The sequence below is a fragment of the Strongylocentrotus purpuratus genome, unplaced genomic scaffold, assembly GCF_000002235.5.
Source record: "Strongylocentrotus purpuratus isolate Spur 01 unplaced genomic scaffold, Spur_5.0 spur5_scaffold_6, whole genome shotgun sequence".
NCBI classification, from domain to species: domain Eukaryota; kingdom Metazoa; phylum Echinodermata; class Echinoidea; order Camarodonta; family Strongylocentrotidae; genus Strongylocentrotus; species Strongylocentrotus purpuratus.
The window spans coordinates 13,316,303-13,438,198 of NW_022145612.1; the positions used below are offsets into that span (position 1 = coordinate 13,316,303).

General features: G+C 36.3%; 4 protein-coding genes and 1 long non-coding RNA gene across 5 annotated transcripts; 3 read left to right on the forward strand and 2 right to left on the reverse strand.

Annotated features, from left to right (window-relative positions):
- Positions 1 to 34,541: 34,541 nt before the first annotated feature.
- Positions 34,542 to 56,460, forward strand: LOC585204 (sodium- and chloride-dependent GABA transporter 2). The gene is made up of 12 exons (XM_785039.5): positions 34,542 to 35,034; positions 46,673 to 46,804; positions 47,706 to 47,979; positions 48,356 to 48,488; positions 49,089 to 49,223; positions 49,853 to 49,956; positions 50,431 to 50,555; positions 51,059 to 51,171; positions 51,731 to 51,865; positions 52,502 to 52,705; positions 53,107 to 53,277; positions 53,807 to 56,460. The coding sequence occupies exons 1-12, from the start codon at positions 34,812 to 34,814 to the stop codon at positions 54,038 to 54,040; spliced, it is 1,983 nt and encodes a 660-aa protein (XP_790132.4). The 5' UTR covers positions 34,542 to 34,811; the 3' UTR covers positions 54,041 to 56,460.
- A 9,034-nt stretch (positions 56,461 to 65,494) lies between these two features.
- On the forward strand, positions 65,495 to 100,017 carry LOC578952 (sodium- and chloride-dependent GABA transporter 1). Its single transcript, XM_779088.5, has 12 exons — positions 65,495 to 65,976; positions 82,499 to 82,630; positions 83,912 to 84,173; positions 84,849 to 84,981; positions 86,596 to 86,730; positions 87,406 to 87,509; positions 87,836 to 87,960; positions 90,286 to 90,398; positions 94,564 to 94,698; positions 95,210 to 95,413; positions 96,208 to 96,378; positions 97,263 to 100,017. Exons 1-12 carry the CDS (start codon positions 65,784 to 65,786, stop codon positions 97,458 to 97,460), a joined length of 1,905 nt encoding a protein of 634 aa, XP_784181.3. The 5' UTR covers positions 65,495 to 65,783; the 3' UTR covers positions 97,461 to 100,017.
- Positions 99,975 to 100,668, reverse strand: LOC105439252. Its single transcript, XR_971234.2, has 2 exons — positions 100,581 to 100,668; positions 99,975 to 100,074 (listed from the first exon to the last, which is right to left on the reverse strand). It is a non-coding gene; the product is annotated as an uncharacterized LOC105439252 (long non-coding RNA).
- Positions 100,669 to 101,211: 543 nt separating this feature from the next.
- LOC578258 (methionine aminopeptidase 2) lies at positions 101,212 to 117,157 on the reverse strand. The gene is made up of 11 exons (XM_775404.5): positions 116,962 to 117,157; positions 116,036 to 116,128; positions 115,435 to 115,596; positions 114,917 to 115,022; positions 111,659 to 111,820; positions 110,060 to 110,241; positions 109,390 to 109,484; positions 107,271 to 107,471; positions 106,420 to 106,535; positions 105,666 to 105,796; positions 101,212 to 105,166 (listed from the first exon to the last, which is right to left on the reverse strand). Exons 1-11 carry the CDS (start codon positions 117,116 to 117,118, stop codon positions 105,045 to 105,047), a joined length of 1,527 nt encoding a protein of 508 aa, XP_780497.3. The 5' UTR covers positions 117,119 to 117,157; the 3' UTR covers positions 101,212 to 105,044.
- On the forward strand, positions 112,036 to 114,534 carry LOC588755. The gene has a single exon (XM_011668042.2). It carries the CDS (start codon positions 112,486 to 112,488, stop codon positions 114,094 to 114,096), a length of 1,611 nt encoding a protein of 536 aa, XP_011666344.2. The 5' UTR covers positions 112,036 to 112,485; the 3' UTR covers positions 114,097 to 114,534.
- Positions 117,158 to 121,896: the final 4,739 nt, after the last annotated feature.

Below are 121,896 nucleotides of genomic sequence, written 5' to 3' on the forward strand. Positions count from 1 at the left end.
TGAGAAAAGAGCAGTTACTGTTTCTATTAGAACACAAGAGGTCGCTTCGTAGTACATGATTAATAACGTCAGACTATGACTTCGCAGAACTTTGGATGTTTCGAACTTTGGGTTAAATAAGCATTGTTAAAATTGATAATGTAAAGACGTCATTTTGTGCATTGTCATAAATATATCATTTGCTTATTTTCTCTCATTTATTAAAGTGCTCCCCATTCTTCAAGCTTATACTAAAAGAATTATGCATCGATCCCTGAAAACTCCTTCTGTACAGTACTAGAATTGGCAATTAACTTACCGTTCTTTCATGAGCTAGTCACTATGAACATGATAGACAAAGAAAGAGGACAAAATATACAGTTCCTCAGGTAGACAAAGGAACATCCATGTCACATGCATATTCACCTGTTCTACACATTTTTACATAATAGCAGTGAAGGGATGTTTGTTTGTCTACCTGAGGAACTGTATATTTTGTCCTCTTTCTTTGTCCGTGTATCGACTACTATTTATCCATTTAAATCCACTTTGCATAAAAGGTTACATTGCTACTATCTGGTTCAAAAATCAGTATTACTATATTTTAGTGAGCATGTGGTATTGCATCAGCTCTTGACGGGTGTGGTTGTCATGGTTGTTACCTTTAACTCCACTCAGCGATAAGCCCAGATCAAATAAGATACATGTCATTCTGTTTGCCTTTGTTTCAGATAATTACTGTTCTCTACACCCAACCACTTTTGCTGTGATTATTGTAATTATATATATTATTTCATATATTACCATAAATGTCCTGTTGAACAGAAACTTGTCATGCATGATAATTCATCAATAATGAAGCAAATGAATTTCACTCTACTTCATTTTAGATTCCTTTTTCATTTTATATAAAATGTCCCATCATAAGCAATATTGAAACAAAAACTATAATTACAAAAGAAGTCTGGGGTGTAAATACACCAACGCATATTTGATGAAGTAAAAGCTATGCTTATTTGTGACAAATATCGAAGAGTAACATTATTTCACAAAAAATACACCTCATATACTTGAACCTCTTTCTTATATTTATATTTTCTTGTAAATAACATCCAGCCTTGTTCTCAGGGAAGAACATTGATCATACCATCCAGAAAATAAATACATAATATTCTTGACTCAGATAATAAATGTAAAAGGCCGTGAAAGTGGTTTCTTTAATCGTTTCGACAGATACATACACTAATTTTTTTTCATTCTTTAACCGGTAACAATATTATTGTGAATAAATCAGATTAAAAGAATTTGTCAAACAAGCAAAAATGTTTGATGAAACATGTTCTTATCAACCATAATCAATCATAAACGCGGTGCTTCAATTTTTGTTGTGAGTATGTTTTTGCTTCTGTTTAATTTGTTGGTTGTATATAAGCTGTTGTTTTGTATACATTTAAAAAAAAAAATGTTTTCGACTGATACTTTGTAATTAACTATTCTGTTTTCATTTATAATATTAAGTGTATTATTATTTGTGTACATTGTATGAACTTGCCCCATGGAGGACCAACAGCAAAAATTTAGTTGCAGCTGAAAATGGGCTACCAGCCGTATTTTTCTTTTCTCTGTATGATTATAATACTTTCTATGTATTTTATCTGATTTTACTATAGATAGATAGATAACTGGTTTATTGATGAATAAACATCATTGCGGCATAGGCGAATTGCGATGATTTTACAAATATTCCTTTTTAAAAATGACATAAATACATTTGTACAAACGGAAATTAAAATTTAAAAAACAACAGATGTTGTTGTTTTTGTTTTTGTTTTATGAGAAAGACATGACCTATAATTATCAGCTGCATGTGTATGCGTGAAAATATATTTTGAGAAGAGAATTTATCCATAAAATGTACCAACGGAACTTTCAACAAGGTATTGTAATGAGATGCAAGATTGATCAAATTGGTATTTTAACCTTTTTGTATAATGATAATACACTTCCATATATTGAGATCAGTGACCGGTCGTTCACATCAGGTCAGAAACCTTCGATGTCTACATCATTATCTCACCCTTAAGCAAAGCATTATGTCGGATTACTCTACATTGGAGAGAGATAGTTCAGACTGGGATTTAACTACACTAGGGCGTGTTTTATCAATTCTTTCCTCTGTCAAGGTCAGACAAGGTGATGTAGTTAGATTTTTTAATTTCTTTAATTTTTTTCTTTTTTCTTTTTTCTTTTTCTTTTTCTGAACGCTAGAAAAAAAAATCAAATTGTATGGTACAATATTGTCGGTTTTAGGGGTCATGAGAGTATTCCACTTCCTACGAATTGCAGTTGATACAAAACAAAAGCTAAAACATAAAACACCCTCTTTTCAGCTTGTCTTTCTAGCGATACAACGCCTCATAAAAACTGTTATTCATTTGTTTAACCTTTGTTTGTTATCTGCTTGTCGGCTCTTTCTGATACCCTTTTCCCTATTACAAAATACATCGGTGCCGCCCTAGGTACTGTATGATAAACAACTGGTTCAACGCCCATGGTTCCACCCACAGACCGGCCTCTATGTTAGTGCAAACCAGAAGATTGGAGCTTGCCCCTTGGTCCAAACCCCAGAGGGCGTGACAGCACGTTGTATCATTTATCGGGCGCGGTCGTGTTTGTCGTGTCATGGTATCTTTGCCTACATGTGTTATCACGCAACTGAAGTGTTTGATAATTAATTATGAAATAATGATTAAGTCTGCAAGATTACTAACTTCTTACGACCACCTCTTCGAAATGAGAACTTATAAACTATCATTGCCATTTTTTGTTGTTAAATAAATGAGCACCACATTTGTAACATTACTTATCTTATCACATCTCTTTTCTTAGCACTTTTCCTATTCACAATCATTATGATTGTCATCCTCGTTATCGTCATCATCATCATTGTCATCATGAACCTCATTATCGTGATGAAGATCATCATCACCTCTTTATTTTACCATTACTAGATCAATTTAATAATTGATGAAGTGATATTTTTTATAGACAAGAGTTACGTCATCATCATTTTTCTCTCCTGTAATCAATATATTGGCTTTTATAAATCTTCTAGGACTGAAAAGAGGAATAGCCTTGGCGAGACAATATGCAGGCGCCAGCAAATGGCCACATGACAGCTTTAATACTTATGTAAAACTTCTAATGACAGGTAATAAAATCGTTGGTTCTAATTTCAGTTTGAGGTCACTTTACGACTTATTCAAAACGTCAGTATACGATTGCCAAGATACACATTGTTATCATTTGATTGCGTGGTAAAGAATGATAAGTTTGAGTTCAAAGTTTGTCGAGATTGGATAACTAACTAAATCAAACAAGTGAGTGGTACTAAATTCCAGGCAGCTGTGTCCTCGCTTGATGCGTCTCATAATGGGTCAGAGTGAATTAGAAGGAAAAGAAAATATGAAGTAACCAATTTAAGTAAAATAAAACAAGAATCACGATAGTATGAAATTTAAGTTTTTGAAGGATCAAGATTCATTAAGTACCCAAAAGGAAATGGTTACTCAACCAACTTTATATTAAGACGTACTTTAGGAGCTTACCATTACACGCCATGTTTTTCAATAAGCCTCTCATTTTCAAATGTCACATATAGAAATAGTCTTACCTTCAATAATGTTCAAACTGTCAAATTTGTTTTATTGTCAATGATGTAACTACACTACTGCAATGTTTATAACATTGTTTTCCAGATGTAATATCCTCCGTTTAATTATATTGTTTGTTTATTGTATACATTCAAGCATGTAAAAATAAATTCAAATTCAATTCAATTCAAAATTCAATTGTCTTTAAGAGTGACCACCAACTCAATAAACCGACGGCCCACGAAACGGACATGTCTGTCCCGCGGGCCCTTTGAAATTTTTATTAGACCAACTCGTGAGCTGTCGTCTAGTTTGAGAATACTGTATGAAACGAACATTGAATTAATATCGTGTTTCTAGTTTATTTTTTGTTAAATCGATTATTTAGAAACTATATAATAATGCAAAAGAATTTCATATTTCGAAAATTTGTTCAATGGTTCAATAGTTCAAATTTATTTTCACTTTCTCCTATAACATATACATTGTACATGTATATTAAATATATAAACAAAACAAAGCAGTACAAAATCGGTACAATAATAATGTTGCAATTATTAAATGATGTACATACTTAGTGAGCATTATATACATTGCATCATTAAAAAAAAGAATTGTAGAAAATATAACCATTCTTAATTACATTATAATTTGAGAAAAAGTGGAGGAATCTGCAAAAGAAGCATAGCCTGTTGAGCTACAGGTCCCCTTTTAGGAACAATTCAAACTCGTATTCAAAAATGAAAAGGGGGGAATTACGAGTTTAGTGCAAAAACACAGAGGGGAAAAGGAAAAGAATAGGATTTACAAGGAAGAAGAAAAAGAAAAATGAAAGAACACAATAAGCTCGATAGTTATGAAATCTTGCCTTCAGAGACTGCCCGTCACGCTCATTTATACTTTTTATTTCAAAGTATGGTATTTTTGGCCTTCCGTTCCCAAATGATCAGGGAGGGAAGTGGCTGTAAGAGTCATAAAGGCACATCAATCAGGGTTCAAATGAAAATAATTTATGAAACATAAACAAATCTTAGTTTTTACAGCCTTTATAATAGAGCACAATATGGCATTGAACAAAAACATATTGAATAATTATAAATTTACCCCGTCATAAATCATAAAAATAATTATCCGTACTTAATCAATTCTTTTTTTTTTCTATTTAGTGAATCTTCTGAAATTATTGTTGTAAAACAAAACTACATTCGTTCGGATGGTAAAAGAGTCGCTTAATGTTGCTCTTCTTTTTTTCCCAAGCGGAAAGATATTTTCCTTTAATTATCTCGAAGCTTTTAATCTTGTTGATAAATATGCACTCCGCGTTGTTCTTCTTGGTTATCATGTCACGTTTTACACTTTGAACTCATTTTGCGTCACATAACACACACACAAGTTTGGTTATACCTTTAACATGTTTAAGTATATACGTTATGTGCATATATAATTACACATTTGATCTGAAAGACATCTTAAGCATCAATACGCTTTAATATTTTGTATACAAAATTTCTATAAATTGCTTCCGGTATGTTTTCTTCAATCATTTCACTTTGATTAAGGTATATGTCACTCGTCATTTCTTTTCAATTCATATTCATCGTAAACTTAACACTAATAAAGTAATATACACTCCTAATTATCTCTACCGCCCCATTTTCCGTTAGCATATTAAAAGCATCGGTTAAGGTTTTATAATACATGCTCAGGCGACACTTGTTCCACCGTTAATATCAATTCACTAACCGAATTTCTAACTTCAATCCTCAACCGAACACTATACACAACCTTTACCCAAAACCTAACCGTACTACAAACGGAATACAGAAGGGAGTAGTTGTCACTGGAGGTGACACGACATTTGCTCCTGCGACAATTGCTCCGGGCTTTATTTCGTCTAAGATGTAGGGTTAGGGTTAGGGTTTCAATAGGGTTTTATGTTAGGTTTAGGGTTAGGTTTAGGGTAGGGTATAGTGTTGAATCCAGGGTTGAAGTTAGCCATTCGATTAGTGTATGAAATTTACAGCGGAGCAATTGTCGCCGGAGCAAATGTCATGGAATCGTCACTGGAGCATTATAAGGCCTTAACAAAAGATGTTGTATTGCCCTCCATGTGCCAACACATGGGTTGGTCGGTCGGAAATTTCCTCTCTTTTTTTTGTTAATTTTGTTTTCCCTCTTTGGGCTGATATTTCTTAGTTTTGAATGCTTTAATATATTTTTTCTCTTAAAAACGGTAACTAAACATTTTTTTTTTAAAGCCAACCGTAGATGTCAAGATTTTTGGGTCGGTCGCTAAGGGCAATACAACATCTTTTTTTTAAGGCCTCAAATTGGAGCACTTAAGTGGTTCCATGAGTAGCGAGTCATATTCAGCGTTATCAGTACTATCTTGTGTTTTCACCTTTAGCACACAAACGAAAAATTCATCGTCGTCTTCGTACAAAGCAATACCCGGCCATGACTCTACATTAATTATTACTATACAAATAGGCATATTCGAGGACCTATCGATGAGATGTCATCAGGCTAGATGTCTAACAATATCGATATTGTAAGCCCGATATTAAAAAAAAAGAGTTGCATATCTACATGTGAATGTATCAATGAACGGTCACAAAGACGTAATTTAATGCTTCCATAGTTATTCTTAATGTGGTGTTAGAAGGCCTACACCTCCCACCATTTTGATTATATAATGTGAGGGCACATAGGATATACGATTAGAATAACGATATAAGTTACAATGTACTTCACCGGCGTTCATACAATTCGCATTTAATTATGTTTTTGTAAATTTTCGATATTTTCTTCATATTTTGATTGCTTTAAGCCTGTCTGCACTAGTTTGGTCAGGAGGGATTAGAACTCCCCGCGTGACCACTGGCGGGTGGTTATCTCATCAAATCAGCTCTCACTTAACATGATAAATGGGGGATCATGGGGACCAACGGGTACCGCTTAGGCATTGTTTGCTATATAGAGGGCGCAAATAGCTATAAGTAGTGCAGTCCCGCTTTAAGTATACCTTCTTTAACCATTTAATGTGTAGAATATAATTATACAATGTATAAAGCGCTTAGAAGCATTGTTGTTATTATTGTTTTATTATTAAATGGCCCCATCAACTTGGTGTCTTGGTCAAATTGCCATTTCGATGACATTTGTGGTTCTGATTGTGTATGTGGATGGGGGTCACTGTATACACGCCGAGTTGTTGATTTTTAAAACTCAAGACGTTTGTCTGCTGATGGGGAAGACATTAAGAGAAATCTTAGAACTCAAGACGACAGAGGATATCCAGAAAGGGCAAACACAAGTCGAGGAGGTGACAAAATGGCCAACAAACCTTGGGAAAGCACAGTGAAACTTTAAGGACTTGACTTCGTTTTAGACATGAACTGAAAACGTGCTCACCTATCAGACATAATATTATGACATGTATCATATGATTATTTTGACTGACCATGGACTCTACTACATCAAAATAAAAGAAAGAACTGCCGGTGTGCTTATTGGTCTCCTCTTCGGATCCTTGCACCTCAGTTACACCGACAAACCGACTCTAAACCGATTTCAGACCGAAAATTGAGGCCATTCGGGTTGTTGTTATATCTGTCCGGTCTGTTGTTGGTCTGGTTTCGGTCTCGTCGGTGTGAATGGGGTTCCAGACTACAATTTGTTCGTCCATCAATCTTCCAGTGACGCGACGATCTAAGGAGAATCTAGATTATATTAACTATTTTAAAGTATTACGTAAGTCGTTGTTGACAATGGTTAAATGTGGGAACGATTCGTTGCCACTGCTTATGAAACGGATGAAAAGAAGATATGCAAATATTACTTCGGACTTTAAACAGTAAATCTTCATACCTTTTTTATGTATTGTATCGCTGCAAAGTATGCTATCTAACTCTTGAATAGAGAAACTATTTATTGGTCATTAGTGGGAAAAGGCAGACCTTAGTTAGTGTACTGTTGATAAGGATGAATCTTCCGTCCATCCGCTGTCATTCAATAATGACTGACCTCACTTTGAAGAGAGCTGATTAAATGAATTTACATACCAGTAAAACATAGTGATTCTACGACATTTTTGTGTGCAAACCTAAAATGAAACAAAATATGCAATCAAAAGGTTAGGTTATACAATACATCAATTATATAATTGGTTTAACAAGTGAGGAGTGTATTTTTAGTAGCTACATATGCGTAAGACGCGCTGAGCGCGGGGGGGGGGGGGGGGGGGGTTGGCTGGGTCCGTCCCCTATCGAGATGTTTAAAACTAATAACGGTCGGGCAAGCTCATCTCAAACTTTGGCAGCAAGATGGTCACCTGTCCTTATGATTATTGCTTTATTTAATGTTATATGTTTTGGTTTCTTGCATATTTGTTTGATTTTTTCTGTTGTTGTTGTTGTTGTTTTCCTTGTTGCTCGGATCGATGCCTTTATTGTTTGTTGTTTTATGTTGTTGTTGTTAGGGATCTTTGTGTTCGAGGATTTGAAAAGTTGATATGTTGGCCAGAGCCCTAATCAGGCCCCTGGCGAAGTTTTGCCAATACGCCTACTTTCACTTTATTGAAAGGGAAATTATACTAAAAAGAGGGAAATCGAATTATCTCGTAGGATTCTCATCATAAGTTGACATGAAGCCAACAAATCAACCGGGGTACTTCTTCCTTTAGACTGTGAGATAGATATTGATGGGATCTCACACGTGGATGACCCTTTCTTCTATTGCTTCCGTATAATTACCAAAACATACCCGTCATTTGTTATTTCAACGCAAGATGTTTCCTCTTTTACTTATATGTTGAAACTGATATGTTTTGTTTATCTTCCAACATCTTTACGTAAGTCGTACCAGATAGTCTGGAAGGTCGTCAAGTTCCTTACAAACGTCAACTAGGAATTAAACGTCTGACTGCATGCTGTCTCGAACTCATTCCAAAATGTGGAGTTTTCTATGTTTTATTAAGAAACATTATAAGCATTTGGTACACTCTAAAAACTGAAATGTTAAATCACCATTTAAAAGGGCCGAGGAGTGACCACTCTTTCAAAGTGGTACAGATTAACACTTTGAACATGCTGGATCCAACACTATAAAGGTTGAATCTAGCAGGTTAAAGGAAACAATCTGACATTTTGAAAGAGTGGTCACTCCTCGGCCCTTTTAAATTGACATTTAACATTTCAGTTTTTAGAGTGTTTTATCTTAGTTTTTGGTGCACAATGTTCATAAAAGTCAAGTTTTGAAATAGGTATAACTTATGAAGATATATAGACATAAGTATTACCATTTAGTTTAGAATGTCTTTTCGATAAATCTCATTATTATCCTTTTTCTTTTATTTTCTTGATTTTGACAGTATATCACGGTCAAATACTTATTCTTACTTATTACTCGCTTGATAATGAATACATAACAGATACACTGTGTAAAGCTCACATGTTACGCAAAAGCTCACGTAGATGAACGTGATGAGTAACTTGGAGTTCTTATCAAGAGATAACTGTAGCTTAAAGGGGGGTGGAATTGTCTGGCTGGACACTTTGAATGTTCTAATACTAAAGAAATGAATCGTCGTCTTTATATCGAACCCTTTAAAGTGCAATAAGAGAGTGATTATTGCCAAAATAACTTGGCTTTGACCTGGGCATTACTTTTTTTTTATTTTCCTCTTGTCAGAGGTACTTTATTCATTTACAAAAATAACCAACACACAAATCATTACATCATAACAAAATTTTACATTCACTTTAAGTATTTTCTTAAACTATTAAGAGAAAATCTTCAGTGATATAAAATATCCCCGAAGATTTTCCTTAGTTCCCAGATGCTATTTCAAAAGCTCTCAAAAACTCTCCAAAAAAAAAAAAAAAAAAAAAAAAAAAAATACTATGTCCCGAGAGCCCCTGAAACAACATCCGAGATGTTATCCAAGAGTAACTCGTATTTAAAAACATGCCATATGAAAAAGCTGTTGTATGGTTTACCTTGAAAATAATTTAACATATACATCAAATAGATTGCGTATTGAGCATATGCAACGATTGTATTTATATCTGCTCCATTTGCATGTTTGAAATCAAAACCAGCAATTAATAATTCTTCGTTTAATATAATTTTTTCTTTAAAGTTCAATTCAATCAATTCCACAATACGTTTCCAGAAAAGCTTTACGCTCGGGCACTCTAAAAGAACATGAACGAAAGATTCTGCTGTTTTACAAAAAATGCAAAGGTTTTCATTTACAATTTTCCATTTGCACAGATTGTATCTAAAGGGTAAAATCCTATGAAATGTCTTAAAGTTGAGTTGTTTTATTTTATTGTTTTTCAATGTCTTAAACTTAAATTTTAATGTATCTCTCCAATCAAAATCAATGACAAGGTTCAGTTTACCTTCCCAAAATGTTAATACAGCTGGTTCTCTTTTCTTAAAGTCACACAATAGGCTATAGAAATGGCTAGATTTCATTGAAGATAGTCTTATAAAATCAAGTGTTCTTATTTCGTATAAGTCGCCTTCGAATTGTGAATTTGTTTTATCGTCATGTGCGTAATTAACATCTTGAATTCTTTCGATCCACATTTTTGGGATCGCATTTTTAAGCTTCGTATACATAAAATCAACTAGCAAAGAATTTGAGCCAAGCACTCTACAAATATGTTCTCTTGGCCGAAAACGTCCATTTTCTACAATGTCATTCATTGTTATAATGCCTTTTCTAAACCATTCTTTAAAAAAGAGAGGTTTGCTCTCATGTGTAATATTACTATTGTACCACAATACTTGATTTTCAACATTCATAACTTGTGGAAATTGAATATATTTAAGTTCGCTCCAAGTTACGAGACAGTTAACATAAAAATTAGGTATTTTTTGTTTTAAGCATAACTTTAACATGTCTTTACTGGAACAATTTGTTTTCAAAATTACTAACAACGGACATATTTTTTCAATCCAGTATCTAAACATAAACTTCCACGGTATATCATAATTATTTTCAAAGAAATTGTTAAACCATGATAAATGTAGCGATTGAAATTTAGAGTTTAAGTCGACCATGCCCAATCCTCCCTTTTCAATATCATTAATTAAGACTGTTCTCTTGACTTTTTCTCTTTTTGAATTCCATAGAAAATTATACATCAGTTTATTCAAATCAACAACTAGTTTCTGAGGGATAGGTAATACCGAAGCAACATACACAAATTGTGAGATTACAAGTGATTTAAGAATTACAACTTTACCATAGTAAGTTAAGTTTCTCATTTTCCAAAAAGTCAAGATTGATTTTACTTTTTCTAGTTTCACAAACCAGTTCAATCGATCAGACTCCTTTTTATCCCTTGTTAGATACATTCCCAAATACTTGACAGGTTCATCGTTCCATTTAATACCTTCGATAAATGCTTGTTGCTGTTGTATAGTAACAGCATTTGTTTTCATCACATTTAAGCTCGGCCCAGCGAAGTGTCCGAAATGTTTTACTTCTTCGAGAGATATGTTGGCAGATTGAATGTTGTTTAAAAAGAGAACAGTGTCATCTGCCAGTTGGGATATCTTAAATTCTTTTGAAATACCAGTGTCAGTAGTTACGACTGTGATACCATCTATATTATTATTTTGCTTTATTTTTAATGCCATAATTTCAACAACTAGAATAAATAATAGAGCAGAAAGCGGACAGCCCTGCCTAATGCCCCTTTTTATTTCAAATTTTTGCGAGACCCAACCATTATTTATGACACTCCCTACAGCATTTGCATAAATGACTTTGATCCATGTAATAAAGGATTCTTTGAACTTTAACTTATATAATAGTTGAAATAAGAACTCATGAGTAACCGTATCAAAAGCTTTTCTAAAATCAAGAAAAAGAAGGATACCTGAGTAATTATTTGATTCACAGTATTCAATTATATCTTTAACTAAACGTAGATTTTGCATAGCGGAACGCTGTTTTAAATAACCTGATTGATCAAAAGAAATCAATTTATCTATGACATTTTTTAATCTTTTACATAACACCTTTGCTACAATCTTATAATCTGTGTTAAGCAATGATATAGGTCTCCAATTATCTAGGCATTGTTTATCCCCTTTCTTGTACAGCAAAGTTAGTATAGCTAACTTTTGAGTTTCGGACAACTGTTTTTGATTAAAACCTTCATTTATACTATTTATTACAAGGGATTTAACATCCTCCCAAAAACATTTTAAAAATTCAGCAGATAAACCGTCACTGCCTGGTGACTTGTTGTTTTTCATAGAAAATATAGCATTTCGACATTCTTCCTCGGTAAGTATTCCTTCACACGACATTGCTTCTTCTTCCGTTAATGCAGGAAGCATAGTTGAAGCTAAATAATTATCAATATCAGACGATTCAACTCCATTGATTGTTTTAGAGTACAAACATTTATAATATTCAACAATTTCACTAAGAATAGTTTCCTGGTTTGTAACAACCCTTCCATTCTTTTTAATACAATTTATTTCTTTTCTTTTTCCGTTTCTTTTTTCGCATTGAAAAAAATATTTCGTTGATTTTTCACCATGTTCTATCCACTTTTGTCTGGACCTGACAAAAGCTCCTTTACATTTATATGTTAACCATTGGTCTAATTTAATTTTTGTTCGTTCTAGTTCTTCCTTATTTTCTTTAGACGGATTTTCATCAGTCTTACAGCTCATTGACATAAATTCAGTTTGTAATTTGTTAAAAGCTTCGTTCTTTTCTTTATGCTTTTGTTTCGAATACCTGATTGTGTATTCTTTAATCTTTATTTTGCACATGTCCCATTTCATTTGCGGGTTCATATAAGCGTTTTCCATTTTAAATTTTCTAATCAAATGTTTTATGTTTACTGTATAGTCATCATCTTTTAACAATGAATTATTCATTTTCCATAAACCACACCCCTTTCGGGGACTATTAGTTGCCAATTTTAGAGTAATTGCACAATGATCGCATTTTGGAGCAGGCTTAATTTCAGTCGTCTGCACACAACACCACATTGAATCTGTTAATAGCCAATAGTCAAGTCGAGAAAATATATTTAATGACAATTGTCGCCAAGTGTATTGTTTTTTGAAAGGAAACATTTTCCTCCACACATCAATCATATGAAAGTGTTTAAGCAATTTCTTAAACCCCTGAATCTCTTTATAAGCATAACACATACCCCGAGTATCCAGCTGGGCATTTTGAACACAATTCCAATCTCCACCTAACACTAATGAATCGTTTACTTGTTTCACCTTTTTTAACCATTTTAATAAGTTGTTATAAAATCTTTCTTTTTCATTGTATTTTGTCGGTGCGTAAACATTTAAAATAAAATTATTTTCTTGATTTTGACAGTATATCACGGTCAAATACTTATTCTTACTTATTACTCGCTTGATAATGAATACATAACAGATACACTGTGTAAAGCTCACATGTTACGCAAAAGCTCACGTAGATGAACGTGATGAGTAACTTGGAGTTCTTATCAAGAGATAACTGTAGCTTAAAGGGGGGTGGAATTGTCTGGCTGGACACTTTGAATGTTCTAATACTAAAGAAATGAATCGTCGTCTATATATCGAACCCTTTAAAGTGCAATAAGAGAGTGATTATTGCCAAAATAACTTGGCTTTGACCTGGGCATTACCTTTCCTATCAGGGTGTCTTCGGGCAATACTATTTTGTTTTTCATTCTTAAAGGGACTTGGTAACATTGTTCAGATGATAGAGAATGGTGCTAAAGTAGTGACTTCAATGCTAGATATACAATTAAATGTAATCTGAAGTTTTGAGTGAAAACAAACCATTATTAATGATACAAATTGGGAAAAATTGATCTGATCGATTCCTTAATTCTCCCAACTATATTATTACAATTTAATTATATTTTAGGTGAATGTAAATCGTCACAAAGCAATGAATTGGCTCCGTATACCATTCCAGACATTTATGTGTTGGCATATTTTTAAAAGCTTGTTTTGTGTCTTATTTTCATGGAAACAGTTGGGAAATTCAAAAATTGGTTGAGATAATTAGGTGTTAGAGGGTGTTACACAGTGGCGCCTTTAAAAAAAAACATAAATATCTTTGTGGTTTGGAAAATTGTCCAGGATCTGTTGCATGTTAGAGGATTAGTACAGTAGAAGGAATATAATAAGTAACATTTCATACAAAAATTACGCAGTTTTTCATTAACATTCAACAATGTTACCGAGTCTCTTTAAAATATGTGTAATATAGCTCTTGTAGACAGTGGAGTGGTTTTGGTCCATACATTGAGGGGTGCATGCATTTTGGGGGCATGAGTCTTAATACTCTGTAGATAAAATGCAATTTAACAAGGTCATTATTAGGTAGTGATGTGGCAGGGAGTTATGGTGTCTTCTTTGTCTGTCCCCTTTCTCCTATTTCCACCTCTCCTTTTTATTTTGTTGCCATTTGATAATCGCACCCCCCCCCCCTCTTCGAGCGCCAGGGGAGGGGGGGGGGTGGCATCTCCAAAAAAAGGGTAAAATTAACGTGTTTTTACACGTTTTTTCATAAAGGGCGGGCCCCCGCCCCCCCCCCCCCCTGGATCCGCCACTGATTGATGTAGACAAATGCTCATGTACCCTTTACAGCTCATTTATGTATGTTTTTACCAAAGGAAAAAAGAAGTCTGTTACTCACTCAATAGTATCTGACAGTGAAGTCTAGAAATTAAACGGGTTTCCTTGCATAATTTGAATACTAGGACACGGCTAACGTTTAAATTTCACAGAAAGCACATACGTGACATATTCATAATTTCTGCAAAGTTCCACAGAAATTTGATGTTGGCTGCAAAAGGGATACTCAATCTTTAAGCGTGTAATTTAATTGGTATTCTGTCCTAGCCAAAGTTTTTTTTATTCCTACTCTTTTTTTCAAAGGAATAATGTCGTCCTGAAAGAAACGTCAAATTGATTTCCGACACTACACTTCCCTTCATTGCATAATGGTTTAGACTTAACTCATTTAGAAAGATGCGGATCTAGGATTGTGTGGAAGTGGCCAGTGGGAGGGCATAACAGTCAGAGTATTTTTTGAGAAGCAAAACAAAACAATGTTTTTAAAAGATTCTCTGACAAGCTATATGAAAAAAGGTTCTCAAATTTCAATTTATTTTATTTTCTTGACGACCCCAAATAATGAAAAAGGGAGAGCGCGCCTTTTGTTACTCTTAAAGAATGATGTTTAAAAGATTTTCGTTTTTTACTATCAGAAGGAGGGGCGGCCCCCTCGCCCCATCACCCAGGTCCAACATGAGTCGAGAATTTTTGCGGAAACACGAAACGTAAACCAAGGGTGGGAAAGCAAAATAAAAGGCTTCCCAACAAAGCTTTCCTTTATTTTGGTTTGTTGTAATAAGTTGTTGTTTTTTTCGTTTTCATTCGTCCTTCGCTATTTGCTAAATTATTGATTTTCGTGTCTTTTTTAATTCAGCAAATGCTCCGAAATGTCAGAGAGAAGAGGGCGCAATCGGTTATAAATGATAAGAATGTGAAGAAAAGAAATATGGAAAACGTATTAATTTTTAAAAGAGAATCTGTTTATTGACATTTGCTTAAAACCATTTTATTCTTCCTCATGATTATAACTGAACTATATTTAAATCAATATGACTCTCATCGAAAATGGATTTTTTTTTTCTTTCTGAAAACTATTTTACGAATAATCCTGAGGGAAAACTACTGTCAAATAAACATGTGTTTGAATGAGTCCTCAGAAAAACTATTATTCATATATTCATAATCATGTCTCGACTTGAAATAATCTTGCAAAAGCTAATGGGATTGTCTTTCCAATCCACAGCAGACATTCACACAAGATTTATATGATATGGATCCTTCCAATTACCAATATTTTGCTGCATTCACACGGCAGGCAAAAATCGTTCTCTGCTCATTCTTGTTTTTGTCCTTGTTTGTTTCAAGTTTCAAGTTTTCAAGTTTTATTTGTTCCACATTTTACAGAAAATATAAACATACATATAAAATAAAAAAGTATACAATATAATTGTAGTATAAATGAGCACATATCAATGATTCTCAATTCATATAATAGATTAAGTAGAATGTGAGGAACCTATTAAAAAGCAATGCTTGTATAATATAGGTCCCTGAAAGAAAAAAATAATGTAGATTTAAAAAAAGTAATAACAATGTTAGTTACTGACGAACAACAAAATTAAAGATTATATTGATGATGATGATGATGATGATGATGATGATGATGATGCTTATGATGATGATGATGCTGATGATGATGATGCTGATGATGTGATGCTGATGATGATGATAATGATGATCGTGATAATGATGTTCATTTTGCTAATGATGTGATAACAAGTAAATACTGACGATGAAGAGTATTGGTTGTAATATTAGTGATGAGGAAAAATAATAAAACTAGCAAACTCATATTAATCATGTTATCTCCCCCAACCCCTCTCTCCCCATCCCTCTCTCTCTCTCTCTCTCTCCCTCTCTCTCTCTCTCTCTCTCTCTCTCTCACTCTCACTCTATCTGATCAGAAATATTTGCTCTTACGATTGATTTAGCACATTATAGTGTGGGAAAGAAATTTCTTTTTCCGATTACCATGATTAGCGGATTTTCTTGTTCCGTTTTGACCCCTTGGATAGTTCACAAAACTACTTGAAAATGCTTTTAGCATGAACATTTATTTATCTGGGAAACTTTTACATGGGTTTCACGCATCAAATAAATTTAGTATTAAAATCTGCACCAAAACCTGAAGTTATTATATTAAAAAAAAGTATTGCCCGTTATTGAGCGAAATGTGGATGTTGAAAGTTCATGTACATGACTTTGTATTGAAATGTCATTTCCAATATTTAGAACAGAAATTTTCCCTTCGCAGGCTCAGTGTTCTCTTAAGAATGCTGGAAATAAAAGAAATGTGTGTTGATTAAATAATCATAATTGTACAGTTTTTATCAAAATACATGTCAGTGTATAAAACAATTACTTTGCTACCTCAACGTAGATGTGTGTTTTTTTTAGATGTATTAATATTGGCATTCTAAATAATGCGACGACAACATGTTTTTTATTTTAATTTATGTATATATTTCCACGATACCTTCAGTCAACAGGGAGGTGCATGTATTAAACTTTGTGTAACCTATCGCAACTGAAATCATACTGCACAAATGCAATAATGATTAGCGATAACAAAACGTTCAGGGCTTTATCTTAAAGATTCAAAGTACAAAGATTTCTTTGTTTTAAGGTCCATGTGGCTTTGTTCTCATCTGTAATTTTCCATTCTCTAATGAATTATTAATACTCAACGAGTTGCTCGTTAATAGTAATTACAACATGTCGAGGGATCGTGCAAGCTCACCTGTAAATCTAATTGGTGATGTGTGTGTTTATGTGGGGGGGGGGGGTAGCTGGGACTGTATATAGTTATCCGACACATTATTGTATGGTAATTTGTTTGGTCAGAGGCAGGCCCGTAGCCAGAGTTTGATGTTTGGGGGGGGGGGCACATACATGTACATGTAATTGATCGACGTCCTGGGGAGGGGTCTAAAAAAGTTCAATCGATCTTGGAAATTTTTGGGGACACATGCCCCCCCCCCCCGCCCCCCGAGGCTACGTGCCTGGTCAGAGGTAGTGTTCTGAGTTAGTTTCCCTCGGGTATAGTTGTCCTAGAGGTAGTTTTCTTAAATATAGTTGTCCTAAAGGTGGATGTAGGTCTGCTGGTGGTTAATTCTCAGAGTGGCAAGTTGTCCAAGACGTAGTTAGCTTATAGATAGTTATCATAGAGGAAGTCTTTTTAGAGTAAGTTATTCTGGTGGTTATTGTCCCAGTGGTTAGTTGTCCCAGAGATATTTGTCATGAAGGGTATACTCCAAGAGGATGTTTTCCTAGGGTAAGCAATGCTAGTAGTTAATGGACCCTTTATTATTTTTCCCATAGAGGGAAGTTGTCTGTGGAGTGACTGTTCGACTAATTGCTTGGGACATCGCGGGCTTGATCTTTTTAAGGGTTAATCGCCCTGATTTAATGTACATGTATTAAGATTTAAAAATTTGAATAATCCTCAATATGAATAACATTGAATGTTATAAACAAGTCAACTAGACTTACTTTGTTTTAGCTTCCGACGTTCCACGTCCACTCCGATACACTTAATTTGTTTATTTTCATTTGTTTATAAGATTTGATGTTATTAGTCTACCGTCTGGATAATAGAGAACATCCGTAGACAAAATATGCTCATTATGATAAGTAGTGTTATTTATTAGTTGTAATGATGGCATTATGTTTTGTTCTCTCTCTCTCTCTCTCTCTCTCTCTCTCTCTCTCTCTCTCTCTCTCTCTCTCTCTTCATGCTCTCGTTTCGATATAAATTGTAATTCACTTTGTCCCCGAATCTGTGACACGAAGCGTGTTTGCCGATAAATATTACAAATATGGTAAAGATTTGTTCAAAAAATTCCATAGCAACAGTGGAATCTGGGTACAGTATCGAGGGGGGCATGATGGGCAAGGTCCAAAGTCGAATTCCTAGCGATGGGAAGACGAACTTTTTATGATGATTAAGCATTTTTTTTTTACAGAAAAGGGGATAAAGATATCTTTCTTTTTGTACACATAAAACAAGCAAGCAAACTTTAGGAATCCCTGTTTCTCCAAAGGGGTATCAATGTAGTAGCACATAACACCTCAAATTATTCCATAAAACACCCCATAAAATATTGTAAAGCTGAAGAAAGGGGTCCTTCTGTCATTGGTAAACTCATTTACGAATGATAAATTTACATTGAGCCGGCCATAGGATTTTCCATCATAAAGCGATCAAACCAACCGAAGCTGTGTTTACCTTTTGCACAATTTGTCAACTTCCAAAATTGTACTTTGTCGCTTGTCTGAGATCTTGTTTGACCTTAATGTGTCATTCAAGAGCACGAGTGACCCAAAGAGGTACCGAGAAAGAAGAGGGTTTCTTGTTTGGCTGCTATTGTCTTCTCTCTCTCTCTCTCTCTCTCTCTCTCTCACACACACACTCCCTCTCCCTCTCTCTCTTTCGCTCTCTCTCTCTCACACCCACCCAGCCACAAACATATTATTTTTTGTATTAATTATCGCCTAATTTTCCTTAATGTTGTTTACCGTCATATTTATCCAATTCTTTTCAATTATTATGATACCATCTCTCTCTCTCTCTCTACATTGTCCTTAGAGTAGTAAAAAGAGTTGTATACAAAACGTTGTATATATACAATTACAGTATGACAAAATTATATCAGATCTTTGGGGGACGCTATTCCAGGGGCGGATCCAGCCGGCGGCGAGGGAGGGCGCCTAAGAAGCCGCCCAATTCGTGAGAAAATATTTAGTGACGACCGCAGCCGGCCGACCGAGGAAGCGCGAGGGGGGTGAGGGGGCGGGGGTAGTGAGCACTAATAGAGGTCCTTTTTTTTTTTTTTTACTCAACACCCCCCCCCCCCCCTTTAAGCAGGGGGCCGTCTTCTTCCTTCTTTTAAAGGTAAAATTAAAATTACAATTTATTTGTTTAAACCTATTTTTGGGGCCAGGGGAGGGGACCCGCCTCCGCCCCGCCCTCCCCCGAGCTACCCTGGCTACCCTCCCCCTCCCCTGGATACGCCACTGCGCTATTCAATAATATAGTGTACTCGTATTACCCCTACTTAAACTCTTCAGCACACATTATAAGCATATTTCATGTTTTTAACATAGATTTAGTTAAAATTACGAAAAATCCTATAGCATATTTTATATTCAAAGGGTAGCCCATATTTATAGGGATTTACATTCCAATCCCCTTTAAAAATAGGAGACCGATTGGAAGTTAGTTAAAGAAGAGGTTCAATGACTTCATTCGGCACATTTTAAAACAAGAAAACCTTATCTTTTTAGCAAGAGGTGTAGTAATACCGTGGATATTATTTCAATTATTTGTTGTCATGGAATCAGTGCTTGTTGTCCTAAAGTTCTGAAGGAAAAAATGCTAGAGGTTGACCTTCTATAGGACCCCTGTTTGTTCCAATTTGTAATTGAGACTTTTGTTCTTTGTGCATTAATGTACTGTCCAAAGTTTAAGAAAGCTAACCTGTTTTCAATTATATTACATTTCCAGTCAGTGGATTGTTGATATGTCTCCCTTGAAGTTCAGTAGGAAGAGCTACAAATTCAATTTAGTACGTTTCACTCATTTTCCCTACAATATTCTAATAGCATAATTTCATATTTTTACATTAACGTTTACTAATCCAGTGTAAGTCATTCTTAAATTAGGCTATTATGATGGGATTGCTTTCCAATTCCTACATCTCCTACACAATAATGTATCTTAATCATGTGAATTCAGCACTTTCAGACTGGCTAGGTTTAGTGCAATTTTTTCTCACAATTCCTCTGAAAATTCGTGCAAATTTGCTAGAGATTATTTGTAATGATTGGTGTGATGCAATGCTCTTTGATCTCATAATCGTGTCAATAGTGAGCCTCGTGCCTTGACTGAAAATATTGGGGTAGCACCAATATACTCTTAAAAATACTGGTGAAGCAACCATCAATCATTTCACGAGGCGTCAAATAGTGATCAAAGGGGAAAGAACAAAAGGGCCCATGTCGAACAAATAATTCGATAAAAACCTCCCCCAAATCGGTAAATCGGTACAAGTACGACATAGAAGCTATAACAAAGAGTAAAAAAAATCGCCAAATCAAACATGGAGTCAAAGGTTATTGCTTATTTTCGTCACCAAATACGTTAGATAGCGTGCGATGTAATTGCACCAATATTTCAAGGAAGCAATACACTATGTTTTTTTTTGTTTCCAGAAGAATATTTAGAAATATCACTGGCGGCTTATAATAGAAATTTAACAGGGTATACAATGTGTTGTATGAAATTGGCAATGGCGTACCATGACCCCATGCACTCAGTGACGGAGAACTGGACAGATTGGGGGCACAGGTCTTATTCAAAAAAATAATGCGAATTTACAAGGCTACCAATTAGGGGAGGGTGCAGGAGGGGTAAATTGCCGTTTGGTCTACAGTCAGTTCGTCTACTTTCCACATGGTCTATTAATCATTTCGTCTACTTATCATTTGGTTTCATGACAAATTAGGCTAGTAGTCACTTGGTCTTACTTCCATATGGTATAATCTCCAATTAGTATACTACCCAGCTGATCTATTGTTCAATTAATCTAACAACCAGTTAATAGTCTGATTCCCAGTTTGTCGAATGCCCATTTCGTCTACCATCCGCAAGGTCTAATAATCATGTGATGATCTTTAATATTTGTATGGTTAAACTATTATTAAACCAAACAAATCGATTGTAGACAAAATGGGCATTATAGGCAAACTGGGAATTGAACCGACTGGAAATTAGACGAAATGAACAATAGACCAATTGGGTAGTAGACCTATGACTATAAGACTAAATGGTCACTAAAACTTTGTTTTCCACCACTCGATTGGGAGGTGCATCTGGCCAAGGGGTATTTAGGGGGTGTTTTAGGTGTTCATACACCCCTCCCCCTCCTGGATATGCCCTTGCACCTGGCTATAACTATCATTTAATTAATATTCACAATAATTAATTCCAGTAAAGAATCGTATCTCATGTCACCAATTACAATAACACTCATTGCTGAAAAAAAGTATACAAATTGGTTCTCTCGCGGTCTATCTTCTTATTTCTAACATATGATTTTGAGCTTTAACCCCTCAATACATCCCCCCCCCCCACCCGACACAAAAACGAACGGAACAATGTTTTTCTAACTCTAATCCCATTTGTTTTTCTGAGCAGTTATATATTTCCTACCTTTAATGAACCATAAATACTGTTATTCGTATCTCATCATCCTTGTTACAGTGTGACTCGTGATCGTGGTGAATAGTGTATTATGAATTTTGTTTATTTCTGTTTCTATATTATCAGAGCTCGATACTCCCTTGAACTGTATGGCTATTGTTCCATAAATTATAGACTTTGCTATCTTGTGTTTGATCAAGAGGAACTCCTTGGTTTGATTACAGTCATTTATTCCTTCTTTATTGATTATAGCCCATTTTTGACAATATGAAATGCTGGGTAGGCTTAATATACGTATGATACGTCCTGGAAAATCATGAGAAAATGGAGGTTTCGGAAAGCTTCAACAATTATGCCTTCGGAATTAGTTCGACTACAGGGGAGTTACACTCAACCTGGCACCAATGTGTTTCCTATGGATCGATAAAGACGTCTGACGTCCCTGTTTCAGGTAAGCTGACTGTTTAGTGACACGATGATGTTACAAGCAAGAACATTTTCAATGCTGCAAGTGGTGTTTATTGATAAATGATTATCACAATGTAATGCAAAATAGATGTCTATAACTGTATTTGTTTCCTGCACTATTTTACTCGGCAAATTATCTCTTTATTTATAGGCATGTTACCATATTATTATGCAGATGTGTTGTGGTCTAGTGGTAAATACGTTTACGAACTGTGGATCACAATTTTGGTTTGTGGTTCGAGTCCCGCCGCGACACTAATGTCCTTTGGCAAGACATTAACCTACATTTGCCACTCTCCACCTACATTGAAGGTGGTAAATGGGTACCAGGTATAGGGTGCGAACGTTAATGTGGTTGGATTGTCACGTGAGCGCTTAGTAAATTGGCGCATGGTCGGATTACTCCCCTGGGAGTAGAGCATGTGCACTATCATGTGCTTATTAACAATTGAATACAGTGACCGGGATAATCCTGATAATAATGATGACAATGTAAAGCGCTTAGAAACGAAGTAACAAGTGATACACAAAATGTGACTATGATTATGTTATCAAACAGGCATACTGGTAAATACTTAATGATATAAGATATATTTTAAATCGTTTAACCTTTCATGATATAGTTGGTGATACCAACCAGATGCATATACAGTGGTTTGATATTTTCTGGTTCTACGTAATGATCATGACTATTTTTGTTCGTTATTTCCGGTTATTTGTGTGTGGCTGTTTTTAATGGGATCACTGGGGAAGCAAATGATGACAACAGACTTCCAACCCTCCCACACGCACACCACACCACAACCACCACTATCATCATCATCATCATCACGACCACCATCACTAACACCACAACTACCATCTATATATTCCATCATCATCATTTCTCATATTTTTCTCATAGATTTGATTATAATTTTCATTTCTTTATTGATGGAAACATATGTACTGACATAGAACAAAATGAATATTGTAGTGGTCAAAATGTGTGCCAATACAAACACATGATGTGGCAGTAGTGTAGGCCTAGGTCATTTTCACAAGAGGTCTGGCAACTCGGCGCAGAAAAGGGGGTATTACTAAGTTGGCCATTTTCTTTGAACATGTTAGACGGGGCCGCGCATCATTACTTGTGTCTCTACATTTGATCTCTAAATAGTGGAAATGTCATAGGCGTGTGAGATAGGGCAGGGTGTAGCAGCCCCCCCCCCCCCCCCACCCCCACGAAAAAGCAACCTTCACCTCATAATTCCGGCAGCAAGATGGTACATTTGTAATGTTTATCATTTTCTTTTATTTCTACATAAATATATATTATTTCACTGCATAAACTTCATTTACTGACTCGAAAAGTGTAGAAAGCCTTATAAAGTGGGTAAGAGACGTCAATCACACCCGCCCCTTGGCTAAATTGTGCAGGAAGCCTAAGGTTAACATGAGTGTGTCAGAATTTTCAGGAAGATTCCACGGCTCAAAATAATGAAAGGTATCATATACTCATTGACAAAGACTCAAGACAAATGGGTCAACTGAAGGAAAAGAATGTCAAGTCTTTAACAAATAATAATGTTTGGCCGGATCCTGATCCTTCATCATGTTCATCTCAAACGTGCTAAACGAACATTTCGAAATTACCTATATTCAGGCAACCATCACCTCATAATTCTGACAGCAAGATATTATATTTGTAATGTTGATCGCTTTGTATATTTCTACATAAATATCTACACTTTCACTGCATAAACCTTTGACTGACTCGCAAAATTAAGAAAATCGTAGATGACTATTAGGGTATGAGACGTCAATCACCCCCCCCCCCCCCCCCCCCCCCGCCCCTTGACTAAATTGTGCAGGAATCCTAAGGTAAATATGAGTTTGTCAAATGAAAGGTGTCATATACTCATTGACACAAAGACAAATAGGTCAATGAACGAAGAGAATGTCAAGTCTTTTCAAAATAATAATGTTTGGCCGGATTTTGATCCTTCATCACCGTCATCTCAAACGTACTTGATTTTTTCTAAACTGCATGATGTACATGTGTAACTAAGCACATAAGAAATCCTCCTTATAATCGAATTGCATAATTGCGTAGGTGAAATTGATTTTACCTTTTACTCAATACTCACCCCATCATAATAATAATAATTATGATAAAAGGCATTTCTATAGCGCCGTCTATCTAGAAATTCTATTCCGAGGCGCATTTATTATTACCCCGGCCTTAGCCTAGCTGCCATTACAGCGCTCCAACATTTCAAGGAATTAATTCCTGCCATGTACCCATTTACCTCACCTGGGTCGAGTGTGACAAATGAAGAGTAATGCCTTGCCAAAGGACATTAGTGCCGTGTCGTGGATCGAACCACGACCTCTAAATATCAAGTCAAGTGTTTAAACCACTCGACTACGACTACGACATTTCACAAAAACATGTCTCTCTCTCTCTCTCTCTCTCTCTCTCTCCATCCTTCCTTTCTCTTCCTTCTCTCTCTCTCTCTCTCTTTCTCTCTCTCTCTCTCTCTTCTATCATTCTCTCCTTCCTTTTTCCACCCTCTCTCTCCCCTCCTCATTCTCTCTCTTTCTCCCTCTCTCCAGCTTCCATCTACTGCTGTCTTCAACCAAGGACAGGGATACTTTCTATCTCTCTTTCCGTCAAATCGTACTACTTTACCACCTATCCATTTATGAATACGACAGGGCTGATGAATATTTTCTAGGTTTAATGGGTCACTTTAAATGATGAGATTCTTTGAAACTGTTGATGTTAGTTCAGACATGTTTTTGTTGGATTAATATAACGGAAAACCATGTAGGCCACTTATTACTTCTCTTTGAATTACCAGGAAACTATCAGTGAAGGTTCAATATGTAAAGAGTCCCGTGTCCCCGATGTGATAACATTATAAAAAGGAAATTGAATTATTGAATTTCTGCTACAAGATAAGAGAGAGATACTTAATTGTATAACTGAAATGATAAGAGAAAGAGACATTTAACCAAAGTTTAGAACAAGTTCACTTGTCATCCAGATTGCAACACTCAAGTTTTCAACTGATTTGGACAATGCATTTTCCTACTGATACTTTCTACATGTAGATTATCTACGATCAGTATACTGTTATCACAATCATGGTAATTATTGGGGAGAAATGTGTTAAGATAATCGTAATGACATTATATCAGCGTCATTTCTGTAACTATTACACATCATATAAAATCCATTAACCTCGGTCCCACAGCAGAAGTGGGTTTTTAGGTCACTTTATTTGGGTTAATGACTTCATTTCTAGCAATTCAGTCTGATTGTAAAGCTTTGAACGGAATTTGTTGTAATATCATGGGCACACAATGAGTCCTACATAATGTTGATAAAGAAAATGCTCGTATCCAGGCTTTATTTTCTTAGATCCGACTGATTAATTTTCGTTATCGCTTCATCACATGGTTCCGTCAAACATTTCCTGATTATCGCTATTACTTGAAAAGATTTTTTGAAAGCCAAAACTGCAACCTTACATTCCTTGGCATACCCAAATACATATACCCCCCCCCCCCCACCCCCAATGTTTTTGTTTCATGTCAAATGACATGGTTTACACTAACTTTTCAGAACTTGAAATTACAATACCTTTGGCGCCTTGGAATGTTTTTACGAAAAATATAGCGCCATTTAAATGCTGTGAATCTCCCCTTCCTCCTCCTCCTCCTCCTCCTCCTCATCCTCCTCCTCCTCCCCACCCTCCTCCTCCTCTTCCTTCTTCTTCCTCTTATTCTTCTTCTTCTTCTTCTTCTTCGTCTTCTTCTTCTTCGTCTTCTTCTTCTTCTTCTTCTTCTTCTTCTTCTTCTTCTTCTTCTTCTTCTTCTTCTTCTTCTTCTTCTTCTTCTTCTTCTTCTTCTCCTTCTTCCTATTCATCCTATTCACCCTTTTCTTCCTTCTCCTTGTCTTATTTCCCCCTCCTTATTTAGATATATCTACCTCCCTTCTTAAAGAATCCATAATCCGACCAACTCTTGAACGTATGTGAAAATAAAGATTATTACGTTATTGTCAGATAATACAAATTAAAAATGTATCTTAATTTTGTTAATGGAGTAACATTACTGCCTCGTCACGCGTCTTCACTTAACCGCAACCAATCGACTGTTTGTATTTTCAAAATGAAATCCTTGCTCGAGTTAATGATTTCCTGCCCACAAAACTAGAATTATTGATACTAGAATGTAGATGAATCTGCTTCTCCAATTAGTAATTTAAAAAAGAAAGAGAAAAAAAGGCTATCATGCACAGACTCCGTGATCAAGATACAGCTTCCGTGGGAAGAAAACGTGGTCCCGTAGTACCCTAGATCAAAGTCGCCACATCACCACAAATCGATCAAAAAACTGTTCGAAAAGGTGGAAATGAATCAGTGTCTCCCCCCTAATCAACCAATATTAAACGAGGGTTGGACATCTAGCTCATTATTGACGCAATGATTTCTTTTTAAATGTAATGAAAAGAAGAGTAGGAACTGTCATATTTGATCAACAAAGCGAGTTTCCTCCACAACACGGGTGCTTCCGCAATCAGCCAGGATGCTAGCCAGGGGTAAACAAACTTAATGTTTGGTTTTTACTTTCGATTAGCGGGAAGCGTTCCCCTGGAAAAAGCCTTAATTACTCTGTATTTTGTTTAGTTTAATAGTATTGATGTGCTATTAGCACCTTGGATTCAAAACATCATACTCTTTCTTTCTCTCTCTCTCTCTCTCTCTCTCTCTCTCTAAATTTCTTTCTCTTTGTCTCTTTATGAAAGTACACACACACACATTCGTTCCCTCATCAAAATTCCACACACTCGCTCTCATTCTCGTCCCACTCACATCGATCTTTCACACATACCCCCACATTCTTCCCCATCCACTTTCTCTCTCTCTCTATATTTATTTATCTATCAGTCTATCATATCCCCCTTTCATTTTGATAAATCTTTCTCCTTTTTCACCCATCCCATTTGTTCTATATTACACGCTCTTTCTACATGCAACCCTCTTTCGTCATGCATTTCGCTCGTGGCGCTTCAAAATATATGTTTCAATCGATCAGTTGTGTATGGTCATGAATTAGCCCTTGCTTATTTCACTTATAATATGTTTATAATTATTTACGCCACCTTAGTTTGTTTCAAAAGGTTAAGGTCTATTCAATTGAAGAGATTTTCTTGTCATTTCATGCCCATAATAAACCTGACGCGAACCCATTTCTGCTCTTTCATTTGGGCGCCACGGCGGAATAAAATGGCGTCATGTTATATCGGTCTAAGATATTGTCATATTTGTCGACATAGGATTGCTTTTATGGGCTTTGTAATAACATTTTATTCCTCCTTTTTTCTTTATTCGGCCAATGTCGACGTTACGAATGTCTTATTCTAAAAACATATAATAAACAATAATAAACAATATTTATAAGGCGCTTAATACTGGTGTCTCTAAGCGCACCATATTCTGACTTAACAATTATTTACCAAAACTTATAATAAACACACAACTTATACATCTGTTCTTTATTCAATAAATCATGCATATATAATAATAAAAATAAGATAAGAGTGAGATCAAACAAACATACATACAAGAGGTCAAACATAGGATCAAACATAGGATCGAACAAACAAAAAATAAGACGGTGTGCACCTCCTTTGACCGACTCACAACTGCAGAATATTATTTATGAATTAAAAAGGTGCGTTTTCAGCAAGGACTTGAATTGGTCGAGAGAATGAATATTATGAAAGTGCGCTGGTAATTTGTTCCAAAGGATAGGGGCATTTACTGAGAAAGCTCGGTCGCCATATTTTGTAGCGGTACGAGGTCCGAGGGTTAACTGCAAGGTTGATGATGATCGAAGAGGTCTTAAAGAACTAGAAGAACGTATGGAAATCAAATCTGAAAGATATTTAGGGGCTTGGCCATGGAGAATTTTGTATGTAAGAAGAAGAACTTTGAATGTGATACGATGGTGTATGGGAAGCCAATGAAGAGAACGCAATATTGGGGTTATGTGCTCAAACTTTCTCGAGAGAGTAACAAGCCTTGCAGCAGTATTCTGAATTCTTTGAAGTGGAAGTAGGGACGATTGCGGAAGACCAGAAAAAATTGAATTACAATAATCAAGGTGGGAGGATACAAATGCATGGGTTAATTTTGCAGTTGTGGGCCGGTCAAGTAGTTTCCTAATTTTCCCAATTTTGAAGATTCCAAAAGATGCCGATTTACATACGTTTTTAATGTGCTGTTGAAAAGTAAGATTTTTGTCGATTAAAACACCCAGGTCTCGAACGTATTCACTACCCTTCAGTGAGCCATCTCTGGTAACCAAGTCGGGGAAGGAATCGGTGTTTCTGAATTTGGAAGTAATGTGGATCATTTCAGATTTTCGTTCATTAAGGCAAAGTCTATTGTTAGAAGACCAGAACCTAATGTCTTCAAGGCAACTGCTGAGTTTCCGAGTCGCATCATCCTTCCCGTTAGGCTTAAGAGTTATATAAATCTGAGTGTCGTCAGCGTACATCGCATGTTGAATCCCATGGTGAGAGTTAATGACCTTAGACAGTGGGCTGGTGTAGAGAACGAAGAGAAGTGGGCCGATTACGGAACCTTGAGGAACGCCGCAGATCAGTGGAAATGTTGCAGAAGGCGTGTCGTTGATGATCACACGTTGACTGCGATTGTGGAGATATGAGCGTATCCAATCAAGCACAGTTCCGGTGATGAAAAAGTCATTTTCCAGGCGATGAAGTAACAGGGTATGGTCGATGGTGTCAAATGCAGCCGTATAATCCAGGAGGATGAGCACGGCTTCATTACCCTTGTCTATGGCCAGGAGAAGATCGTTCAGGACTTTAACCGTAGCAGTTTCTGTTGAATGGTGGTTCCTGTAAGCAGATTGATGAACAGGAAGCATGCCAAATCTCTCGAGGTGGGCCTTCAGCTGAGCAGCCACAATCCTCTCCAAGACCTTATCTAGGAAAGGTAGATTTGCAATGGGCCTGTAGTTGTTCAGTCCATTTGGATCAAGGTTCGGCTTCTTGAGAAGAGGAAGGAGTAGGGATGTTTTAAATGATTCCGGGACATGACCAGAAGACAAGGAGAGATTAAACATCTTGGTGATAACAGGGAGGAGTTCGTCAAGGGTGTCCTTCAAGAGCCACGTGGGAATTGGATCCAATTTACAGTGTTTAGATGGTAGTGATTTGATGAGCTTCCTGACTTCCGAATCAGATACAAGACAGAATTGGGAAAGTTCATGATCAGACGACGGAGCGCAATATGTGACTGCTGGCACCGGAACTGAGTCAGTGAAGGAAGATACCAAATTGGATACCTTCTCGCTGAAGAACCTAGCAAACCTGTTGGCAAGTTCACTGTCAGATGAGTGATCCGGAATAATTGAAGATTGATTTGGTGATGAGAGTGACTTTACAATGCTGAACAGTTGTTTGGTGTCAGCATCTGCAATAAGATTCTTGAGATACGTTGACCTAGCATTGTAGATGCATTCGTAGTAAGAATCGCATTCTCGACGATACAGTTCCCTGTCAACACAAAGCCCTGACTTGATCATACAGCGTTCCGCCCGGCGCCTTCGTCTCTTTGCCTCCCGCACGTCTTCGGTAAACCAAGGCGCTTTAGGTCTAATTGTGACGGTTTTGACTTGAAGAGGAGCATGCCTATCAATCAAAGTACCCAAAAAGGAGTTGTATTGATCTGCAGATCTAGAGGGACATACAGGTTCAGAAAGTGGATGGAAGATCAGTTTAATGTCGTTGCGTAGAGAGTCCATATTGATGCTTCGAAATTTTCTGAAGCTCACTTCCTTCTTCGGGTTCTGGGGCCTGGTGAGGCTAAATGTAGCAACTAGTGCACAATGATCGGAAGGGAGTGAAGACAACAGCTTCACATGGTCGATGTCGTCTGAATCTCTGGTGAATAATAGGTCAAGGGTATGGCCTGCTCGATGCGTAGGTTCATGGACATGCTGCTTAAACCCAAGAGAATTAACTCCGCCCATGAAGGATTTTGCAAAATTATCATGGGGATCGTCAACATGTACGTTAAAATCACCTAAGAGTAGAGGGAAGTGATCGGTTACAGCAGCACCTTCAAGAAGAGTTAAAAATTCCTCCCGAAAGGTGCTGTTAGAGACATTGTTACTTGTGGAGGGAGGACGATAAATACAGTACAATCTAGCAGCAGAAGATGGGGTAAGGTTGATTATTAAATCAAGTAATTCAAAGGAAGAAAAATCATCATTGGAATTTACAGTACAACGAGCTGTGGATCTATAAAGTACAAAAATGCCACCACCCCTAGAAGACTTACGGGGTCGGTGAGTAAAATCATAATTAGGCAAGCATAACTTCATATCGGCCAAAGTGTGACCGTCCCTGTTATTATCCCCAGATAGCCATGACTCAGTTATGACTAATACATCAAGGTTATTGTCTACAACTAAATCAGTAACTGCATGTGTTTTATTGGTCAAGGATCGTGCATTCCATAGGCCAAGTTGGAGACCAGTGGATGGCACAGAAATAGGTGCAGAGTATTGTGACCTTGGGACCCTACGCTTACGGGGCTTACGTCCGCGGTGAGTTTGACGTCGGCGACCGATACCAAGCTCACAAACCCTGGTCCACATAGGCTGAGATAGCAGCTGGTAAGGCTGTCTGTTCAACTGATAGAGAGCATTTAAATCATAGCAAATACGACTTGACGGTGCATAATCAGTATATTGAGATGTATGAACATGATCATGATGTAAGTTAAGACCATCGAGGTTCTGTGGGCCTGGGTTAGGCTCAATATCGCCAGAGAGTAAGGTACTCAATTGGAAACTTGCTGTAGTATTACTATAATACAATATTGGTCTACTACAGAACTTCAAACTGCTTTTAACAGGAATGTGTGGATTCAACCACCATTTCCTTACAACAAAAGACAGGTCAGAACCACTGTGAGTTCTCAACACAGCTGTAACAAGTGTTACACACAAGAGCACTTTCAAAAGTCTAATACCCTCCATTGTAACAGGAAAATACCTTAAGAGGATTACACAAAAGGAGTATGTGTGCACAACAATTCATTCAGCTAGAATACAAAGATCACAGACTCAATGAAGTGTACAACAAGATATGCCAGAAAATGTACAGTAAAGTGAATGCAAATGGCAGAACATCAGAGTTCAAGTAATACAGAAACCAAGTACAAAAATGAAAACATAAAATACTCAACATTCAAACCAAATTACTCCTTGTAAGTTGACTAAGCTGATCCTTGACCAATAAGAACTCACTTAACAGCAACAAATAACAAAATCAAGCAATCTTTAAAGTGAAATTAGAGCAAAAACACAGAGCCTAAATGAGAGAGGCTACCCCTATGGAGGTGCACACCAAAAAAAAAAGAAAAAAAAAATATTTGACTAAAGATACTTTATACAAATGTTAATGTTGTTGTATATTCAATGTGTGAAAGTGGATGTTGTACATGTATATTTAAACTCCATCTCTCTAAATGCCTTTTTAATTACAGCATTTTATGGGAAGTATTTTTTGAAGAATAGTCTCAAGAAATTGATGATGTTCGTTGGTGTTAAAAAAAGCCAACAATGCATCATTATGTTCTGCATAGACTTTATTCTCCATCATGTCTCTATGATGCATCCATAATGTAATGTATTCTAATTGGGTTATGGCTTAGCCTAGCTTCGTATGAATCCCGCACCACGGGCCAAGTGATGCAGACATTGTATACATACAAGCTCACGATGACATTGAAGCCTCAGGAATTCCCGGCATGAGATCGGAGAACCCCTTCTTTATTTTGCTTCCGCTGCTTGCAAGTATCAGGAGAAGAGACGATCACTACCACAACACAGCCTCTACTAACCGCAGCACGCTGGGGTTGAACTTGGATGGATGTATGGAGAGGAACTTTTCATCCTGTCATCACTTACTCAGCACACATCGCGTCGGACTGCACATTCTGCAGTAGTTCAGACTCAGTTCAGCGGCTCAGTGTGACGTTGGTCGGGGGGCAAGTCCCGATTTAGCATGACGGAGGTTCTGGTCTAGGGGTAGGCAACCATATCGTATACAACATGTGAGGCCCCGGATGAGGCCAAGTCATCAGGTTTATAAACATTCCACTCAGTGCATGCGTAATATCATTGCGAGATTGCATTGCGTTTGTCTTGGCATTTAATAGTAGGCCTACTAATCTACTATACCATCCACGTGCCAGTGTTATTATTTTTATTTTCACTGTAGTGCGTAGGTTCAAATAAAAACATCTCTTGCGTCCAGTCATGCCGGTGGCTCAATGAAGGGTCACAGCATTCTGAAATACGAAACGCTAAGTGGAGACACTTGAAAAAATTACAGCTCAAATTCGACCTTACTCGCAACATATTGAACCTCGACAATTTCAAGATACAAGCAGCACAACTACCAAAACTGTGAAATTTAAGAAACTTATAAACGCAAAGACACCATCAATGACTGAGTATCAGACTAGAAAATTAATGTAGATATGTGCACACAAAGTGTGGAAACATCTTTCAAGCTGTTATACAACTAATGAAAAGCATTAAAGAAAGCAAATGTATATGTTGCTGCAATCTTTAAAGAATTTCTTGGAGATTTATCCACTCAATATTATCCAACGAATATCTCCTGATCGAATGTATGATAGACTCACTAGAGACGATAACGTTTATTTCAAGCTATCGTGAAATGATGTTTGGAGCAATATGTATCCTCTTTATCTTTAATCTCATCCCCGCCTCCTATAGGTTCTTCAATGTTTCATGAAACCCTGCCAGTTATCCAGATACTATGCCATTAATTAGGCCTGCTACACATTAAGCTATTACTCGTCTTCCGCTTCATACTGACACTTTTTTTTATATTCCTATTAAACTTAATACTAAGTTCAGTCAATCATCACTTTCAACAGTAAGACGAGTCATAATGAATCTTCACACCTCATAGTTTCGATAACACTCGGGGACTGCTGATTTTTAGGTCCCAGTGCAACTTCATGTTGTCAACGTCATATTACCAAACTGAAAATGGCATCTATTTGGGTCTTAATTTAGAGTCTGTTAATCCTTAAAGATTACATCCGATATTCGTCCTTTGGGAACCAAAAAGGGCATTCGTTGACCCATAAACTGTTGAGGTAACGCCCTTTTGGCGTTGCCGTTTTCTGGTTTCTTGCAATCGAAAGTTCAGTAGCCCCTTCTTCTTGATGCTTTATCGTTTAAATAGATGTCAATCTTGTTTTTATCATAACGTCACTCTTAAATATAGCGTTGGTCATTTTTTTTTATTACAAAGATCATTTTTGAAATATAAGTAGCAACGTTACAGTTTTCTAAAACCAAAATCCTTCAATTCATTGGCATCATGGATGTCATTTACAAGTGCTTATCGTTTTGACATTTCCATATCAGATGCGTGTGAAGCACCCGGCTGTTTTTGCTTGTGTATACATAATTACACAATCATATTAATACGATCTGGTTATGTGGTTGTGTGACGTCACAGGTCATATGACTGGAACAGGTAAGGGTATGTAAACAGTATTGAGAGTCGGGTCGCGATCGAGACCCTTCATGCTTTGCCTGGCTCGGTACCTGTACCACCAACCCAACCATCCACTGGGCATAAGGGGTGGGTGTAGCAGAGAATGGCCAGACTAAAGTTCAATCTCGAGCACCTTGTCACTGGACCAACAAAAGCCTCTTGATGCTCGGCCCGGGGGTGCCAAGCTATATAATGAACCCTTTGGAAGAAAAGAAAAATCAACTGCGTTGAACTGCATATGAAACTTTCTGGTTTATAAACCATTCTAGGCTATCTATAATATAGGCATATAAACAATCTTGACCATTATCATCTTTATTTATCATTATATTATCATGAATGATCAATCATATTCAATCGTGCATTATTCTATCGAATACGATTAAGTTTTTTTTAAAGGTTATATTATCTTTAGGTTGCATATTGTTGAATGATTAAAGTTGTGGCAGTTATTGATTTTTGTTGAAGACCTATACCATGTGTATAATATTATTCAAACCGAGTAACTGAATAACTCATTTTTCATTTACATCGAGATTAGTGTTAAAAATCTTATGTTTAAACAGTTTATAGGGCTACGAAACTATTAAACTTATATATTGCACATTCCTTGAAACATATCATCGGTTAGTCAATAATATGACGAAAGTTAATCGAGAATTTTCTGTTGGGGTACAAACAAGCCAAAATTCATTTTGTAGTATTCAGCCATTCACAAATACATGTATGTCTGATTGTCTCTTTTTGCCCCTGCAGTTTTTTGTTGCGAATGCGCACCATTTACGCATCATCATTTTTAACGCAGACTCAGTCCCACGCGTACTCTAGGTTTACAACCCCCGGTCACATGCACAACACACCAGCAAATGCCACAGGGTTTGTCGGGAGTTAGGTTATCAACAAAACTGAGGTGCCTCGCCAAGTTCATTCATATCAGCTCTTTCCGTGTGCAGCGATCACACGCAAATCCGTCTTACGTCTGAGACACATCAACAGTGGTCTCAACTCTGCTGCAATCTTCTTGCTTCAACTTATAAGCTTTTATTTCATGTAATACAGGCTAGGTCTAGATTAAAGCAAAGGAACGGGACACTGATAACTCCTCTCTAAAATAGAATCGCCTTTATCCTCTATTTCATCACAACTGCAGTAATCATATTGTTGCATTTCTTCAGATTCGAGCGGAAAACACATCGCCATGATGACGAGTACGGAGGACAAACAAACTTTAGAGATGGAGGAGCGGCAACAGGAGAATGGTGGTGACTTGGAGAAAAAGGGAGAAATTGAGGGAGAAAATGCAGAGGTGGAGAGAGAAGGATGGGATAACAAAATGGACTTTATCATGATCTGCATTGGTTTTGCCGTCGGTCTAGGAAATGTCTGGAGGTTTCCCTACCTTGTCTTCAAAAACGGTGGTGGTAGGTTTAATATTTTATTCTATTTTTGTTTTTTCATTCTTGACATGTATATTTAAATTGTGCCATTTGAGTATGCTGTACTAATTGATCTAGAACCATAATGATCGTAACCTAGGGTTTCCATAAAGAACATGGGTAACTACTAGGAGTGTAAAGATGATGTCAAAATGCTCAAGGCAATTTGAAAACAAAGTTATTAGCATGGTCCGTTTCCGAACAATTTGTAGCATGCTTTAATCCTGATTCATTATATTTTGATCGTTAATTTATCATTAAGATTAATATAGACAAAACACTTTTTTTTTTAGTTTCATGTTTACTGTGCAACCAAAATAATCCGAAGTTTCCGACACGTCACCAAAAAAAATCGAATCTTAATGCTCGATATTTTGTTGATATTGAATGGAGTTATTAAAGTAGCACAACAAAAGACATTTGATTGTGATTGTATTGTGTCAGAAGAAACCTGCTTTGGCTATGATACTATTGTGCTCTAAAGAGAAATATTAAAAGTTAATGACCACATGATTTTGTTGTCCAGGAATCATTAAATGGTAGTAACCCGATACCAAACCCACAATTAGTGGCTAAGGATTTAATTGTCCTGAATGAAGGATCTTTTAACCAACATTGTTTTATTTAGTCAGGGTTTAATGTGAATGAAATAATTCCATTACTCCAAGTTCTTGTTCGCTTTGGGACTGAATTTTTGTTAATGTAATTCACTTATTTGCGACCAGCGTTTATTGTGATAACTAATAATGTATAGCGATTCATAAATATGGGGGTAGTTAATGCGCAATGTGTTTGATCAGGCACTCAAAAGACGATGCAAATGATCCAACTGCCTGCATTATTTGTTTCGTTGAATATATAACAAGCTGTTTTATAACAACGTGCTCTGCATAAATGCTCTGTATAAATCAAATCAAATCTAAACAAGTGATATTTCAGACAAAAGTCAATGCCTTTTTCATGAAAGAATGTAATTTACAGTAGCACTTATTACATGAAACCTTAAGTCACTTTTCTTCTGTTTTCGCTTTTATGATGTTATTGATTTTATAGTGATATAGGTAAGGGATATTTTTCTTTTTCATTACATCGAAATAGGCCATTTTCGTAATGTAACCAAATATTATGCACAAGTCTTCGTGAAGTGCCTCAATACAAATTATTTCATTCACCTGATAAGAATAATAGTATTTCAGTAGACAGAATCCGAACTGCATAAATTAGTTGTTGCCAGGTAGGTCAGACATTATTGATTGACCTACCTAGCAACACTCAATATTATGCAGTTGCATTCTAACTATTGAAATACTATTATTCTTCTCAGGTGAATTAAATTATTTGTATTGAGGCACTTCACAAAGACTTATGTATTAAATTTGGTTACATTACGAAAATGGCCTATTCTTTATTGAACATTGTTTTCTTTTATGTCATATTACAATAAGCAAGTGACGGAACAAATTTTCGAAGAAGGAAGTAAGAGTGAACAATTTGAATGTAATTGAAAACGTGCCAATGAATTCAATCGAATTCGGTCGTGTTAGGAGAATTTCTAAACCATGTAAAACACGTGTATGTGGGAATGTTTGGCATCATAACAGAAGTAATATTACAAATCTCAATGGACGGAAGGTTATGTAAGAACGGTGGTTTCTGATGTCTATTATCGTTTTAGAGGGAAACTTTGGTTACACATCAACTAACTTCTTTGCACCCTGGCCCCATGGAAGACCAGCAGCAACAATATAGTTGCAGCTGAAAATGGGCTACCAGCCGTATACGGTCCCTATTCTCTGTATGATTACTTTATATGTATTTGTATCTGATTTTATTATACGGAAATAAAAAAACAACAACCCTTTCGGATGATCTGAGATATTCATTCGTGTTGGCCGAAACCCAGAAAACGACCATAAGCATGAATCATGGAATATTATCAGAAGCTTAGAAACTTAAAGACGCAATGACCAGAAAATAACAATTGTTTTATAAGAATATAGACAATCAGAAAATTAAAAAGCTTCTTTTTGTGCTGCATGCAAATTCTGATATTTATACTAAAAGATCGAGTACATTAAGACTTTCTTTTAAGGTCATCATAACTAAACGTAGCACAGCGGCGTCTCCAGAAATGTGGTGAACATTGAGGGCGGCAGCCCCTCATTCTGTATACCCTTGCAAGATATAGGAGGGGGTTTTCACCTCGGGCCTTGGAATGGATGGGGCCGGGGCGTGTGCTGGCTTTGCCTTTTGCTGGACACGTCACTTACTGTAAAATTGTCGTAAAAATTTGCATATAACTGATCACCGATACATCCTGTGATAACAGTTACTGGCATTAATAAAATTCGATGATGATGTCTTTCGTCTTTGTTTCCCAGAAAGAAAGTTCGGTAACTGGTTTATGTTTGAAGATATGAGGGCTGCATATCACACAATGTCATGTGACCATAATCATAATATTTTCAGTATACATTCTTAACAGTTAGACAAAACACATAAGAATTGCTTCGTTTCCATATTCAAAACAAAGATGTTTGTAAGAGGAAGACATGAGTGTATTCATTACATTCTTTCCGATGTGTAGACCAACAAGTTGTGTCACATTTCAACGTTGCACAGTAGCAGCGTAAATATTGTTTGATAGATGGGAAACTGCACATAGAGATTGACAAGAAATCAAACATAAGAAATAAGAAATGATATCGGATGTCTAATGCTTATATATCGGTGATGGATGTACATCGAGATCCTGAAAATTCTCTTTGCAATCATTTGTATTCCTACCAGTAATGAATCGGCTTAGAGCCCGGCATTTCAGTCAGACCTAGCGTAAATCCACTACAGAAAGATGGCTGGCTGCTCGCATACCTTCCTTCAGAAATTATGATTGGTGAGCCTGGTTAGGGGGGGGGGGTTAGGGCTCTGAAATACTTGGATTCCCGCCAAAAGGGTTAGACATTCACCGACCCAGTCACTTCTACACGGGATATCGTCTGCGCAATGTTTCTTCTCTAGTCTTGCCTCAATGCTCCGAGTCATGTAGGTTCAATATCAAGTTTAGAGCAACAAATATCCATGAATCCAAGACGGGAAACATTATGCAGCATGTCTTGTTTGTCTGGGTTTTTTCCATGGCAGTATACTTGTGAAGCAATGATCACTGACATTTTAGATTAGTTAATAGTTACTGGCAATGACGAATGATCTGATATTCTAAATCAATTTTATTCTTGAAATGAACAGAATACGCCTTTATTATTGAATACAACTGTACTGACACAAAACACACACTGACAATTCGATGAAAAGCAAAATATAAACTGCATCTCTAAATCCATAATCTTCGTCAACTTTGATTGACTCTTAGAACATCCACTCCAAAATAAGTCAAATTCTGTTTAAGCAAGTTATTTATTTAATGATGCCTCCCAAAGCAGAATTAATATCAATAATGACATTTGCGTCGAGCTTGTTGATAATTTGTATATCAGGGGGTTAGATATATCATCAACAATTCGATAATAAGGTATAGACGTCATGACGAAACGAATAAAGTTTTAAGCATAAAATTATGTGTAGATAGCCTACTTGCCTATCAATCGGTAGGAGGATCATTTACTCTTTACATCACAGGGGGAGGGTGGAGACAAAACAATGTTGTGTAAAATATTGCAGAAGAAAGAAAAAGATATAGAAAAGGTTGTCCAAGTTTAACTAATTCAAAAGGGAAAGGCTATATTAGAGGGGGCGGTCATCAGAAGTAAATTCTTATTAGTGTACGATTGATACATCGGAAAACTAGACAATGATTTAATTCCAGTCGTCTGCCAAATTTGACATAAATTCCTAAGAGGACAATGTCGATATGGATTTATTCAATTTATATGTGATTGTTCACATATGGACGTGTGTCACTATTCTTATAATTCTGTCAGGATATTACGTGCGTATGTATGACTGTATTATGAATGAAATGATGATTCTCAATTCCCAGAGGGAACGCAGTTAGAATTGATGATATCCAGTATTAATTATGACGTAAATCATGATAATGATTGAATGGTACATTTATTGTCTGTTGTTCCCTATGGGTTTCAGAAGCAGTTCGTTCCTTGTAAAATGAAGACATGAAATTACCAAAATATCGGGAAAATAAATGCATTTTCCATATTTCCTTTTCTTCTGTTTTACGAACAAAGTTGCGTCCGGTGACGTCATACCAAACGATGATAAATCGCCGAAGATATGGTTTGATTTGAAAATTAACTCTGGAATAGTGTCCCGGACCAGCACCTATTCTACTATTGTCCAGTCACGCTTATTCATCATGTTCGTACTTTTCTTATAGGTCTACTCATTCTGTAGTCCAGAAAGATTAGAAAAGTTGATATTAGATGCTCTCTCGAATCATTGAATGCACGTATAGGGGGATACGTTAGACGAATTAAGGTCAGCTTGTTATCATCCCCTATCTTATGTTTTGACTATCATGAGACACGTTTCATTACACATTAAAAATCACATTGTGGGAGGATGCTGTAAATTTTCCATCAAACAGAACATGACAATTAATTTTCCATTGAAGCCCAAGGTAGCGTAGTCATCTTCAATAATCTTCAAACTGTTTTTGAAAACATTTTAAATCATTTCGTGACGTAGTGAGACGAGTCTACCATGTATACCCTAAGGTCAAGAAACTATTTGTCAGTGTGTTCACGTATTCCTTGGCCTTGTAATATTGGTATACGAAAAAAAGTGAAAAAGCAATTGAATCCAAACATTCATGCTACGCTAGCCAATTTTGAATGAAGTATCATACTATAAAACACTGATTAACCAATTTGAGAGAGACGTACACTGTCTAGGTCATGCATTATATCGTGCATTTTGAAGGAATGTCTTGATTTTTGCAAATGTTATTTGATTTGATTGTATGTTTATCTAATAGTAAGTGAAAACAAAGGGAAGTACAGAATGTTCACGACGGTTGGACAAATGGGACTTCCAAGAATCACTAATTGTTACACATGTTTAATGGATCACTTTAAATAATGAAGGACTTTCATTTTTTGGAGCGCCGTTTGTACTTTTTGGAGGACCACTAATTTGTAAAAATCATCAAAAGCACTTTCTAATTTTCCTCATGGTCATTCGGGAACATGACTTGTTTCAACAAAATAGTAGAAAATTAATGAAAAATAAACTCAGTTACATACCGTCTGATTCATTTTTATAATTTTCAAAAGTACTCTCGATTGTCTTTACAAACAACATTTATTGAGAAAAAAGTGCATTGGATGTAGATTTTTAAAAAAGTCATTGTTCGGTCATCCAAATCATTGTTTTTTTCAAAATGTAGGCCACTCTCGATGAGTTCAACATTAACAAAATAATATCAGAGCTCTTGGCCTGTGGTAGCTGGTAGCTCTCGGTCTTTATCTTGGTAGTTCCAGTTTGGGGAGAGGGGCTTTTGTGCTCCATGTTATTTTGATATGAAGGGCGTGGTCAATTAATTGTTAGTAGTGTCAGGGGCGCTTGTGCCTTGTGCTTCGTGTTAATTTGATATTACTATAATTATGATGAGCATGGTATCTTTGAAGACGATGAATTGAGCAAAGCAATGCATTCTGTGAATGGATACTAACATAAAAACAGCGGTAATTATGACGATGAAGCCGACTAAAAAAACATTGAAAACATGATTATAATCTAAAATATGAATGGTGAGAAAATGGAACTAGATATCCTTGACAATGGTTACAACTTATTGTGTTCATTGGAATAAAAGGCACACTCAATTATAGATTTTCTATTTCTCAGTTGATAGAAATGGACCAAAAAGGGGTAAAATGTATTTGATTGGCCAACATGGTGTTCATCTTTGACAGATTTCCTATCGTAACATAAGCATTCAATTTTACTTGGGCGAATGGTATAAGACTTGAACTTGTGAATCATCTTCTATATACCCATTCACGTCATGTCAAAGAATTGGAGAGAGGGTAAAATCCCAAATGAATAATAAAAGCAAGAAAATGACACACTTATATGTTTGAACCTGAAATCCAACGCATGAAAGTAGCTAGAAAATGATGGTTGCAAATTTGGGTAGAAGTTTATTCTTGGTCTGAAGCGCCTTTGTGTCATAACCAGGTCAGCGAAACGAAACCTCGAAACATTTATCTCATCTTTCTAATCCTTAATTGGTAACTCATTACGTGTTTCCGCGTGTAATTAGTCTGCGAGGAGGATAAACGGGGATGATAAATATTGACAGTCGGGTTGTAAATGTCTCAGTTGTTATAATGTCTGAAAAAATAAGACAATGAACCTAGAAATAGGGTAAATATAACCAGTGCGAAATAAACTCTTCAAAAAGAGCAGATCGCCAACAAACATAAAACGATATATTAGGTAAAAAGGTATTTCAAAAGAATATAAAATAGGCAAATTGTCGATAGTATTTTATTTGCTCTTGTTGTATGGGAAGAAAAAACATAAACGTGCCTTGGCCTGTCACTTCCATCCGATTTTGATACCCAATAAAGAATATAAATATAGACACAAACTCTTCAATTTTGTAAAGTTTATCCTGAAAGGCAGAGGGGAAACGCTCTTCCAGGGACATTGAAACATTTTCCTGAATGATGTCACCGATATAGCCCAACCTCAAGCGTTGCCTAGTAATAAAGATGTTGGCTGTGATTCATAAAATGAGTGGAGATGTTCATTAAAGACAAGGAAACTACAAATCTCGGCACAGCAACGTACATCAGACGTCCAATTTCCGATAAACGCAAGATGAGGGGAACATTTCAAGTAACCTTTCTGAGAAGTTCGATCCCTGGCGTCGTAAAAGTGTCAGAAATTAGCGATTCGGATTTCCCGGAAACTTGTAAGGTTTAGATGATTTTGTCCAAATTGAAGATTTCCACAATCAACGAAGAGTTTTCAGTAGTTGGGTCCGTTGCGTAAGACCTGGGGGAGGTATATGTAATTATGGTCAGTACGTGAACCTTTGCTAGAAGAAGAAAAAGAAGCAACTATAACTTAAGAGCATGAAGTATTTGTGAACTACTATAGATTATATCGAAAACATGCAAATAGTTCGAGGTTGAAACAAGTCATGCAAGTTCATAGACAGAATGTAAAGAGATTGTTTTTTTTTCTTTTTTTAAAATGAATTATCTGCATCACCCCCACCATTGTACAAGCTGCAAATATGATAAAACACATTGCAATAATCTCAAAGAGCTCCTTTTTTTAAAGTAAATTCACTTTGTAGTATCCATACGTTCCTTTCGAGAAGTTTGCAGAGGCATTTAGAGAACACTATGGTATCTTGAAAAAAGTAACAGTTAGAGCTCCGGCTCCGCCATCCTCGCATTTGGATTTTTATTTTTTAAAGGATGTAGTCACAAACAACATAAACTTGTTGAATAGAAATTAACGAGAGGAGACAATGCTGTTTACATACTTTCTAGGTCGGATGCGTAACATCATTGAATGTATATCATGTATCTAGAAATATATTGTTTTTGACGAAATGTTCAAGTCTTGCTACAAATAGGAAATGTTATAAGGAAGTTTGTAGGCGGACATTCACATTTTTAAAATGGCGGCTCTGTTCTACAACATGATGTGTAAAGTGGAAATCGGTCTGAGGGAGGGTTTAAGAGAATGTGTATAATGAACATGACTGTACTCAGGACATCCTAGTAGAACAACTAATAACCAATATTATAACCAATCCTGGTTATAAACCATATCAAATGTTTCAGTTTACTAACCAACATTTCTTCAAGCTTACTACATCAAACCAGGAAGATGACACTCCTCTCCCTGATTAAACTACAACACTTCAGACAGATAGGCAAATATGGCGGATCAATTTGGACTTGACGTTGGACGATTATCAAGAAACGCGAGATTCTTAACACTAATCCATCGTGATCCCTCACCGAGGATAGGCGTTCGATATCCCGCTCGAAGACCAACTCGAAGAAATGTGGTTTTAAACACAGAGATTGCGCTGACATAAACCAATGACAATGCTTAATTATACAGGGATTTGTATTTCCATTATGATAAGTACCTGAGGGATGATCCGAGTGTCACTACGGGAATCACGACTCTTTCCTTGGAAAATTCCATCAGGTTCAAACCAGGGTATGTGCATTAAAATGCAGCAAGAAAGTATATACGGAGAGCGGTGAGTGATTTGTCTTTGGCAACCTCTTGAAGAGCTCTGAAAATTCAAACAAAAGATTTATTATTTTAAAAAGAGATCATTTTGTTAAGAAACTCTCCTATTATATAATTGTTACAAATTGATCATAAAAAAAGGGCAGAAAAAAAATTATCGAACAAACAAATTCTGAAGAAAAATCGGTCCGACGAATTCTTCTCGTCATTTCATCAGAAACTGCCCCAGGTACATGGATTTTAGAAAAGACCAACGTGAATACCAACAGTATATTGTGAATCAAGTTTAAGTGTTTTATGATATAACCTATTCAGTTCGGATTAGGTATGTCCCTTCTAGCTAAAAACAAAGCTGTTATAAAATGAGATAGATAAATCCAACTTTCTGCGAATTGGAAGTGTGAGTTGGTCGTTGATTGTTAGCGAGAAATAAAAACAAGACCATGGTATAACACTTTGTTTAAGAGCAAACAATACTTTAATCTTTATATTATATGAAAAGAAGCGAATTAACTTTGACCGTTGATTTCGCAACAAGACCCACGGATAGCGATATTGACAATAATCATTATCTGCATGGTATATTTCATTTTGCAAGTCATATGACAGAGCTGATAAGATAAAGAAGCCAAGTGCAAAAAACATGTGTTGCTTTTATCGTTTCACTTTGTTTTTATCAGCTATAGGTTAATAGTTCATCACGCGTTTCGACGTGTGCAAAATCCACTGCAACTTTTTTTTTATTTTTTATTTTTTATTTCTTCATGCGAAATTTAAGCATGCTGAATATTATCATATATTATTGGGCCTATCAATTTCAAAAATAATTTTTGTTATCATTATTAGTATTATCATTATTCAACGTGTCATTGAGTTTGGGGTAGAATATAATGTAGATTTACATGTATTATAACACGATCACAAAGACTTTTATAAATCAACTGAGGGAAAATTCAACACCGATTTCCACATGACACAGACATACTACATAATCCAAACACGATTTATATAGGCAACAAAATAGGGTATCGAAAGTGCAGTCGTGTTATATATCTCTAAAAAAAGCCCTCCCTCTTCCCCTCCTCATCCCCTATGAATTGAATAGGGTAAAATCTTATCATTTCATTGGGCAAAGGTTAGTTCTTTTATTAGTATTTACTTAATATAAATAATTAATTACCAAGCGTCCCGGGTGACATGTCCATTGTTTCTTTGCTTATATTGTTTGGTTATTTACCCATTTGATAGATAATCATCATTACGTGGCGAGTACGGTACAGAGTTCATGGGTGTTTCTCGAACTTATAAAAAACGAGGGCTAGACCTAGAAAAGTTTGATGGTTGCTTTTTTATCAGATATTCCGAACTATTTTTTAAAGCACGTCTGTACTAGTTTGGCCAGGAGGGATTAGATCACCAAGCGTGGTCCCTGATATGTGGTTATCTCATCAAATCAGCTCTTAATTAACATTAGGCAATGTTTGCGGGGACAAGTAGCCATAAGTAGTGCAGTGGGACTTTAAAGAAAATGTTACGTCCCCAAATCAAACATCATCGATCTTCAACAAAATGTGTTCTTTCCCGATATTACTTTTAACCTCTTGAAGGAGTAAAGCAGGTTTAGTCAAACATGTATGGTTGGGATTGGAGTTGCAATTGGGTTTTAGGTTAGGCTTAGGGTTAGGGTTAGGGTTAAATATTGTATTGGGTCTAATATTGAACATCGGCATTCGAATAGCGTAAGAGAGTGACTGCAGATCCATTATATCGGCAGAGCATCTGTTATACAATCGTTGATGGCTTCTACATCAAAATCTCTCTCCCCCTGCCCCTACTAGCTGTGTCACGTGATGAAGTCTGATCACTGAAGAACGCTATGCAGTGAGATCAATTACGTTTCACTCTCTGATGACGTAGACAGCTCACTTTCTTGGTGGGCAGGACTCTCTCCACGCCCACTTTATCCATATTTGAAGTGGATAGCTTACTATTCACCGAAATAGGATGCAAAAGGTTGCCTGTCAGCTACACGCTAAGTCGCCGTAGCTGGCGCTTATACACACAATATTGTTGCTAATCGTTGCATAACAAATAACGTTTCGATTTAGATCAGTTTATTTCAATCGCTTACTATTGGAAAGAATTGATAGTAACGTCTTGATTCAAGCTATTTAAAAGGATTACAGAATTATAATTATTGCATAAGAAAGAAAGATGCCTATCTTCATTTCAGTAATTTACATAACAGCAATCGAAACAGCTGTCCATTTTCTCACTGAATAATCTTATTGTGCTGCACAATATCTAACCAATGCCCTAAAAAAAACAATTCCGTTATCCCATATTGAGCCCAAAACTAACGATGTATTGGATTAAGGTTAAATGCCATACAAAATGATGAAATTGTTCGAAAGTTTAATTGGATTTTAAGAAAATGAGGGTTAGTTGTATCACCATAATTATATCACAGGTTTTTATCTTATTTTAAATATATTAATATGCCCGTGTCTTTATTCTTTCCCGTGACAGGATTTAAAAAAATCGTCAGAAATAAAAAAAAAATCTTTCGGTTTACAGACCAATTTGGGAACATCATTTACCTAGGGTATATTTTTATGTTTTATAGTGATATTATTTTAACATATCCTGTATATATGAACACACATAAAATGATTATCTGGTTGTGACATAATAACATTTCAGTCAATGATGTCTTAAATATGATGATAATAATTATGTGTATTATTTTAAATGTAAATACTTTACGTGGTATAAGTTTGGGTAAAATCTAATATTTATTGATATGTTAGTGCCAAATTACAAGTTGGAAGTAAACAACTGATTTGAAATTTAGATACGTAAGTACCACATTCATTTATTTGTTCTGTGGTAAACAACTCAAAGAGCAACTTGAAATGAACTTTGAATGTAAAGATGTTTTATCTGCAATTATTAACATGTATGTTTACATTACTAAAATAGCATATCATAAATTGTGATGTAGATGTTTGAATCTTTGCCACATCTTGCTTGAGTAACATATTAAAGATTTAATTATTCTGTTGTTTTTATTCGCCCCCCCCCCCCCCTAACACAGACACACACTCACACACATAACAATACCGCCTAATTTCTGTATGTACACAAACCATGCGGGCGCCTTCTGGTTTCGATGAAAATGTCACTTGAAATGTGAATACAATTATTACTGTCGAATGTAACAAAACTAATAGCAGTGATCTTTTTATCAATCAATGATTTCTTTTTTTTTAATAAGATAAAATGCATCTTAGATTACAGATTAGGGTTAATTGCTCCGACTTATACTTGTGATTATGTGACTTGTGTGAAGCCCGCCTATTATTGTTCACTCTTAAAGCTAACATTCAGTGTAATATTTTGTGTCTTTCTGCAGGTGCTTTCTTGATTCCATACTTCATCTCTCTCATCATCAGTGGTGTACCCATCTTCTTTCTCGAGATCTCCATCGGTCAGGCGCTGCAGGTCGGAGGTATCTCGGTATGGGAGGTCTATCCTATTCTAAAAGGTAAGGGAGTCGACCATTTACTATAGAAACTGTATAGACACAAGGGCGGCGGAGTGGGGTACACATGGGGTGGATCCAGGCGCGTACGCAGGATTTTTTCAAGGGGGGGGGGGTTTTAACATTTATAAATCGGGCCGAAAATTTCGCAACGACTCAGCCAGCCGCTGAATAAGCGGGGGGGGGGGGGTAAGAGGTCACTTTTTTTTAAATCGCAACGACTCAGCCGACCGCTGAATAAGCGGGGGGGGGGGGGGGGGGGTTAGAGAAATTTAGGGGGGGTTTACACACAAAAAAATACCAAAGGGGGTGTTTAACCCCCCCCCCCCCCCCCCCCCCCCCTGTGTACGCGCCTGGGTGGATCGACTTCTGTATCCCCAAATATTGATAGGGGGCTTTCTCACAAAGTGAAATACATCTGCATGAGGATAGTGCTATACAGAATTAAAGGCTTAGATAATAATGGACACGGGGCAAGTCCCCCCCCCCCCTCATCGAATGGCGACAAATTATAGAGGAAAGTGTATGTGAAAAGAAGAAGGGGAGGGAAACGGAACATGACAAGAACAAAAAATTATACCACCCGTAATCGCACCCTTCCCATAATCAGCGTCTTTGTTTATTCTTGTTGATTCACATTCATTCGCAGACTAATGCTCCTCTCCATCATTGATGTCATTGCCCCCCCCCCCCCCCCCCCCAGCCCTAAATTACTGGCCCAACGCTGTGGCACTGATGTTGGGCATTCATATATCTCATGATAATCTCATGGGAATCAGTTAGTTTAAAGTCACTTCCTCGTTTCATGTCAGCTGTTATTGTTATACTCTTCTTCTAAATGCCTTTTCGGAGGTGCTAAAACCAAGTCTCCATCTTTTGTCTCTCTTTTTTTTTTAATCTCAAGGTGTGGGTTTCGCCGGGGCAACGATAGCAGCGATTATGTGCACCTATTACATCGTCATCTGCGCCTGGTCATTCTTCTACCTCTTCTCCTCCTTCACCACCACCCTACCCTGGGGAGATTGTGACAACTCCTGGAATAATCTCTATTGCAATGACCCCGCCCTCCAGGGCGATGACGCCAACTGTTCCGCACCCACAGGGTTCTTCTGCACTACCAACAGCTCCATATACATAAATTTAACGGAGGGCGAATCCCCCGCTCAACAGTTCTGGGAGTAAGTTCGATTGTCAGTCATTTTTAAATCATCATTGATCTTTCTATTAATTTGTTTGTCTGTTTGTTTGTTTGTTCGCTGTTTGTTTCTCCCTTGGTCATGATACACGCCAAAAAATTCCCGTGCTTAATTTTTATTTTGGTATGTCTTGTCCACAAAGATGAAACATAAAATATAATGACATAGAACAAGACACGTACAATTTTAGATATTAGCTGATTAAATTGTTATGAATACATTTCCGCTTTAACGCCACTACATAGGTATTGCCATGTTGTTTTCACATAAGATTTCACCATTCATGTGCATTCATAACGTTTCATTAATCAGTTTGATTCTTATTAACCGGTGTTTTGATTTGATTTATTTTCTATAGGAAGCGCGCTCTTGGTATATCTGATGGTATTGATGAAGTTGGAAGTTTGCGATGGGATCTGGTAGGATGTCTGGCTCTTGCCTGGGTCGTCGTATATTTCTGTATATGGAAGGGTGTCAAACAAACTGGAAAGGTAAGCATTGTTTCGGAACTTCTTATACTTATAACTGAATATTAAGAACATCATTATTTAACTAATTTCAAGAACAGATAAAATTCATTGAATTCATCGTGTTCGTACCTACTTGATCGTACATGTCCATGCGTGCATGTTTTTCATGATCAACACTAACAAAGCCCTATATTGAATTTCCATTACTTTTCATCACGGTATTACACGTTGCGTCTTTTATCCCATTTTTAAAATCATATCGTAATGACAGCGTAATGATCGAAAACTTTGCTTGTGCTAATAATAATTTGATGTAATCATTTGATGGATTCTTCTGGCATAGCTTGCAATTATGGCAGAGTAAGCGTACATAAAATTTAAAACCCGGAAAATTTTCACTCCAAGAAACTAACATTAAATACTGCATGATATGATTCGGTTTTCCGCAAAAGTTTGACGGACGAGAGTGTTTTCTTATTTCATAGTAAAGGAATTAGTGTCCATGAGCAAATTATATCAAAAGCAACTTGAAAACGCACTTCTTGATATTTGTACCGAACATACATACATGTAAAACGCTGTGATATGTTTATTTATGATCATATTTTTGTCCTGCTACAGATCGTATGGTTCACTGCTCTGGTTCCCTACGTCATTCTGCTTGCGTTACTAATCCGTGGCCTGACACTACCGGGCGCTTCTGAAGGAATCAAGTTCTACGTCACACCAGACTGGGAGCGACTCAAGAGCCCCACCGTAAGTCTGCTGTGCTGTTTGAATATTTGGATGACGTCATAAAAGAGTCATGTTCATCTCGCCTCTGTGTTATTCTAGTACCTCATAAAATTAATAGGCTGAAGAAATAAGCTGAGGTATGCCATATGCCATAGTATCACGTTATCATGCAGTTGAAGACAGTTGTAAAGGCCATACGCATACAATGATATTTACTGTCATGTGCTCTGATTAAAGCTCTAAGTAATTATAGTATGGTTCGAACATTGATACAATCGTCAGATATTCTAAAATTCTCAGATGCGGTCAGTAATATGGGAGAGAATATCTTACTTCTCCATTCATAATATCAACATCAGAAGTCACTTATGATTAGTACAATGATATAATGCAGCTACTCTATAAATACACTGTACTGCGCTGTGGTGGAAAAAAAATCCTATCAGTGCTGCTGTACGGACACACGACAACAAACTATTCAGAATGTTCAAAAGCTTCTAAAAACAAGTGAAGATGAGACTTTTCATAAAATTATGTATGGTGGTAGATTATTTCAAACCTTCCAAACCTTTCACTTGGGCTCATGGTGGTAGTTAATGCTATTCTTACATATTTTGGTGAATTGTCTCAATTGTTATTTAATTTCTTAGGTTTGGATTGATGCAGCTACACAGATCTTCTTCTCGTACAGTGTGGGTATCGGTTCTCTAATCTCCCTTGGAAGTTACAACAAAGTCAGGAATAACGCAATGTTGTAAGTAATATTTCTACATTATAGTATTTCATCTGAATGATGTCTGTTATCCTATAACATTTAATTGTAACATAAAAAACAAAATGAATTGTCAGCATAATGCAAACAAATGTATGTAAATTACAACTTAGAAATGCAACACTGCTATAACTCTTTCCTATGACTGTCACTGAGTATTACAGATGCTTCAAATGAATTCATTGCAAGAGTTAGTTTTGTCTACGTTGGAATCGAAGGAAGGAAAGGTTTTTTCTTCAAAAATTCAATAACAGCTAGGAAAATTGAAAACATTTGCAACTTGCCTTAAAAATCGCTTCATTTTTCTTTCTGTCATGATGATTATGTTAACATCCCATTAACAAGATGAGAGTTAGGCTGACTACAATCATGTCGTCCTTTTTATCACCGTGCTTAAATCCGTGTATACCGTTACTAGAGTTTTAATATTCTCAATTCAATCGTTTTCATTACCAGCGATACGTTGATAGTAGGTGTCGTGAATGCTGGTACCAGTCTCTTCGCTGGTTTCGTCATCTTCGCCATCCTAGGGTTCATGGCCGATCAACAGGGAGTACCAGTCAAAGACGTTGTCGACGAGGGTACGTGACTGTCTCCTTTATTAACAATCAATTAGAAATCGATGGATCCGATAAGGGCTCAGGTTATTGTGGTATTCTCTGAACCATGGAGTGACGAAAGTTTCAGACAATTGTCAATATTTGTTATTATTATTTAGCATATATTATATAGATTATCTTATACATCCATTAAGTTCCATGTGTAAATTCCTAATTGTTTGGGAATATTCACTAGTTAATCATTATATTCATATTCGAGATTTCTGCATTGTTTCCGCATTGTGTGGAGTACATAAATTTTGGGGACAATTTTAATTATCATAGCGATTGTCCAGGGTGGATTCATTCCTCGGCATTGTTAGGTTTAATCAAAGGTAGACAAACACACCTAAGTGCAAAGACTTCATTCTAAAGAATAAAACTTCAACAAAATCTTGAAATAGGCCTTTGAAATTTCAGTTGTATAGCGCAGGAATTTTGTTTAGATATGTAATCGAAATTGTACTTGTTTTCATGTTCTGTAGGACCTGGACTCACTTTCGTAGCCTACCCAACAGCTGTGTACTACATGCCCGGTGGACCTGCATGGTCTGTCATCTTCTTTGCTATGTTGATTATGCTGGGTCTCGACAGTCAGGTTAGTTAACAAAAGAATCACAGTGCTATTGGTCCTTATAATTTGCTTCCACAATCCCATAGTGAGTTTTATATAATGAAATACTGATGTACTTGGGCTGTTCATAATTGTTCATCAGGCAAACATTACCCTCTTTCGTGCGAGAACAACAAGAAACCAAAAACAGCACTGTCTTTGTACCCTGTAACGAAATTCCTAAAGTGCATGATCGACAGTGTCTGATTAACGATGGGACTACCCTATATATATAGAAAGAAAAATTAGACAAATTCAAACTTGAATTAATAAAAACGAAAGGGTGGATGTTTATAGACCTCGATATTAATAAATGTGAAAGATAATGCCCGATTTGCTGGACGTGTTAATTTGATCATTTTGTGAGATCTTAGACACTGCAATATCCTTGGGCATGATTATGTGGAATTTCAGAGGGTATACCTGAATATGTGAGCGCCCTCTCTTAGCTCTATGACTCGGAGTAATATCGTATGTTGGTTCTTGTATCCTTAGGAAAAGATGTTTTATGATGACACTTATCATTTACATTGTCTGTTCACAGTTTGCAATCTTGGAGGGTTTGGTGACGTCATTGATGGATGAGTTCCCCCAGTTCAACCTTCGACAGAACCGTGCTGTCTTCCTCGTGATCATTTGCTTTGTGGACTTCCTACTGGGTCTGCTCTGTGTGACAGAGGTAAGAATATATGAAGCAGGACCACAAGTGGGATCCACCCATTGTCTCTCTTTATCCCAATGTCCCCCCCCCCTTTACTATTATGTTCCATGTGTTCCGCCCCTCCCGCTGTTGCCTTGCCACTATGTGCCCCACCCACTCTCCCTACTTATTTGTCATTAGCAGATTATGCCTTACCTCTCTCTATATATTCTATGTACTCCCTCCTCTATCCCTCCCTCCCTCCCTTTCTCCCATGTACCTGAAAGCATGGTAATAACTTTATTCATTAGCCCTTCATGTTCTTCTGCACCCATGCCCTGGCCCTCCCCATCCGCCCCATGTTTCTAAGCTTATGAGTTAGGATTCAAGCGTAAGATTAGGGGTTAACAGGGTAAAGTTTGTAACATAATTAAAGACATGATAATAGGGACATCGGCCATATTGGTATTCACCTAATTTTCATTGAAACTCAACGAATTTATTCAATTCGTTTAATTGTTTTACATTTGTGAATATGCCGCAATGACGCTATCTGTGAGATCATATTGAAAACATGAATTCAAAATGACAACAAAATTCGAAACTTTCGTCAATGTAAGATATAGCTTTTACAACTCCACAATTTTCATGATTTGTTATGCTTCCTTTTTGCAGGGTGGAATGTATTTCTTCCAGTTGATGGACACTTACGGTGCTAGTGGTATGTGCTTACTGTGGGTCGCTTTCTGGGAATGCATCGCCATCTCATATGGTTATGGAATCAAAAAATTCTATTACATAATCAGCGATAACATGGGCTTCACGCCAGGCTGGTATTGGCCTCTCTGCTGGGCTGGACTTGCTCCTGCTGTCAGTTTGGTAAGATTGTGTTTCCATTCAACAACAGTCTCTCTTCTTACATTCATTCTGCTCCTTCATTTATAACTTATTATTGTCCTTTATTCTCTCAGTTTTCTATACAGTGCGTCCCTGAAAAAACGAAACCGAGAATTATAGATGTTTTATCATAATTTAATCACAATTATAATTAATAAATGACACTTTGTAAAGCGTAGACCCTACTCTTTCATTTGATGCGACTTATATGATGCATATTCATGCATCATGAGTGATTAAAAATAATTTGGCGAATGGTATCTGGATTTTAAAGAGAAAATCACATTTCTAGAAAAGTCATCGTACACTAGCTGCGTCTTTGGTATTCCTTTTGCCATACATTATTCTGATAATTTCTTTATAATTCTTTTTCTTCAACACAGGGTATCTTCTTGTTCAGTCTTATCGACTATCAGCCTGCTAAATATGGTGAAAACTACTACTACCCTATCTGGGGTGAGATTCTTGGCTGGATGATGGCTATTGTCTCCATGCAATGGATTCCGGTCTACGCCATCTACGTCTTCCTTACAACACCTGGAACATTCATGGAAGTAAGTTCATTCGTTCTTCTTCGTTTTCATTATTCTTGTTGTTTCAACAAAAAGGAGTGATATGCAACTTGAAAACACATACATATTCCTATTTTTCTTCTAAGAATGTAATTCTTTTGTGGAGATTCGTGAAACTTTAACACACAAATTATTAACGAGAGCTGGCAAAGCTGGTATCGAAAGGCGGGGACAGTTTATTTGGTTTGATTTCGTCACCCAGGGGAACCAAAAATGTCGACTTTTTAAGTAGCATATCCTTATAATTAAATGTAATATTAATCATTTGATGCCTGGAGGACTGAGGAGCAAAAATGAATGTTAAAAGAGAGAAAACGCAATTAGTCGAGTTTACCATGACAATAAATAATCTTTTGAATTAAGAGAACATTACGTAACACACCTTCACTCTGACTCTCTAGTATTAATGAATATAATTCTTTGTTATCAATTTTGATGTCAGTACCGGTAAACTTTACAAAATATAATGATTAATGAATGGCATTCTTTTTACTTCTTCCTTTTTCCCCAGCGTCTTCATATAATCACCTCACCTAGAATTCAGCCAGCAAAACCAGGGAAATTGGAGGACGAATCAACGATATCAGTAGAAGGTAAAGGAAGTGTCATCTCGGATGAATTAAATGACAACTCTTTACCACCACCAGTCTACAACGAACTGGTGGTTGAAGACGAGAAGAAGAACGGCGTAACGACGAAGAATGGAGGCCTCGAGAACAAGGCGTTCAGCGTTGACGAAGAGTAAATGGAGGAGCTTTGAAATGATAAAAAAAGACTATAGTGCAAGGAGGAATGCTCGGGTTCTGAAGACAGCATCTATATACATGCTCACTAGCAAACATTGAAACCCTTCTTTTCAACGGTGGCATAGCTACAGGGGCACAGGGGCACATGCACCCTCAATCGTGCGATGTAAACTAAGAAAATTGGGAAAGGAGGAGGACACAAAGGGAGAGGGGAAGGGAAGCAATTAGGAAGGTGAACACAATGGTAGGACCTTCACAAAAAATTATCCCTCTAATAAGCGGCATTGTTAGTCCATATTTTATCCGGCTAGTAAAAGACCGACCCCCCCCCCCCCCCACCTCCCGGTGTTAGTGATCACTTAATGTGCTACGCCACTCCAAATCCGAGACCATTTGAGTTGGAGGAGCCCCGGTTAGCAAACACTCCAAAGATTTAAAGCAATGCAAAACATCACGTTAATGTTTTATCACGGGTTACAAATAAAAAACATACAGTGTGTCATAATTGCTCGTACTTTAAAAAAAAACTCTTTTGAATGTGGGGATATGGACTCGATCCAACTGGTCTACTTCAAACAAAACTTTACCTGTGTTTTAACCTGTTCGACCAAACATGCCAAAGCAAAAATTGTTTTGGGGTCTACTAATTGATTAAAAATGTATACCACTGCCATCGCGAAATAATAAAGAGAATAAAGTTTCTACATGAAAGAATCATCTCAGGAGGTCCCTTTCCTGCCACTGTGGATATACAGAAATTATATTTTGATATATCAGAAAGTTTTTAATGATTATCTTACAAGTCATTAAGAATTAAGTATAAATATAACATTGGGCTGCATACATATTGTACGTACCAAGTAAATACAAATTTCTTGTTAGACATTATAGTTAGCTTTGAGAAAATCATATTGTTCTAATTGTTTAATGTCATGAGAAAAATCATAATAATGTCTTGTCTCAGAGGATATAAATAATATATAATATATGGGATGCATTGACGACTTATGATGAGAAAATTGTTAGCATTAAAACAATTTCGATTTGAAATGCCTTGATCACGAATGTGCCTCAATTTTGTTACAACAATAATTGTGTTTTTATCATTATTGTATTATCAACTGCATTTTTGATAGATCGAGTTTCGTCACGTTTAACTTCAGTTGACAAGTTACCAGTATAAATTACTATGGAAATAGAAGCCCCACATAGAAGGATTTAAAAGGTGTTTTTTACAGTCAATAAGTCAAGGAATTTAGGTTCCATGTTACGTCGCATCAATAAAAGAAAATGCCCGTGTCATTTTTCACTACTTCTGAGAAAAAAGAAAGAAAATAATTCACTTTCGCAATTGTTTCACTTGATTTAGGCAGTTATTAATATGATTAATAAAAACAATTTGATTGAAAATCGACTTAACGCTTTCCAATAATATGTGACACCATAAACAAAAATACGGGAGTTAGACAAAGTGCTTAATTTTACCTCAAAAAGAAATAATGTAGGCATGGGTTATTTGTTTGACGATAAGAACAAATGAGGAATATGAACAACATGAACAACTTTCATTTTGAAGTAGAGGCAGTGAACACCTCAAACATTAGCCGGCTGCATTTATGTCTTGATCATCTGAATATACGTGCTTATACTAATGTGAAAATATTTAAAAAAAGAACTACAGATTGTGTTTTATGACTATATGTTTGAAATTGATTTACTTATAGATATCTATAACACTTTCTGACATACAGCTGAAAGGAAATAATATAGAAAACATTAGTAGTTTATGAGATGTAAATATGAGTCGTATGTATATAGATATATAACGACTTAAATGCAATAAAAGGATACCAAGCATTCCTGTAAGTGAAGAAGTCATACGTGAGAGGTATATAATTATGAAGAGTCTTTATTCCTTGCGTCATGTGGAACTGGATGTATTTATTTACCTTTCATGTGTATAAAAGAAAGATGCGCGTATTCAAAAAGAATGAGAAAATATGCGATAGAAGAAATTATATTGTATATAAATGTATATCCTATGTAAAAACTGTAAGAAATCTTACGACAAAATTTAGGGTTATTTTTGTAAATAGCTAATCGCTCAAAATAATGTTTACGATGTATTGTCTCTTTTTTTTCCCTTCTTTTTTGTTTGATGTTAATCCTTTTTAGAATAAACGCAACTGATTTTCATTTTCTTTCTTGCACAGTAAAAAGTATGTGAACTGAGAAGTTCTTCTAACAAACACGACTATGTGTTCTACAAGATATTTCAACTAACAAATAGAATACAAATATAACTAATTGTTGCCCAGATATAATTTATATCATCATTTTCGGTGCTGCAGCAATCTAAGCACCCCGGCCTCGTGCGCCGATGAATAGAGAATGTGGCCAATCTACCCGCCCCCCCCCCCAAAAAAAAAAAAAAAAAAAAAAAATCCGGTAAAGGGGTTCTTTTTACGCAACAAAGTCCGGCCCGTATTGACTTACACACCTATAATGGGTGCTTTCAAAGGGAGGGAAAATACATACGCGTAATATAAATATTACTGAGTGGGGGGGGGGGGGGGGCGAACCATCTATTCATCTTAATCTTCTATATTCTTTTCTCTCCCTTGAACTTTGAAGACAACTGGAAGGACCATCGCTTTTACGTTCTATTCCTGGGACAAGATATATATGCTAAAAGTACACTACAGTTAGAGGATCAATTCCTAAAGTTTCACCAATGGCACAAATACTCTTACTTTTTTTTTTGTTAATCTTGCATTATCTAATTTCTCGACACGCGAAATCATGTGTAGACCTATGCACCGTGATACAGAGATTGCCGGTTGTTACAAATCAAAATGTAAAATTATTACTTTTTTGTCACATCAACCATTTAGAGTGCTAGAGTATAATTTTGTTGGTAATCACGTTTAACAGCTTTCCACTTAATGGCAGTGTGTCTATGTACATTATTAAAAGCCAAATACAATAGGCATGTGTTCGAGAGTTTTTTTTTTTTCTGGTGCAATTAAAGTTATCCTATTAATTAGAGCAATGTAGTATATCATAGGAGAGAATATTGTCATTATGAGTGAGATATTTATTTTAAGTATAAGCGACTACCATGGACTATCATGACAGTGATTTAAATATGTGATGATGGTGATGAACGATAGGTGAAGACGGGTGAATCATTTTGTGCATGAATGTTCTCCAATAACTGAGAAAATAATGCTGCTCATGGTGATGTTCCTGTAGATGAAGAATTTCGACGAGGATGTTGGTGATAATGATGATGGGGAGGAGGATGAGGATGATTATGATTATGATTATGGTGATCATGGTGGTGGTAGTGGTGGTGGTGGTGGTGGTAGTGGAGTAATGGTGGTGACAATTATGGTGATGATAATTATGATTTAGGTCGGCGTTTTGGTGACGGAATCGATGATTATGAAGTTAATAATGGTGAAGACGACTAAAGTAATGATTAAGATAAGGATATTGGGATATGCTTTATAAAAGTCGTTATGGAAAAATAATGATGTTACCACACTAATGGCGATGTTGATCAAAAATGCAAATTACCATATTTTTTTTATTAGGATATTGTCATCTGATTAAAATGGCAATCCAACCTTTATAACAAGTCATTTGAATGAAAGCAGAAAAATCAGAGAAACAGAAAAGCGAAAGTTTGAAATAAATCGGACCAATAATAAGAGAGTTATACAAGTTTGAAATTTAAGATTACTACAGCTTTGCGGATCTCAAATTGGCAATTTTGTCCATGGACTGTGACGTAGTGACGATTACTCTCCTGTTCGTCGTGTACAAAAATATTAATAATTTCTGTTTTTCTCTCAAGTGCCTTTACCCTTCGGGCACTACTCAAAATGTATTACGAATGGAATATATTCACAGGCTCCCTAAAAAGAAAAGAACATCCCGAGTCATACATTTTTTGAAAATAATTTGTTTTAGTCATTGTGTGTGTTGGAACAACATGGGAAGCTGCATCACGAGGACATTTTTGATTCAGCCGATTTGAAAAGCCCATACCCGTAGTGTTTGCAACTTTAACAAATTTAAACTTGCACCATTATGCTTCGTAAGTTTTCTGCTTTCTTAGAGAGGTTCGCTATCAAGGTTGGATTTTCCTTAATTAAATATGAAGAAGAAGATCAACTTTATTGTTGTGGTGGCAGGACGTGGAATATTGGGTGGTGGTGAGGGGAAGCTACATGTATAAAGGAGCGAAGTGATATTATGGTTTTGGATCGGCTATCAAGGGCACATTGTGGGGAAAATATTGCACTTTTCTATGACTATGTTAATGATGGTTTGATATGAAATGCTTTTGATTTTTAAAAAAATGTTACTTTGCTTAAAACTAAATGTGTCTCATGTCATTTTGGGGATAACTACTCAAATGTCGTCAGACTAGAAAACAAAAACATAGATAACGACAAACACCTTCATATTCAATATGGTATGACGCCCTCTAAAGGCAGACACATAGACGAAGTCCAGTAGGCACGTCTAGAACGTGAATACAAGAACTATAAGTCCCCCCCCCCCCTTCCTCTCCCCCAATATAAGGATATATGAGGATACTTGCAATACAGAAGAAAGAAATAGGGTTCACAAAAAGACACGAAGTTATAAACCTTAGTGTGATACTTCTTGACTCACATCATGTAAATGACATATAGGCTCACCTATCGAAACAAAAAACCATTCTGCTGGTATGGGCTATGAAGTCGGGGGGGGGGGGGGGGGGGGTTACATAATCACAACTCCACCTTGTATACAATGCTGGGCGTAGCAATCGAAGCATGATTAAGATAGCAATATGTGATAGGCTTATCTAATCTTATTTGATATGTACAAGGTGGTGTCTTTCACGGCGATTAATCGTATCGAAAATTTGATAAGGTTATAATCCTTGTTAAACAATGATGGTAGCTGTATGCATAGGCGCCGGAAGTGGGGGGGCAGGGGGGGCAGTTGCCCCCCCAGTCAAAAAAGTGGGGGGGCAAAACGCATTTTTGCCCCCCCAAAACGCCCCCCCCCCCCCTCCAAAAAAAAAAAAAAAAAGCAGTAAAGGAATAAACATGGTTTGTATTTTTAACCCAAAAGAACATAACAATAATAAAAACCTGAATTAAAGCACATATACCATTCCATTCAAAGGAAAGGAAAGTTCACAGGAATTAAATTTTTATAAACATTGCGCATGCTACCTATACGGTTTATAATAGCGATACGCGCATATCGTGGACATATTGTGCGAGAATGGGAAAACGTGTCTGTTTTTTTGGTTTTGTTATAGGGGTGAGAAGACATGAGCCCCTGAACGCTGGCGTACTGATGGGGGGGGGGGGGGTTTTCTATACGATACCAGTGATTTACACATGTTGCTATTATGACATGATTTTCCGGTATGTTTTCTCCATTTTTTTTAAAGTCATACCTTTTTATGCGTTTGTTGGAAAATAAGAAATTCCCAAATTACAGTCGGGCGAAAAATACGCTTATTTAGAAGCCTTTATGACATGGTCTGCAAAGTGGCTGGGCTCGAGCCCCTCCCCCCTCACTTTTTGAAAAAGTATGTTAAAGAGAAAAAGAAAGAAAGACGGAGAGAAAAAATAAGTGACCTGCCAATGTCACAAATAAGGCATAAAAAATGCTCATCTGACCGTAATTAAATGCCTAAAACCCCAGAGCTTACGGGTGCTCCGCCCCCGGACCCCACCAAGGGCCCTAAGGCGGGCCCCTGGATGCTCATCTGACCGTAATTAAATACCTAAAACCCCTGAGCTTCCGGGGGCTCTGCCCCCTGGACCCCACCAAGGGCTCTAAGGCGGGCCCCTGGATGCTCATTTGACCGTAATTAAATACCTAAAACCCCTGAGCTTCCGGGGGCTCTGCCCCCTGGACCCCACCAAGGGCCCTATAAGGCGGGCCCCTGGATGCTCATCTGACCATTATTAAATACCTAAAACCCCTGAGCTTCCGGGGGCTCTGCCCCCTGGACCCCACCAAGGGCCCTATAAGGCGGGCCCCTGGATGCTCATCTGACCATTATTCAATACCTAAAACCCCTGAGCTTCCGGGGGCCCTGCCCCCTGGACCCCACCAAGTGCCCTAGGGCGGCCCCTGGTTGCTCATCTGACCGTAGTCAAATATTAAAACCTCTGAGCTTCTGGGGGCTCCCCCCCCCCTCTGGAACACGTCAATGGCCTTAAAGAGGCCCCTGGATGCTCATCTAACCGTAATTAAATACCTAAAATCCCTGAGCTTCCGGGGGCTCAGCCCCTTGACACCCTGCCGAGGCTGGACCCCACGCCAATTTACGCTCTACCTGATCGTTAATACTTCACTTTGAAAAACGTTCCGCGGGACCTGCATGTAACGTGTAAGACTGGTGGTGATGCAGATTTTTCGTCTGCCCCCCCCCCCCTTCCGAACGTTTTTTCTCATTACGTCACTGCCCTCGGAAGGTGAGCCCCCTGGAATGTTTGCCCCCCCAATCCCAAACTGCTTCCGGCGCGCCTGGCTGTATGACATAATAGGATATAGCAAAGACCCGTCAGGTCTGTGTGCATCATTGACCTGGAAAACAACTGTTGTCTAAGAACAAAACAACAACTACAACAAAAACATTTGTATGTACTTTAATTATCAATCATATCATAAATGCTGTTTATAATGTTAATCTTCCTACATCTAGAAATCCGGAATAGGATTGAATCAATTGATGCACTGCACCCCCCCCCCCCCCCCCCCTCCCTTAACGGCCTAGACCAAACAAGCTGATTCAAGTTTTTTGTTTTAATGAAATCATTCATGATCATAATGATATTCAGTTCTTGTGCATTGCATTATTATTATTTTACAATGTTCGTATGCGCTTTCAAGTGGTTCTGGTTATAGTTGCAGTGAGTCTATACGGCAAATGCCGAGAAACACATCCCCAGGTCGGGAGGGGATTATTATTAGTCTCGGGATTCGCCAATGGTCGGATGTCATAATTACAGTAATTACAATACACACATAGTACTCCCCCCCCCCCCCTCCCCGTGTAAATTTGGTGTTAGGTGATTGTTTTACCTGACTGCTAAGACAGCGTGTATATACTTGTAGCTAAGCAACTAGGGGACCAACAGCTTTAAGTGCTCTCCGAAGGACTTGGTAATGAGGATTAATGCCTTACCAAAGTGCATGAGTTATTGACTTGGTTTCGAACCCGGTAACTCCCGGTTACGAGACCATTGCTCTACCACTGAGCCATCACGCCTCCTCAAATTAGTGATGAACTTAGCTGAATAACCATAAATTATATATTTTACCAACCAATAGCATAGACTTTCCTCCTGAATATATTTGTATCTTTATTGATATAAGATGGGTGTGTTGAAGGTCTCTCTTTATCATGCAACCTTTGCCCATTATTATCTTAATAGTCATTAAGGTTAGTCCAACATAATAATCATTAGTTTGCGCAAGTCCACTTTGCCATACGTCAACACACTTCAAAAGTCCTCAAATTTGATAATCATATTTATATACGTGTTCTCTCTTTACTGATGGGTGTATAAAGCTATCAAGCGCCCGCAAATTGTGTGGATTCAATACGTGCACAATGGGACAAAATCTATGGGGTGTCAATGTCTTATTTTGGAACATAAAAGACACAAGAACTTACTCATAAATTTTCTTGAATTTTTTATTTAAAAAAAAAAACTTACTCTGCGTTCTAATGTTCAAGTAGTTCCCATAAAATATTATAACTTTGATGTATTCTCTTTCTCTTGCTTATCATAATAAACAAAAACATTTGGAATGAAAGGACAATCCAACCCTTGTAATAGGTTCATAATGAGAGCAGAAAAATAATAGAAACAGAAGGGCGAAAGATTGATATAAATCGGACCAATAGTAAAAAAGTTACGAATGTGTGAAATATGAGATCACTATTAAAGTCTATGCTAATTTCAAATTGGTAGTTTGGTCAGTGGATTGTGACGTAGTCGCGAATAACTCGACCGTTTGCCGTGTACAAAATGATCATTAATGTCTGCCTTCTTCCTTGGGGCACTACTCAAAATATATTATGGATAGCGTATTATTATAGGTCATCTATATAAGAAGAGACCCTCCTGAGTCATTCATTTTTGACAAATTGACATTTTGGTCATTTTGTGTGTTGTGCGTCACTACATCACTTCAGCCCATTGAAGAGTCCATGGTGATTACAACATTCAGAAATTCATAACTTTTTCATTTTTTTTGTCCGATTTCATTCAAAATTCCACCTGCTTACTTTTCTGATTTTTCTGAATGTCTCTAGAGTAGTTTGCTATCAAAGTAGGATTTCTCTTTAATGCCCCACTGTCCTACTTGTAGCTACTTGCTCCCTCTAGACTATTATAGAAAGCAATATGCCTAATCGGTGACCATTGCATGTCCCCCATGATCCTCTTTTTCTTATGTTAATTGAGAGCCGAGTTGATGAGATAGCCACCTGTCACTGACTACGCTGTGTGGTTTAATCCCTCCTGGCCTAACTAGTACAGCCGGCCTTTAAGAGTTACCAGTTTTGTGTACTTAAGAGAGAGGCTAAGGAATGATACATGACGAGTTGATTTGACGGTGTCCAAAGAACAAGTGAGAGTACTTAATAGATGCTTCTCGCTCGTACACAATCCTGTATGGTCACTTTACATATTACTGGATGTGTGTATCACTCACACATTACCCAACACATATGGCAATGGTGGAAAGTTTGCATCAAAGGAATGTTGCGCATACGCGCATACAAGCATGTATCATATTTGGGGTCAAAGGAAGTGCGATGGAAGGAACCAAGATTGGAATTTAAACAATACACGAACACAATAACCAGATTCATAATATTATGATTAGCTACATGTATATGGTATAGGGTTTGTATTAAAATGGCATTGAGTTGAGTTGAGTTGAGTTGAGTTTATTTTATTTATACACGGTAAAAGTCCGAAACAGTTCGCAGACTGGTTTCAATCAGGGCCGTGTCGATAAAAAACAACATAATCATGACATATAAACAAAAGTAATATAACACTGACAGATTCACAACCATAACACGACAATAATAGGAAATAAGCTAAAAACACTTTACTTAATATTGGTAGACCCAAAAGATAAACAATTGAATAAGTTACATTATTATGATCATCATAATCTGTTTGCATATTTATATATATAAATTAAAAACAAAAAGAAGTTTAACAAGATTATAAATAAGTTAAGAACATATTATGTATTCATGTTAAATATTAAATATTAAATAATTAAAAAAATATCAAATAATCAAATCGTACTCATCATGATCATGATTCATAGGAACATGTATATCATAATTAGTTTTATTCATTCAACTGGTCCATCATCATCCTTTACGTCATTTATATTTCATTGTATGATCCATCATTGTTAATACTATGTGATGTTTCATTTAAAATGAAAAGGATCAATTTACAATGTATAACATGAAATACAACATTTAAAAAATCTATACAAAATGGGTGGATTATTATAAGCCAGCCGTATTGGATTTCTTTTTTAATTGAATATATTAATCAAATTTAATGCCCTATGCACAAAAAGTGCTCAAAAATTAAAATTTCATGAAGAAATCAATTTGATGTTTTCATTGTTAAAAAATTGCACTAGTGATATTTTTATATTTACATTGGTACGTTAAAAGTTGATATTAAAGAAAGAAACAGCAGTGGAATAACTCTAAAATAATGACAAAGCGATTTGTGGACTCTATTTTCAGTAATGGTCAATCACAAATAAAGAATTTTATGGAATTCAAGATCTTTAGATTTTTAGAAATAAAAAGGATTAGATTATTACGCAATTCTATGTAATACTAGTAAAATACAAAGCATTGATGCCATTGTATTTGCCTTTCCCAGCAGGGCCCTGTTTCATAAAACGTGTTATCAATAACAAATGCTATATTTCTATGACAAATTTGCTCTTAGCTAATTAAATACCACGATTTCAGTAGGTTATAACAGTTGGTGTTACTTGTTATTGGTAACAAGTTTTATAAGATGATGAAGCGGATCTTAATCAAGTGATTGGTTGAGAGCGTAAGTGTGACCTAGCATTTATTTTGCCTAGCACGTAATTTTACTAAAGACCGGTCATTAGTAAATGCCAAAGGCCGGTCATTAGTAAAATCATGTTATGAAGAACCATTTTAAAAAACAAATAAAACAATTTGGTAAATCAGATTTGCCCGGCCCGATAGAATTATCTATTCGTTTATTATGAAACAAGGCCCAGGGTTTTTGTTTGAAAGTTGAAATGATGTTTCCTTAATATTTATTTACGTAATTCAAAGTGTTTGTTAATTAAGGGTACGCATTTACTGAAATATATTATTTGGGAAACGAAATGTCATGAATCTTTTCCACAGCCTTGAAAATCTTTTGAACAAATATAGATAATTCCATCGGGCCGGGCACATCTGATTTATCCTGATATAAAGTCTTATCTTTAGCCAGTACTCAATCATCTATTGTTTCAAGCTTTCTGTAGAACCTCACCGTGTATTTGATTAGAACTTTACCTCTGCATTGTGAATTTATAAACAATTCAATCCGTATGAAAAGCACAACAAGCGGTGTCATTTTTGCGCAAATCAACAAGATGATTCCTCAGATATACATGCATTTCAAAATGCAAACTTATTTAACAAAATTATGTGCTGTCTCCAGTTTCTTGGGAAAATAATGATGTTGTTTTTATCTTTTTCCCAACATGACGCATTAAAAAACATTGGGAAAGATCCACCAACCTATATTTGATTACTATCGTTTTGTTTTTCATATTTTTAAGAGTGTTAATATGACCTTTATGTTTTACATTCAGATAAATAAGTACTAAAGTCTTTTCAGGCTTAAACCAATAAAATATATCGCAAGAAATAAGTTAAGTATTGCTTTCCTTTCTCTACAAAGTTCACTGGATACGTCGAGACCCATTCTAGAACATAGACTAACAATTCTAGATTTAAGTAAATGGAGTATCATTATTACAGCCCCACTCTAACCCTACCCCGCCCCCCCCCCCCCCCTCTCTCTCTCTCTCTCTCTCTCTCACTTTCTTTTCAGAAGACTATTAGGAACAACTCTTGCCATCGAGTGCATTTGTTTTTCTAAAATAGGCCTATATATTTCTGGTAAATAGGAACTTACTAGACTATGATTTACCAAGTCAAACAACGGAAATGTTCATTATTTTTTCATGGCGTATTTTGATTGAGCTGCATTGTGCATGCAGAGCCTTCGAGCATTGATTGGGCACATCTGGGATCTCAGGATGTACTGCGCATGCTCATATCTAATGGAAAGAACCCAGAATCCATGTCGAGCTAGCTAGCTGAGCCAAATGAAAATTGTTTGATACTTCAGTCACTGGAAAGCGCGCGCTCGACGTAGTAGTAGTGCCTGTTGTGATAGTCGTTCTATAGAATTTCTTAGCATAGATTGAACCAGGGAGTTGATATCATCCCCCTGATTGAACCTGCCATTTCTTGTAATACCCTAGCCCAACTGCTTTAACCCATTTCAAGATTGATTACTGAAGTAAGACAGAGCGAAAGAAAGCGAACATATAACAAGAGCTCTTGTTTGACGGCACCGCGTGTCAATTCTGTTATAGTTCTACCGGTATACCACCAACATGGCATCTGCGGACGCAAAAGGCCTGGAGATGGTGGAGAAAGGGAAGAAAGTTGAAGAGCAACCAGAGGAGGAGGTGGAGGAGAGGGTTGGATGGGGAAATAAAATGGACTTTATCATGGCTTGTATCGGCTACGCTGTCGGATTGGGCAACGTCTGGAGGTTCCCTTACCTGGTCTATAAAAACGGTGGAGGTATGTATCAAAAACTAATTTCAATTTGCGTATGAAATTCAATGATGAAATAATAATCTTTCAAACATTTGTTAAAACAGTGAGCTATATAATTATCAATTTCAAAGAATCAACACTCTTTGTTGATAAAAATGATTGAACAATTTCGACACAAGTCACACAAGCAAGGTAACGTAACTGTAGGCTAGGCCTAGACCTAAAGTGGAATAAATTGTAGGCCTAGGCGGTATCGGGTAGGCGTATATCTAGGTCTAACATTAGATCTGGTCGTACCAAAAGACAACAAATAAATAATTTCAGTCCCATGTTTTGGAATCACTCCAATGATCACAATGCATAATGTCTAACAATAACAAAGCCAGACAGCTGGTTAGGCATTCATATTATACTAAACAGGTAAAGTTATAAATAATTCATTGTGAGAAATGTCACGAATGTCCGCCATTTCCATATTCAGGAACGCGACGCATTGGTGTTTGCTTTGAAATTGTACATAGCCTAATCAGATAGGCCTAAGTAACAGTAGTTTCAAATTCCCAGCTTCTCTTGATGTGCTTCATAAACTACTGCTGGACCGGTGAATGAGATACTGTAGTTCATTTACTTCATAGAAAATCCTGGTTAGTTATTTTATTCAGATATCTTTTAACAACATCATTTTACATCAAGAAGAAAGATGTAGATCTAGCCTCTAAAGTTTCCTGGAGAAAGTAAATGCCTTAGCTAATAGGCTATACTATCGGCTATACGAGCTTCTTCTAGAATGGATGCTGCACATAGGTGCACGTGCGGGTGAAGGAGCGAAAGGGTAAGAGGTCGGCTCTTCTCTTCGACCTCTCGGTTCCTTCACGTTGAATCTTTTCTTCTTCTTTTTTCCTCCTGGAGGGGGTCGATAACATTTGCTTATCACTCTCTTTTCCTCTGTCTCTCCTTCTCTTTTCTACTCTATATCAACTCTCTCGCTCTCTCCCCGGCCATTCCCATGACACGCTGGCATAGAGATATCGGACGTGCTAAATCTTCTACCAAGCTTCAGTCTGTTTTTGTGGTAGTTCTCCCTTCTGTTTTGAAACTGTAGTTTAGAACTAGGCCTACTCTTTATCTATAATACAGCTAGCTAATTGAAGATTGCCAGAAGAATATTTATCTCAAAGTTTACCTAAAAGAATCACAAAGTAAGCCCAAGTAATGTAAACATAGATCTATAATATATTTTGTTGTTGATGAAATGCATTTAGGCCTATTTGTAAAATCTATGGTCATCGTTATCTTCTTATCGATCTTGGGTGTCGATCGTTACCAGAGTTCAGTTTACATACTGTTATTGCACTGACTCATGTTGGCTGGCATCGGCAGGAGAGTCATTTAATTTACCATGTTTACACCAACAACAGTCAATATAAACAACCAAACCCTGGTCACTGATAATACATGTACTTCATTTGCCCAATAGTGGATGAAGCTCACTTTTTGAAATTGAATACATATATATATATATATACATATATATATATATATATACTGGTAAGTTATAAACGTACTGTATACCATATAATTATGTTGTGCGGAAAGAGTCTGATCGTGTGTACAATATGTACATGCTAGAAACATGCGCTCGAGAGTATATTATATGCATCACTCTATCACTACCAGGGACTCTACGACGGAATGAAATTCATCCACCACATGTATTGAGACTTCCTGGTCATAGTATACTAGATCCTCCTTACTCTCTTGCCTGCACACACATACTACTATATACAGAATAGCCTTGTTCCTCCATTCAGAATTCAACTGGGAGAGGTCAGCAGACATGACCTCTTATTTTATTGGACGGGAAAGTTGGGGAAGGCAGACGAAATCCGATCTTTACTGTAACAGAAACAAATGTATACGACCTCTTTCCATTACAAAAAAATGATGACTGTCCCGATTTCCTCAAGCAAGTTCGTTTCGTAAGTTATTTGGTTGTAAATGCATAGAAATAAGTTTCAGATAGGCAATAGAGGTAAGTGATGAAGCGGACGACACTCAAAAAGCTATTAAGAGCAGTTGTTAAAAGAAATAAAGGATTGGACGAAATAAAGTGAAGTTGAAAAGATGACCATAATTTAAAAGGCCTTTTTTCAGTCTGATAATCGGTACCACTAATTTATTGATATCATTCTATCTGAACGCGAAAGTTCTATAGATGTGGAATTATTTTCCTCTTGTTTCCTCGTCTGTTTGAAAGACTGACCAGTAGCATAGGCTGAATGATTACGTTTTCAAAGAGATAAAATATGTATAAACTATAATGAAGGCATTTTACAGTGAAATTAATAAATGAGAAAATGTGAGGGTAAATTCGTGACAAACATGCTATTCACATAATGATAAATTAAAAGGGTTAATGTCAAATGTTACATCTTGATTCATTAAAGGAAAGGTGGGAGAAGCATGTAAAGATGAAGATAATTGAGTCGATAGTAGGGGGCAGACTGAAACAGTGATCGCACAGAATTTTGAGAAATCGACTTAAGGGCAACTTCAGTACCCATTTGTAGGCCTATATTTATATCCCATCAAATCATGTTCGTATGACGTAATGTTCGCACATTTCGAAAGGTGATTGAAAGGCTACTGAAATCGATTTAGGTTGATTTTTCGAAGATCTTTGCTATCGTGTACTTTGTTAACTTTGTTTAGTGAGAGTTGACTTTCCACTGAAACAACAAGATAATAATCGACCGACGACTTTGCTCCGCCAATCCAATGAGTTCACAGATAAGTTCATGTTCAAAAACAGAACCAGGTCCTTGGTGTTAGTTTTAGGAATCGAAACAAGCAGTACCCAAACGAATATCAACACATTATGTGTGTGTATTATATCATTACTACCAGTATTTTGTAATCTTTATTTATGTTCTTAACGTGTGAGTAAAACAAATATATCTATGTCTAACCCATGGTCAAACGTACATTAGACAAATGAAAAAAAATTAAATGAACTTAACTAATGAAATTATTCAAATTAATTAAAATGAAATGCCCGTTCACCCGTTGTGATTTTCATATCATGTACTTTCTACATGAAATTGTTTGGATATGCTCCTACAAATAACATTTAGGTATTTGATTCTCACTTAATCGAAATTCCCCGAGACTGAAAAGAACCGCGAACTTGATCTGATCAAATACCCCACACCTTCTAACTTTACGAAATTTGATTCCTAGTTTCATCCCAAGGCGCCGACCATGTTCCTCTAATGCATTGAATTTCAGTTGCAAATCAATAGAAATATCGAAAGAATGTAATTTACAATTACATGCTTAGAATTAGAAACTTATTGGATACTAGTTGGAACAAAATGTCCTTCATTTAGAATTATGTGATTTTATGCACCAGAATGAATAACTTTGAATCTTTATTACATAGGTGCAAAATTTCCAATCTTTACAGAAAGATATTCTCCTAAGTCAGTACTATGACTTAAGAACATCTTTGAAGTGGTAGATAAATACTTTCCAATTAAAGGAATTATTATTGGACACTTAATTCAAATAGCAATAATAAGGATGATGATATTAATTATTGAATAATAGTAATTGCAATAATAGCAATAATAATAACAACAAATGGACTTGAATTCGTCACTTTGACGAATTAGGTGATACATATCCTCATGTATGAAGAATGCGTTTTCACGATTTCATATCTTATAAATGCTCCTCCCATTATGGTATATCCATATTTCAAGTTTCAACTGGATCTATGATAACAATACGAAAAAATAATAAGGATAAAAGAAAATAATGATGAAAATTATTTAAAAGTTGATTTATATCTCAGAGGTATATATAAGTTGGTGAAACATTTGACCAAAAAGCGCCTCTTATAATTATGCGAACTAATGTATATCGAGTGAATTTTCCATAGCCAAATTATGGATAGTACAATAATGCTTGCTTGCTATACTGTAACAGCGTACAACCTTGGTATCAATACAAATGAAACATGTAAGTGGGTTAAAATAAAAGTTATGAGATATGGTCATGGAATTCACTTCATTCTATTTCGGTCAAGTGAATGAAAGTGATAGTGCAAGTCAAACCGTATAATTATATATGGTTTGAGTAGATACGTGTCCATGCAGCGCCCCGGGTATAGGCAAGGCATATCATTCACCAAACAATATCAATTACTTACTCTAATGAAATAGAGAGACTGTTGATCTAATTAATATTTCCTTACCCATGTAGTAGTATGTACACGTACTCACCTTACATTCTTTGTCACATAAAACGGGGATAGAAGCGAAAATCTGTCATGAAACTACATTTTTCTTTCATCTTCTGTAGGCATGTTTTATAATGTGCAGCTTTTGTCATGCATATACAATTCATGTGTAATTTATAAATTAATGATTTTGCAATTCATGAACTATTTAAAGATTGGGCAGAACCATCACTAAAAGGGTAACGATACATTTGTAAATGATGTTGGCTACCGATATCTTTCACATAAGCCTTGGAGAAAAGTAAAAGAGAAACCCAGAACCTAAAAACTAAACAATTTAAATCTGGATTACTGCTGTCCGGGAATTAAGATTTTGACAAAATCCAAGACATCTAAATGATTAAATATGAGGTTCTCAAATCATTGTTTTGTTAAATCTGGGGTAGTGTGGTTTTCAAGAATAATTAGCGGTTAGAAACAATCGCTGCAAAATTTCATGAGATGCGACCAAGTTTGATCCCAATTATTCTGTAGCATGTCTTTCTGTATTTCTTTCTGTCGAGGTTCACGACCGTTGACAAATAAATTATGTCAGAATTAAAAGTATACCGAAGTTGTGACATCATAAAAATCAATTTTTTAAATTTCTCAATTTAAACTTCAATTTTCCGAAAGAGCATCAAAAATAATAATAATAATGATGTCGAAAAGCAATTGAAATACAGTATGTTATGTTAAATATTTAAATATTGGCTGAGATAATTATGACCACCCGAGTAAATAGAGTTCAATAGGAAATCACTGTTATTTTGCTCTGGTTCTTAACATTACGAACCAGAGCAAGATAACAGTAATTTCCTATTGAAGTCTTTGAACTCTATTTATTCGGATGGTCATATTATACTCAGCCAATACTTAACATATTCAACTGGTTTTTAACATTTGGCCATGATGTTTATGCTCTTTCGGATAATGAAGTTCAAATTTGGAAACTCTAAAAATAATTTGTCGATGACGTCACACTGTCTTGACCACTCTAGTCAGAGACATCAATCAGAAGATCGCATGGTAACCGAGTCAGACAAGTTTGATTGCACAGACTATAGGTCAGAAGGATAAGGTATCACAATATGCTATTCTCATACAGTTCACCAGTATTCAATGCCTACTCTTTTTCATACTTTCTACCTTTTTAGTTATGTTTCCAAACTTTCCTCTGTAAGTATCATTTTACTGTATGTTAAAGAATAAATTCGTATTTACATTCACAGTGTTGTTCAAAGTCAAAGAATATTAAATAATTAATGAATATTTTCCGTTGTTGTAGTTGCAACCCTTTGAAATCCGCCTTGTTGGAGAGTTTTTTGAAATAAATTTTTAGATAAATCTTTGTCGAGCACTTTGCACTGGAAAAGGTTAATTTGTGTCTTTCTGTCATTTAGGAGGATAAAATGGAATCTGACTTTTCAATTCACACTTTCACCGATCATACTACTCTGTTTCAGGGGTTTACAACAAAATGGAGGAAATTTGCAAAATGATGAAAACAGTCACCAATTTCTTTATAGATTGCAATCTGACAACGAATGTTAAATACGATTGGTTACGTCTATTCAGGGCCCTTGGAACGCAAAGATACACCAAGAAAACGGATCTTTCCAAGCTGACATAGACCGTGGATTCGTAGGAGGTCCATGCACAGACCAACAATGAGAGCTCACATCGATATCTTCCGTCTTGAAAGATATTATTATAATTTCCTATGACTTTCTATTTGCTATATGAATTCCCTGCTTATTTCTCTTTCAAATGGCCTAATCTCTTTTTTAATGTAACAACAAATTTATACCTTCCATTTTATTTTTAATTGTAAAGATCAAATCATAGATGGCATCATGGTATAAAAGTGAATGTAAACTCGTAAGAATCCCTGGATGTTTCGTAATGCATGATCCCTAAACAAGGCATTTCATAGTCTCTCTCTCGGGTGTAATGAATGAATGGGTACCTGATACAAGAACGAAATTTCATGAATGCTGCTCATGATGCACATGATGGCAGTCGAGCTCAAGCCGTACTTCTACTAGGCCATGGTTATATTATGTACATGGTTATGATACATGTACTGGTACACCAAGGAAATACTTGCAACATGAACACGTTGTTCGGAGACACGAAAAAAAAATCTAAATTATTAACCACATTTATCACTATCGAGGTTATACGTTGTGGTGTAGGCGTGTAGCACTACTATAGCTCATTGTGTAACTGAAATAATTTTTTTTTTTTTAATGCGAATGTGTACATTTTGAAGAAAGAAGTCCTTGGATGGTCATGTAATTTTGTAAGCCTGAATACGAAAAGCAGAACCAATCAATTCTAGGAAATTACAAAATGATATCTATAATCTATCGAACAAGTAAATTTCTTATTAAAGATTTTGATAGCAGAGATTACCCAAAGAAGGATGAATATATCGGGACTGACTGATTAGATAATCTACCTGTGTGCTAAATGAGAATTGTAAATACATTTATGCAGATGTTACTGTTCCCAACTTCCCATCAGCAATAACTGAAGCAACATTGGGATCCTCATGATTTTGCAACATCGGTTAGCAAGTTTCTCTCAACAACAAACATTACAAGATCTCGAAATAATCTCAAACGATTGTACGCAGTGAATGATGTTCTGAACACCCTACTGAACTTTAAATAGAAGCTTAGGAATGGTTGCTATGATTATCTTCCGATGATTGATTATGTCTGGTAGCCATTTACTACCATTCATGATGAAGGCGAACAGTGAACATGAGAATAATTCAGAGACAAGTCTCGGTCTTGTCTTTCACGTTTCGTTCTGTAATGTTCAGGCAAAATGTACAGGCACCATGTATAGGCAATAACTATGACAATTATATCTTTAGCGATGAGGTGACGAAATATTATTTCAGAGACATAATATGCCTAGGTATTCAATTTTATTCATTAAGAAAATATATGTATTTTACTGTTCACTGAACAGGAAGCGTCTAACACGAGAGATAAGGAGATGAAACACAGAATAGGGTAAAATAACAAATTCTTTGTGAGGTCATTGCCAATATAATGAGGGGTCAATTTGGGTACTTCTGGTTGTTATGGCTGGTTAGAAATCTCGAAGACGACATCAGAACCAGCCCAACTCAGGACACAACAAATAGCTTCGAGAGAGATAAGGTAAGAGGTGACGGAAAAGAGATAAATATTAATTGTCGTTAGACTTGGAGACTAAAGATGTTTTGTCTCGTACGATAATGATTTTTTTTGTTTTTGTTTTTTTGTATTTTATTTTTTAGTTGAAACATAATAAAATATTATTCAACCTGCTTTGTATCGTGCATGATGGACAACGTTTTACATTATTGCTAATCAATAAAACAAATTGTTAAAGCATTAGGAAAATTGCATGAGGGTAGTCTCCTTTTACACGATGCAACGTTTTCTACAAAGACTCTCGGTTTGAGGTCATAGGTCATTCAGGTCAAATACCACCTGGTGATGTGCTTACGTCATTGCTGTGCCTCAGAACTATGGACCTACTAATAAAACTGAAAAGTAGGGACAGGAAAACACATTTACCGAATACAAAATAAACTTACCCTCCTTTTTTACAAACTGAGATGGCCGTCTAATGAAAATGAAATCCATCAATCATGAAATGCCAAGATACACCAAGAAAAGTGATGCAACTGTTGTCTTTATCATTCGATATGGATTTTGGAAATGTTGAATACATAAGACTGATAAAAGAGACGTAATGTATTTATGCCTTACATGCCTGTTTTACACGAGGCGTCACTATGATTGCGTTATTACATACGCTAAGGAAAATTGTCATTTATAAAGGCAGTTAGCTCGTACTCCAATAATTCAAACTTTGAATGCAAATGTTACTCTTTTCATGTTTGCATTCAGTGTTTGTTCAATATCGCTGTAACACGGCGCGTCAAAATACCAAGCCGGCCGTTGACGGAGTCCTACGTCAGTCCAATGACGCCTTATGTACAACGGGTATTATTATATCAGGGCCCTGCATGTTTCGTAGTATACAAATAATACACAGCAGTGAGGGCATTAGTAAGAATTACCCACACAATATACCTTTGGAACAGTCTAACACGCCCTAGGCGATAGCCGAGGGTGTTTGAACGGTTTTTGAAGGCACCGAGTGTAGGTAATTTTACTAATGCCCGAACAAAATGATGTGTATTATTTGTTTGATAAGATTATGTTTTATTTGGTTTATAAAATGATGTTTTATAACATGATTTGACTAATGACCGGCCATTAGCATTTGATAATGACCGGTCTTTATAAAAATTACGTGTTAGGCAAAATACATGCCTGGTCACATGTACGCTCTCAACCAACCATTTGATTATGATCCACGTCATCATCTTATAAAACTCGATATCGATAACAACCGTCAGAGATCTATGACAAATCTGCTCACAGCCAATCGAAGGTAAGGATTTCAGTAGCGTATAACAATTATCGTATCTTGTTATTGATACCAAGGTTAATGAAACAGGGCCTATGGGTGCTGTTGTCTCTGATTATATGATGCGGATGTCGGATAAATTCGGGAGTTGATTATTTTTAGAAAATACGTATGCATACATGTAGTTCCGGGAATGGTTATTTCTACCCTAGTAATGATAGCATGGAAAATTACCCAGGCTTCCATAAAGTGATTTTATGAGGAAGTCTATAATTACGACTGGTTGTTCATGGGGTGGTGGTGGTCCTCAGTAACAAGTGTTTATTTTTCTGTTTGTTCAGGTAGTTGTTGTTGTTGTAAAAGTAATAGTGGGTTGTTGTATAGCGCTCATGTCGGTCAGATTTGACCCTCCTGGCGCTCCCGATTATTACCCTGGTTTTAGCACGGCTGCCATATGGCGCTCTTACATTTCAAGGAATAAATTCCTACCAGGTTTGTTTGTTTTGTTCGTTTTGTTTTTGAACTTTTACTAAGTAAACGAATAATTGAAGAACCACATGTAAGGCTTTCTGGCTCTCTCTCTCTCTCTTTCTCTCTCAGTAGTGTTTCTTGCTTCGTTTGCATTTTAGGCTGTTCCTCCGACTCAACTCTGCTCATGACATTTGGCTCAAGGACGCCAAATCTGATTCCAATGTCACCGTTGTTTAACTTTGTTTAGAAAGCGACTCTCTACCATCTTTCTACCATACCACCTGTCTATCTATAATGACCTTGATGTCACGTCCTTTAGAAGCGGAACATGAAACATGATGTTGCCATATTAAACATAGAAATGGGATTATACATGTACATGCAATCAAACATAATTATTTGTATTCAATCATCAAAATGCGATAGCGGCATATGGGTATGTTGTAGTAATTAATTCATCTAACTGTTAAAGCTTATCTGCCGTAGTTTACAGGAGGGATTAGACCGCTCTGCAAGGTCACTGGACAGGTGGTTATCTCATCAACTCAGCTCTCAGTTAACATAAGAAAAAGAGGATCATGGGGGACCAATGGTCACCGATTAGGCATTGTTTGTTATATAGAGGGCGCAAGCAGCTACCAGTAGTGCAGTGGGCCTTTAAAGCGCTAAAGTAGCCATGCTAAAGTCGTGCTAAAGTCCAGTGGACCGCCAGGAGAGTAACTAGTGCAATAGTAAGATGAGGAGGAGGGTGATGCATTATTACATTAGTAGTTATAGTAGTATGACATGGTATGACATAGGCGTTTTGACTTATCGTCAGTACAACGTGAAATTTATAGGAGTCCACACACACCCACCGCTATTGTCATGATTGCTTCTGTCAGAATTATGCGGGATTTATTCTTTGGCTCATTTCTATATAAAAGTTATTTGGCATGAAGTTTCTATCATGATTTATGATAATATTCTTGTCTTTGGAAAATTCCATGAATTAAATAAAAAATGCTACCAAACTCTGTATTATCGCAGTGAACCTCTCGTTTCATGTCAAAGTAAAAAGCTAATGTCTGATTTTGACAGAATACCACACTATTGGCAGCAATCGGCATCTGGCAGGAATATGCGCCCCCGTTTCCCTAAATATCATGTCAACAATATTGTTTAACCAATTTTTTTCTTCATTTTTGTCGTAATATTTCTTTATAATTCAAATCATCGTTCCAACTCCTTGGTTCAACATTGTACAAACGCTACACTACAAGCTACGAAATCAAAAGAGTAACTTGAAAAACGAAAGAAAAATGCTTTGAGGTGCAAAAACACGTCGTGGTTTGACGTTTTAATTGGAATATTAATGTCAAGAAATATTGAACAAGGGTTGGAAACAAGAAGGGAAATAAAAGCTATCAGTGTAATTTTCAATTGTTCTGCTTATCTTTATGGTAAACGCTGGGAGGTTGTAAACCTCGTTTTATCAACTTTTGATACCATTTTCTTTTTACAAAGTTCATAGTGACGTCTGTTCTAAATCTAATCTAAGCTATGACGTCATGCTCAAAATCGTGTTGGGTTACACCCTTTATACTCCACATGCTGAGACAAGAATACATAGACCGTGTTTGGACCACTTAACATGCCAGTTCCTGGTTCTCTGTTTCTGTATCTAAAATCTATGTTGATATTGAATAATGATGATACCAAGACAGAATAGATTATGTTTATGATAATAACGACGGTTCTTTAAAATTAACCGTGTCCGATCGATGAAATATTGGTCCACATGATACGTTGACGCTATCATTCCACGTATGATCTTACAATACATGTATTTGTATGTTTGTAGTTGATATGATGGGTGTTTAAATACATGTTGTGTACTGTCCTTCGCCTCGTAGAACCAAGGAGCTTCATGATTAATCCTGCTGGGTTCCAGACAGATCGACGCCATTGACTCAGATTTCTTCCACAACTTAAAGATAGACAGTCCAACCTGATATTAATTTGGTTGCTATAGAAGCAGAAAAATGAAAGAAGCAGATCAGTTAATTTAGAGTTGGGGACTGACCGTCGTGAGATGGCATTGTCACAGAACCTTTCTTGAAGTTATTTTGAATAGATTATCATGTAGCTAACAGATCAATAAGCAATACATGGGACAACACGGTCATTATGTCATTAGAACATGTAAGCCTATTTCATCGAAAGTTATATTTCTATAGTCATATTTGAAAAATGAGATTACTTCCAGAGCAACCCTTGGATAATAAATAAGATCATTCAACTGGAAATTTAAAAAAATGAAGAGAAAGTTGACGAATTACATTTACCGCCTGAGTACTCGACCTTTAATGTGACGGTGTAGTAAATTGATAGAATTTCTGGTGCTCATCTTTACCAGACTCCCCCTCTATCTTGTCTGCCTTGCACCGCTGGAGATGGGTTCACGGCCCGTGCGTTGGAGTATGAAGTGCCAACCTCTCCTTCGCAGTAATGCCCTTTTAGTTTTACGAGTTCGCTTAGTCGGTAAATGTGGTGGTTATTTTTTACCTGACTGCTAAAAAAGCATAAATTCTTGTTAGGAAGCAACCAGAGGACCTGCGGCTTTAGGTCCTCTCTCGTGGGTTCAAATCTAAACCGGATGCCTGAAGCCTTCGTAGTAACTAATGTATAGTAATATGTAAAAAGGGGAGTCACCACCAGGCACCTAAATGTATGGCTATGCACGTTAAGAAAGAGGAGAGGGAAACCTCGGTGTAATGGTCCACTTGCACATCCCCAATCAGTTATACCAGAAGGAGAGACCCAAGGGTCACAGTGATCGGTTCAGATATAAACAGTAATTTAATTGGAGGAAATTTAAATCAACATCATCCATAATATTGTAAAAGGGCCTTATGGTTTAGATCACTTAGAAAATGTTTGTAAATAATCATGCCGTGTATCTGCTTTTTGTAAAATCTACAATGAGCACCTTGTCCTCCATGACGTCACACGTAGGCCTACGTTATGGCATTGCCAATCAACGGAATTATCTCCTTTAGTGATCTACATCATCTTGATTTCAACAAAATCACTACATATACATGTATTTGTTTGGAGGGCGTGAACTCTATGCTTCAACACAGAGCTAACGCCCTTCTGGCTGTGAACAGACGACTAATTCTTGGTACGATCTGACCTATGAATAAATTTCTCTGGTTCGCGTGCTCCCACTTGAAGACAACGTTCTTTGAAGATATTTTTTTAATTGATAAGAAACATGGACTCTTGTCAAAAGTGAAACATAACATTGTGAGAAAATGAAAAGACAATCGGCAGGAAGATGGGTCAAATTAAGTTTCAATCTCGCACTTGAAAACTACTGAAGTTTGAATTTGTTTAGGATTGCATTAGGGTGGTGTTTGATATCTATGTTATGCTTAGGATAATATGTTTACAGTCTTTGAAGTATACAGCGTATTATGACCTGACTATATGGTCCTGACATGTTTGATAGCTGCAGAGGTAATCGGTTTATAGTCGGTTATTGGTCTATAAGAAATCAGTTTGACTGATGTATTACATCATTTACACGTGCCTTTAGTGTGTTGCTGCACATCGTTTACACGCAGGATGATATAAATTTTCCGTCCCAGAAAAAATGGGTAAACTGATAAAACGAGGGTATACAATCTCTGTAATGAATAACACTATTTTCGGAGAACCCTCTCCGTCCCTCTTAATCTCCCTCCGCTCTCTTTCTCTCTTTCCTCTCTCTCTCTCTCTCTCTCTCTCTCTCAGTCTCTCTCTCCTTCTCTTATCTCTTTCTCTCTTTCTTCTCTTTTCTTTCCATCCCTCCAGGCTCCATCTCTCATATCTACCTCTTATCTACAGTGTATTTATCTATAAACTAATCATTATCAGACATAAGCCGCATAATGATAGCCAAGGTAATCTTTTCTCCTCAACTTCATTTTCTAAAAAAAGTGTCATACATCGTACATGCATTAAAATGTTGTAAAGAAAAGGATTACAATGTGATGATGGAAAGGAAATATTTGAGAAATGAGATTTACGAAGACCAATCAAGCTATTTTACACACCATTCAAGGTGAAATTTATACTAATATACATTTTCATGGAAAAAACAGTAGCTACACATAAAATTGTAACGAAGGAGCATATTATAATTCCATTTAAAAACGACATTGTCACAATATTCAATCCATTGGTGAATGTCCCCCCCCCCCCCCCCATAACAGCAATGTACCACATATACCCTAAGGGGCGTTGTCTTGTTCAAACTTTATTTAAGCCAGTATAACTTGTCCATGATTATAAATATTGTGATACCATGATAATTTTGTTGGTCCGTCAAATTCCTCTTTAAATTTCCCACACTTGTTTTACAACATCAACATCTTCATCGCCTGCGTATTCTTCTTCTCCTTCTCCTTCTTCTAATACTTCTTCTTGAAAATTAACATTTACAACTTTACATTTAGAAAAATCGGGAAAAAGAAAAATGATCTTCGATGAACACTTGGGAGTCCACTTTGACTATAAAATGGGAACATTCTAATGGGATATGTTCTGCACAAGAAGGGAATTTGAGGAGTATTAGTAGTAGTAGAAGTAGTAGTATCATGGTTGTTAGTTGTTGCCATTAGTATTATAATCCTTATTATATAATTTCAAAGTCGTAGATGAACTGCTGAAAATCCCATGACATTGTTACAACTGCATTGTTATCGTCCATATAAAATTGCTTTCCAAAAGCATCTGGACCGACAGTGGTTTTTCAACACCAAGTGAGGAAATAAAATAATATGGATCTTCAAATTGTTTTTCTTATTATTATTACTTAATCATTACCTGGTTTGACATATTGCGCTGTGAAAATATCGCTCCAGATTTTTTTCTTCAAAGCATTGAAACAAAGCCTGTGATCACAATAACCTTTCATATGGTCCTAGCTAGATACCCCCGAACGTTACCCTGCTTCAGTTAAACATTAACAAACTAATTATCTATAACCCTAGCACAATCTGTAAATGAGTTTACTTTAAATGCGTAATACTAATCGGGGATCTTTTTTAATCGATGACAGTGATAGGAGAGTTACGTGATATGGAAAACCAATGGAAAAACAAACAAAGAAAATTGTTTAATCACGAGTTAAGTAAGTCAAGTGTGTTGTGATCTGGACTATTGTTTTGTAACTATGTAGGCCAGTTCAAAGATCCAACATCCCAAACCATCACACCACCGCCACCAAGACCATGCTCCTGACACCATCTTTAGGAAACCTTCTTCTTCTTTTTTTGTCGTCCCATCGGAAGAGACAATATTCTTTAATTTCAATGATATTGTTTATAATATGTTGTACAATACAAAGAAACAAAATACTGGATGAAAATGAAAAACTTGAATTGAATCGAAATGTGGTTAAAAAGTAGAGGTTGAGAGGATGATTATATTTTATAAACCTTACATAAATCTTTTCTAAATGTTAGTCTTTTAGAGAATACAAATTCGAATAGCATATTAAGGACATCGAGCATAAGGTTTATTTTAATGACATTATTGCAATCATGAAGCAGATAGTTATTGAAGGTTACATGTACTTCAAAATTGTATAAGACAATGCAAGCTTGTAGTATTGACTAGGAATCTTGTGGAAGTTTTTTAGTAAGTGACCTTCAGGGGAGCCATGCACACCGATATGATATAGCTCCTAATCTGATGATAACATGACAGTCACATGAAGAAGTCATGGCAACGGTGATCATTTTGCGTCTTGGTCGCAGAGAATGACCTATGGGTTGCTACCCGTCATGTCGCTAATCGTCACGCTTGTTTTTTGAAAACAAGACATTTTGTAATCAAAGATGCGGATCGGGGGCACCCTCCACCCCCCCCCCCCCCCCATATTGAGAAAAAAAACGTGATAACGTTGTTGTTGTTGTTTTTGTTTTTGTTTGTTTTTTTGTTGTTGTGTTTTTTTTTTGGGGGGGGGGGGTTATTTGTGGCTTTTTCCCGACTGAAGACTATCGATTGGGTTTCCGAAATTGTTATATTGAAAATTGTCACCCCCCCCCCTACCCAATTTCGGACAACCCTTAATCCAATACTAAACGTTGATTTAGTTTCCTTATACTTCCAGACACCTTTTTTTTTCTTACATTCTAAAATTAATTGATAAACAAACCCAATAATTTGACGACCAGATCGCAGTTTTATATAGCACTCTCAAGTGAATTGATAATAATTACATGTACATTCATAACCAATAAATAGCTACCTGACATTATTTTTACACCCCCCCCCCCTCCCCCACTACCTTCCCCGCTAGTCACAAACTTGGCCGTCGTCAAGACATTTGATACACGTGGTATACGCCCATTAATCGAATGGTTAAGCGATTAAGACAATACGGCTCATTCAATCAGTATCAAAGCTTCGTTAGACATTTTTCTATGAACCATAAGTATGTTCTATGAACGTGCGATTGTAACAGGATGAACTGTAAAGACTGGAATGTAAGATGAGAGATAACGATCAGATGAATCATAAACATAGATTGGTAATAAATTATTAACAAGAAGATAGACAAGAAATCAAGTTAATCAACACAAGAAGTGAGATTAGGAATGTTTATACTTATAGCGATTAGCGAGGCCAATTGAAGAAGTATGGTATACAGACATAGTCCTCATACGCATGCTCGTTTTGTAACCGATTGGTAGAAACATAAAAATCGGCCACTGTTGTTTTATCCAACGCCGACAAGCAAATACAGTTAGTCATCCAAAGACGTAATGGGATGGGATGAAAATCACCTATACATTTTTATTGAGATCATAATAATTGCATCTCCCCTGACAACCATATTTCATGAAAATCAGGAATGTTTTAAAGATATAATAACTTCAGTTCATTTTCTTTTTGCGGATCATCAAGAGCGTTCAGTCACTAAATGTTAAATTCAGAACTGGCAAGTGATGCCGATTCCATTAATACTAATTCTTCCTACTTTCTTGTTATATCATAAGGTTATCCACTGTAGATAATGATTGGGAGTTGTTATTTTTATTAAATTATAAATGCACATCGTATATAATCATAAGCAGAAGGCCTCGGGAAGATGTGAAATTAAATCAAAAAATTAAAAAGATATATTAAAGCACAAACCATACGGTTGACAGTGTATGGTTTGTTCATCTCAAACGATTGATATTATGAGGTAATGTATTATCGATTATGATGCGAGCGTACAATGTTATTATATCTATAGAAAATCAAACTTTTACGCAAATGTAAAATTGTAAACCATAATGTATTCTTATTTTTATTGCATATTTTGCACAGGTGCCTTTCTCATACCATACTTCATCTCCCTGGTATTATGTGGTGTACCTATCTTCTTCATGGAAATCTCTCTCGGTCAGCAGCTACAAACTGGTGGTATCTCCGTATGGGAAATATATCCTATTCTTAAAGGTAATTATATACCTCACTTAAGAAATCCAGCCATCTGATTGGTCGAATTACATTCATAAACTTCAACTGTTCCTGTAAAATTCTCGGTAACCATGCATAAAACATTTCAATATTTTTAATAACCATGGTTATTAAAAACAGTTGGTCAGCCTCCATGGTTACCCCATAGGTTTACATGTTAAAAAATGGTTTGAGCGATGGAGGATGCCGTATGTGTGCGAAGGATTGGTCGGTAATTTCAATACAATTGAATCTCGATCGATCTTACCGACAATTTTATCTTGCATTGTTGACATGAAGACGAAAATAAACTTCCAAAAACAAAAAAACAACATCTGCCGATAGATCTTGATCTAAGTTCGTGCCAATATGCATTGCAAAAGTAAAAGAAGAGTCCGTATATGGAGCTTTTGCGAAGCATTCATCACACGCGAAGCCGGTTTCAATCCATTTTAATGTATATATTGGAGAAAACTGCCAAGTATGTTAACGGCGGGCCATAGCCGAGTGGTCTAAGCGTTGGTTTTCGGTACACCTCTTGTTGTACGCAAGGGTTCGAATCCCGTCTTCGACAAAATGATAAATATTTTTCATTTTTCATTTTTTAGTCTATTTTTTTTCGGCATATAAAAGTATTAATGACTGCTTTAATATTCGAGAAATAGTTGTTTTCATACGCTCTCGGGAAGGTTACAATTGGGCTATTCCCCTCGGCAAGCCTCGGGGAATAGCACAATTCTAACCTTCCCTTGAGCGTAATAAAACAACTATTTCTCTCAAAGCAGTCATTAATACTATACTATTAACGCTGTCAGACTGGTACTATTGCGATTAAACATCCTTTATTCTGCTAAATGAGTTTTCCTTACCTTGAAACTTTCCGGTATTTAAATTGTAGTCAATAAAACTATCCATTAAACTTGTGATAGGAGACTAATTGCGACTCAAAGCGTTATTTCATGCTGCAGAAATGCGTACGGAAATGGAACAGTACCGGTATCAAGTCTATGAAGGATTTCATCAATTCTCAGGATAATTAAGATATAATATATATGGTTGAGTTCAATTTTTTTGCAGTTTCGTTTCTCTTCCCATTCTTTAAATGTAACCAATTTAAATTTGTATTTTTCAAAATAAGAGAAAGTTGAATTTTACACGTAGAAGTAACTTGCATATGGCCTGTCATGTCTTTGTTAACCTTGTTAGTACAAATACTATTGTTTGAATTGAAAGTCTGAAATAAATTGATTCAAACTAACTTCTTGATAACATCACTCAAAGGTGTGGGCTTTGCTGGAGCGACCATCTCGGCCATCTTGAATACGTACTACATCGTGATCGTTGCCTGGTCTCTCCTCTACTTCTTCTACTCCTTCCGTACGAAGCTCGTATGGGGAGACTGTGACAACGAGTGGAACGATTTCTTCTGTAACGATCCAATTTATCAGACGAATTGTTCGGCTCCCGATGGTTTCTTTTGCACATCTAATGGCACATTTATCAATAAGACAGAAGGAGAGTCACCGGCTCAACAATTCTGGGAGTAAGCAAATCATTTGTCTCAGATTTCTAAAACGAGAGAATCGCAATTATATATGAATTCGATTGTGAACTAAACAAATTTACCATTCCTTTAGATATTTGTTCTGTGTTTGATATTCATATTGCATAAAGCATGTTTTGCTGTGTTTTTATTCACTAAATATTTATTAAATAGAAATTTACCAGTCAAACAGTTATATTATCAAACATATCTATAACTTCGTCCAATTTGTGAACCTCTATCTTTGAAACAAGATATGTGTAACATAAGTACAGAACCGCCATGAAAGTTCTCACCAGTTGAACTCTCGTTAACCCTTGAAGGGATTTCGAAAAAAGAGAAATTGAAGACAAGTTGTCACAGAATCAATTATGAACGAGATCTTGCTTTCCTCTTGAATGTCACATCAAAATGATTACTAGTATTAGAGACAAGATTTTGTGTAATGTAACTGAACAAAGCAGATTTCTGACTAGAATCGAGTTCATATCATTCGGATTCAAATGACCAAGCTTTCTGCAAGTCCGTATGGCTGAGAATTCCAATTTATCCACAATCCTCTGTTTAACTATCCCGCCCACTGTTCATATTATATTCATTGAATTCTGACCGCATTGTTTGTAATACCAGACGTTTTTAATCAAGCCGTTGTGTATTGGTTTTCTGTTTCCATAGGAACCGAGTTTTAGGCATCAGTGATGGTATTGATAATATTGGAGGTCTAAGATGGGATCTGGTAGGATGCTTGGCGCTAGGTTGGATCCTTACATATCTTTGTATTGTGAAAGGTGTTAAACAGACAGGAAAGGTATGGATAACTTTCAATTTTTAGATAGTTGTTATGCTGCTTGATGATGATGATGATGATGATGATGATGATGATGATAGTGATTATGATGAGTGTGGCGATAGTGATAACGGTGGTGCTGTGGAGAGTACTATAAATCAAATGAATAGAATGACATTTTAATTTACAATTATCAATTGACCATTTTACTCTACGATTTATCCAGTATTGCCTTTTTTTTTTTACTTACACATTATTATCCCCTCGCCGACGAAGTCGGAGCGGATATAGTAACGCCGCCGTCCGTCCTTCCTTTCTTCCGTGTGTGCGTCCGTAACATATTTGGTTTCGATTGATAACTGCAGTAATGTTTGACGGATTTTAATGAAATTTGATATGAAGGTAAATGATATCAAAATACAGGCTAAGTTTGATTTTGGAGTACGTAGGTCAAAAGTCATAGCTCATTAAATATGCCAAAAAATACACATCTGGTTTCCGATCGATAACTTCAGTAATGTTTGACGGATTTTAATGATATTTGATATGAAGGTACATGATATCAAAATACAGGCTAAGTTCGATTTTAGAGTACGTAGGTCAAAGGTCATAGCTCATTAAATAAGCGAATCTGGTTTTCATTTCATTTGAGTAATGTTTGACAAATTTTAATGAAATTTGATATGAAGGTACGTGGTATCAAAACACAGCCTAATTTCAATTTCCGAGTATGTAGGTCAAAGGTCATAGCTCATTAAATATGCGAATCTGGTTTCTGATCCATAACTTTAGTATTGTTTGACGGATTTTAATGATATTTGATATGAAGGTTTATGGTATCAAAACACAGCCTAATTTCGAGTTTGGAGTATGTAGGTCAAAGGTCATAGCTCATTAAATATGCAAATCTGGTTTCCATTCGATAACTTGAGTAATGTTTGACAAATTTTAATGAAAATTGATATGGAGGTACATTGTATCAAAACACAGCCAAGTTCAATTTCTGAGTATGTAGGTCAAAGGTCATAGCTCATTAAATATGCGAATCTGGTTTCTGATCCATAACTTTAGTATTGTTTGACAGATTTTAATGAAATTTGATATGAAGGTTTATGGTATCAAAACACAGCCTAAGTTCGAGTTTGGAGTATGTAGGTCAAAGGTCATAGCTCATTAAATATGCGAATCTGGTTTCCATTCGATAACTTGAGTAATGTTTGACGAATTTTAATGAAATTTAATATGAAGGTACATGGTATCAAAACACATATTTACAGCCTAAGTTCGATTTTTGAGTATGTAGGTCAAAAGTAAAAGGTCATAGCTCATTAAATATGCAAAAACACCTTATTCTATATGTGAAAATGTGATTAACTTCCTTGCCTAGGAATATAATAGTATAGTCCAATGTTCTGATGTATATAGGCAATTTGTACCCTGCGAGGGGATGCTACGCTTTGCGTTGACTTGTTAATCTGCTATAGTGGTACTATCTATGGGGATTTTTCGACCATTGTTAATCCTTCAAAAATTACCTAGAATTTGAGGATGAACACTACTCTTTATCTATCTCTTATTTTGATTGTCCATTTGATTAACACTAATATTCATCTCTTTTTTCACTCTCTTTTTCAGATTGTTTATTTCACAGCTTTAATTCCCTATGTCATCCTGCTCGCACTTTTGATCCGAGGTCTAACGTTACCAGGGTCTTCTGATGGTATCTATTATTTCATCAATCCTGATTGGGACCGTCTGAAGACACCAACAGTGAGTGTGAACGCATGAATTTTGTTTTTAGAGGTTTATTCAGTGGCGTATCAAGCGGGGGGGGGGGCTGAGAAAAAAAAGTATAATTTACAAAAAAAGTGAGAAAAAAACCCTGGAAAATCATGTCATTTCAGCAACATTTGTAAGTCACTGGTATCGAATAAGAAATACACCACCTTTGAATTTTATCTGGGGGCAACTGCCCCCCCCCCCTCCCATCAGTACACCAGTGGTATCAAGCATACCATGCAGCCACCCTGCAGGCGTACGTCCCCACCGCCCCATTTTGAAGCTCCCGATCCTTAGAAAGATGAATATAACTTGCTTTTAGTTTGATCTATGTTCTACATCTTCCCCAGTTTATATATTTATGGATAAATCACTGTTGTGTGACACTGTTATTTCTATATGCAATCAAAATATTTTCTAGATATTCAACTTTAATGGTAAATGGTATAATGCTGAGTGAATATAGAAAAGATGTGGCCTTTAGTGAGAGGGAAATTGCAAACTGTTTGTATGAGAATTCAACCATTAATTTGCAACTATTAAGAATAATTAATAACTTCATTTTCAGTATAAGTACACAAAAATCGTATATCATTTTGAATTTCATAATACACTTATTTAATTTTACCCTTCCCTTTCAAATTTCTAAAAATTATTTTTCTGCAGGTTTGGATCGATGCGGCAACACAAATCTTCTTTTCATATGGTGTTGGAATAGGCTCGCTTATATCTCTTGGAAGTTACAATCCTATTAGAAATAATTCTGTTATGTAAGTATAGAATTCGATTTCAAATCTCTGAAATGCGGTTTATATATGAACACCAAAATGTTGGAAATTGTTCTCGTAAACATAAATTTTTCATCAATGTCTCCTTTGAAAGACGGTCGCTTAAAAAGCCATGCACGATGTGCCTGCTTTACAAGGCGCCTCTGCAGAATACATTCATAGCAAAATATTAGGTCGTTTGCATAATAAAATTATGTTCTTTTGTTAATGTTATAACTATACCAAATCACAAACCTAACAAAGTGAGACACAATGTTCCACATTAAACCAAAGATTCATTAACATGATATGATATTCTTTCTTTACAGTGATACTATTGTGGTAGGAGTTGTGAATGCTGGAACCAGTTTATTTGCTGGATTTGTCATCTTTGCTATCCTGGGTTTCATGGCACATGAACAAGGTGTTCCTGTGTCAGAGGTCGTAGATGAAGGTATGCAAAATACACGTTATTACTTATTAGCCAACAACATTTGATTAAAATATAACATAAGCATAGAAGAAGAAGAGGTAGTAGTAATAAAAGTACTAGTACAAATAGTAGTAGTAGTATTAACAGCAGCATGAGTAGTCGTAGTACTAGTAGTAGTACATAAAATAGTAGTAGTAGTAATAGTAGTTGTTGTAGAAGTAGTGGCATCAGCAGTAGTGGAGGAAATAGTAGTACATATAGTAGTACATGTATTAGTATTAGTAGTAGTAGTAGTAGTAGTAGTAGTAGTAGTAGTAGTAGCAGTAGCAGCATTAGTAGTAGTAGTAGTAGTAGGAGTAGTAGGAGTAGTAGTAGTAGTAGTATAGTAGTAGTATAGTAGTAGTAATAGAATAGTAGAAGTAGCAGCAGTGGTGGTTGTGGTGGCGGTGGTGGTGGCGAAAGTATAGAGTTGCAGTATCTTATGTCATTATTGTATTCCTTTTTTTAATTTCTTTAATTAAAGCTATCAGCAAATTTTGTCTTTCTTTGATCGCCTTTTTTAGACTTGTTCACGTATATTATATAATATATACGATATGAAATATATTTTATTATATCTTTATACTGCAATCTAACCAACTGATAAATTAGGTTAATAGCTAATTTTGTTTTAAATTTTGTTTTAAAGTCAAATAAACGTTTTTTAATAGAAGGTAACACTTTTTATGAGGCAGTAGAATCTGGGCAATTTTGGATAAATTTATAGTTGTGATTTCATATTATATGATGTTCTTATCTTGACATTACGTTCTTAGTATGAATAATCACGCATTGTGAGCACTCAAAACAAATACTAGGTCCACTAAAAAGGGAGGCAAATCGTTGTCCAAAAGTCAACGAAAATGATGAATTACCCTGTTTCGAGAGATATATTTGAACAGGAGCTAAGGAGAAGGGTCAACAATCAAGTTGTTTGTGTTATATAAAAGTGACAAACGTGTAAAAACTGCTTGTCAAATGCATTTCATCTTCCCGTCGTGGGGGAGTTTTTCTCCCATTTCATGTATAAAATGAGTTTTAACTTTAAAAAGTGGACATGACAAGAGGGTCATTCTACCCCCCCCCCCCTCCCTCCCACGCACACACACAAACCTACCCTCACTCACGCACATGCGGACCTACACACGCACCAAAGAGTTGCAGGCTTCAGCCTAATAACTCCTTGCACACTCCTATCGGCTATGGGGGAAATATATCTTTCTTTTTTAATAGAAAGGAATATGTTTTCAAAACCACATATTCTTTGCTGGTGCTGGTTTCATGCCCCATCCATAATAATATGATATAATACGCATGATTATTGTCTAAACAGTACAGTTTTAGAAACGGTTAAATCTTAACCTTTTTGTCACCGTGTACAATTCTTTTCTTTTCCAATTAATTTTCTGAGGCAATATTTGGGCCAATGGAAAGTATTAAACATACATACTGACACTTGCATGGAGGCAATATTGCTCTCTCAAAGATTCGAACAGCTTACCTTTAATATCGCCCTCTCCAGTTATCCGTGGGTAAATGTATTATATCGAACATTACCATTAAGTGTCCAAATTTGTTCTCCCTTTATCAATATATTTTTTTATTGTAGCGTCCGTGTAACAGACTTTGGTCTTGCCTCGTTTTATTCTTTTTTTTTGTGCCATAAAACTGGTCCGATTGAATTTGAACTCAAAGGATTGGTGTTATAATAATTATGACTAAATTTACTGAACAAAACAATACGTTTGTGTTGCGACTTTTATGACAAGATATTTGATGACGGTGAAGTTATTTGGGAAGACAAAATCGATTTCGCTGACAGACAATTTTTTCTTTTGAAATTATGGCTAGACCTAATTCATTTTTCGACAGCACTGAAAGCCTTCTTTCACCCCCCCCCCCCCCCAACCACACAAACACCTATACATATCTTTAGACTTGCATTGCATTTCTTAATATTTTGTAGTTATTAGTACGATGGAGTAGTAGTAGTGGTAGTGGTATAGTAGTATAGTAGTAGTATAGTGGTGGTGATGGTGGTGGTAGTGGTAGTAGTTGTGTAGTATTAGTAGTAATAATAGTAGAGTATAATACAGAGGTGTCATCATCATCATTAACCATTATCAGTATCAGTATTACTACTTTTATTATAACTATTATTTCTGTCTTTGTTATTAATATCATTGTTATCATATTATTATCATCATCATTAATTCATCATTATCATTACTTCGTTCTTCTTCTTCTTCTAATATTTCTTCTGCTATAATTCATATTTTGTCTATGTCTACCTTGTCTATCTATCAGGGCCCGGTTTGACGTTTGTCGCCTACCCAACAGCTGTGTATTACATGCCTGGTGCACCAGCGTGGGCCGTCATCTTCTTTGCTATGCTGATCATGCTTGGTCTCGATAGTCAGGTGGGTCCCTTGTTCGAGTTTTGTATAGACACTTCTATATTAATTAATGGATGGAGCCAGAAATCACGATGCTGGGAAAGAAAATAGGAATAGAAAAAGCCATAATAACCGTTTACCCAAAAGAATGTATTGAGCCCTGTGATAATCATTGCTAGAGAAGCTCGGTCAAAACGCATTAGTCGTGGCAATGGTGTGAATTACATCTCAAAATATAGATAAAATTTGTTGAGATGACATTTATATGGATTACAAAATACACAGAAATATGAAGTACACCCTAAAATGGGAGGAAGGTATGATCTCATAGTATTAAACTATAGTTATCTGCTGCCCTATATCTTCAACTCAAATGAAGGCACCTACATCGGTTGTCTAACTTAGCAGGCTTCATGCTTTCAATATATCCTTGGGCATAGTAATCTATGGTTGGTGTCAAATCGAGCATAGTTCTTGGGTGAAAGTTATGTACCTAAATAGCAATCCATATAATTATCTTCACAATGGAATAAAACCATTTCCGTATCGAATCCGATATCATGTATGCTTCTTTCTCACGTTTATTCCATACAAAAAAATTCAGAAATTGAGGTACTTTGTTACTGTAAGGAATCTGTGGCCATGAAATTGGAGCTTTTGCAAAAACAACAGTTATTAACATCCATTTGATCCGATATCCTTTTGAAAGAATTTTTCAAATACTGATGAAAGAGACTTTTTATTCAATCCATGAAACGAGCGCAATACAGATGCTTTATTGAACTCCTAGAGTTTGCACAATAAAAACGGAAGTATCTCTTGTTTTGAAGAGAACTATAGAAGTAAAAAATAACGGACGTATCTTTCGGAAATTCTAGTTTCTCTCCTATGTATGTCAGTATTTTAATCATCCTTCAAAATCGGATCTTGGTTCAAATGGATGTATGATTAAACATCATGTCTCACAGCATTTGCAGAAAACTCCAATTTTCATGCGCCATTTTGATGCGTCGATCACATTATTTTGCTTGTATAAAAACATCTAATGCCCGCTGCACGATAGGCGTCATTTGCCTGACGTATGACTCCGTCAGAAACCAACATGGTTTTTGACGCACCATGCATGCCAGAGTGAAAACATACAAAATTGTAATGCAATATGACGAAAGTGTTAAATTGTTGCCGTAAATTTGCATTGGGAATAACACATTTGAAAATAAATGATGCTTCTTATGCAGCGGGCATAATGATTTTCAAGGGTAGCTCTAAACCTGACAAGATATAAGGCCCGGTCCCGCGTATCAGATGTTACTTATTGTTATGATAGGTATCCCAAAATATATATTTACAAAACTCACTCACAGACAGAGAAATTCAAACGAGAAAAAAAAAAAATTTAACATACCGGTAGTATAAGCAATCATCTTTTTTGATGAATTTCCAATAATGTTTTTAAACCATATAAAATAAATTTACACACAATTATCGATAAAAAGTGACGTTTTAGTTTTGTCGGAATCACGGGACCGGGCGTTATCCAAGGATCAAAAGCGGCATGTGCGTAGACTAATACATTATGGTTCTAATACGCATGCTCCGGCGATACTTGCTGCCCAGTTACTATCCTAGATTGTAAGATGATGACGTGGAACCTAATCAAATGATTGGTTGAAAGCGTACACGTGACCAGGCATTTATTTGCCTAACGCGTAATTTGGATAATGACCGGTCATTATACAATGGTAATGATCGGTCATTATTAAAATTATGTTATAAAACATCATTTTATAAAGAATAAAAAACCATAATCTTATAAAAAAAATAATACACATCATTTTGCTGTGTATTATTTGTATACTAACCGATCACCTTCCTTAAACGCTTGGCCAAATAACCAACCTTGACCCTAACTCGAAAACCAACCCTAACTCTAACCCTTACACTAACCTTAACCTGAAACCAAAATGTAGCCCTAAATGCATATCATTTATAGCGGAAGAACACACGGAACAATTGTCGCTGGAGCAAGAGTCACCCTTATAATGGGAATTCAGGAAAGAAGCATACATGAATATCGAACTTTACGAAAATGGCCGTCGGAATTCGAATTAGATCCCTCACTCGTGATTTCTGGCTTTGCCACACTCTGCATGATAAAATACAAGGTGTTTGCAGGGATTACGCAGGACTCTGTCTGTGCTTGAATTGAGAAGAAATGAGCAATATCAAAATGGTTTGTGTGGAAAAACACCAGTTACCATGAATGTTGATTAAACCATTGCATAGCCATGCCAAAAGAAGTTATAATTGTTTATTCAATTTTTACAGTAAATGCAAAAATAAAGAAAAAATTCAAATTTATATTTTGGGGGACACCTGCGGATCTGTGCAAGCACCTTTCTTTGATGACAATTGGTTAAATATGAAAATAAACTGCTTTCTTTTGTGTGGCGTTTCTTTTTTTGTATTTTGTATTGGAACTTTTGTTTCGGGAGGGTGGATATCCAAAATTCATAAATTATAAGTGTAAATTGCACGGATAATGAAGCCTTGTATTCCTTCAATGATTTTGAACTTGTTAACTTTTTAATTTCGTTTGATATTTTCTTTTAAAAATACAGATTTCATAGAAATGATGAGCATTGGGCAAAGAGCCACCGAAGATATTTCTTCCAAAATCAAAACTATATAAAAAGACCTGACAAAAAGGATAAGAGAAATAATATACTTCACTCTTTTATACAAGATTTAATTTTAAATGAAGCACAGAGATTTTATTTAAAGTGTGCAAAGCCGACAAACACGGCCTGCCTGGGACGGCACCAGATGAATAAATGAAGCATAAAGAGATTAAATATAAATTGGGATGAATATTATTGGAATGCTTTCATTTCAAAACAATGGGAAGTTTTGGTTAGCTGGTGGGTATGGTATTAACGTATATGATAATATTATGTACATTTTTCTTCCCCTATTTTAGAGCTCTATATCTAACCAATAGCTGACTAACGCAGCGGCCGACGTAGGAGGTGAACATGTACATTGTTGGTGGTTATATTCAAGAAATAACACTAATTTTGATTATTACATCCAATAAGAAAATTGTTGCTTTGTTTTTTTAATGATCGAGTCATTTGAATCACAGAGATAGATATTTATGATTACTCACACGCTTTTGTATGTTTGCAATGTCATGTATTCGCATGCTGATGTAGCTTCGCAATATTATTATCTTCCTCGATGTCTATGTTTGCCTCTATGGCTCTCTCCCCCCCCCCCCCCCCTTCTCTCTTTCTCCCCCTCCCCCTTTACCTGTTCATTTATTTATCACCCCTCTCTATCTCTTTCTTTTCTCTCTCCCATATTTTCTTATTCACATCATCACTTTCTTTTAGATCATATTTTATTACCAGTCTAGCTACGTCTTCTGTAGGGTGTCTTCTGTTTGACCAGTACACTGAACATATCATCATTTTTTTCTGCTCTACATTTTATTTTTTAAAGAAAATAAATGACTAATTGAGCGGGTACAATTTAAGATTTATGTTTGTTCAAAATTGCTTGTAGATGGTCACCTAGATCAAGGAGTAGGCGATACTAGCTCCATCTTTACATCCCATCTCGCTATCTTGCGTAGTTCATTTTCTCTTTTTTTTCTCTCTTTTTTTTCTCTCCATTTTTCGCCATTGTAGTTTCTTTCTCAATCGCAATCAACAATTTTTATTTATCGGATATTCGCCCGTTGATATTCAAATTTGACACAATTGACTATTTAGAAGCTATGATGTTCTTTTTTGTTACCTCTTCTCGAAATTGAATATGATTTTTGTTGTTTGAATCAAAGTATTTATTCGAAGTGTCTTCCGGTAAACGCTATATTGGAATGGCGATAAAACGAAAAGAACATCCCCAACCAATTACCCGTATATGAAAGATGAACGCTAAGATCGTTTTAAAATTCTGTTAACATTCCGTGCAGGGTCCGTCTGTCTCTTTTAAAATATTTGAACATGGGGAAAAGTCATAAGTACACCAGCGTAGTCTAGGCTTGAAAACACAATCATGCGACCGTCATCTTGCTTACTTGCATTCATTAGTCATTACTAATACTTGTTCATCATGTCACCAATCATCTAGTGATTTCTTAATTCCAATTAATTTATTTATTCATTAACTTCTTCATTTATAGTTCTGTGTAGTTGAAGGACTTGCCACCTCTTTGATGGATGAGTTCCCACAATACGGCCTCCGCAAGAACCGCTCTGTCTTCCTCGCCATCTTCTGCTTCGTTGATTTCCTACTCGGTCTTCTTTGCGTAACAGAGGTAAAGAAACATTTTTGGAAATTGAAAGTTATAAGCTATGGATATATTAGTGCATTAATCAGGCTTTATGAGTCTTTCTGTGATTTGCTTGAACAGTTTGGTTTGCCAACAGAAAAGCAAAATGTTATACCATGGAAAAGAGGGTCCTCAAATTTTGTCTGAGCGAATTCACTGTATAATGATTTTGAAAACATATATGATTTCTGAACGGCGTCCATAAACTTTTTTTAAGCCGACAGAAGTTTTATTGATGGAAGAACCCCCCCCCCCCCCTCCACACACACACACACACACACTTACCTGCACACCACCAACAACAACAATACCACCACCATCTATCTTTGGATGTACCCTGATTATTCTGTGTTTGGGGATTCATTTTATGAATGCTCGTTAATTTAGTAATCATACTTTTGTTTTAAAAAAGAAAAATAATAACATGTTTCCAAACGTTCGTATTCTTTCATAAACATGCTCAAACTCATTCTTAACTTTGTTTTCTTCATGGCAGGGTGGGATGTACTTTTTCCAGTTGATGGACTCCTATGGTGCGAGCGGTATCTGCTTACTGTGGGTCGCCTTTTGGGAATGTGCGTCAGTGTCCTACGGCTACGGCATCAAGAACTTCTACAACAGGATAAGCACGAGTATTGGTTTTACCCCCGGCTGGTACTGGCCCCTATCCTGGGCCGCTCTTACCCCGGCTATCAGCATGGTAGGTCTATGTCACGCTCCCGTGTTTGTCGGCTGTGCACGATGCGTCGTTGTCTGACGTGGGACGGACTGCGTCAGAGAGTTGGGAGGTCTCTGATGCACCATGTAGAGTGGTATCATTTCAAAAAGCAGATGTAAAAGAAATCAAGAAAACCTTGCTTTGAATTACAGGCGTATGTGCTAATTTAATTCACAAGCTTGATTAGCACAGGTATAATGACACCATCGAAGTAACGCCTCGCGGGCTTTCAGCGATTGTTGAACACGATAAGTCATTCCGATTATGTCACTACCTGCACTAATCAAAACCTATGAAGGCATTATATAGTGCATGCACCTGTAATTCAAGCCTTGTTTTTTATCTGTTCATTTTGCATTCACTTTTTGTACCATGCAACTCTCAAACGGCGCGTCAAAGACCACAGAGAGTCGCTGACTGAGTCCTACGTCAGCAAATGGCGCCTCTTTATATTTCTTCATCCGTCATGCAATGTTTTACTGGATTTTAAAGAGTTGTTCTCAATACACCCCACCCCATTGGAAAAAAAAATATCATGTTTTCGGTTTACCCCTGTAGTTTTTCCGAACCACCGGGATAGTTCGAAAATGTCCCGTTACCTTCTACTTGATGGTTAAGTTTTCTCAAAATGTAACTTTAAGAGATACTCACGTCTCCCTGTCTTTGACAACTTGTTTTTTATTTGGTTGTAATAGTAGGTATTAGTTGGTGGATAAATGGAAGAATCGAGTGGGATAATTATGTTCATTGCTCTTTTTCTCTCTCTCTACTTATAGGGTATCTTCTTGTTCAGTCTTATTGACTATCAACCAGCCAAGTACGGTGAGGACTATTACTACCCTGTCTGGGGTGAGATCATCGGATGGATGATGGCCATCGTTTCTATGCAATGGGTCCCAATCTATGCTATCTATATCATCCTCACAACTCCTGGCTCCTTCAAAGATGTAAGTCAATGATCTTTATCACCCAAATAAGGTGTGTTCTCTTTCGAGGACGCCACTCGAACTATAACATTACCAGTATGTTATTTCATATTTGGAAGTTAAGTGTAGAGGAAGTAAAATACTCAAAGTGAGAGCAATTTGTTATGAAAATGTTTAGAAGCATTATAAATAGTGATGTCCAAGATATCATGAATGCAAAGTTTTATTTCAGTGAAATGGATACGGTAACATAAAGAGGATGACGAAGATATCCTCAATTTGCGAAAGAAGCAGGCATAAAACAGATATTACCAACCTTTGTATTAAAACTTTGTATTACCTTTAAATCTTTAAGTATCCAAATAATTCATTATAGAAAATCAAGTACCGTTAAATTAGTAATTACAGAAATCATATTTTAACGCATTTATTAAAGATGAAGTTGAGTTCTGGTCATGCGATTGCATTGTGAAAGAAACGGTGTGGAACCGACCAGAAAAGGTTGATCGTCTAGCATATAAGAATTTGTGTGTATTGCAAGGTTCTGGAATCGTCAAAATGATAAGAAATTTGGCCAAGTCTTGGTAAAGTTACAAGCACTGTACACAGAAAGATGTATATGGGACTACACGAACACGTGGCGTAAAAAGCCGGCCCCCCGATTTTTACGATGTTACATGCATATTTAGAATATGAAGGCATTTGAAGAGCCATGCTTTTCAGGGAACATGTCTTATCTGATGTTCTTCCACACTTGCGTAATAAGAATGAGCAACGCTCACAAATTATTTTTAACATCTTCCCAGAACTCAACCTTCTCTTTAAATATTTAATCGGCGCTTACAGTGTTATTGTTACCCTTATTCAACCTTGTATCTTAATTATTTTTCCATTTCCCCATGCAGCGATTACGCATCGCCACATCTCCCCGCATCGTTCTCCCCGAACCACCCCCATTGGAGGATGAGACGTTATCAGTGGAAGCAAACGGCAGCGACGGTTCCGACTCAATCAAGAATAATACAACAATGCCGCCGAACTACGACACCGCCATAGCCGGTGATAAGAAAGTTTACGAAAACGAAGGATTCAGCCCGTTATAAAAGACTCGTTGGAAGAAGAAAAGACACGGTATTTGCAGCAATTAGGAACTTGAGTGCATAGCATTGAGTTATATTCTAATGGGGCGTTTTGTCAACAAGGAGGGTGAAAAGCAAACCCATGAAAATCTGTCTCAACCGAAGCGAGGGGAAGCCGATGTGGTGTTTAGAGTAATGTGATCTTAGGAGAAAGATCTCTGTTTTGATGAACATGCTAAAGTCCTCGTCATTGTGGGGTGCTTGCATCAGAGCCCAATATTGAATATACATTGGCAGACAACCAGCCTTATTGTGCCAGTCATTCTTCCTTCCTTATGCCGCGAATTACAATTCAGTCGCCGTCAAATTTATTACAGCAATATGGGCAGGCAGATGATTTCATCATTCATTGAACTGTTATAGTGAAGCTCGAATAAACAATGAATTGTAATCATGATGAAATACCGGTATTGAACGAAATTCTAATCATTGATTGATAAAAATGAAGGTGTTTGCTTATTAGTTTCCACCTCCTTGGATGAGAATCAGGTATACTTTTAAGACGTAAACTCAACATAATACATATGCCTTTGCTGCCCGGTGTATGATGTTAAGATTTAGACTAAAGGAGTCTAAAAAGACTTGTTTGTAATGGAAATATCAAAAGGTGATAATAACATTTAGTCACTCATTATTTCTTCTCAATTTTTTTCCTCCTCTTCTTGAATTTCATCTTCTTCTTTTCTTCTTTCACCTCTTCATCCTTCTTCTTTTGCTTCTTCTTTTTCTCATTCATGTTCTTCGCCATCGTTGCCCTGTTCCTTTCAGTGTTCTCTTTCCCTGTTCATTTCTCCTCTCGGTCTTTTTCCTTTCTTATCTGCACGAACAATGTAGACTAAGTTTCTCTTTGTGTTTGAACTAGTATCGAAACTTGAACATGCTTTTATATGAAGAAAAAACAAACATTTTGTTTATATCAAACCAAAAGATTTTTTAGATTTTCACTTGAAAACCAAAAGAAAAATCAACAAATTGTATTTTCTATTTATAAGAAAATATTTGACGTAAAATATAACGCAGCTGGTACGTTAACTATATATATACATGTATATCATGATCGGAAACAGTTGATTTGCAGTTGACTTAGTAAACAAAATTAGTGGTCTATTTTCAAATTGTACAACATTTTAGTAAAAAATATGCTACTATTATTATTACATTTCAAATTTGTTTTTGTTATTTTACGTTTACCAAATATTTATAATACAACATGTGACAAGCGAAATCGGGGATGTCTACTAGAACAATGCAATGAATTTATTTCATCTCAAATTAGGTATTTTGAACCTCATATTTTTCAATTAATACCAGTGTCATTTGGCTACAAATGGTCATGTAATATGTAACAAACATGTTTGTCACTTTCATCTCAGGTATTTCTTATTGTCTCTTCTTTTTTTCCTCATTATATAATCATAGAGTATGATTTCTAGAGCACAGATCAGAGAACTTTTTATTTTTGGATGAACTTTATCTTTAAAAGTTAAACAAACTATGCATGCATAATTATGTATTATATTGTAAATAGATTAAGAATAAAACTGGGGGAAATAATTATAGGAAAGTATAACATTTTGAATCGGTTGGAAAGAATTTCTTAACCTCTGACGTAAATCTTTAGATCTCTCTATATCCCTTTTTCTGTTTGCTCGTATGGCACTATAATTATCAACATCCTCATTTATTATAAAGTATAACAACATCATTATCATTTGGTACATGTATGAATAATTGCGCCAAAACATCGATGATATGAGATGATTCAAGTTTATCAAATGATCTACTCTATCCGGTAGATTACATATATATGTAAATCAAATCGTATCGTCTTTAAATGGTTCTGCAATTTCTTCTGATAGTCCAAATTTAAGACTAAACCAGCGAAATTGTGAAGATTATTTTTATGCACAATTTGACGACTTCCCATTTCTTGGCGCGTCGCGAATGTGATTATGACGTTTGTTCACCATACTAGGAGCAACTGTCATGTCTTGTATAAGGCTGAGTATGTTGAAACATACTAAAATAGTTGTTCGGTGATATTCACTGCATATTAGATATTATGGTATTGATTGGTATATTTATATTATCTGTCAATGCACATTATATTTTTTACATACAAACAGTTGATCTGTGTTTTTGTTATGAATTCTTGGGCTGCAAAAAAGAGATTGTACTCTGCCGTGCAGAAATGTATGCATTCAAGATATTTAGAATTTTGGAATTTCTATAGTTTTACAGTTTGGAGAAGACCGAACAACAGCCGTAATAAAAATCACTGACTTTTTGTTTTAATGTAGTGTGTACATTAGAGGCCGTGCCCATGATCTTATACAAATATTATCGATTACTTTATAGTTCCCCAGTTTATTTCGGGCTATAGCGACTTTTATGCAAAGAATTTCACGAGCAGTGAGACTCTAATCATTATTTTGTAAGAGAATGCTTCAATCAGTAGAATTCCTCTAGTAGCATAAATGTCAACTCCATTTCAAGGATTGCCGAATGAGCCCACTCCATTTCATTAGTTGTCCATTTTTAAACAAAAAACATATTATAGCAAGTTAGCAACCCTCTCCTTTAAAGGTAATACAAAGTTTTGGGAAATTTTGAAAATTAGGTGGATAATGCATCTTTACAATTTTGATATATTTGGATGCCCCTGTGGATGTATTATAAGCACTAAAAAAATTAACCCCGAAAACACTTCTGTTTTCGAGAAAAATTGAATATAAAAATTTACCGGTGCTCCCGGTAAATTTTGGTAAATTTCAAATAGCGCCTACGGACGTACAATGGTAGCTGCGACCATGAAAATCTCAGAATATGTAGTTGTGATATATAATTTCCATACGGGAATAGCTAATCTGTCGATTTTAGTCAAGAAACATTGTTTCATAGCTAAATTGATATCGTGACCTTGAGAGGGAGCTATACAACATAAAGAGTTTATTATTTATAATTTCATAACTTTAGACTCGATTTCAACCGGGACAACGATCGATGTATATTGTAAGAACGCATAAGCTTCCAATATGCTAATTTGAACCAAATTCATGACCCCATACCAAAACTTTGTAATACCTTTAAGGGAATATTTCGACTGCAGACATATTACTGTACATGTATAAGCATTTATATCTCAAGTTTGTAACTTTCATTTGCTCACTTGAATTTTGATTGAATTTATTATGATTTATGATTTTGTCTTCCTCCCCATGTAACAGTGGGTTCTGTAAATAATATTTCCTTCCACTTTTCAGAGATATTTTGTATATTGTGGAAGATAATAAACAAAGAAAGTATCCTTGATGATTTTCACCATACGAAGTATGTGAAATAGTTGTTTTGTGTATTTTTTTTCTATCTCTCTCTCTCTCTCCCCTCCGTCCTTCCTCTCTCTCTCTCTCTCTCTCTCCCTCTCTGTCTGTCTCTCCCTCTCTCCCTCTCTGTCTGTCTGTCTCTCCCTTTCTCCTTCCCTCTGTCTCTCTCTTTCTCCTTCCCTCTGTCTCTCTCACTCTCTCTCTCTCGCTCTTTCTCTGCAATCCTCAGCCACCTTCATTCATTTACTTCTCATTCTGCTCTCTCAGCTTCTTTTTTAGTGTCCACGTGTGCATACATTATATTCCACATATTTTCACATCTAAGATGAAAATAAATGGTGAATATGGCTTGGAGCAGAATTACAAAATTACAAACACAAGCGGCAATTAGCTGAAGGAACACAATTTTAAAGTGATTTCCCAATATCTGGGATATTTAATGATAAAGGTCTAGAGAAATGACTTACTGTGTATGCAGACAAAGAGATATCAAATAATAAGTCATGCTTTCAGTTATGATTTTCGTAGTCTTGATTTCCATGAAGTTAAACCGAAAAAAATAGTAGGTATGGTATTGAAAAATTTGTTCCTTAGGATTTACATGTGTTATCATGCATTGAATGAACAAATAAAATTTCCTGTCCCTTCATGGAAATTCAAGAAGAAATTAATGAAAATTCACAAAATGATCAGATCGTTACGAAGTACATCAACATAAAAACACAATTTCTGTTAATTTCTCAAGAATAAAAAAATGTTTAAATTTCATGATTATGACCAGCTTTGCTCGCAACCCTTTTGATCATTATAGATGTCAAAACCAAATATGAGTATAAAAGATCTTCTGTTATATTACAGATTAAGGAATTTTTATTTTGTGACAGGACCGAACAATATATTCTTAAAATATAGCTTTAATAACTGCACACTCTCTTTGGCTGTATTAGAAGAAGAAAAAAATTAAATCTTGATCAATTAATATGCAAAGTTTATATGAAAAATAATTGATGGTTATGAGCACCGGGAATACACTTATTCTCACTTTTCTAGTGAATAAGCTACCAAGGAAAGAGAGTATACATAATTGGTTATTTGACTTATTTCTACAGTAAATATAAATACCGTACACAATGTAGTTCTAAGCTAACTCTGACAATCTAAGGAATATCTGTAACATCTTTAGGCAGTAGAATTTCAGAAATTTCTTCATGATCAAAACATAGTTACTACACCTTCGCTTGAACGTGCTCAGTACAATGGAAATTTGTGATAATGAATTCCTTCGGACCAACAAAATAATATTTTAAAATCAAAACATTGGTAAATTGGGGGGAACAAGTCGATTTTCACGACAAGTCGATTTTCAATTATGTACTCTCATCTTCTTTGGCTCCTCTTGCTTGTCAGATGGCCAAAACGCTTCAAAGTGAGGACCCTTTGTTGCCTAGCCAACTTTACAACAATCTATGTGAAGAAATGACTAAAAATTCTATTGGTAAAGGCAGCATACATACATTGCTTGAATACACATAGTTGTAGTCATAACTAATTTGGCTTGATTCCAAAACAGCCGAGCTGCTTCAAAAGGAGGACATACTTTTAAATAACCAACTTCAGGAAAATCAATGTAAACAACCGATTACAAAATGTTACAGGTACGTCAGAGAAGCATTGAGTTATGACAAATCAATGTTTTTAAGTTCTTTGTGCATGATGTGTTACATATGTACTTAAAAAGAAACTCCAATGGAAGTGTATTAGAGAAGGCAATGACCTTTTTTTAAACACAGTATCTCTCATTTCAATGCTTATCCTCCGCAAATCTGATCTAATTTCATCACTTCTTGTGATGTTATCAAATTCTATTCAGCAGCACAGAGTAAGCACTCATCTCAATTCTCAAATGTGATAAAACATCTAGCAATAATAAATATGACACAGTCACCAATTAAAAGAAATACTGTCACAACTTCGCAACAGAATTATCACTGAAGAAAAAAATGCTTAAAGAATGAATTTCAGAACATCTCTCTTTGGCTTCCATAATGTGTTACTTCAACAAATAAATTCTGTATGATCTTAAAAAGAAGCTTAGATCCTACAAAATATTTTGCAATTCTATCAAGAGTGAAACTAATATCTATTCCAGGGTAAAAACAACAACAACAAAACAGATGAATCACGATCGAACAATCGAAAAATCAACTTAAGGCGACGTAAATTCATTTTTTCATTACTTATTGAAATGAAGGAACGTTACAATGACCTACATGTACATGTATGCAAACATGATTTCTACATGATATACAACACGATGCTGAAATTGCCTTAGACTTGATTTCTTGAAAGTGTTAGTGATCACATTGACATGAAAGTACAATATACTAGACACTGCTTATATGTAGCTAAATTGGGATATAAAATTCAATGAAAGAGCCCTTTACAATTGATATGCATCAAGAACACAAAATGATAAAGCAAGAAAAGACATGATGGCAGTCAATAAAGATTACTTTCCTCAAGGCGAGGGATACCACAAGTAGAAGTAAATTTCTCTTAAAAACTAATCTAGGACATTAATTCTGTATAGGAATTAACGCCCATTTGGCTCATAACAAATCAAAAGATCCTTCTGGCCCTAGGTATCCTACTGAAAGTGAATTTGGGCCCCCATGGAAGACTTTTTGTGCGCCTACTTCAGCAAACAAACCAGAGAAGTATCATTCATTACCCTGTGAACTGAGTGATATATGATTTTAGCCTTCACAGTTCAGGTGGCTTTACCCAATGAGCCTGATAAGAGGCCTGATGGAGCCCTACATGTGACGAAGAGTAAAAAGCCTGGAAAACCCTGAATAATCCCGAAATAAAAAGGTTCTCGAGGCTGAAATCATGCAAATAGTCTGAAAAATAGCATTTCACCGATAGGAATACACATATGAATAACTAAAAATTACTATAACTTTGAAATTTTCTCCACTACATGAACGAACCCAATAGCTAACAACCAAATAATGTTTCATATGAGACCAAAGATTTTGAGTTGAGCATTACAAATGCTTGCATATAGCTGGGTGTATATACTATGCATACCTGCAGAGAGACACATTCACATGCACCAATAATGATAGTCTATTATTCTCAGAAATTTCAATTTGATACGGTAATGACAGAATACCACCGCCGGATGCTACAAATAAATCCACATCTCCCAACAATTTAGGCTTTGAGATTATGATCGAAACATGTTTTTTTGTTTTTAAATTTTAGATCAGAAACAATTAGCTAATGTACTGACCACAACCATTGGTAAAATAAGCATTTAGCTGCTTCTGCAGTACCATAACATGTATTTGAGAGCTTGCAGCACATAGATTACCCAAATAAGTGTGACATGATAATCTTTTAGTCCTTAGTCTAATAGAAATTGGGAACTAACATACTAGAGATGCTGCTCTTAGATGGCGCAAGGATCAATTTCTACAAACAGCATTGTTTTCTGGATAAAAATCTTTTTATTTATCGATGTATCTTGTAAAGAGTGTTCCCTGCTTTATGTCATATAAATATGGTATTACATTAAGCATAATGAAGTGCTGTAGCAAACACAATATCCTACAGGGAATTAAGGGGGAAAATCTCAAAATATCAGAGTGTTTTCTTTCACTCGTTTATTTGGAATTAGTGGGGAAAAACATTAAATGTGTGCTTTCTTGGGGTCTCAGGAATATATAACACACCCACAAAAAAATGTCATCTTGCCATTCCTGCATTTTTTCATATTTGTTCTTGGTGTCTTTTCATTTGTTTGTTCACTGCTCACCAACATATTTCTCGGATGGCAATTTACACATGGTCTATTACATTACACAAACGATTGTTGCCCGGCCAGTATGCACAATGGCAAAGGGGACATCCAGTCTCTCATCAACTCACCGTTTGAGTCGAAGAGAACGTCTTGATTCCTATCATCTCATTCAGAAATAACCTGGTAAACCACCTTTAAAAAAGTGCCACTGGAAAGTAAATATTGTATATACAAAGGTAAATAGAAAGAATAGTTGCACAAAACAAAGGCTTCTGAGCATAATCCTGGACCTTTGTGTTATAAGATACAGAAATATGTCCACTATGTTTATATAATTTTACTTTTTCATGGCCTTTTTTGTCTTTAATTCTTCTCTTTTTTTTAAAGGCAGTTTACCATTTCATATGTGAATAAGAACTAGTAGTCGTCACCACGGCTGACTACCTCCTTGTATGTCGGTCGAAGCATGATGGTGTGTTCATACTGGGCTGTGTAGCATCCCTTCACATCACACAGGGGAGGGTACGGGTCCACCAGGCCTGTAGAAGGTGGGAACAGAAGCATGGTACAAGATTAGTATGCAGTGTGAACAGGGTGGGTGGTGATGCATGGGGTGATAAATGAGAGCATGGAAAGGGGAGGAGAGAGGATGAATAGGAGATGGAGAGAGGATGAATAGGAGATGGAGAGAGGATGGAGAGGGGATGGAGAAGGGGAAAATGAGGAGAGAGAGGGAAAAGAGAGGGGAAAGAGAGGGGAAGGAAAAGGGAGTGGACAGGGGAAGGGAGAGATGCAAAATGAAAAGGAAAGAAACAGAGCCATATATATAAAAAATGTAAACAGAAAATGTAAAGATAAAACAGGAAAAGAAAGATGAAACAAAGACAGAGAGATCGGAAGTGATGGTGAATAGAGAAAGAATGGTGCCCACTATAATATATGCCTAAGACAAAATTTTAAACATTGTAATTTTTCTGAATTGATATTCATTTAACATCTTATTTACATTTTATCTATTGATTGTCTACTTGATATTACCTGTGTCGCACAGATTCTTGAGAGCCATCAGATACTTGGTCTCTCCCAGTCTGTCTAGCCATCGACGGCAGAAAGCCAATGTCCCAAAGTTATTGTTGATAACTTTCAGGAGAGCCTTAGATCTCTGCATCCTGGAAAAGAAAGAAAACAAAACTGCTAGCTATAACAAGCTTCTACCCATTGCACACACAGTATGATTTTAGTGATGAAAGCAACAGGCCCAGTCTTCGGCACACCAACTGAGAGTGGCATTGTACACAAAGGGAATTGAATAGGGCAATGATTTTGTTGAACTAATGGTGTAAGGGCTAATTACCACAGATAACTACAAATAAAAAATAATATGTCGAGTGCAAAGGGGACAGCATTTAAATTGTACGTCTGCTGTGCCATCTAAAATAAAGGAAATGTAGAAAAGATATTGTGCTGCTTTTTAATGGAATGCATCAAGCTTAACATGAAAAACAAACAAAATAGGGAGCTCATGCCATGTATTTCTTTTCTGATAATTTTTGCTCATTACTCTTCTTGTTGAATATATCATGTTTAATGCATAACTCATCTCATGGAAGACATTGCTAAATACATCCAACTTTATACTCCAGTCACACCGACGAGACTGATACTGAACTTATAACAGACTAAAAGAAACATGGCATGACCACTATCGGTACTTTTCAAGAATTAGTCAATTCAGAGTCGGTTTGGCAAAGTGACTGGGGTAATAGAAGGAATATCTTGATCTCAAACATACCTAAGAGGGACATGTCCAACTTCAAAGTTCTTCATATAGTGAGAGCACTCCATGTCATCCCTCACGAACCCTTTGCCAGTACTTCCAAAAGTTTCTATTGCATAGAATTCATTTTCCTGTGAAAAAAGAAAGAATGTGAAGTTAACTAATGATACACTGTTCGGTTAAGCACAAGAAATATCTCTACATTGTTCAATAGTTTCATCTAAACATTTAGGTAAGTGTTGAGGAACACGTCTTAATCTCTCACTGGCCGTGCAAGTAATTTTTTTATATAAGAGAAATCCGAGGAGATATTCATTGTGCTAGATTTGGACATGTACAAATGGGAAATTCCATAAAGTTTGATGCGACTGAACAGTGAATGAGGCACTGCACAAGGACGATTATGTCTATAGTAAAAACAGCTTTGACAGTATGCCTAAAGAGTCAAAATACTCCATGGCACCCATTAATGAGATAACAAGATCAATTTATATAGCAAAGCTACTATAAACTCTACTGTGGAGAAGAGAAAAAAATCCTAATTGTGCTATTTTACACATAACCAAAATCTATTCAAAGGCTTCTGAAAACAAGTGTGTCTTCAACAAGACTTTGAAGACGGCAACAGATGGGGACTTTCTTATTTCTAGTGGTAGGTTATTCCAAGCTTTGGAGCAACACAATTGAAGCGCAATCTCCAAGAGTTACTTTTGTTATAGTGTGAGGGATTATCATTAGCAGCTTGTCCTTTGTGCATCGTACAGTATCTTATTTGAATATGGATGGGATTTAAAAGATAATAATTCAGACAAATAACTTGGGGCTTGACCATTCCAACATTTGTAAACAAGCAAAATTATCAGTACCTCCATTCTAGTAGCCTCTCCTCCCTTGACTATAGGCACGGTCTTGCCAGCGTGTATCCTGTATGGTCCGATGGAATGTCCGTTGAGATTGCGGATAGGTTTGACCTGGTACGTCTTCCCATCTAACTCTACTTCATATGACTCCATCACCTCCTGTATCCTCTCACCCACATCGCATAATCTCACATCGATTCCAGCTTCCTATCAAATTCAAAATTTATTGTCCAATGATTTGAAATTTGTTTCATTTGCATGTCAGTACAAGATTACAGATTATAAACATCAATAAGATACAAATGGATACAGAATAGTACATTTGACTTGAACATAGGTAACACAAAATGCGATAGTTCAACATATTTTGTAATGTTAGAATATGTCAACCTATTAATTTTCTAATGGGAAAGCACTTTAGAAAATGCTACAATATACAGTTCTGGTACCTGTTAAATACTTCTTAAACTGAAGGTGAAAGACAACGTCAGAAACTCAAGATTTGAAATTCAGAACATGTTTTGTTGATTACTGAACTCTAACTTTCTTCTGGAGACAAGCCTTTTATTAACCGGGCGCCGGGCGATTTTTACCCTACGGTCCCTGACTTTTGGCGCCCGGTAAGACGGGGAAAATGAGTACCGGGCGCCGGTCATTTTTTATTTCTGGCGTCCGGTCTGGGAGAATTAACATTTTCTGTTTCATAAACTTCCACATGTCTAGCACTAAATGTTCACAAATGTGACAAAAACTTACTTGATACAAGTTAAACGTGGACTGAATGAACCCTAACAAATCATTATAATGAGAATCCTAATTAAAATCGCCCAGAAACAATTGCAGCACGAATACGAGCGGCCGCTATTTCCTACTCCTAGCGGAGAACGGAGCACACAATACAGGGGATGTACACCACTCAAAGACGAGCGCATTTCCCCAGCCCAGGCCATGCATACACACACAAATGACATCAGTGCTGTACTGCAGTACACACACACTGTCAGTACAAGAAAGTCTCGATGTAACTTCCAAAAATCCATCCGAAAAGCCAAATTTTGCTGTCAAAAATGCGGAATCGGAGCCATATTTCCAAAGCTCACGGGGGTTAAGCTCAGTTTTAAGAAACAGTTTCATCAAAATAGCGCTAAAAATCAAGAAATCAGCGATTTTGTTACCAGTTTTTTTGCCTATCGCATGCCCTTCGAATGTAATGGTATCTTCAAAAAAGCAAATGAAAATCAAAACACCGGATCTGCTGATGCATTGACTTTATGTACAAAGTTGATTGCCTTGATTCAGCGGCCCTCGTACTCATTGACTAAAATTCTGTGATGTTTTGAATAATGGACTTTTCTGATAAAATAGATAAATATATTTAACAAATCTTTTTTTTAAATTTTTTTAATTATTATTATATTATTATTATTATTTTTTTTTTTTTTTTTTTTTTTTTTAAGTGACAGGTCGGTCGTTCTCAATGATTAAATGCATTTGTATTCAAAGAAACATGAATGCAATAGCATTTTATAGGGAAAATAACAAAAACGTAAAACAGGCATAATCTTTTTTTTTCACCTAAAATATGTTTTTTCAAGCTGAATAATATGTTTTTTTGAAAGCGACAGGTTGGAAGCTCTGCATTGTCATTATAGATCTGGTTTTTCTTAAATATTTTTTTATAGAAATAATTTAATGCCCCCCTTCCCAACATTTTTAAATTTTTGACATTTAACGGCATGAAAATAGTATTAAACATGAACTACAACAACTACAAATGACAGATTTATCTAAGGTATGAGTGATTTAATATTAGAGTGCTCAAAATTTAAACTAGAAATTAAACTACCGTATGTATAAATAAAAGGTAACGTTTAACAAATAATTTAAAAGAAAACGGTACATATTTTCATCAATTTTGGAAACGGCTCCTGGTCCTGGAAAACGGCTCCCGGTTCTCTAAAAAAAATAAGGACCGGGAGCCGCTTTTTCAGATATTTGGCTCCCGGTCTGCTTTGACTTAATAAAAGGCTTGTCTGGAGATATATTCTGTTGGAGCCAATTGAGAACCAAATACAAATATATGCACTTAATGAATTATCAGCAGATATTTTGAATCATTTGGTACCTTAATTCCTGTATTTGTAGCATCCTTGACAGCTGCCAGCAGTTGATCGTACTTGGGGTTGAACGTGACGGTGAAGGCACAGTCAATAATGCGACCTAGGAAAGAATACAAGGAAATGAATAGGGACTAATGATGACTAACAAGATTTTTTTTAAAAATTCGAAGTAATACTACAGTCCATTATCCTTTTATTTTTACCTGAGCATCAACACAGACATCAGAGATATAGAGTGCTTATCAAGCAATACATTTGTTTTTCTTCAATATGCTGTACCGTTGATTTGTACTGACACTTATGTTTGCAACTTAAAAAATTCTAGATCAATGTTACTTCTGCAGAACACAAGACACAGACGTTCCTATTCATAAGTCCACAAATAAAACTAACTTCATGTGGGATTGAAGCCATACCATTTATTATTATTAATCTTTTCCTTATTTTGATATTTCTTTAGTTCATGAATTAGTAGTTAATATGTGCAATTTTGTTGTATTAATATTGTAAAGCGCATTGTTATTTCCTTCGAAGATGAAATGCGCTATAGCAGTCTAGGTTATTATTATTATTATTTATGTAACCAAAGTCAATCTTGCAGACAAGAAACAGATGCTTCTATTCATAAGTAAACAAATAAAACTACGGTAACATCACATGGGATCCAAGCCATACCATTTATGTGAGTGCCAAAGTCAATCTTGCAGACATCGTCATATTCTAGGACTGTAGTATCACCAGCGTTGGGAGTGTAGTGGGCAGCACAATGATTCCTGGAGCACCCTGTAGGGAAAGCTAGACCAGCCTTCAAGCCATTCTCATCGATCAGTTTCCTGGAAGCGGTTTCTAGTCTCTCGCTGCAAAGACATGGCAAAGGATAGGAAGGGTTGGATGTTATAACTGTACAAGTGCTGTGTCTGCATGATTAAATTATGAACGATGAATCCTCTTGCACACAAAAAGCCGGGGTAATAATGAATGCGTCTTGGAATAGAATTTCTAGATAGACGGCGCTGTAGAAATGCCTATAATTGTTATTATTATTATGACGCAGTGAAATGCCTCAAGAGGACACATGGCAATATATGATGCTTAAGCTATTAAAATGCATGTCTTATTTCTCTATCTTAAAACAGATAAGGAATGTTTATGAGCCGTTGTTGTGCACAGCTTAATTTTTGATCCCATCATTTTATAATTCATTTACATGTACAAAAAATAATTGCAGGGCCCTCAGGGAGAACAGTATGAATACTGATGAGGCTACCCTGGGTAAACAAGACATAGTATTATTATTATTATTATCAATGATGATGATTGTAGTCATGACTGTACAATTTGCAACATAGCGCTTGCTAGTTGTTTTTTCCCCCCTGATAGACCAAATGTGGACAAATATTCCTGAGTATAGACAAACTAGAATGGGCTAGTTATATTTAAAGCATTGCCTTTGTACTTCCTGTCAATTATCCAAGGTGTGATCCATTCATGAAGGTAAATTGATGTGCAAAGCGCATGGTACTCCAACCCTTTCTAAACATTACATGGATGTACTCAAGATTTTTAAGAAAATGGCTTAATCTATGTATACACTCAAATCGAGTTAGAGATCTATATCAGTATAGAGAGACAGTAGGAGTGTATGATTAGCAAGCATTACTCCTTATAAGTGCCTGATCTTCTTTTCCTACACCATTATTCCTGTCATCATGTGCACTTGAACACACTACCATACTAAACTACACATGACCTTGAAAACTACACAAGGTTCAAATTCCCTTGCCTTGTGAAGTCATTAATTCTTGTAAGCTTCCTCAACAGGAAGACAAATTTGACCTATTACGGAAAGAAAAAATATTCCAGGTTTCTGCTTCCTACTGTGTGTCAATCTAACATCCCCCTCTCCCCCAACATAAGCACGCATACCTGACTATACGTCTATATTTATCATCTATTTTTCTTTCTTTTTGCTATCTGGCTTTATATGTTCCTCTAAGAAATGTCCCCTCTTTTATATCCTCAGTTTGCATACTGTACTTTTTTGTCAAGGCATCATAAATTGTATTTTTCACAAACTTTTACAATGCAAATATATAACAACATGCAAAAATGAGCAAACAATGCACGTTTGAATATGTATTGTCGGTACCTTGTGTTAATTATCGCAAGACAACTTGAGAAAATATCAGTGTCCCTATCATCCACAAAATTATTTGTAAGCAAAAGTGTTGATTTGCCCTGTGCCACCAACCCGTCTGTGTAGCTCTGACTTACCATATGTCTATCATTGTCATGCCTGGCTTGATGAAACCCTGTACATGTTTCCTGACTTGTCTGTGTGCCTCAGCTGCCTGCCTCAGATCATTGTACACATCATTCTGTAATCTATCTAGCGCCTTCTTCTCCTCGTTAGTGACCCTCCATTGTGCTGATTTCCTACATTTTAATATAATCATAGCATTCATGAATACAATTGATTCAAAGAGTTTTATATTTTTGTTTTCATACCTTTGTTCTTAAGAATACCCAGTTTTTTATTAGGGTGCAAAAATTCACCTGACACTTCTCAGCCTTTCTTAGATATTGCAATGTGAACAAGAATCCCACACTCAGATTTCAAACATGTACAGCTCTCAAAGGTTTTCCACAATAAATGCATAGACATACTTACCGGTAAATCAAATACAGATCGTTTTAATTTAAAGGCACTTGTGTCAACACTCTTAGATTATCCCACAGCTTGGTACAGTGGGGATCCTAAATTGCACAGGTGACACTTGATTCAGGCTTTACTTTATGAGTGATAAGGGTTTGGGGCTTTGGTTGTGACAAGATTCAGGGTAAAGGTTCCACATATAATTCCACACCGGCGATAATTTCATTTTTGAGTCGCTCTGTACAGAGGTGGCATTTCTTGAGGCCAAAAAACTGTACCAAACTCAAAGCTGTGATGTGAAGGCAGGCTCGTGTGCTGAAGGGAACAGCTTTTTCAGTCCATTATGATCGAGATATGGTCTTTGTACCATCATCTCATCAATATTTAAAGGAGGATTATTCACTTCAAAGAATTGTTGCAAGCTGCAATAAAAAACGGCATCACCATGTCTTTACGCCGGATCCTACATCATTTGTGCAACATACGCATAGGAATCAAGTCAGTCCTGCTTCTCATACTAGCATGTCTCGCAATACACACAGTATTCCTCGTTCTGATACGGAACGGTTACCTATTGTCCTCCAGAAGACCCGGAGATGCCATAGACAAAAAGAGAGATGTTGCCGAGTCATCGGAGAAACACTCAAATATTTCCTCACTTGTGAAGTCTCTGCATGACGGAGAAAAGGAGTTGTATGCCGATATTAAATCAAAACCTGTGAGTTTAAATGAAATCGTCAGGAATTTAGCACATTTGGCAAGCAATCGTTCGACGGATGATTATAACACAGGGGATGAAAGCGTGGGAGCGTCGGACTCAGAGAAAGCATCGGACCAGAGTCAGCATCATGATGATGAAAAGCATGGAAAGGAATCTGTGACGGAGAGGGCAAAAGCCGTTGAAAAGACCACTGAAGAATTGACTAAAAAGAGTTGCATCCGGTATGTGTCTATCTATTCGCCACGCATGGCGCCTTTTCATTACTGGCGTGAATATGTGAATCTAGAACAGGCCTTTAAGGAGGCGAAAGAAGTAAATAGTTCGCGCTACGACAGCAGGATCGTTCAGCACCGAGAGTTCCCGTCGATGTTTATCGAGTGTCCCGGATACCGATGTGACGTGGCTCTGAGGCCGACAGCGGACGAGCGGTTCCTTGCGCGGAGCGATGCTGTCATGATCAACATGGTGCCTCAAGAGGTACGCTATAAGATGCCCAAACTCTCAGAGCGACTCATCAAGAATCTTCCACGACGAGTCAAGGTCTTTTTCTACGCCATGGAGTGTCCGCTAATGATGTCCCACTGGGACGACACGTTAAAAGACATCCAGTATCACTACACGATGACCTATCATTCAGACAGCGATGTCTATTTCCCATACGGTCAGTACGTTCCCGGAGAGCCAATGGACACCGAGGTAAAAAACTTCGCGGAGAACAAGACAGGTCTTTTGGTCTGGACGGCCAGCAATTGCAACAAAACCTTCTGGCCGCGGCTGGAGTGGGTGCGGAACCTGGAGAAGCTCGTGGATTTCGATACTTACGGTAAATGTGGCAAGCTGACATGCCTCCCGCCGTTGTCCCCAATCTGCACCAGGCAACAAAGAGTGTACAAGTTCTACCTCGCGCTCGAAAATGCTCCTTGTGATGAGTATGTCAGCGAGAAGGTCTGGACAAACAGTCTCATGACCGGTCTGGTACCCATCGTCTACGGTGGGAGACGCGAAGCTTACGAGCGCGTCCTTCCGCCGAATTCTTTCATCCACGTCAGCGACTTTGCCTCCCAGCAGGAGCTTGTTGACTACCTCAAGATGATCGATAAGAACGATAACCTGTACAACGAGTTCTTCGCCTGGCGGAGAGAGGGTCGGGTGGAGCAGGTCTATCCAGATCTGTACCCGGAATCTTTCTGTCGGGTGCTCCCGAAGCTGTCCAAGTACAGCTCACCTCCGGTCAAGAAAATTGGAGATTCCAAATACTTTCAATCGTGCCGAGGAGGTCCCGTTAGAAACCGCACCGCACAAGGTGATATTCACAATTGGAGCCCTTGGAGATAACGAACTAAAATGGAATGTCCTACGTCTATTTTCGAGAAGAAAAACATATTCTCGATAAACGTATGTGTTTAAGCCGATTGATTGATATGCATCAGTCTATTATCATCATCAATATTGCCGTCACCTGTGATTGAGAAGGGAAAATATAACTTAAATAAACTTCGTGTCTCTTATTCCATTAATACTGATTGGGATGTGCCCTTTAATTTCTAAATCCTATATTTAATGGTGGTTTTTAAATAACTGTACGATGTTATCCGCCATTGTGTGATATTCACATGTAGCGTTTAGGAAAGGAGTTATGTCTTTGTATAGTACTCTGTATTGTCCTGTTGTTTCATTTTCATTGGAAATATTTCCAATCCATGAAGAACGTGTCCTGGGGCGCATGACAACTCATGGATAAAATAAATGGTCGATGTACCGAAAATATATGGATATTTTACGTCATTGAAGCAAAAGTTCCCAAGCAGGGGAGGCACTTGTATCTATTTTGTCGACAATCCTTACATCTTGACTAAATACCACGACGTCTTCAAAAAATACTCAAGAACTATTCGTATAAGAGTAGGGGGAACCCCGGTGTAGTGGTCCACCTGCACACCCCAATCAGGCCGAGTATAAACGGCATTTGCAAGAATCTTCAGTATTGAAGGAGGCAGATTATCTTGAAAAAGAAAAAGAAAAAAAAGGTAATTCAGTCCAGGTTAAAATTAAAGTTCAATAGGTGTTTTTTTTAAGTGACCATGAAGAAATTGTCACCAGTGCATGTATTGCACAATCAGGGTATTATCCTTTTGGGATTGGACAATCTACCTACCCGTCAACATCTGGATGCACCACCTCTTGTCCAACTGGGTAAGGTCCTCCCGAGAACAGCTCTGAAATCGGCACAGTGGGTGGGTCTGTCTGCTTATTGCTCTTTGCTGGATACGCAATACATGAAAGAGGTTAAGACACATCAAGATCTGCATTAGAATTAACATTTCATTATACCCTGCTTTTATCTACTGGTAAGTAAAAATGAAGGGATCACATGTATTTATCTTTTGTCTTAGCAATCAATGATGCACTTCTTGAACACACTGTAGAATAAGGATATAACAACATGCTGAACCCTATCAACCTTGAAGGCAGAACAAAAATAGGTATCATTCCTCCAAAATAGGAATGATTGGCAGCTGTCATGAGCTATGAAATATATTTGAAGAACTAAAGCACAGAACAAATGCAGCTGCAGCAAATATGGGTCCACTGGGTGTTTAAAAAGCAGCTATGGCCTGAATAAGCGAATATATAAAACTCTTTTTGTTTTTAATTTTTAAATTTTGATCTTACCTTGAGAAGTAACCTCCTTTACAGCACCTTGATTCTCACCCCCTTCACCAGCGCCTCCCTTCTTCTTCTTCCTCTTTCTTTTCTTCTTCCCTCCTTCTCCTCCACCTTCCCCAGCTGCTCCATCCTCCTCTTTCTCATCTCCTTCTGGGGTGTTTGCTTCTCCTGACGGAACATCATAATTTATTTTGTTATCTTTAGAATTTGTTTAGCCTAACTATGGTATTCTATATTAAATAGAAATGTATAGATTCTGAAGAAAATCTGCTTTCTAACATGATAGCCGATCGCTTAATTAATCTCAAGAGCTTGTTGCAAGAAAAGGATAATGGAAATCAGCAATGAATGTATTACTTCACTTGACATGGACTCTGGCCTGTCCATGTCCTAGGGGAAGTATCAACTCGCACAACCCATCTGGTATCTTACACTTGATGTCTTACCAATGGTGCAACATGTATGCAAAATTGCAAATTGTCTTGCATTTGCTTATTTTTTAAGCTCCAGTTCTGTTTTGACTTTGGAATGAGATTTTCCTTTTCTTATTAGTAACTTAAATTGGAATCCCCCCCCCACCCTTTTTTTTCTTCCTGGGAATACTCACCATTAGGCTGCTTTTCATCAAGCTTCTGATTTCTCAGATCTTCTGTTACTTTCTCTACCTCTCCATTAACCTCGCCAGTTTCATTCACCCCACCTGGAGATTTTTTGTGGTAAAGTGAAAAAAGTTAGCTTCAATTCCAAATGTGTAGGTCTGCGTAGGTCTGCGTAGGTCTGCACACAACAGAATTTTCAAAGTCAAACATTTATTGCCACACAAGGGCAAAACACAGATTTCATACAAATAAAACCTTGAAAGCATCAGGACAATGTTAATGTATAAATCTATCACTGATTTAAAAAGATTGTTTTTAATGCGAAATTCATCAAATATTAGGATACTCAATGTGATGACTGATGGTAAGAAAGCGAAGGGGTCAAAATTACTACTTTTCAATGGCAGAGTAGATCCAGATCTAACTAGATCTATCCTGCATAGCGACATCATGTTTTATCAATGAAAATGAAAAGGGAAATCAAAATTACAAACCTTTTCATCTGAATTTTCAAAACTTCCTTTTTTTTTTTCTGATTTTTCTTCATAAATCATTCATAGGTTCTATTTTAAACCTTGCTTCAAAAATGAATTTTTCACTTTTCAGTCTCTTGTCTAACTCTAAGCTCTATCACAGTATCAGGCATAGTCTATGTCATCTCTTTAGTGACAACTTCTCAACATGATAACTCTCTGATTCTCTCAATCTCTCAATACAACAGCCAGCATGCCAATACCAAGTGGCGCGTATATGGTGGTGAATGCACCGGTACTCTGCAAGCATGGTACCCCAGCACTACTGGCGCGCGATTCAGCTTGGCGAGGGATCAAGCATGTCATGTCATGTAAATAATGGATGTCCGTCGCACGTCTCGATTCTCGACCATCAACAATTTGCAAACTTGCCCAGCAGAGTTATAAAACAAGCATTTCACCTGTATTTTTCTTTTTCTTCCTCCTTCTTTTCTTTTTGCCCTCGGTTCCTTGTTGATCGGTGGTGTCAACTTCTTCGACCTCGTCTTTTGTATCGCCACAATCATTCATTACTTCGCATTCCTTCGCATCGGGAACTGCATCCACCACAGCTGCCATCTTGGTAGATGATAAAGTTTTAATTTTAAGGTGGCGCCCTTAATGATTTTTTTGTTTTGTAATATTCTTTATTGTATTCACTCAATAAATAATATTAATTCATACAAATTGTAATATATAACATATTGAAACCAATTACAGAGTACAAAATACAGTAATCTCAATTATATTGAATGAATTAATATTGTTATAACCCCCCCCCCCCCCTCTATATTTTGTTCTGTGTTACTAGTATCCCTATTACATATTATAATTTATAACATATTGGAACAAAGTACAGACTACAATCAACTTAGTTATATCGAATGAATAAAGTTTGTTAAATCCCCTACCCCCGTTAAAAACAAAACCAACAACAACAAACACAAAACAAACAAAAAAACAAAAAAAAGAAAACAAAAACAAAAACAAAAAACAAAACAAAAAAACAAAAAAACAAAAAACGATACAAGAAGACGTGGGCAGTCTATGGCAGTCGAGACCGGTCAATCACACACAGCTGTGAACCGGGCAGGCCCCCCCTTTCCTCATCCCTTGCATTTTCTTGCATATTATCCATGTTTACCTTGAGATGTTCCCATTTTTTATAGTGGAGCGTCAACGTATTTCGTTCAGTAGCACTCTTTCTTTCTTCCCGTTTACTTTTGAATATTTTCTCTCTTATTTCTTCAATACTTGGAGGCTTCTTTTTTTCCCTGCTAATAAATATCAAATATTTAATTAATAAAACCACGTGATTAATCATTTGCCTATCTTCGGTTATTTCGTCTAATCCAATGTGAACTTCCTTCCAGCTCATATCTTTAAGGATTGGAATATCCAAACTATCACTACATTGATCCCATAATTTTCTCACCATTTCGCATTCAAAAAATATGTGCCTATATGTTTCCTCTTCTTTTCCACAAAATGAGCATTTATCACTTAATATGAATTGAAACCTGTATAAATAACGATTGACATAAACAATTTTATAAAGCAATTTGAATTGAAATTCTCTTAGTTTATTATCTAAAGTACTAATTCTTGGTCGGACAAAAACCTTTTCAATTTCTTTAACCGACAGATTGTATGATGAATGTAAATTCTGAAAACTGACAGGGACGTCTTGCATTTTTTGTATGCATGCCCTGTACAGATTTTTCGAACAAACCGATTCAAATTGGAATGTTTTTTTTGTAAACATAAATTCTATTTTTAGATCATGAAATGAAATTTGCCTCTTTGTTAATTCGATTTTCCATTCCTTTGGTATATTACCATAGATTTCTTTAAGCATTGATATTTCCTCTTCCTCTAGTCCCATACATCTGAAATAAGTTTCCGACTTTAATGTTCCTTTTCCATCTATAATATGGTACAATCTATAAGTATTTTTTAAGAAAAGATTTTCATTGAAGTATGTTTTTCCACTATTGTGTATATACCTATTATTTAAAAAAATTTCATTCCCTTTGTGAGTTGTATCTTTTTTAATAAAATCATTCATATCTAACCAAATGTTTATTAAATCCCGATAGTATTTTGGTAATTGTATATCGATCTTGTTAGGTAAATAGTTACAGTAAAAAATAAGATTTCCTCCGAAAGGTCTCATTAAAAATTTGAAATACTTTTTCCATTTAACTCTCTGGTTTCCTGTTACAAGTCTTTTAATCCACATCACTTTTTGTACTTTCACAAAAAGTTGAAAGTTGAGCATTTTTAATCCTCCTTGCTTGTAATCAAAATACATCGTACTTTTTTTAATTTTGTCTTTACCTCGCCATAGAAAATTAAAACAGATCTCATCAATTTCTTTTATAACCCATTCAGGCACTGGAGTCAAAGAGCTTACATAGATTAGTTTTGAATATGCGTATGTTTTCAGTAAATGAATTTTTCCTATCAAAGTAAGATCTCTTTGTTTCCACCAATTTAACAATTTCTTTATTTTGCTTAATATTTCTTTGTAATTCATCTCTTCCGCCACATTGGGATCTAATGTAAAATATATACCGAGTATTTTTAAAATGTGTGCCTCCTTTCCAAAAGGATACACAGTCGCAGAGCCAACAGAAGATCCTAAGGGTAAAATGAATGTTTTATTTCCATTAATCTTTAGTCCTGATATTTTCCTAAAATTTTCCATGATTACCTCTATTCTATTAATCGAGTTTATGTCTCGTACAAAAATTGACATGTCATCTGCATATAAGATCATCTTTATTTCTGTTTCTCCAAAACAAATACCTTTTACCAACTTATCATTTCTAATGCAGTGAGTTAAGCATTCTATGCATAAAATAAATAAATATGGAGATAACGGATCTCCTTGTCTTACACCCCTTTGAACTTTAAAATATCCGGTTGATTTACCCCCATTAAAAACACAACTTTGAGCATTGGTAAGTAAAATTGTAACCCATTCACAAAACATTGGCCCAAACCCGAAAGAAATGAGCACTTTCTGAAGAAAACTATGTGAAATCGAGTCGAAAGCTTTTTCATAATCTATTGCCAATAGGTACCCTGGTTTGTTAAAACAAGAAGTATGAAAAATCATATCATTGATTAATCTGATTGCATCACCGATGTTTCTATCTTTTAAATAACCTACTTGATCGACCGACACAATTTCATTCAAAACTTTTTTATTCTTTTAGAAAGTATTTTGGTAATAATCTTATAGTCTACGTTGAGTAAGGAGATAGGTCTATAATTACTAATGAAATTAGGGTCTTTACCATCCTTATGTATAAGCGTTATGATTGCTTGTTTTTGAGAAGGCGACAATTCCTTGAATTTCATGGTATCGTTAAATGCCTTAAGAACTAAGTCACCAACTACATGCCAGAATGTAATATAAAATTCTACATTTAATCCGTCATTTCCTGGGGATTTATTTAACTGCATTTCTTTTAAGATTTCAATACACTCTCCCTGGTTAATTTTTCCTTCACATAGCTTCCTCTGATTTTCTGTTAATTTGGGTAAGGTTTTGGGGAAAAAATTAATATTTTCGCATAATCCTTCTTCTGATTTAGCATACAGTTTAGAATAAAATCTTCTAATTTCTTGTATGATATCTTTTTCATCATCAGTTATATTTCCATCTACTTGTAATTCTTTAATAGCACTTTTTTTCTCTTTGAAATCTATTAGTTGCTTAAAATATGCCGTTTCTCTTTCTCCACTTTCAAACCATTGGGCTCGAGATCTGATTTTTACCCCTTCACTTATATAACCGTAAAGATTTTTCAATTCCTTTCTTTTCTTTTCCAAATCGTTAATCAAAGAATTGTCATTCACCTTCGCTGGTATTTGTAATTCTTCCTCTAACTTTGAAATTTCTTTTTCCAAACCAACAATCTTATCCTTTCTTTCTTTGGCTTTTTTCTTACAGTATTTTCTTGTAAAACTTCGTATCTCCATTTTAACATAATCCCATAATATTCTATTATCTATTATCTCTTTGGATAGATTGAGTTTCAACCGTGTTATTTCTTCTTTCATACTTTTCACATAATCTGCATCGTTACATAAACTGTTATTAAATTTCCAATATCCTGCTTTTATTACAGGATTAGTAGAAGAATGTAGTTTAATAATCAGTTCTACTGCTGAGTGGTCCGGTGAAATTGAAGTTAATATTTTGCAGCTAAATACCATATCTTCTATGCTCTCCGAAATAACCCAGTAGTCCAATCTACTATGCATTTTAGGATTCTGTTGGTGATATGTAAATTGTTTCTTTAAATTATTTTTGACACGCCATATGTCTGTGGCATTATAGTCAATTAAAAACTTTTCAAATTCATAGCTAAGCTTAGACTGTTTTTTATTAACATTATGTCCACTGTAATCTAAATGTACATCTCTAACCATATTAAAATCCCCTCCAATAATGAGAGGTTTATTTTTGAATTCATCTTTTTCCAAAATATTTCTAACTTTGCCCAGAAACTCCAATTGTTCCAACTCTTTGCTCCCAACAGGGAAGTAAACATTTCCGAATATTACCTCCTTATTCTGCAGAAAACCAACTGCAAAAATGTATCTGCCATTTTCATCGATAACTGTGTGTCGTATCTTAATATTTACTCCACTATCAAATAGTATCATAACCCCTTTACCATGATTAGTACCGTGGCTGTATATACATTCGCCTTCCCACATCGAATTCCAAGTATTAACTATATCTTGTGTGCTAAAGGTTTCCTGTAAAAAAATAATATTCCCACCTTTTTCTTTGCACCATTTGAAAATGCTTCTTCTTTTATTTTTCTCCCGAATACCTTTTACATTTAAGGATATCAAATTGCAGACGGAAATTTTAGTGTTACTCATCATGTGCGTGTTGAGTATATAATATAGGTGGATGAGAGATGGAAAGGTTGTTGCCCACATTCAAGCCATATAAAACTAACCAGATCAAAGGCTGCCACAAACTGTCCCCATTGAAAAAAAAAGAAGAATACATTAAACATTTACGTAACATATAACACACACAATAAAACCTATGTAGAAAAGACATGTCTACAAATAAAGTTGCACCTATTTCTCCTCCGCTTACAACCACCGCCTCACACCCCCCCCCCCCCCCCCCCCAGCTTCTATCCTTTCTACTACCTTCTTTATACAATCATTCCAATACCGGCTACATGCATGCGCTTCATTAAACCTAAACATCTTTGTATGCAGTAACCACTTCTGTAAATGAATGTCAATGAGCATCTATGTGTTTGACCAGCACAATGAACTCTTTCCTTTTTCTCTATATGAAGAAACCAAAACAA

Bases quoted from the DNA above. Each gene is read 5' to 3' on its own strand.
- LOC585204 (XM_785039.5), top strand. From the start codon at position 34,812: ATGATGACGAGTACGGAGGACAAACAAACTTTAGAGATGGAGGAGCGG. The intron at 48,489-49,088 runs GTAAGCATTGTT...GTCCTGCTACAG, and splicing joins GTGTCAAACAAACTGGAAAG to ATCGTATGGTTCACTGCTCT. The intron at 51,866-52,501 runs GTAAGAATATAT...TCCTTTTTGCAG, and splicing joins GTCTGCTCTGTGTGACAGAG to GGTGGAATGTATTTCTTCCA.
- LOC578952 (XM_779088.5), top strand. From the start codon at position 65,784: ATGGCATCTGCGGACGCAAAAGGCCTGGAGATGGTGGAGAAAGGGAAG. The intron at 65,977-82,498 runs GTATGTATCAAA...TATTTTGCACAG, and splicing joins GGTCTATAAAAACGGTGGAG to GTGCCTTTCTCATACCATAC. The intron at 94,699-95,209 runs GTAAAGAAACAT...TCTTCATGGCAG, and splicing joins GTCTTCTTTGCGTAACAGAG to GGTGGGATGTACTTTTTCCA.
- LOC588755 (XM_011668042.2), top strand. From the start codon at position 112,486: ATGTCTTTACGCCGGATCCTACATCATTTGTGCAACATACGCATAGGA.
- LOC578258 (XM_775404.5), bottom strand. From the start codon at position 117,118: ATGGCAGCTGTGGTGGATGCAGTTCCCGATGCGAAGGAATGCGAAGTA. The intron at 116,129-116,961 runs GTGAAATGCTTG...AAAAATCTCCAG, and splicing joins GAAGAAAAAGAAAAATACAG to GTGGGGTGAATGAAACTGGC. The intron at 109,485-110,059 runs GTATGGCTTGGA...ATTCTTTCCTAG, and splicing joins CTTTGGCACTCACATAAATG to GTCGCATTATTGACTGTGCC.